At 37.4% G+C, this 144179-nt stretch overlaps 2 protein-coding genes across 2 annotated transcripts in view; both read left to right on the top strand.

Moving 5' to 3' along the window:
• Positions 1–751: 751 nt before the first annotated feature.
• On the top strand, positions 752–67037 carry LOC145675574 (protein CNPPD1). Its single transcript, XM_081746091.1, has 6 exons — positions 752–973; positions 15076–15175; positions 16937–17142; positions 48726–48854; positions 50703–50870; positions 60987–67037. The coding sequence occupies exons 1-6, from the start codon at positions 914–916 to the stop codon at positions 61623–61625; spliced, it is 1302 nt and encodes a 433-aa protein (XP_081602217.1). The 5' UTR covers positions 752–913; the 3' UTR covers positions 61626–67037.
• A 64204-nt stretch (positions 67038–131241) lies between these two features.
• Positions 131242–144179, top strand: part of Arms (Ankyrin repeat-rich membrane spanning) — a gene marked incomplete in the record, with an annotated part of 380241 nt that continues 367303 nt past the window's right edge. The window contains 1 exon segment of the mRNA XM_081746181.1: positions 131242–131802. Within this exon segment, the coding sequence (XP_081602307.1) occupies positions 131701–131802 (102 nt within the window).

Raw genomic sequence — 144179 nt, forward strand, 5'->3', positions numbered from 1 at the left:
GCTATAGATTAATTAGTCACATGTGATTAACTTCGTCCAATACTACGTCCTAATCAGAGACTCTGAATACACTTGTGATAACCATCCTTTAGTCAACCCCGTAGTAAGGTTTTAATCGGACGTCAAAACGACTCTGCATGAGGCCCTCTGTTGCTAGGGTCTTATTCCTTGCCAACCACCGAAAAAATTGTCAAGAGTAACGCAACGCAAAGCAAGCAAAAATCTGTTATAACTATTAACCCCCCCTGTTATTGTAAAAGAAAACGCAGATTTTTTTTGAAATTACGGTGGAATAGTGTTCCGAGAGTAAAGAAAATTGATAAAAAAAAATGTACACTAATATTAAGCTTGGAGTGGATTAACTCCAATTGACTCTCTACCGAGATAATAAAATAGAAAAACGTTTGTATTATTCTCGTCTTTTCTAATATAGTGCGAATGAACAATCCCAGCATGTGTGATTCATTCATATTTACATATTTTCAGCGTTCTTCGCAGTCAGGTTCGAATCTAGTGAAGGCACCTTGTGAATTTCAAGTATTGTGGGTACGTTCCGTAACGGTTACGTGTACTCAACGTAAAATTTACGATTATTGGCAAACTATATGTTTTTTTTTTTTTTTGCATTTTTTTAAATTTCGTTTTGTGTACACTAATACGTAATGACCTGTTCACTCCCTCTTAATGAATTCTTGATATGAGTTCTAACTGGTTCGAGTAATCGATTCTCTCGACTGAACTATTCATTCGCGCCATTAGTGTGTGACCGTTGGTTTACTGTTATCTGTGAGCGAAGTGGAGTGAGTCATCCCTTTCCTTTCCCTATATGGTTGAAAGAGGCGTCTGCAGGGGAAAAGAAAGTGGCAGGTGAAAATTTAAGTGTGACGAGTGTAATTTAAGAAGATTCAACAGGATGTCACTATTTTCTACAGCATCTGGAGGGAAAAAGAGAGTTCCAAGGACACAATTCAAGGCATGTTGCGTCTAATGTAATTAAAAAAGTGAAAATGAGTTCGTCAAAGGCATTGACCTAGCTTAAGTTAACGGGAGTTATTTAATAGACTAATCTTAAGAAATTTTAGCGTATACATTACTTGTTTTGTATCTATAGCCATTGTTAGCATTAAGTTATGTACATATATTATATACAATATTGATATTATTTTCCAAACAGACTAAGAGTAGTTGGGTAGGAAGATCATCCACTTTATAGGACTATCTGTAAATTTGTTGTACTTGACTGAACTAAAGGTTTAATGTGTAAATATACTAGGATTGAGTATAGCCCGCTCCCCCCAGTGATTTTTAACGAATCGTAGTGATTCTAATGATTCATACTAGTTCATAATGAATCGGAATCGCATGTTATAAAGATTTAAGATGTAAATCTTGTGGTAAGGAAGTTTTAGTATAAGTAGTAGTAGTAGCGGTAATAGTAGTAGTAGCAGCAGTAGTAGTAGTTAGTAGCAATAGTAGTAGTAGTAGTAGTAGTGGGAGTTGTTAGCAATAGTAGTAGTAGTAGGAACGGGTTAGAAGCCCCGCAGGGGTTGGTTGGGTTCTGTTCTCGATATAAGTAGTAGTAGTGACTCTTCCAGTTCCGGTGACAAAGAACTGGGGGGAGCGGGCTATACACAAGCCATATACTATATTAAGGTGAACTTGGGCTAGATTTTACCTCATGTAATTCATTCGATTCGTGAGAAACAATGTTGATCCCGCTGCAACGGAACTAACCTAACCTCACACCGCTAAACGTTTGCTTTTTCCTTTAGTTTGAATGCTATTTATTAAAAGGTAATTACAATAGTATACATGAGACCGCCCTTGTTTCCGGTGCTCTAGGATACTTCTTACTCTTGCATTACGTAGGGAAATGATGTTATTTCATGTGCAAGTGGTAACAGAACACATAGGAAACCCAGATCATCTTGTATTCACACTCCAATATAAAGTGTGAATACACCCTGATCTGCGTTTCTTCTGTGTTCTATTACCACTTCCACATGAAATACCATTTCCCTACGTAATGCAAGAGTAAGAAGTATCCTGCAGCACAAGACATGCGATATGCGTTAACCCCCCCCCCCCAGTCATATATAAAGTACAAGGGCACTACACATACACATAGAAAGTACAAGGGCAAATGTGAGGAATAAAAGTAAAAAGACAATAAGGAGCAGAAGGAGCGCAAGACATGCGATATGCGTTAAATCCCCCCCCCCCCCACGCTCATAGATAAAGTACAAGGACACTACACATGCACATATAAAGTCAAGGGCAAATGTGAGGAATAAAAGTAAAAAGACATAAGGAGCAGAAAGCATCATATCGAATCACAATCAAATACTAGGAGGATATATTCGAGCTACTTCCAAGAGAAAGTTATGAAACCGCGTTTGTAGGGGATACTTTTTCTTCAAAAGAAAGGAGGCCACGTGTGCTACGACATTATGACGCATCCCTACCACATACCTAACAGAAATTACCAAATGCATGTTACTCCAACGTCCTCCTTTTTCGGGAACTCATCCAGCTTCATGTATTAGTTATAATTAGGGTGGAAAAAAATGATTTTTTTGAAAAAAATAATTTTTGTTGATTTTTTTGATTTAAATCGATTTTTTTGATTTAAATCAAATCTTTCTTCTCCCGTAATACAAGTCTCGAACTGAAGATAAACATTAGGAATTAATATTAAATGTTAATTATGCCATTTAAATGAAAGTATTGGGCTTGAATTTTGAATTGATTGGCAGTCGTTAACTTATCTCAATCCCAAATAGAGATGCAAACATTCGAAAAAAAAATCGTTTTTTGGTGGGGGAAACTATGTTTTTTCTGCTTCGCTGTTTTTGCTTGGAAATTGTTGGGCTTTTTACCAAATTCTGCTTTAAATTGATAAAGCAAGTTTTGTTTCGCTTCTCTACAATACAAAAACTCAAGTAGTAGTGGATGCACATAATAGTACAAAACCTCGAAAATAAACATGAATTTCGAAAACCTATTTCAAATAATTTTAATTATTAACACATTTTTATTATGAATCACAAAAAATTAATCCATCTATATAATAATGTGCAGTTCAGTTTTAACTTTCATATGCATTATAAGCAATATTTTTTATTGTGAATTGAAAATACAGAAACAAGGAAAAACTGTTACATGACATACATAATTTATTGTACTATGTGTGTGAGTTCAAAGAAATAACACATCGGGGTGATAATAATATATTTACTGAACAAACGCACAAAACAATTTAAGTTTCGAAGTCGTAGTCTTCTCAAAAATAACATGTTCTTCTCTTTGTTCATTACGTATATCAAGTGGCTCAAGTGGTACAACGTTGACCTCGCATTCGAGAGGTCATGGATTCGATTCCCGCTGCCGACCATCCTGACTGGGGTTTTCCAGTGTTTTCCTCAGTCCTACCAGGCAAATGCCGGGATGGTACCTACTAAAACAGGCCCTGGCCGACACCTTCACAAATCCTTTCCATGTTAGGTATCCAGTATAAAATAAATAGCCTCTGAGTTGCATCTGGTGATTGTTAAATAAATAAATAAATATCATTCCCTCGTCAATCTGTTATAGCCTATAAGTTTATTATGTCTGACTTCCAAGACTTTCATAAACATTCGTACTAGAGTAACAATGGAAAATAATCATTATTTTATTACAATTCAACGTATTACTTTAATAGACTGAAAAAAAATGCAATCTTTGGGACGCTCAAAAATCACCTAATTTGTTAATGCACCTCTTGCTTCCGCCTTTGCTACTCCTACAGAAACTTATTTGAAATGGAACAGAAATGTTGAAACTGTATTTTCTATTCATTTATTACATACGTAATAATCTGTTACCACCTATTAGGTGCTTCGGACCTACAAAATCGGTAAAGTTCCAAATTCTGTAATGCACTGACTGTTCCTTAAGCTTGTTTAGAGTCAGGAAAGTACTGAATTTTCTGTTCATGGATCATATACGTAATACTGTTCATCTGGGCGTTTGGTTTCCAAGGCTCTGGTATATATAACCACCATCACGGTTTACCCAGTCCTAAAGGTTTCTGAACTTTTAACAAGAATTCAACATGTCATTACGGAACTTTCCCTTAATATATATAAAACCTACGAAATACATTTAAGTCAAGCACAACAAATACGAGTGTGTTGTTAGCTTTTCCGCTTCTATTGGGAAATCCGGGATTCAGTCCTTTCCGACAAAAGTTCTTAATTCCATCTGTGAATGTAGAGATAGTGTGTGTAGTGTGATTCATGGCTGATTTCATTTCTTATGTTTTAAATTGTTGTTATTACTAATTACCAGCAATGACGGATTTGCGAAAGGGGTTAGGGTGGGGGTGTCTTTCGGACTGAAGCCTGTTCTCCGAAATTACGGAATTTCTAAAACAAACGAAATTTTAGTTATGTCTTTACTCATAAACTTCAAGCTCCTCTCAAATGAAAATCAGGCATTTTTAGAAAAAACTAACCATTAATTAGAAAAAATCCTCCCAAAACACTTTTCTAAATCCGTACTGATTATTTGTATAAAATGGTATTCAAGGTTGCATCCGGAAGATTATGCTACATCATTACACAGCTTCAGTATAACAGAAATGTGGAAGAATGCTCTGACGGATATATTGAAAAACATAAGTTTATGTGCCAGAAACTAGAGTACTAAGCTCAGAAATGAAACACGAATAACTAAAATGAAATGATCTAAAGAAGAAAAAAATGTCGATAACTCAGAAGTTAAAATAAAGTTATATAGCTTCTAAAATTGCTCTCAAATACTACGTACTTAATGTTTAATTCATAAAACATGTGCTCCATCCATCATGATGGTGACTTCTAGAGGGAAATGTGGCATTTAGGTCATGAAATCTTGTTTAACTATAGAGTATAAGAAAGTTATTTAGATAGAAAAATCATGAAAATGAAAAAAAAAAAAAAGCCAAAATTTCCGGTTTTCCCCTAAAAAGCCGGCTTTTTATGTGAAAAAAATCAATTCAAAAGCCGGCTATTTTGCATCTCTAATCCCAAACAATGTTTTTTAAGCACTAAGGAAAAAGTACGACGACGTTTATCAGCATGATACTTTTTTTTTTCACAAAAGTTACTCATATTTGGCAGGGACATACAAAAAAAAAAAAAAAAAAAAAATGAAACTAGCTTGCGGCACGAAATACATATGAAATACGCAAATTTCGCCTAAAGTTATAAAATCTAAAAAAAGATTTAAGTTTCGGAGAGGGAATCGGACCCTTTTATAAATACACCCCTATTATTTGGGAACAAACAAACAGACGCGTACACAAAAGAATTTTCGTCTTAAATGTCCATGGTGATTTTCTCGTTGAAATAGTTAGAGAGTTAAAACCTTATGTTACGAAGATAAGAAAGCAGAATTCCTCCCTTACCCGTTCAAAACGGGATTTTCCCTAATCATCCTATGCATGAAACACTCGTTTTCATACTGTGCTGTACATACATTTGCATCTTATTGTATTATGATTATCTTCCATAATTGAAATAACACAACAGGATTTTACTGGGCTGGATTTTACTTATTTTCACTTTAAATTAATTTATTTCGGAATTTGATTTAAATCAACGATTTTTATTAAAAAAATCAAGTGACTTAAATCTCGATTTAAATCGTGATTTAAATCAGTCTGATTTAAATCAATCCACCCTGGTTATAATTACTCATACTTCTTCAATAAAATATAATACTTTGCACATCAAACTATCTTCACCACTTCAGCTTCCATTCTTCTTCTATTTTCGATCGGCATTTTTATAAATGTTGCCAGGTTCATGTAAAAATGCCATCGCGCGTAGGCGGAACCTCTGCCCACAGCTGCAGGACGTTATACGGACCGCAAGAAAATAACAAAAAAACAAACTTCCCGTTGCGTTCAGCTCACAAAAACCTCTACACAATGACGCAAACCTGTACGGAAAAAACCTCAACCTAATACGAAAAGAACGGATTCTTTGCACAAAAACCGCAAAGTAATCACGCTAGACCTGCTACTACTGCATACATCTCTCAAACATTTGCACATCACTAAACGCCTAATGTCAATAAAGGCAGAAGAACAACAAACAGGTACGTTCTTTTTTATTTTCGTATCACTTGCGAAGTAAATGAAAGTGGGTTTGTTACCCCCTTTTTAAGTTCGTAGATACTCAATGAATAATCCCTAAAACTATGAGCGTCCAGCTCCTTCTAGAACTGCTCCGGTCTTACGTATACTATATCTTTTATTTTATTATTATTTTTTTTTTTTAACGAATCCAGCCGCGGCTTTTGCACACCGGTAGCCAAAAAGCCAGTGACGAACAAGAGGTGGCAATTGGACGGGCGCATCCTGTGACGTCATCTGCCCCCAGACATGATTCATTGTACTGTACCTCAAGCAATACTAACATATTTTGTGTACAAAAAAATTGCAGCCCTCCCCGCAAAAATGTCACTGCCCGTCTATTCTCCCACCCGGGTAATTAAAGCTAACGATGTTTTTACTGCCCAAAACACTAGCAAAATGGAGCGTAAGTAATTCTTTCGACAAAAATAACTCAAGACAATAAAACTAAACAGTATTCGTATATAGCCCTAATAAAATGAAAGTATAGAGTGTGATAATGAAATTCTATTTAATAATATAATTTTAACTTTAAAAATGTAAAAATTCGTCATTTTCGGAATGTATTTAGAACCAATTCGCGCCGTTTGAAGGGAGAGTAGCGCCAGTAACAGCTTTAATTTTGAAACTTTTTTTTCGGGACTATAACAGATCCGATCGGGAATATGTATGAAAGAACGAATGGAGATTTCTTCGTCGCTAATATCTTGGGACATATTTTCATCCTTCAAGATTAAAAAATAATCAATTTCCCTCACCCAGTAGACATGACGATCTTAATCTATACGCTTCGCAGTTTGAAGCAGAGTAACTGCCGTTCACATGTCAAAATTCGGGATGTGTTTGAAACAGGGTTGGGCCCACATGAAAAAACCCACTTTAAAACCCATCTGGGTTTTTGACTATTTGTTAGTATATTATTGGTACAACTAAGGTGATCACATTGTAAGTGATTTTTATCAGATTTTAAACTTTCCGTGGGCGAATTAGATGCTTTCACGTTAAGGTATACAACAATATTCAACATAAGACCTTTATAAAGCTCTGAATGCACTAAACAAATTTAAAAAAAAAAAAAAAAAAAAAACTTAGCTTGAGATAGTTATGGAACAAATTAATGTATGGATTATGCTTATAGTCTTTTGAAGTAAAATAATCAACTTTGTACTTTAGAAAATATTTTCCGTGAATAGTGTGCTCGTCGACTCGACGACACCGAGGGACGTTTCACTCATACGTTTGACGGGTTTAATGTCATAGGTGCCGATACTAATAGTACATATGTAAATACATTAGTAAAACTATTAGTATTATTTCTTACCTTTGATGTAAAACACAAGTTTTTTCAACTAAAATTTGGTTGTACAATAACAATTTAGTTCAGTCATTTGTTGCTACTCTTCAAATAAGCATTCTGTAGAATCAACACCAGCAATAGCGTAAAAATTCTTGTCAAACTTAAGAAGCTTAATGCTCGGGGTTCCGAAGACTATGTAACGCTTACTAATTCAAGTGCTGAGTTCAAATTTTCGTACTAGTGGAAGTTTTGATGTACACGCCATGAAAGAAGTGCTCGGGAAATTCCCGAATTAAACGCAGAAGGATCGGAAATGAATACTTCAACAATAAAACTTTATTCTACGCTTAAGCCTGCCATACGTCCCGTTTTTGGGCCTCGAGTGTCCCGTATTTTAACTCCGTTCCATTTCTGCTATCAATATTAGCTTATTTGAAAAGTGAAAAACAAAAAAAAATCTGACATTGGCTGGGAATCCTGTAATTAGTGAATGAACAGAACGCTGTTGTGTAACAGTTTCGAGGAAGTTATTACACCACCCTGTTCGACTTGATAGCGAGCGAAATTTGCAATGCTACTTTTTCCATTGAACTTGATGGAAACTCGGATACTCTCCGGATAATAATAATAATAAAAGATGGCTTTGAGTGTTTCTACATTTACAAACAGGGAAGATGGCTGACCTTTTCTCCAGCAACACATTAGATAAGTTAACAAAAATTATAATCTTTTCCAGAGGCTAGGGGCACAGAATTGTGCTTTGGTCCAGGTCTTAGAAAAATGTAACTCGTGTCCTGACAATTACACACGACACAGGGAGAAAAATCAGCTTTTCATCAGATTAAACTGACGAACGTAATTTTGGCAAATACAGCCATGTAAATAAATATTGATAAACGCGCGAAGAATATTGAAGGTAGATTGTACCACTGATTTAAATAATTTTCATATTGTTTTCCTGTAAAGCATTTTTATAGCACATCTTAAGTTTTTAGGCATCTTTAGTCTATACAATTAATTGCAGGGTACGAAGAGAGAAAAGCAGCTGCTGCTTAGTGAACTTTCGCCTATTATACGTATTCAAAAAAAAAAAAAAAAAAATCTTCTACTTTTAGTCTCACGGTTATGCCTACTATGCTCAAGGTAACGGTGATGATGAGATATGAATGAAATGACGGAATGAAGGAAATAGAAGGAAACATGAGAATCCCGAGAAAACCCACCCACAAGGTGTTTGTCCACCACAAAGCTCACTTGGTGCGAGCTGGGATCGAACTAGGGACCCCATGCACCAGAGGTGAACGCTCTACCACTGAGCTACCGCGGCCTATTATTCTTTTGTTCATAACCAGACTATAGTTCAATTCATTGTGTTGGAAAGTTGAGGGGAAAGTCTGAGGTGTCCCGTATTCTCATGGAGAAAATATGGCAAGTTTATTTACGCTGGAAGATGTTATTTTCATGTAAGACATTTTGAAACACTTATTTATTTCATACAACATGAATTGTGTCTTTGTTTTAAATTAATAGACCCGTTTTGATATTCATATTTAGCGAACGTCAGTAAGGCTTCTGGATGACTTGATTTACATTTGTTCGTTTGTCTGCCGAGCTCCTTCATGGCTATGCGGTTAGTGTACGCGTCTTCGGCGTGGGTGACCTGGGTTTGCTTCCCGGAGGGAGCTCACGTGGTTCGGAATCCACTTTAATCAGTAGGTTCCGTCTCATATAGCCTCGTTGCTGAAAGGGACGTTAAACACAAAATCAACTCAACTCGTTTGTCTGCCTCTACCACACACACTACAGGGTACATACAACTTTCGGCCTTTTAAGTTAAAATTTTCCGAGTACAAGCACGAGACATTCTAAATTTCCTGTGTAGATTTTGGCGGCATACCAAGTTAAAATATCAAAATGGCGGCCATTTTGTCAAAACAGTGAGTATCTACGCTACGAAGCGCAATTTTCAGTTTTTAAGTTGAAATTTTGACGGTTGAAGTTCAAGATATGCTAAATTTGCTGTGTATATTTTCTCAGCGGTCGAATGTAAAATTTCAAAACAGCAGTGAGTAGAAAATTGTTGCAAGTTGTGACAATGACAATATTGAAATATAAGTTACAAATATAAATCACATTTTAACACTTTTACCCCAAAGACATTGAAATATTTCGAAAAAAACCGAAAAAACCCAATTAAACCCGATAAAACCCATATGGGCCCAGGTGGGTTGGGCTTTTTCAAAAAAGCCCGGGTTTTTTCAAACCCTGGTTTGAAATAGGATAAATGGAGAATGGTAATAGTATACATTAGAACCCCCTGATCTGCGTTTCTTCTGTGTTCTATTACCACTTCTACATGAAATACCATAAATTTTCTACGTAGTGCAATAGTAAGAAGTATCCATGTGCACAAGACTTGCGATATGCGTTATATCCCCCCCCCCACACACACACACACATAGATAAAGCACAAGGGCACTACACATGCAGATATGAAGTACAGGTACGTTCTTTTTTATTTTCGTATCAGTCGATAAGTAAATAAAAATCGCTTTGTTACCCCCTTTGTAAGTTCGTACATACTCAATGAATAATCCCTAAAAGTATGAGCGTCCTGCTCCTTCGGGAACTGATGCAGCTTCATGTATACTATATCCTGGAGAATTTTTCGTGGCTCATACCTAGGGACACTTTTGAATCATTCTAGATTCTAGGAGACTGTAATCTGTGTGTACACATGACATAATTTAATATGACGCCCTTCCGCTAAATATGTAGATATTCCGTACAAAAATTACTAAGAACTTATAATTTTACTCGTCTTGTCATTCATTAAGAGTAGTGACTCAAAGTGATTCGCAAAGTATAGCAGTCATTCATTCCAGTATTATTATCGCAGATTGAATGTTTAGTTTTGAACACTGACAGCATCTTTTTCTTTATGAAAATATGTTGATAACCTAGAGGGTGTCAGCGACATTCATTATTAAACGGCGTGACAAACATCTTGGCATTTGAAGGCGGCGCTCGAAGTTCTCTTTAAATGCTGCGAGCAAATAAGAGACCAGCGGTATTGCCATTTATTTTGTACACATCCACGTCTATCCTCTCCCAACTGATCGCGCTGTAGTTTGTCTGCTTAGCCATAGTCACACCCCTTAGTATTCGGCAACGTCGCGTCAGAGCTTGCGTTTTATTCGCTTAGCTGAAATGCCAAGATGTTTGTCACAGGCTTTAGTATGTTGCAGTATGTAGCAACCCTGAAATCACTAATTTTAACTCAAGAGGCAGAATTACGAGAAGTATACTTCGGCATTTTCAAATCTTAGAAGCTGCGTGTTGTGGGTACTATTTTGAATGGTGGCTTCCTTACGTCAAACATATGGTGTAGTGAGGAAATCCCCGCATACGAAAATGGTAGTTGCATAGAACATTTCGATTGTGAGTTTTATAATAAACTATGATGGTGGACGAAAAGGTCATTACGTTACGTGAAGCGGCACGAATTATTGAAATTAAGTAGCAAGTGTGGCGAATGTAGGAAGGCATTGAAAATAGAGAAGTGGAGGAGCAGTTTTATTTTCAAATATGTTAATGGTGAGAAATGTCATTGTCAAAAGTCGGCACTGAAAGATACCTTTTCATGGATACAAAGCTGTCGAAAGAGAAGATACCTAAACTAGTGTTTTTAGCGATATCCCAGTTTGTGCACATATTCACCATCGCTGACGCACCTGTTCCCTACGGACGTACCCCCTCGCTGCCGCTTGAGGCCTCACTGCTAAGCTGCTGACTGTTAGATGGCTTTCGTGCTTTTTAGTGGTCACCAACACAGGTTGATTTGTTTTCCTTACCCCGTAGTTTTTATGGCATCTTCCCGGACGCTGTATTTACACACAAAAGTGTAAAGTCCTCTTAAAGTGAATGTACACCGAGAAATTCGTAAGAAGCTCTAAGGTAATAACGATAAATATCCCCGTAAGTGACAAAAACTTCACGTTTTTAAGCCTGAAAACACTGGATCTACTCTACAGCACAAAGGCCCAAACAAGTGGTAAGCCCACTAAAGAATAGTTTCTTTACTTCAGTGATTCCCAACCTTTTTTGGTCGAGGACATTTTTTGTTGAACGCCCAGGCTTTGCGACACATTTATTTGTATTTGATTAATAATAATATGTGGTATGTAATTTCGAGCATGAAACGTCCAGTGTATGAAGGCTGTTAACTCGCAAGTGGCGCATTCTACTAAATACAAGTAGCATGTCGAGTGGCATTAGAGAGAGGTATAGATAAGCGCCTGGAATACCAAACTACCTAACCCGGATATCCAATTTAAAAATGCAAAAAATATACTATTGTTTAAAAAGAAACTCATGACGAAAATTAGTGTGAGGTCTGCACTTGATGTGTTCCACAAGGTTTGTCAATATATGGCTTTAGGGTTGATGACAGTCGTAACTTTCAATCTTCTCTGGTTCGCGAGCACAATTTAAAGAATGCATTTTATTTTCCTTACTCAGTTTTCTGTAATCCCCCTTCCATTTTACACATTCAAGATTACTTTATGCTTTGTGTACAGAATTTCTGAATGGCATTTAAATTCTAAATGTCGCGAAACAACCCATGGGATTGACCTGCGTGCAACTTCACTTAAAGCGGGTTAAACTGTTAAGGGTATACGTACAGAAATAATAATAATAATAATAATAATAATAAAAACTATAGTCTTTATAGGTGATGCGCACATCTTCATTTTTGATGTGATAACATGATCTTTCCATCTAACTATACATCTTGGCATAACTAAGCAATTGTCGTTAGAACTTTACTGATTATCAGGTGCTGCCCCCATATGTGATCAATAGTGCTTTGGTTCAGATACTTACCATGCCTGGGTAGAAGGCATAGTGAGAAAGTACACTGGATTTTGTTGGTATAGGGGCGCGTATTATCTTCCTGGAAAATGCCCCAGAAGTAATAGAATTGACGTCACAGTAGTCACGCTGCCCTAATACAAAACCGAAAGCAAACTGAAACAATGCCAGGTGTGAGTTCTGTGTGGCGAAGATATCAGTTTCCGACTCAACTGCACTTGGTCAGCCACACTGTCTTCACTGTGTCCGAGACAAACGGAAAGTCCAATATTATCGGAAGAGCTTTGTGCACATATATATGTATCATTATTGATTTTGGCGGATATAGTTCTAATTCCTGTGCAGGTAGCAGATAAAAGTGTAGATATTCGTGAAAAGACTAGAATTTGAGTATTCGTTCTTCTAAACACTACCGGTATTAATTATTTAAATCTTGTGATTGCATTTGTAGATATAGAAAAAAAACTTTTGACAACGTAGATTGAAATATCATGTTCAGAGCGTTGAAGAATTGAAGAATCTGAAGGTGGATTACAGAGACAGAAGAATAATATACAAACTTTACAGGAACCAGACAGCTGTAATAGAGATCAGAAAGAAACAAGAATAAGTAAAGGAATGAAGCAAGGATGTAGACTTTCACATCTCCTGTTCTAGTCTATATAGAAGCTAGGAAAGAATACTTTGATAAAAACAAGGAAGGCGTAACAGTAAATGGACAGCTTCTTACCACAGTAAGGTTTGCTGATGACATAGCACTGATAGCGGATACAAAAAGGAAGCACTTTCGAACCTGAACGACCAACTGAAAAAAAAAGTGCAAAATGACGATAAATAAGAAAAAAACCAAAGTGATAAAGTACACAAGAGCAGGACAGAAAGGGGCAAACTTGTGCCTAGAAGGATAGAAAATCGAAGACGTTAAGATGTTCCCGTATTTAGAAAATCTAATATCCTCGGACGGAAGAAGTGAAAACGACGTAAGTTCCAGAATAGCACAAACAAGCATTCAATAGGAAAAGAGGACTATTAACATCAAGAAATGTGTCGTTGGACGTTCGTAAACGATTTATTAAGGCATTGGTATGAAGCGTGGCGCTGTACGGAGCAGAGACGTGGACATTGAGAAAAGCTGAAGTTTCCAAGCTGGAAGCATTTGAAATGTGGTGTTGGTGTAGAATGCTGCACATGTCATGTACCGAAAGGAAAAGGAATGAAGACGTACTAAAGGAAGCTAATGAAGGACAACAGATCATGAAGATAATAGGAAAAAGAAGAAACAGCATGCTTGGTCATGTTATTCAGCACTCTGATTGGATCACCATGCTGATAGAGGGAAAGGTAGAAGGAAAACCAGGAAGAGGAAGACCAAGGATAGAATATCTAGATGCAGTTACGAAGAAGAGACCTTATCAAGGTATAAAACAGCTCCCCAAGGGAGAGAGGGGTTTTAAAATTTCCATGTTGCCCACCAACCTATGGTTGAGGAAAGAAAGAAGACTCTTTCGGGACAAAAAACCCTTAAAACAAGGTTGTTTCGTCGGTTACTTTTCCTTTTTCTCTACTTTTAAACTATAATAAAGTGCTAGTGTGTTTTATGGCAGTTTGTATAAGGTGGCTCATTTTTTCTTTCTGGAATTTTTTCACACTAATTTCGTATTCCTGTATCATGACAGTTTTTAATATAAATATTTTTTATAAAGATAATCAAATACCTAGATTATAATTAGTTACTGCACTAGAGATAGAGATGTAGAAAAGTCGCTATTTTCAGGTGGAGCTTGTTTACCAACTTTAAGGGGACTAAATATTTGCACGTTTTATAATTTTATTTTTCGTACCTTTGTTTTCCTGTAGTAGATTCAATAATTAAAACTGTGTCTTTATGACTTCAGTATTTGTGAATCGTATGTTTACTTTGGGACTGGCAATCTTGATTGGTTTTCAAAGTGACATTGCATCGGTTGGGAGGAAGTATATGTATGCAATATTCTATATATTATAGGTGTTTTTATTGCGTAATCACTTTAACAAATGACTTATTCATCTTACCATATGAAAAGTGAAATGAAATCTTTGAGTTTTACGTCCCACGGTTATGCTGGTTAGGCTAAAGGAGACGGTGATGATGAGTAATGAATGAAATGGTGGAATGAAGAAATTGGGAGGAAACAGGAGAACCCCGAGAAAACCAACGCACACGGTGTTTGTCCACCACAAAGTTCACTTGGCGGGGGCTGGGATCGAACCCGGGACCCCAAGCACATCTTACCATATATGCTTTACGGGTTTCCTAAATTCAAACTGAGAGACAAGAAAAAGAAAGTATAATAAAGCGAAAGCGATACAAAACGAGTTTTATTTTGGTATAAAATTTCACTTACATCTCATTTCCGTTCGGTCGTTCGGAAAGCATTTTGGGAGCTTTGAGGTATTTTATTATAACTTGAGAGTTCATATAGGTTATATTTATGAAAGGAGGAAGCAACCAATTTAAATGTATTTTGACACACCAGATCCTCAGTAGGTGCAAATTCAGTAACTTATAAGGAGTGAGAAAGTGATTTGACTGGACCGGAACTCGAACTCGGGATCTCCATCAACGCATCGGCACGGTATGCCGGAAATCCCTAGTTCAAGTTCTGGTGTGTAATATGAGTTCAGTTTACAAAATTAATTTACATGCTATTATGTTTTTAAGCAGTGTTTTATTTTTGAGTATGTATGTATTGTCTTCCAGCCCTTTCGAAATCATGAGAGACTTGTGGCTAGGATGCAGAGATCTTTGTATTATGGAGGACAAATGCCAGAAACTGAAAGATTCAGTCTTCCTGTTACAGGTAAGCAGGGTTGAAAAAATCATTTTTGTTGAGTTTTTAAAAATTTAAATCACTTACACCGATTCTTTTTTTAAAAAAGGGATGAAATTTAAATGATATTCCTTTTCTTAATTGGTAAAGTAAGGAGTTTCAGATTTATTTAAAATGGTGTTAGAGTTAAAACGAATTAAAAGTATCCTGATACGTTGTGTTTTCTGTAAGGTGTTTCTCACGTGACAGTTAATCAGTAACTGTACAGGTACAATATTATTCACTCAACATCTAAGAGCGGGCGCTGTCGTCGTGATCTTGCGAATTCAATTCACAATAATTTGACGACAAAAAGTCAATGTATGGTGATCTTAATTTTTCTTTTTAAGGATATTAATCAGTGAAAAAACAAACTAAAATATGCAGTGTAGAATTTCTTACCATTTTGTGAACTGCAAAAAATTTGTATTATGGTACACAGCGAGCATTTCGATAAATCGGCGAAACTCTTTCAGCTCCCCTTTCCATTCGCATAAACTATCACACATATTCCATTATCGCTTAGTTTTACCTTCTTCGTGTCTTAGAACGCGCATCACATTAAAACAGTACAATTGACATCTTTTGCGTAAGTATCTTCAAAATATTTAATCCCATAAAGAGGGACACACTTCCATGTCCCACTGAATGAGATGTGAAGACATTGCCGTTCTACCCGCGAAGCTGTCTCTAGTCGTAACTGTCAGTAATATTCTCCCTTATTACACTAACTTAGTATTCCTTTTTGGAAAGTAGTTTTTTGTATGTTTCTTTTGTTTGTTCATTAATTTACGTGTAGTTATTCAAAATTATTTTTCCTTTAAAAATTTTCATTTGCCTTATTATTTTTGTGTATTATTTTGAATTATTATTAATTTGTATTTTTCAATAGTTTTATTCTTTCGTACATTTATTTTTTCGTTTTCCAAGGCTCATACCTACCTAACTGTCCCATTGGTTTTGTCTTCCTTCGCTAAACTCTACGTACAGCCTACTAACACTGTTAGTGGCTACTGACCCTGCATTTCAATAATACGCATAATTTCTTACGTTTTTTCTCTTTATTTTTTTGTCTTTCCTCTGTCTTATGAAGCATTTTATTGGAAAAGCCCATTGAATATTTTTCAAGAAAGTCAGAAATTGTTTGTATCACTTTCGTGTGAAATATTATATACAGTGATGAATAGCTCTGCTTTAATATTTAACCTGAAATGCAAAAGCTAGTCATATAATTGACTGCTTAATCACAGTCCTACCTGTGCTTACGTCACTTTGGTAGGTGGGACTCACGTGAGAAGAGGAAGCTGTGTGACGTAGCTAGCATTCGGCGGCAACACATTCTACGAGAAGAAGCATTTCACAGTCACTGCGACAAACAGTTTATATAACAAATGTAAAATTTTGCATATCCATTTGTATTTTTGTAATCAGAAGACATCCACTGTCATTTAAGGAAATGTAAGTATCGTACTTAGTATCAAATATAATCTCCAATTTATGCGTATCACTGGCGTTATTCTGACCCGAACGTTGTTGCCTCGTGTTTTTCCATTGTGTTCTGCATGGTGTAGGATATATATTAATGCTAGCAAATTATTGTTGTATGTTTTTTTCCAGTTCAGTGTGATAACTTATTTCGTCGTTAACGCTCGGGCGAAATAGTCGATCAATGACTACCTAATGTAATGCTTACTCTGCTTGGGGTAAACATCACAGCTTAAGTTTGTGTTTCATTTTCTTATTGTTTTTCAGAGCTGGCCGCCGAGCTGTTCAGCAAGGCGAAGAATGGTCGAAGCCTAGATAGAGTGGATCTCAGTCATGCAGCCGAGATCTCAAGAAATGCGTGCGTCTCTCCGTGCTCACTTGTGTTGGCCTTAGTCTACTTGGAACGACTGAAATGTTGTAATCCAGAATATTTGGAAAAGGTTGCTCCTTCCGAACTGTTTGTTGTATCGATGGTAAGTTGGTTTTGAATCTTATTCGTATTTATGAAGAGTAATGTAATTTTTACAATGCTTTTATTAGCGCACTTTCCTGTTTGCTGGTGTCAAATCTTAGTTCTCAGTTTTACGGACGTTCATACTATTTTGTACATATAACGTAAAATAGGACGATAATGCAATATTTTCACGCAATTTTCGCTCTAGTTTACCGTATTACTGTAAAATTATACATTGTTCAGCGTAAGCTCTAAACTCCGATAAACAAAATATTTGTATCCTTCCGGTTGTCACAAATACGATTGGCTAGTGATGTATCACTCCTACTCCCCACGGGGAGGAGCAAATCATACACGTGCATTTTGACAGTACTGTCTCGTGTTGTCCAGATACTTACAACAACAGCAGAAAAGAAACTCGAAAGATTAAAAAAAAAGTATTTGAATTTCGCTCGTAAACAATTGTTGCTTAGTGAGTAAAGGTTTGGCTTGTTTGTGTTTCACCACAACACTCGCGGAACCGGGATTCATGCCAGTCATCTTTCAGACTTTAAAAGCAGAACACCCGTCCACAGTTGAGTTGGCGCCATAATTACTGCGCATGCTTAGTGCTTATTTCTATTGTTTCATTAGCCACAATCGATTGCAGTATTATTAGATAATCTGTATTATATTTTTGTCATTTATAATAATATAGCAGTTTTATATGAAGCTTCATAGTAAAATAATGCAATTACATGAACTATTTTGCGGAGGAGTACAAGCGTCGGTAGGACAACAGCAAATCAGCGAGATTTAGTTTCACGTGGCTTTGTTTATCGCAGTTTAGAGCTTACGCCGAACAATGTATAGTAAAATTCCTTATTTAAAATAATAATATAGCGCTTGTTGCTTATACAACCCAAATCCTCATGGAAATTTGATTGGTTGCAGACAACTAGGCGTTTTATTGACTTGATGTCAAGAAGTTTGAACCATTTTCTTAAGAGTCATACTATTGACTGTCAATAGCATTGCAAAATGAGCCCCGTCGGTATGTACCAACTTAATATTCGAATGAGCTCAGGAGCACCGTGAAACCAGGCCCCTCGGAAATGTCGTGTTAGACATACAGCATCCCACTGTCGTTCGACGGCTCAGTGTAATCGGTAAAATGAAAAAGTTGGACTCATTGGTGCAACATGAGTTGACACCAGAAAACAAGAATCGTCGTTTGTATGTTCGCAGTTTTCTTCGTGTAAGAAAAAATTGAAATTTTCGTGCATCAGATTGTTACTTCAAATGAAACTTGATCTGCTATAAAACAATAGTAAACGGCAGGACAGTGATTTGATCGTGCTTAACGTCGAGGACGGTTTCCTAAATCACCTCTTCTAGTACAGAACGTGTTGTTGCTGGTATGATGGAGTCTCTGGTAGGAATGATCCATCATGTATTTCTGAGGCAAAGTGAAACCATTATTCCATATCGTTACAGTAATGAATTCCATGAAATGTACCACAAACTTGTCTGCAGTTATCCACCAATAGTCAATAGATATTGTCTTCATGTTGTGCAAAGGACGGTGCAGATTCTCCGTGAGTTACAAAATGAAACTCTTACTCTCCGTATTCCCCCGATATCTTTCCCACTATCACCTCTTGGAGCTTTGTCGATCACTTCTTGGAAACAAGACTTTCCCTGATGATTGAGCACTGCAGTACATGGTTGAAGCCTTCTTTACATCATTGTATCTTTCGTTGGTTGAGCAATGACAGAAGTGTGTTTCCAGACGGCGACTATTTTGATGTAATTTTAATATTTTGAGCCTTTGTAATATGATGCATTTGGGGGTGGAGATTTCTTTCGTACCAATCTAATACAGTGGCGATTTAAGGGGATTACCAGTTGAGAAAGGAGGTTGGGAAAAAATCGGTCTTTCTTCGCCTATTGATAGTCGTAAAAAAATGAAAGGGTTCATAAGTCACCATATCGTATGAATATAGAGTTCAAGCATTGAACGTTATATCTCTATAAGATGCATACAAAAAATGTTATAGCAAATCACACAGAGACAACTTCGGAAACTAAGCATGGTGGTTGATATATATCAACAACAAGTTCGTGTAGTGTGGTTAGTGTGTGTGTGTTACCAGTTTTTCCGCACTACTACCTTCACCCACCCACCCTAGTGTGTTCTAAGACCCCTAGGGATAACTGAAGCACGTGCTCGGCGGGGATTGAGTGGTCCAGGACAGGCATTGTAGTTCTCGATGATCATGAAATTATGCCTCAAGAGCTCGAGCATTGTGAATGGCACATTGTCGTGTTGAAAAATCGCATTATATGCCAGAAACAATGTCTACGTTATAAGATGCATGTAATCACCTAAAATGTCCACTTAATTAGTGGGAGTAATGTTATCACAGGACACGTGAAATACCCAGGAAATGGCAGCCCACACTGCCATGTGTTACGGAAGAGAGGAAACAGTTCGGAACTTAAGTTTCTTCGGATCTCAACCACACGGAAACGCGCTCTGTTATTGCAAATAAAGCGAAAGTTGATTCATGGGACCGTATTACGAGTTTCCGATAATCCGCAATCGACTTGCCTGTTACCAGGACCATTTCCTTTACTCTAAATAGTTGGAGATTTTAAGTGATTTAGAAATTGCGTCCCGACAGCGATGAACTGTGATTTCGCAAAGGACTGTTCCATGTGCTGATTGAACTGTGTAGACATTTTTGCTTCATTCATTCTCTAGTCCTTGGTGACATTCCGCTTGCATATTCGGAATTCCCTGTTACTAACATTTCTTTTCCGTCTACTTCTGCTCTTTGTCAGAGCCCTTTGTGACAATGTAGATAACGTACGCACCTTTGACGTGGGAGACCTGGATTTGATTCCCCGTGGACACTTACGTGGTTCGGATTCCATGTTAAGCTCTAGGCCCAAGTTTCATATAGCCTCGCTGCTGAACGGGACGCTAAACTTGAATTCAGTTCAATTTTACTCTTCGTCAGTATTGCTTCTTCATAAGTTTTGTAGGCCCTTATCTTCGTCACTTCACGCACTAACCATATTTGCGCCAATTAGCCCCAACACCACAATTTGGCCTCTGAAACTGAGAGGTCTTGCATTTTACGTCACCATCGTGTGCCCGATTCAACACACACTTCCATTCTACTCCTCCCTCTGGCATACTACAAATGATGTCCTATACCAGTAACAACGACCAGATACTGTATACACATTCTCAGTGTTACTACCTTATATATTTTATGGGTTGCAAACTACATGTGTTTCAATTAGTTTGAGAACATCTGTATTCTCATCATGCAACATAAATTAACTCCCACTTGGGCTAATAGGACCTCCGCTCATTGTTGGTCTAGAAAAACTTAAAGTAGCAAATCATACACCATACGCTTCCCCTTGCTTCGCTTTTTCCCCGTAACATCCCGTCGCATAAAGACAATATAGCATCGAGGGGGTTGTTAACTTTCGAGCTATCTTCTTAAAACATGTTGTGTTAGATATGAACAATAACTCCAAACTAAGGATATTACTGTAATTTCAGTACATCAATTTGTGTAGAAAAACATAATTGCTATTTGTATGAGTTGGTAACATTATTTTCCTTGTTGTATTTACAAGAAATGTTCATACTTGACTGTCCTTCAATTGCGTTTGAATTTTCTGGATGAGTTTATTCGCTTTATTCTTCGTACCTTCCTTTATGTTGCAATCTAGGACGATACCAGACGCGGTTGAAATCTCACGATAATTTGATATTTTCCTTCATTGTTGATTTAATAGTCGTGAATTTTGTATAATTATAAATTCCTGGTAGCAAGTTGTTCGTGCTTTTCTTCAAGTTTGACGTCCCACAATTATGCTTCGACCCTAAGGAAAACTGTGATAACGAGCTGGGATTGAATTAGGGACCCAGCGCACCAGATCACTCTACCGCAGCCACAGCGGTCCCTTGCCGTTTATTGTGTTTGTAAATTTACTAACTGTTGTAATAAATACAAATTAAACTAGTGCCTAAGTACAATTAAGGAGGCAAGCTGGCTCAGAGATAGAACGCTCGCTCATTTTTCTTTCTATTTTTTATGTTCCAGTATTATGTCCCTAGGCTAAGGAAGATAGTGATAATGAGGTGAATCATGATGTAATGACAAATATGGGAGAAAACTGGAGAACCCCCACACACGGTGTTTGATTCCAAGAGGGTTCTGGTTTAATCTCGAACCGATTATTAGAGGTCAGCTGGTTTCCATTTTTTTTTTTTTTTTTTTTTTTTTTTGTGGTTATCAGTGTCCTTGCATAATAATCATTTCATCAATTTTTCCATCCTCATATACTTGGTTACCAACCATTTTATAAATAAATTGCAGGCACTCACCTGTCTGTCCTAATTGAGTATATATATATATATATATATATATATATATATATTGTATTTACACGCGTAATTTTCGCACTTTTTTAGACGAAAAAAGTTGTTTTGAAACAAGGGTGCGTAAATTATGCGGGGAAAAAAAATTAGCCACATCAGTGAACATCATCTAATTTCTTCGGGACCGCGCCAAGGTTGGCCAACCTTGTCGTCAGCGACCCAAAATGAGATATGTCAAAGTATCTCGGGGTCGATCCCGACAAGCCTGGACACCTTCAGGAATGTGTCCAGGCTTGTCGTTGGCCAACCTTGTCGTCAGCGACCCAAAATGAGATGTGTCCAGGCTTGTCGGGATCGACCACGACAAGCTTGGACACCCCAGGAATGTGTCCAGGCTTGTCGTCGTCCAACCTTGTCGTCAACGACCCAAAATGAGATATGTCCAGGCTTGTCGGGATCGACCGCGACAAACCTGGACACCCCAGGAATGTGTTCAGGCGGGACCGCGCCAAGGTTGGACGACGACAAGCCTGGACACTTTTTGTGTCCAGGCTTGTCGTTGTCCAACCTTGTCGTCAGCGACCCAAAATGAGATATGCCAAAGCATCTCTGGGTCGATCCCGACAAGCCTGGACACCTTCAGGAATGTGTCCAGGCTTGTCGTTGGCCAACCTTGTCGTCAGCGATCCAAAATGAGATGTGTCCAGGCTTGTCGGGATCGACCACGACAAGCTTGGACACCCCAGGAATGTGTCCAGGCTTGTCGTCGTCCAACCTTGTCGTCAACGACCCAAAATGAGATGTGTCCAGGCTTGTCGGGATCGACCGCGACAAACCTGGACACCCCAGGAATGTGTCCAGGCTTGTCGTCAACGACCCAATTTGAAATGTCTGTTCCAACAAACTCTACCAGTTAAGGCGTTTACAGTTCATACATACATGCCCTTCAACAGGGTGCGAAATCATTTGAAAATGGGGGGGGGGGGGAGAAGTTCAACGATCCACACTAATGCTTCGTGGAGCCTCCAAAAAATTGAAATATTAATGGATTATTATTATGATTATTATTATTATTATTATTACTCTGCTATAAAATGAATAGAGATTACTACTCACGTAGTTATGAATACTGGTGTCAATTTTGGGGATTGCAGGCATTGAGCGACAGGAGAAAAGTTATTGAAAGAGATTTTATTAAGAAATTACTAGACAATAGCTATCATAATGAATATTGCTTGCATAATATAGGTATAAGGGTACCAATGTATAATACAAGAAATATATCAACATTAGTTCCGTTGAATCCGAAATCTGTAATTTTAAGAAGACTGACCAATTCTTTTAATTTTGTTTAATTTATTTTTATCAGTATAAAAGCATGAATTTTTGAGCTTGGCAAATATTATTGTTACTATTTATGACGACTATTTTGATACTAAAAAAATGGTGTTAATTTGACAAGGAATTATTAATCCGATATTATTTTACTTTATTTTATCATTATGTTTTATTGTTTCAGTATATAGCTTACATTGTATGTAATATGTGTTTATATTGTCTGATAAAGTGTTGTATTTTTGCCGTTAGGCTGTTCATGGCACAGAAATAAACATTATTATTATTATTATTATTATTATTATTATTATTATTATTATTATTATTATTATTGTTACTACTACTACTACTACTACTACTACTACTACTACTACTACTACTACTACTACTACTACTACTACTACTACTAATAATAATAATAATAATAATAATAATAATAATAAATGATCAAACTAGTCGTCATTGTTATTTAAAAATACTTTAATGTTATTTATTCATTTACCCAAAATTGGTAACTTATCTACTGCATTTAATATACACTTCGGTGCATATGGTCCAGGGTTAGACTCTCGTGGGAGCACAGTACCCTTGTGTTTACCATCATATTGAAGACTGCATTTACGAAAATAGCGGTAGAGATCTATAAGTCAGAAATAATAGTCCCTGAGAACCGATGTCCTAACCAAGCATTAGAACTACTAACTTGAAGCGCTCCACCTGGCCAACCATAAATCCTCATGAGCTGTAGAGTCAGAGTATAGTTTTTATTATTTTTTTTATGAAATTCTCGTTTCTTCGCTACGTACGTAGTGTTTCAGTTTGGTTGTTCAGATATACGGTCACCTTTGTAAGTCTAAATAATACTATGTATCTATATTGTATTATTAGCAACGATATATTATTATAAATAACAGATATGATTTCCATACAAATACTTGATAGACAACAAAAAGGCGTGTTGCCTCAGTGGTAGAGCGCTCACCTCAGGTGCGTGGGATCAATGGTTGGATCCTAGCTCGCACCAAATTCTGCTTGTGGTATACAAAGAATTGTGTTGGGGTTTTCTCGGGGTCTTCCCGCTTCCTTCTGTCTTAATCCACCCTTATAATTCATCTCATCATGACCGTCTTCCTTAGCCTTACTGAATATTCGAAGGACGTTAAACTTTAGAAAATAAAAGCACAAACACTATAATACGATTGATTTGCTGATTTAAGTTTGATGACCCTTTTCTGCAGCGAGGCTACGAGATGTGGACTTACAGTTCAAGGTGGAATCCGTACCATCGTAATCGTTTAAATTTTTTAAGGCGCTCCCACCGGGAATCGAACCCAGGACCCCGTGCACCGAAGATGATGCGTGCGTGCTAGCCACTAGACCACCGAAGAGAACCACAATAATACGAGTATTGAATGATTGTGTTACTGTATATATAGACCTAAAATATGGTTTGCAATAACGTATCTTACATTAGAGAATTTTTTTAAGATTAAACTTCACTTTCTTTCCGTGTGTAACGGGAGTTGAAAATGTGATGGCCAGAAGAAACTCACGTATGAGCAGCAGTAATAGCATCCCATAATTTTAAAGGAAACCCACTGAGTTTAATTATCAATAAAGATTTCAAGGTACCCGCCAACATACGGTTTATTTCGGAACTTTTAATATGAACAACACTGAATCCATGTTCACAGGCAGCAGTTGATAATGGCACAGAACGAACTTTCCGCGTTAAGGCTTTAAGAACTTGAAAATTATTTACCGACTTAGAAATTGACTTGTACTCTCTCCATTCTGACACTTTAGAACCCCCGCTTGGTCTATTGGCTAGCACGCTTGACTTCGGTTAGCGTGGTCCCTGGTTCCACGGTGGGATACAGTTGAACGACCAAAGTGATTCGGATTCCATTATAATCAGTAGGTCCACGTCTCCTTTAGCCTAGCAGGCATATCCGTGGGACGTTAAACTAAATCAAACCAAATCATTCTGACACTGCAGTATCAAGATTCAATCCAAACAATTAAGCTGCTTTATGTACGCCTACGTTACCGTATAAACCATTCAGGCTATTACGATCTTTATTTTCAAACATTGAAAAGCACTTTAGCATATCTTTAAAAGGAAACCTTCTTTCCACTTCGTCTATTAAACCCTGGATTACCTGCCCCCTTATTTGATCAAACTCACTATCATCACTCCCTGTATCAGATGCTTATCTGCAGTGCACTAAATACTTATCTTTACAAAGACTTTGGTTGACATCATCTTTCATACGCATTTCTCTCAGAGCTTGGATTGTAGAGCCAATTTTTTCTCTATTTCAGTGTACGAAACCGCTTCCTTTTGCATCATTTTACTAATATTAGACAGAATGGACGCAATATTCAGAAGAAAAGCGAGCAATAGAATGTTCTTTTTCCCCGACAGTTTATTATTATTATTATTATTATTATTTGTAAATACCACTCAGTTTAAAACTGTCTCTGTTGAAATGGTCAGTATTTTCATACTCCAAAAGTAGGAATTGCATTATACAAGAAAATTATGTAAAGACTGCCAATAATGCATCCTTCTCATTTGAAATCCAACGTATCTGAAACAATCTTTTGATTTTCAGCAGTCCTGCGACATCTGTGACTGTCGTGATACTTTTAAGTGTTGCAGATGTAGATGACTTACTGAACACCTTGTAAAGTTCGCCTAACAAACATTTGAAGTTGTGAACAGCATTCACAACACCAAAAACTCTTTCAGAAACAAGATCAATTCGATGTGCCATGCAGTGAACGCTAATTAGGCACGGGTTGACATTTCTTCTAATTTGAGCAGCAACACCTTCGTTTCTCCCAGTATACACTGCATCCCCGTCCGAACTAAATCCAACAAGTTTTTCTTTAAGATTAAAAATATCTATGCCATCTTCGGAAAATGCTTGAATAATTTTCTCTTCAAGGGATTTTGCATCGGCATTTTCTACAGGCACTAATTTATAAAAACGACAACAAGGTTTATTTTCTTCGTCCACATATGTTCATATAACAGCAAGTGCTTATCCGCAAACCTGTTTGTAGATTCGTCCACTGAAATTGAAAAACAATCTGTTTGTTTGAGAAATTTTACCAATTTTGCATGCAACTGGTACGCTAGAGAATAAAGGTCTTCATCTCGTCAGCAACCGAACAACCGAAAAAGTTAAACACCTGATCCTTTTACAAATAAACTACGTTTTCTAAAACAGCATGCATTTAAAATTATTGTTTGTCTGAAAATTTTCATTATAGACCTACTTATATTTTCCTATTAAGGTGTCCCTCCTTACAGATTTTGGTGAGGGGGAAACGCAAGTGTAAAATTTTTGGTGGTGGGGAAATCCCTCCCGTCCCCCCGGGATTTCGCACCCTGCCCTTCAATATAGAGTTGCATGGCTCGCATCTATATCGCTATTGGCTGATTCTCGCCAGTCAGCTACTGTCCTCTACTAGAGAATTTTCGAATTATTTTAAATTGATTTATCTTTTATTAAAAGAGATTATTATAATTTACAAAATTTACGTTTTACTTAAATAATTACAAGCAGTATTTAGCAATCGTTGCAATATTTCCGCCAAAAAATCATGGTAAGTACGGACCGTGCGACTCTGCCGTGAAAGCCACGTTTCCATGCACCGCTGACTCTAGGGGCGCGTTCTTAAACACCGATCAGGTTAAATGCTTTCTTTGATCAGGTTAAATGCCTAGTGTTATGAAATTCTTTTCGTGAAAACTCTTATTTCGTTATGGAAGGTGAATCAATTATTAGCGTGAGTAAGCCTACACTTCAAAAAAAAAAAAAAAAAAAAAAAAAAAAAAAAAAAAAAAGGACTTTTTTGATGAACAATTATGGAAGTGAGTTATTTGGGGAGATCATCTGGTGAGCAATCGTAAGCAAATTAAGTATATCTGGTTTCTGGAAGACTATCTGATAGAACAAGGAATATCTAAAAAATCATGATCTATGACCATGTAGAGCATTTTTGTTTGCGTGCCTCTTAGTAGGATGTTCAAAAGCTGAGAATGGGGTTCGTCTTAAAGAGGGCCGTACCCAGGATTTGTTTGAGGAGGGTATAGGCCATATTTAGAATATTTTGAGGAGGGTATAGACCATATTTAGGATATTTTCATAGGTGCATCACTGTATTTTATTTAAACCAGTAACTACAATAAAGGAAACTAACAGTGTCATAGCAGCATTACGCTGGGACAACAAGTATTTGTGCTAATCTTGATGTTATTTTCGGACTATGAGAACATGGGCAACGTTGAAATATAAACCAAGAATATTCCAATATCGCACAGTGTGTTTTTCTACGGACGCCATCTCGATGGAGAACAATGTTACAAGGAAGTGTGGGTTTCCAAACTGCAATGTTAGAATTGAATCAATCGTTTGAGCTATACAGATGTAGTCTTGAATGGTAGAGAAAATTCTGTGTGGAACTCTCTTGCTTGACATCAGTGTATGAAAGAGTGGATAGTTTTATGACTCTAATCCAAGGAAAATGAGAAAGACGGGCAGCTAAAGTTCATTCAACGAACCTTCTGATCTTGATGTAAACATTACAGAATGGTATTACTCCGCCAGTCATCGGATGATTGGCTATCGGTCAACGCTTGTTTCGAGAAGCACGTGCTTGTACCCTGTCGTTGTTTTATATATTCCTCGCACACAGCCATACTGTAAACCGTGATTCGCGCGTAAGGTGGGTCAAAGCCACTTTCTGCGCACGCGCATTCTCTTTTATTGCATTAATTCAATTTAGTTCTTAAGCACCGTGTTGTTTCTGTTATATAACTGTAAGCAAATTGCATTTCTGGTAATGAGCCTTACAAGCAACAAAAACATTGAAAAAGAGCTCATTTGACAATGGACTATTTTGTTCTGCCGCATGGATGTTCCAAGGCTCTTTAACCAATAAAGTGAAACAATTACCATGTGTATCTGTTTATATGAGGTACTGAACGTTCCTTGAATAAACTATAAATGTTGATACTTGCTTTTCGTACAAGTGTTACAGATTTGATCTGAAGAGTCTGCATTAATACTAAGCTTCTTTCTCGCTCCCCCTGGCCTATCCCATTCTTCAGTTAGTGCGTAGTCTCACCCATTCTACTTCTCTTTAATTCCATCTTTTTAATATTGCTGTTACAGCACTTAATTTCTCCTGCTCTCCTTCATTACATATTTTGTCGGATAATTTACCTTTCTCTCTATGCCCACATTTCGAAAGTTTCCAATTAGATTTCATTATCTGTTCCTGCAGGCCCGGACTTCCCAATAGGCCTACTAAACCTGGGTCTAGGAACTAAACGTTCTGAGATGCGCACGGACAAAAATTGTATAAGAAACCGCCAGAATGATCATAGTTTAGTTTTATATCCTTATTGCCGAAGGATAAGAGAATGTACTAACAACTTTTGATCAAGATATCTTGCAAATCAAATGCGTAACATTGCATTTTCTTAGGTGATCACGTGTGAAAGTGAACATGATTTAAAGCATAAATTGAAAGCATGTAGAAAACCGTCGCCACTCTACATTTCAGACGCGAAAAATCAATGAATACGTTAGTTGGAAATTGATTCTATTTTGAATTGGAACTCCAAAAAGTTCACCACGTAATACAATCACAAACACTAGGGGTGAACATGTTTAAAGTTTCTGTGATTGCTTTTCACGGCGAATAGCCGCAGTCTTAGCGTTCTCTTTTGTATTAAATGCATGTGTGGTTAATTGTGACTAGGTGCTGCGTTAAAGCATGACGGACCCGCTTAGTTCGGCGCCACCGTTTCAGCTCGGCGCTTATGTTTATTAAATGGGATGTGTGCCCTTGTACATAAAATTTTCGCCGAACTGAGCTGGCGCCGAAACGGTGTCGTCGAAACGTAGGGGCCCCAAAGCCTGATGGCTTGAATAGGTTTGAACCCTAGGCATTTTTGGGTTTTAATCCTCGTTTTTTTTTTTTTTAATTTTAAACCGGGTTTTTATTTTTCAGTATTGATATATGATATTGTAATTGAATAATCATGTCTGTGGTACTCCTTACGATTTTTATGAATATCACGGTGGTATAAAAATAACACTGCAGTATAATCAGAGAGAACGTACAGAATGTACAGTTGCCCTTGTACATTGATAACACTAACTGCCCTTGTACACCCGTACAAGTGAATAAACAGTTGTATTTGTCAGATCATTTAATTTAGAAAACGAACATCTGGTTGCTTACTGGATTAATACCAAGATTCTTCGAGACCTTTCGTATTCACCCACCAAATGACCACAAGTGATGGTTAGCTGTCCAATATTGAAGGATATGATGAACACAACTATATATCCATTTATGTATTTATTTATTTGACGAGTGCACATTTAATAAAATTCCACCTCTGAGTTTAAACCCGGTTTAAAATTTTGTATTTGAAGCCAAAAATAAATAATTTTTTTTTTCCCACCACTGGTTGTGACTAGTGATGGGAATAAATTCGGGTTTTCACCTTTTGGGTTTTACCCGGGTTTAAACCCAGAGGTGGGTTTTTATCAAATGTACAAAGGGTAGGTGGAGTTACCAATGTACAAGGGCAACGCTACTCGTAACATATGGTGTAGTGTTAGTTTTATTTATAGCACATTAATGTTTCATTATATCATGTAAACTGTTGTAAGAACCAGCACAGACATTTACTATAAAATTATTGAAATACATGCAACATCGATACTGAAAAAGAAAAACCCGGGTTAAAACCCAAAAATGACGAGGGATAATGATGATTGGGTTTTAATCCAATGCCCATCTCTAATTCTGACTAGCGCCTTTCTCCAATAACTTTTAACAATTATTATGTTAAAATAGTAATTATTATTATTATATTTAAAGAAAAAAATTAAGTTAGTTCACTAATCACCGATCAAGATTTTGAGTTTGTAATCGATAAACCTGAATTGAGACTAATATTTTCACATTTTAAAAATAAAAATCCATTTTTTCGGGAGGGAAAATATGATTTGGAAAAAAAAATCGGGTTTAAAACCAAAAAATATTTTCCCTTCCGTAGGATTTTTTCCCTTCGTCCATCACTACCTATTATTACATATTTTAAAACTGCTTACAAAACATATAGTCAAAGATTGAATTCGAGGGTATACTGAAATTTTATTTATTTTTTTTTATTTATGTTGGGTTGGCAATGCTGATTGGTAAATAGCACTCTACACACATTTCGATACTACCTTTAGGGCCAGTCGTACAATCATCTGATAAACTTACTGATTACTAACCGCCAGAAAAAGGTTTCGGGATGATTTCAGCTACTTTTATCAGAAGGTCGTCCTACAATGCATCAGTGTTGCCAGACCAGTCAGTTGGAAAAGCAGGAGATTCGAAGATAAAAAGGCTGCAGGGAAGCAAACTGGTTCACACTGGTTTTTCATGAATCTAGTAAATTGGACCACGAGAAACATGAATCTGAAGGAATTTTGACGATTCGAATTTCGGAACTCGAGATATTCGAATTTGAAGTCACCGGGGAAGCAAACTGGTTCACACTGTTTGTTTCATGAATCTAGTAAATTAGACCACGAGATACATGAATTTGAAGGAATTTTGACGATTCGAATTTCGGAACTCGAAATATTCGAATTTGAAGTCACCAGGGAAGAAAACTGGTTCACACTGTTTTCTCATGAATCTAGTAAATTAGACCACGAAATACATGAATTTGAAGGAATTTTGACGATTCGAATTTCGGAACTCGAGATATTCGAATTTGAAGTCACCAGGGAAGCAAACTGGTTCACACTGGTTTTTCATGAATCTAGTAAATTGGACCACGAGAAACATGAATCTGAAGGAATTTTGCCTATTCGAATTTCGGAACTCGAGATATTCGAATTTGAAGTCACCAGGGAAGCAAACTGGTTTTTCATGAATCTAGTAAATTAGACCACGAGAAACGTGAATTTGAAGGAATTTTGACGTTTCGAATTTCGGAACTCGAGATATTCGATTTTGAAGTCACCAGGGAAGCAAACTGGTTCACACTGGTTTTTCATGAATCTAGTAAATTAGACCACGAGAATCGTGAATTTGAAGGAATTTTGACGATTCGAATTTCGGAACTCGAGATATTCGAATTTGAAGTCACGAGGGAAGTAAACTGGTTCACACTATTTTTTCATGATTCGAGTAAATTAGACCACGAAATACATGAATTTGAAGGAATTTTGACGTTTCGAATTTCGCAACTGGAAATATTCGAATTTGAAGTCACAAGCGAAGCAAGCTGATTCACACCGGTTATTGACAATTATCGTAAATTAAACTGTGAGAAACATTGATTCGAAATAAATTTGACGATCACACTTTTGAAACTGAAGATACTTGATTTTGAAATATGAATGCCGTTGCGACGGTTTCCTGCATAATTTTGATATGAACCTTTCTGTGGACTCCGATACATGAAAATTTGTTTCCCTTTTCCTTTCGTATGTAGTAATTAGGACTTTCCGAATCGTAATAGTTTGTTTGATTTATTGATAAATAGTAGTGTATATAACAAATAACTCTTGTTTATCGAATATTCTACTTTTTAGTTTTTGGCACGTAGCCTACTATATATTTTTCTACTAGCCTACTATATTTAAAGTACTCCTTTATATTTTATTGACTGAGCGGCACGCTGAAGCAACATAAGTAGAAACGTAGAAAATAGGAAATGGCACTACCTAAGCATAATATACTTAAAAAGATCGAAATATTTACAAGTGAATAAAACGAGTGACGATCAATCAGAAGTAATCATGTTCATCTGCTTTGGATATATTGGAGTAAAAGTTCTCTTCCTCCTCCTCCTCCTCCTTCTTCTTCTTCTTCTTCTTCTTCTTCTTCTTCTTCTTATTATTATTATTATTATTATTATTATTATTATTATTATTATTATTATTATTATTATTATTATTATTATTACAGTAAAACTTGTATGAAACTGAATGTATTGGATTCAACATTTTCTTACGTTTGGGTCAGATTTCCGTTTTGCACAAATTTGGGAAGAAATAAAATTAACCATTGGGACTTTAAAAGGTTTCCGATATAGATAAATTTTCGCCTTATTTAAGTTTTGATTAATACAAATTTCACTGTATATGAAAATAATTTGTTTTACTCTTATGTTATGTGGAGTTCAAGAAACTAGTGGAAAATATTAACTATAGGAGCATTTTATATATGATGCCGTATAGATGGCAGAAAAGAAATAATGTTTCCGGTACATAAAGTTTCAGCTTCATGTTTGATGTAATTTGTAACTAACTTACAAGTTATTTTGTAATAATTAGTTATTTCCTGGAAATTAATATTTAAATACAAATTGCATGAATTGTGAAGTTTATGTGAACTACTTTAAAACAAACTGTTATATTTACAGTATCCTGGTAGTATATAATTTCTTTTGTTTAAATCTTGTCTCTGTTCCTGTTGTTGAGAGTGCATGCCAATTTTTGGTGATTGATTTCAGGCAGCAGTTTGGTTTTTCAACAAACTCATACTATGTTAAACAAAAAAGAACAGATGAAGCAGTGGCGAAAGCCAATGGTTACAACAGAAAAAAACGACGAGGGCATATGGCCCGAACTGGTAAACTTGACAAAGGACAACTTTCTTAGCATATTCAATTCTGAAGAGTTCGCAATTAAATTTCTGCAGAAATACCAGTTAGTTCTTCGTCCAGAAGATGAGTACAGGGAGGAGTTCACCTGCTTTGTGTGCCACAGTCACTTACGGGTCATAAATCAGAAAGATCTGAAATTGGGTTGGGGCTTTCGCTGCTCGAACCAAGGATGCAGATCACGAAATTGTTCAGAATGTAAGCGTCTCAAGCGAAAGTGCAAACCACCATGTGGACAGCGATACTCCCCTCTTTACAACACAGTTTTTGAGAACACCCATTTGAAATTTACGGAGATCCTTCATCTCATTTACATTTGGCTACAAGGAGACGAATCACGACGAATGGATGCTTTTGAAAGAACTAACGTTACCCCACGTGTTATTTCAGAGTGGACAAAAGTGTTCCGAGAAATATGTCATTATGCTGTCGGTAAGCGGCGAAAACTCACCGGAGAAATCGAGATGGATGAATGTCATCTGTATACTCGTAAAAATCATCAAGGTCGGAAACTGAGAGGAGATTCTCTGTGGGCCGTTGGTGCTGTTGAAAAAGACACTGGATACTGCTTCGTGGAAATTACAGAAACGAGAAATGCAGAAATCCTGGAGCAAATAATCCGTGATAATATTGAAGAAGGATCAACAGTGACAACAGATCATTGGTCTGGATATAATAATATATCCAAAAATTGCAATGTTAACCACAAAAGAGTAAATCATTCACAGTGCTTTACAAAACTTAATGTAAAAATCACGAGGGAAGGGGATTCATATAAGTCCGACCTTGTAAAAGTAACAACAAATCACTGCGAAAATATGTGGAGGAAAATGAGACCTCACATCAAATGTGTCCGCGTATACAGAAATAAAGAAGGAGAGCTCATCGAATTCGCATTCACGTATTGCGATCAATTTGTGTACTTCCAGAATATTCTCAGGCCTTTCAAATACAATCATAAAGGCTATACATTAAAAGATTGGCGGCGAATGTTTCAACAGTTCTTGATCGACATTCGGAACGTTTACCCTGGCATTGGTGGAGTGCGATATGAACACCCTAAAGATGTAGAAGAAGAACTTGATGTCTATTTGGTCGAGGAGCCTCGTCGACACAACCCTTCCTTACTTGAGATGGATCTTTCTGAAGTTCATTTAGAGTCACTAGGAACGCAAGTACAACGTAAGGAGGTGACATTCTCTGAAACACTAGCCAAGCCAGATCAACATTCATCTTCCCAGCCATTGGGTCAGTTTCTGGAAGAGCTGAACACCCGATCTCGTGATGCTCTCACATGGATACGCTTTCATCACGCAGCTGAAGATCTCAATGCTTTTCTCCAAACTCTTCATTGGGTTAGTGAAGTTTTCCAAACTGTTCAACATCAAGAACAGATCTGCGGCTGGCAAATTCCACCAAATCATCCCTCAAGAGATACACATCATATGCAGCGACACCCTCAGTTGGCTTTCTTACTTAGTGATTTCACAATTCCACATATAAATGGTTTGGGTAACTGTTTGTTCAACGCAATTAGCTTTGCTCTCTTTGGTCATGAGTTTTACGCCTATTTTTTACGACTCTACACCGTCAAATATATGTGGGAAAATCGAAACTGGATACTCACTCCTCGAGCAGATCCTCAAGATGAACTTCAACGCGTCCAATTCTTTATTGACAACGAAGGAGATCTCCTAAACTATATATATATCATAGCTCTGAGGTAGTTACTAACGAAAATATGAATGAAGGAGGTATAGCTCGAGAAGGCTGGGGAGCAAATATCCATATGGCCATTCTGGCAAGAACACTTTGCAGACCAATACACTGTTATAGTCCGAGTAGAAGAACAGGATTACCAGCAATTGATCAATGTCAAACTATTCAAGAAAAAGTAGAAGAATTATTGAGGTGCGGGAAGCGATATACACTTGATGTTAACAATGAACATGAGCATTTAAGAATTTGGGTTCTTGACGCACATATTGAACCTCTAATCAAGATTCGAGAAGATTTGAATCCTCATTTTCTTGAGTTGTAAACATTTTGAGACTGGTACTTACTATACATTAAACCTAGCCTATATAGTGTAATTTGTTATTCTGTATATTATATCTATGTTGTACCTGCATGCCATTCATCTAATTAAAATGCATAAATTTAGAATACAGAGAGGATGTATGAGCATTTAAACAAGTGCCATTCGTAATTTTCAAATCTATATGTAGGAACATGTGAAGCAACCTATCAAGAACCGCAAAATTATCATTAATTTACAAAGTGACTGAATGTCTTGCATTAAAAACTGTTGACACAACGAAAGTTAATACCCATACCCTAAACAAACAACATGCCCGAAAGTAGAATAAATACACGATTGAGTCACAAATTGCTAATCCTAGAATGCCTGTAGTTGTTCAAAAAATCTAAATCAAAAGCAATAATACAGTACTCTGGTAGTGATATACAACAACAACAACAATAGCAATAATAATAATAATAACTTTGAGCCTCCCGAGGAGTTATGCTACTTTCAGATATGTTGTTTGTTCACAGTATAATTTCAGTCGACGACTACTCAAAATGTGTCAATTTAAAAAGACATAAAGAGGCACTTTGTTCACAACTAGCAGCCTCTAGTTATAGCTCCGAAAATTGAAAAAAAAATCCCCAAATGTTAAAAAAAAACTCAAAATTAATTCACTTGCGACCCTCGGTCCATGTAGGCAAAAATGTTCCAAATTAGTTGTAGAATACACCCTCTAATTAATACATCGAATTTCCAGTTACTCTGCATACGAACAGTGAAACCTTTTATGAATCAGAAACAGGAAAAGAACTTCTTTCAAATATTATGCTGAAAATCATCTCCATTATGTCATATTAAATTTCAAATTTGCAAGTATTCAACTTCAAAAGTCTTATCGACAGAGAGTATTGGAATCAATATTCATCGTAGTGTAATTTACGATAATCAAGAAGAAAAAACAAATAAAAAAACAGTGTGAACCAGTTTGCTACCCTGGTGACTTCAAATTCGAATATCTCAAGTTCCGAAGTTCGAATCGTCAAAATTCCTTCAAATTCATGTATCTCGTGGTCTAATTTACTAGATTCATGAAACAAACAGTGTGAACCAGTTTGCTACCCTGGTGACTTCAAATTCGAATATCTCGAGTTCCGAAATTCGAATAGGCAAAATTCCTTCAGATTCATGTTTCTCGTGGTCAAATTTACTAGATTCATGAAAAACCAGTGTGAACCAGTTTGCTTCCCTGGTAACTTCAAATTCGAATATCTCGAGTTCCGAAATTCGAATCGTCAAAATTCCTTCAGATTCATGTTTCTCGTGGTCTAATTTACTAGATTCATGAAAAACCAGTGTGAACCAGTTTGCTTCCCTGGTGACTTCAAATTCGAATATCTCGAGTTCCGAAATTCGAATCGTCAAAATTCCTTCAGATTCATGTTTCTCGTGGTCTAATTTACTAGATTCATGAAAAACCAGTGTGAACCAGTTTGCTTCCCTGCAGCCGATAAAGAAACAGAAGAAAGCAGTAGACACATACAGTGGTAGGTTTGAATGTAAATCCGGGGGGAAAGGGGGCAAAAATGCCATTATTAAGAGGGCAGTAGTCAAAACAAGCAATCCAGAATTCATTTCCGATTAACTACGTTGAGTAAATGAAAGTGAAAAGTCCCGATTTATATTAATATTTGTATTTGATACAAACATGTGGATCAGGAAGATGACAGGAGTGACGGATATTATTGCGAAAATAAAGGGACTGAAGTGGCAGTGAGCGGGACATATCGTAAGAAGAACTGATGGCAGATGGACAAAGGCAGTTCTCGACTGGATACCTAGAGACAGGAAACGCCCAGGAAAGCGTCGTAATACAAGATGGAGCGACGAAATGAAAAAGCACTGTAAAATAGCACGGAAAAGAACAGCAGAAGATAGATGGTTATGGAGAAGAGTTGGAGAGACCTTCATCCAGCAGTGGATAGACATAGGTTGAAAATGATGATGATGTTGATGATGAAATTATATATATATATATATATATATATATATATATATATATATATATAATATTTCCTCAATGCATTATATCATTTTAAAATGTTCTAAACTGCACAAGAATTGCTAGGAATGATGGATTGCTGATACAACAGGTCCAGGGTCTGGAAGCGTCCACCTTATGTCCAGGGCCTGCACCGAACTTCCCTACACCGAATCTTCATATCCCCGCAAAAAATACCCTTTCTTGCAATTTGGCCTATTTCTAAAGGACGGTAAAGTCCCTGGACCTCAGAACCTTCATCTATATTTCTAGGTCAAATGGCTAAAGCTACAAACATCAAAGACAAATGTTGATTATGATGAATGGGAATGAGAATGAAAATTAGAAATACGAAATTTGATATAAAAACCTTTCACCAAACGTGTATTACGAAAATACTTTCTTTAAAAAGTTCATGAAGTCGCCATCTTGAATCCAATATGGTGGATGAGAATGTATTTCACAATCGCTGGGGATAGAAATATCAAATGAAATACACATATTGATTATCAAGATGTGATCACGAAATGATAAATAAAGTGTGAAAAAGTCGTTGTCTTGAATCCAAAATGGCCTCCTATAATAAAATTCGAAGGTACTAAATTTGGTAGAAATATTCATGAGAATGAGCAGGTAAAGGGAAGAATAACAAATGTAGAAAAATTCCCATCGTGGATCAGTATGGCGCCCTGAATAAATAACGAAAGTATATGCACAACCCAATAAATGGATGAAGGCAGAAACACTGAATTTGGTATAAATGTGCATTATGATGACTACGTAAATGGGATAATATGAAACTTTGAAATGGTTTTCATTTTGGATTCAATATGGTCGCAATCACGAAATAGGAACTTTTCCCTGCATATGGCTTTAATCGAAACAACTACTAATTGCCATCTGAATTTAACCAACAAAATGAAAATACAGAAAAAAAGCGAAGATGTCTGAAAAGCCCTCGAAAAAGTGGACGAAAACAAACTACGCTTACATTGTACGGAAATGGTGGCTACTTTGAAATTGTATGTACGGTTGCCGTATTGAATTCAAGATGACAACATTTTCAAAGTTTCCAGTGATGTCATCCTAAAATTTTAGGTGGGATACGCTCTGACATTTATTACACACTCTATAGATGCGGTATATAGACTTCATAAATTTTAGGTAGCCATACAATGGTGTCTCAAAATTGAAGGTGAGTATACGCCGAATATCCTCGTATTCCCTCCATTGCATTCTTGGTATTATCCAATTTACCTAATGGATTTACCAATTTATCATAATGCACATTTACACCAAACTCTGTGTTTGTATAGCTTCAGCCATTTGGTTTGTGCATATACACTCCTTATTTTATTTAGGCTCCAAATAGGATCCACGATGGCAATTTTTTCAAAATTTGGCGTTGTTTGCTTGACTTGCTCATTTTCAAAAATATTTCTACCAAATTTGGTACATATAACTTCAGAACTTTGACTGTACATATAGCTTTGATTTTTATTTTAGGAGGCCATATTGGATTCAAGATGACGATTTTTTCGTACTTCATTGCGTGATCACCAATATTTGTGTTACATTTGGTGTTTCTATCCCCAGCGACTGTGAAATATATTCTCGTCCGCCATATTGGATTCAAGATGGCGACTTCTTGAACATTTTTATTATTCTTTTAATGCACGTTTGATGAAAGGGTTTTATACCAAATTTCGTATTTTTAGGTTCAGTAGTTCGGGCTGTGCATATACTGTGCTTATATTTTAGGAATCATATTGGATTCAGGATGGAGACTTTCCCAAATTTATTTTCTGCTTCTAACCTCCTCGTGATGATCATTATTTATACCACATTTGGTGTCTCTAGCCTCAGCGTCTAGGCTCTGTATTTTTATGACAAAAGCTTTCGGCCACCATATTGGATCCAAGACTTTGGGAGGTGATAGGGGAGGTCATTCTAAGCAAAAATGTTTATGTGAACATATAGGGTTTCGGAGATAGAGGTCAAGATAACTTTTTGCATCTTGCACTTGCCCATTCTTGTTTCAAACATTATAGCACTCCCTGTAGTTGGTCTTACATTACATATTATAGCTTGTTTTAAAGCTAATGAAACAGGCTTTTAGGAGATCTGCAATTTGTCTCAACACTGCATACAATAGGGAAGTAACGGAGGTTTTTTTTTTTTTTTAATTCTCTTTTGCAACACAATTTTTTACTGCTCTTGAGTAGAAACTCTGTCAGTAGAGAAACTGTTTCTGATTTGGGGAAAACTATACACAGGTGTCAAGTTGTTATCTTCTTTAGAAGCCATAAACACTTCTTACTAATCGGTTTATTTGTTAAATAATGACTTCCACTGGAAACAAACAATTTTGCTTGTTTAGTAATAATGATTATTATAATTTCTTCTCTTATTTTAATTGCTACTGTTATTATTGTAACTTCTGTTCCTACGTGGAAATGTAGAGCTTTCGTATGTTTGAGAATAGTATTGTCAGTGGCGTATTTAGGGGGGTGGCTTCCGGGCTTAAGCCCCCCCCCCGAAATCTTACTTAGTATAATAAAGTAAATGGAATATCTTGCAGAATTTTCACATTTCCGGGCAAAGCTCCCCCCGAAAGTTAGCAAAGCCCCTCCCGAAACAAAATCGTAAATACGCCACTGAGTATTGTATTTCCAGTTTTGTAGAAAAACGGCTTATTAACCAAGTAACGGTTATCCTTATATATAAAAAAATGATTGTATATATGTACGTATGTATGTATGTAGGTATGTATGTTCCACATCTCCTCCTAGACGGTTGAACCGATTTTGACCAAACTTGGCACAAATATTTCTTGCTACTAGGCAACCAACACTGTCGGGGTTAGCTACCCCATACTCACCCCGTTGCAGAGGGGGAGGGGGTGGAACACTACACAATGCTTTCTAATTGGCGATATAATTGCATAAATGGTTTTAATGAATTATCTTAAGAACGGTTCGACCGAAACTTGGCCCACATATAGCTTATAGTCCGGCGAATAATAATGTTGGAGTAGAACACCCCTAGCGCGTCCAGGGCCGGAGGTGGAGGGAGTGAAATATAAATAATAGTATAAATAAATGGTTTTAATGAAATATCTTAAGAATGACTACACCGATTTAAACGAAACTTGACACACGTATAGCTTATAGTCTGGCGAATAATAATGTTGGAGTAGGACATCCCTAGCGCGTCCAGGGGCGGAGATGGAGAGGGTGAAATATATATATAAATAATGGCATAAATGGCTTTAATAAAATATCTTAAGAATGACTACACCGATTTGAACGAAACTTGGTACACACATAGCTTATAGTCTGGCAGAAAATAATATTGGAGTAGAACACCCCTCGCGCGTCCAGGGGCGGAGGTGGAGGGGTTGAAATATAGATAATGGCATAAATGTTGTTAATGAAATATCTTAAGAACGACTAAACCGATTTGAACGAAACTTGGCACACATATACCTTATAGTCTGGTGGATAATAATGTTGGAGTGGAATACTCCTAGCGAAGGTGGAGGGGCTAAAATGTAAAATTTGTCGAAAATGACCAATACATCCTGTACATAGGTCTTGTACATAGGTTTTGAGGTCACTTAGATCAATGTTAACACTCCAAACGCCGTAATAGTAGTAGTTGCTGTTGTTGTTCTTGGAGTAGTAAGTAGTAGTAGTAGTAGTAGGTAGTAGTAGTAGTAATAGTAGGTGTAGTAGTAGTAGTAGTAGTAGTAGTAGTAGTAGTAATAGTAGGTGTAGTAATAATAGTAGTAGTATGTAGCTGTAGTAGTACTAGGTAGTTGTAGTGTTAGTAGCAGTAGGTAGTTTCAGTAGTAGTAGTGGTAGTATTAGTATTAGTAGTAGTAGGTAATAGTGGTAGCAGTAGTAGTAGTAGTAGGTAGTTGTAGTAGTAGTAGTGGTAGTAGTAGGTAGTTGTAGTTGTAGTAGTAGTAGTAGGTAATTGAAGTAGTAGGTAGTAGTAGTAGTAGGTAGAAGTAGTAGTAGTAGTAGTATAATGTAGTAGAAATAGGTAATAGTATTCCAAAATATTACAACGAGACACTTTGTATCGGTTGATAATTACCTGTATCTTGGGCAGAAAGTGCTCATACACAAGCACTATACCTGATATAATGTTAATCAAAAATAAAAAAGAAGAATGTTTTAATATATGTAAGAAATATACATTATTGTATAGTTGGTTGCTATGTAGTTGTTTATGGATACCTAACTAACATGTTTGATTGCAAGACAGTTTGTGTGAATATACGTTAAAAGGAGAATCAACGAATAAATTATCTAACACTTATCATGGACTTGTAATTTCAGTATAAAAGGTGATAATACTAGTGAATATAATTACGGAAGATATTTTAAGGTGTAAACAATTACTGCCACTAAAGATTTACTTATATTATTAGCCGAACCAGGGTTGACGACTACCTTTGGTGAGTCGTTGTAAAATTTTTGGTTTACCTCACCCGGGATTTTTGTAAATTCATATCCCGAAATTTAAAGTAAGGGTGAATTTACCTCAGTAAGAAGGTTTATGAATACGAACACAACTATTCTTAGAAGTGGCAGAGTAATCACAAGAACAAGCATGATTGGTGAGGCAGTGGAGAAAGAAACTGTTGACAGTGTTAACAACGAACAAAATACAGCTCCTATTGCACCTGAAAGGTTGACATTAGAAGACAAAATTTTAATGGCATTACAGCGACAGGAACAAAGCCGGAAAGACGATTTAGAAGTCATGAAACAGATGTCGGAAGAATTAAAACAAACGATGCAGCAGAAATCCGAAGAATTAAGTAGACGATTGGAGCAGAAATCCGAGGAATCCAGTAGACAGTATGAGGAATTAAGTAGACGATTGGAGCAAATAGACCAAAAATCAGAAGAGACGAAACAATCTGTTATCCAGGCGGTGAGAGACATCACATTACAGTTTGATGAAAAGCTAAAAAGAGTATCTGAAGATTGCCAGGATAATTACAACCATGTAATCCAAGAAGTCAATTGTGTAAAAAAGGATTTGGAAGTAATAGAATCTTCTGTTCGTCAGCAAAAGATTCAGGTCACAGATAATTCTAACCAAATACGTGCAAATACTCAATTGATATCTACCTTACAAGAGGAAATTAGGACGTTACAGATTAAGGACAACGCATACCACAACAACATGGTTAATGATCGTTTGGAGTTCCCTTGTTCACAAGAGATGCCCTCGTATTCACCCGCAGCATATCAACGTGGACCTTACGTTATCTCTTCTTCAAGTAATCCATCCGATGAGGACATTATTTTGGAAAGAATTCATCCAAGGAATACAGATGGGCGGAAAAGAGATGGTGGAACCACGCGTAACGCAGTAGGTAGAAATTGTCACTCAACACGAACACGAAATGGTGAAAGGAAGGTAAAGTTAAGTGTAAAGATGAGTGAAATACGTGCTATGAGTAAGTTTAGTGGTAAATGTAATGAAAATGCTACTTCTTTCCTAGAAAAATTTCAGGATGAGTGCAGTATAATGTGTATAGATAAATCCCAATATATGAAACTAATCCCTCATTTATTACTCCCACCATGTTCTTTATGGTTTAAAGCAGTACGGGATCACGTCAATACATATGAGGAATTCAAAGCCGCGCTGATTGCAAACTACGAAAACGACTTTTTACTTGCAAACAGAGATGCCACGATTAGAAACCAACCTTTTAATCCTCGTTTGCACAAATCTGTTGTTGATTTTGTTGTAAATACGTATAACGAATTAAAAGTCGTAAATCCATTGCAATCGGAATCTAGAGTGATTGCATCCATTCGAAATTTACTACCGTTTAAACTACAACAGATCCTGTTTTCTACGCAGTGCATGAGTTTTAATCACCTATTAATGCTTGTCCAATGTTATGAAACTCAATACCATGCTCAGAATCATCAAGCGGGATTAGGTAAAATTAAAAACAATTCAGATCACATTGTACCTGTTCGGAATCTAAATATCCGTAATGTGAACGATACGGTACACAACCTAAATCGAGTGAATTTAAACAATCATAACGAGCAAAATAGGCAAAGATATGTTGGGAATCCACATAACCTAATTAATCGTGACAATCCTTATGTCAGACCATATAGCCAAAGTAGATTCAAAAATAGACGAAATACATGGCGAAATTCCAGGAATACAGTAAACTACATGGATAGACGTAATCGTAATTCAAGAGATGGCACTTCGCATCAAAATCAAGATAATGACACAATTCCTGTACAGAATAACAATACGGGACATAATCACGATTGTGCAGTACAATGTACTTTATTAGAATAATATGCAAGTACAAATTTAAACTGATTGCAGTTGATGAAGTAAGGGTTAAACCCATATCAGTTATAGATTCTTATGAACATTTATCTTCAAATTTATGTGTTAATGTCAATAATGAAAACAACTCTTATGACTTTGAAGTACAACACATTAAAGGAGTAGGTAATGGACCCATAGATACTTTATTACGTCTGTTTCAATAAATGATAATTTTCAAATGATTTTAATTCTTTCTTGTTAATGTGAAGAATTATAATTCGATTCATAATTGATTAAAAGCAAAGGTTATTTATATTGTATTGATTTGTGTTGAAACTTTGTTGTCAAAGATTATATTAAGTATAAGGTTTATTCTATTAAGCTAGTTATTCGACGATTGTCTTCATGCGCCACCTTATATGGTACTCGCATAAGATTCTTCTGTATTATGACGTCTTATTGATACGATGTATACTGTAAAATATCATCTAAAGTAATTACTATATAATGCGCCCTAGAAAGATCAAACATTGTTAACATCACCGTTTTTAATAATGATTGAAACTGTTGATCATTGTAATGTGTTTTAAAATGAAATTATTTCTTACGTTTTTGACTTCGCACCCTTCATTGATTATATTAGTAAGCGACGACGTTTTTATAATAAAAGATAAATATTAATGAAATAAAAGACTTATTATAAATGTATTTATATGAAGGAAACTTAATAAAGTTATACACGAGGGGCGATCAAAATGTAAAGGACATAAGTAATGTAATATCATTATTATAAACGGACCAGTGGTTCTTAAATATAAAAGCCAAGCTCGCTTGTAACTTTTATATTCAGTCCCATCATCGGCGACATTTTATACAACGAGACACTTTGTATCGGTTGATAATTACCTGTATCTTGGGCAGAAAGTGCTCATACACAAGCACTATACCTGATATAATGTTAATCAAAAATAAAAAAAGAAGAATGTTTTAATATATGTAAGAAATATACATTATTGTATAGTTGGTTGCTATGTAGTTGTTTATGGATACCTAACTAACATGTTTGATTGCAAGACAGTTTGTGTGAATATACGTTAAAAGGAGAATCAACGAATAAATTATCTAACACTTATCATGGACTTGTAATTTCAGTATAAAAGGTGATAATACTAGTGAATATAATTACGGAAGATATTTTAAGGTGTAAACAATTACTGCCACTAAAGATTTACTTATATTATTAGCCGAACCAGGGTTGACGACTACCTTTGGTGAGTCGTTGTAAAATTTTTAAGAAACCAGATCTCCCCGTACGAAGTCGGGCGTTAAGGCTAGTAACCTTTAAAAAATAGGAAAATACTTGGATAAACTGCATGTAACGTAAGACCAACTACAGGGTGGGCTATAATGTCGGCAAGTGCACCACGAAAAACGTTACCCCCACCCCTATCACCGAAACGAAGGGGAATAGACGCTATGTTTACATAAGCATTTTTGCTTAGCATGACCTTCCCGATCCCCCCTCCGCATCAAATCCCAAAATCTTTGCATTTCCTCACCGGACACCGTGTATACATTGTAATATACTTATTGGAAATATCAGTATAATATTTCCAATAAGGGTGATGTTTTTATCAGAAGTGATATTCGAAAAATCTGCATAGAAATTTTCTAGAATTTCTAGCAGAGGATCTCTAATAGTGGATTATCACCTGTTCTCACTTTGTGTGGGGTAGGATACATTAACGAGACTGTTTATGTTGTTCCACTGCGAACTACCGTGGATGAAATGGGGAATCAGTATTTTGCATATCGATAATACTCGGGAAGAAGAAGAAGAAGTCTAGATCCACAGATTCTACTCTATAGCGTCTCACGGTGCCCCCTACACTATGTTGCGTAAACCGAATTTGAAAATTGTTCTTCGTTCCAAAGATATTTTGATTTGTCAAATTAAATGTACATAAAAACCCTGTATATAAAAAGTGTATAATTTTTTTTAACTTTATGAAAGTAATTTTTAATGCTGAAATTGTATTCAAACCACATTCTATATGGTTATTACTTTTAACAAACATTAAGAAAACACAAATAGCTCAATACCCGCGAACTTGTACCTTTTCATACACACGCACAAATATATTCATTTTCATAAAATTTATATTTGAATTGAAATATTTTTGGTAAAAAAGAAGAAAGCAACTTTATGGAGCCTGCGGTGCTACTTTCCGGGGTATTTATCATCTCCCGAGCCTGGAAACGGAACGAAACTTTTCTGGTGGAAATTCACGCAATGCTGCTCTTTCAGCGCTAAACAAACTTATTTCTACGTGCTTTGAATGCACCAAATCGGCCCATTGGAATGTGTCCAGGCTTGTCGTTGGCCAACCTTGTCGTCAGCGACCCAAAATTAGATGTGTCCAGGTTTGTCGGGATTGACCACGACAAGCTTGGACACCCCAGGAATGTGTCCAGGCTTGTCGTCGTCGAACCTTGTCGTCAACGACCCAAAATGAGATGTGTCCAGGCTTGTCGGGATCGACCACGACAAGCTTGGACACCTCAGGAATTCGTTCGAGACTGGTGCAAGAGGATAAATTGAGAAGTGTCCAAGCTTGTCGTTGTCCAAGCTTGTCGTCGTCCAAGCTTGTCGTTGTCCAACCTTGTCGGGAGCGACCAAAATTAAGTGTCCAGGCTTGTCGTCGTCCAACCTTGACGGCGTCCCGTTCAGGCTTGTCGTCAACGACCCAATTTGAAATGTCTGTTCCAACAAACTCTGCCAGTTAAGGCATTTCCAGTTCATACATACATGCCCTTCAATATAGAGTTGCATGGCTCGCATCTATATCGCTATTTGCTGATTCTCGCCAGTCAGCTACTGCCCTCTACTAAAGGATTTTCGAATTATTTTAAATTTATTTATCTTTTATTAAAAGAAATTATTATTATTTACAAAATTTACAAACTGTGTCGTCGAAACGTAGCGGCCCCAAAGCCTGATGGCTTGAATAGATTTGAACCCCAGGCATTTTTGGGTTTTAATCCTTTTTTTTTTTAAACCGGGTTTTTATTTTTCAGTATTGATATATGATATTGTAATTGAATAATCATGTCTGTGGTACTTCTTACGATTTTTATGAATATCACGGTGGTATAAAAATAACACTGCAGTATAATCGGAGAGAACAGTTGCCCTTGTACATTGATAACACTAACTGCCCTTGGACACCCGTACAAGTGAATAAACAGTTGTATTTGTCAGATCTACGTGCTTTGAATGCACCAAATCGGCTCATTGGAATGTGTCCAGGCTTGTCGTTGGCCAACCTTGTCGTCAGCGATCCAAAATCGATCTCGACAAGCCTGGACACCTCATGAATGTGTCCAGGCTTGTCGCTGGCCAACCTTGTCGTCAGCGACCCAAAATTAGATGTGTCCAGGTTTGTCGGGATCGACCACGACAAGCTTGGACACCTCAGGAATGTGTCAAGGCTTGTCGTCGTCCAACTTTGTCGTCAACGACCCAAAATGAGATGTATCCAGGCTTGTCGGAATCGACCACGACAAGCTTGGACACCTCAGGAATTCGTTCGAGTCTGGCGCAAGAGGATAAATTGAGAAGTGTCCAAGCTTGTCGTTGTCCAACCTTGTCGGGAGCGACCAAAATTAAGTGTCCAGGCTTGTCGTCGTCCAACCTTGTCTGCGTCCCATTTCTTCCCCAGTCAAAATAACACGAAAATACCGGTACACATTTTCTTTGTAGCAAGAATTGATAACAAACAACTAATTCTAAATTTGTAGAAAGATAACATTAAAAAATTGATTAAGAAGTCGTGTGGTTTCTTACCTTACAACAATGGCTTTGCTGCGTTGCCAGTTGTTCATTAGCTACCGTAATTGATTCCTGGAAAAATGCTGTTTCACAAAAAGTTTCCGCGTGCGCAAATTACGCGAGGAAAATAAAATATACAAAAAATGCCCTTCAAAATTGGGATGCGAAAATTATACGAGGCGCATTTCGAAAGAAAGGGCCAATATTTTATTATAACCGACTGGCAATAGTGATCGGATCACGCTTGCGCAGTAACATCACTTGGTCCATTGGCTATCAAATAACCATAGTTTCGGTAGTCATCTGTTTGTTTTCGTGTGTGCTGGAGCGTGTTAAAATAGCTGCGCGCATACACAATCCCGCCAGGTGCGAGGTCCGCTCTGTGATTAGATTTCTTCGTGCCAAAGGACAAAGTGCTGCTGAAATACAGAGAATTGTGTGCAGTGTACGGCGACAGTGTAATGAGTGAAGGAAAGGTATGGCAATGGTGTCGTACATTCAAAGAAGGTCGTACAAATATCCACGACGAAGAGAAGAGTGGAAGACCAAGCATTCAGATTGGCGACTTGGTGCAGCGAATGAATGAAAAAGTTAAAGAAAATCGTCGCTTCACCATTACCAAGTGTCTATCACCTCTTTCTGCACCTAAAAAAAGTGGCTTTCATCTCAACGATTTGAAGAACCTGATGAATTGAAAACGGCAGTGTTGAAGTGGCTAAACTCCCAGGCGGCGAACTTCTATGCAGAGGATATAAAAAAACTTGTGCCACGGTACAGAAAGTGCTTGGAAAATAATGGTAGCTATGTTGAAAAATAAAGTGGATATGTACGTGTTTTTCCCCAATAAAACAATGTTGCTAAACGTACTTACCTGTTTCCAATTAAATATCGGGCCTTTCTTTTGAAATGCGCCTCGTATATAAAATATGAGTTTGGTCCTCTTTGGAAGCATCAGTAACATTACTTCTAATTGCATTAGTTTCCTTATTTAATAATCTTGGAGATATTTTAGGAAACTTTGAAGGAAATAGTCATCCGGGAGAGGGGACATGTTGAAATAATATTAATCGCACTTATTCACCTATAGATTTACATTCATAAACACTGATATTTCAATTAATAGTTCCACTCTTTATGCTTAGAAGTACTCCTTTATGTATTATGAAAAAAAAAAAAGTGTACGTCCGCCTTACCGATAATTCTTGAATGTTACTTATGAACAGAAAAACACAAGAACTTTCCATTACTTAACTTACTAACCAAAAAACTTAAAATAACTTACTTTTTCGTATATATTTTTACTTTCTAGTAAATATAAATTGTTAATATTGAAATATGAACGTGTATACAGTCTCAACTTTGTATTTTCAATTCATCTTGAGTACGCTTCTAACTCATCTTCTAACTAGGAGAAATGTTATTGAAAAAACTTCCAGAGAGGGTCGAACTCATATAAACTCAAATTCTCAACAGAATATAGAGGTGATTGCTTGCCATTTATTTGTAATATGTATTATTATTACCCTTATTAGCAAATGCCAACCATTTTTTTATTATTTTACAAGGAATACCAATGGAATTCCAAGTTAAGATTTAATATAATTTCAAGTAAAAGTTTAGAGTTTGTTTTCTCGATCTCTAATTCTTTCCCTTTTTCTATATATAAAAGGATATATGAGCGGCTCGGGGAACACAATGGTATGACACACTTCTTATTCAATGCAGAGAGACATACCAAACCTCCCGTGGCATCTTTGGGTACATTTCCGAAATTAAACTACCAACATAGTGTTCAGTGGTTTGATCCCAACCGTTCCATCTGATAACTCAATTTCATCGAAAGTATCCCTTTCCATTTTATGCTCCCGAGCCTATATATAATATGAAGAAAGTTTAGTACGTAATTGTTTGTGTATTGTTTTAAATCTGAAATTTGTTGTTGCAGATGGTAGCGAGTAAATTCCTTCATGACGATGGCGAAGAAGACGAAGTTTTCAATGACGAATGGGCGAACTCTGCAGGGTTAGATGTTAAGGATATGAATAAATTAGAAAGGGACTTCTTAAAAGCAATTGTAAGTAGATTTAGTTCTAAATGTACAGTTAGTATTATTATTTCAATAATGTTAGAAGTAGTGATGGTAGATGCGGTAATAAAAATTACTTAAATTACAGAAAACAGTACTTCCCCTCGATGCTAAACATTTCACCTTTAAAAAGTTCCACATCTATTTATTTATTTATTTATTTTATTTATTTTGAAAGCTAAGGTTACTCCTATATTCCTATAGTAATGCTTGAACGTGATACGTATAGCTGTTATAAGTTTTTGTGATGTTCGATTACTTTTTTTTTTTTTCCAATAGGGTGTGATATATAATAGTTGGAACAGGAATCCCGAATGGAAATGTCACTTTTTAGGCCTTTTCATTTCTTCGTTTATCATTTCACTCCCCTTAATCTACCGACCTAACCATTCTATTAGTTTTATGTTCCTTCACTGTATTTCACTACTGGAAAGTCCGTCGCGTAACAACATCCCTGTGTATTCCGGCATTGCGCCCTTTTGGAAATTTCTTCAATTTTCTCTGTTCTTTGCTTTTTCTTTATTTTTTCATTTGCCCTTCCTGTCTGATGAAGCGTTTTAGCGTAAGTGCTTATATCGCACTTTTTAATATTGTGATTGCTTTTACTATTTTCTGGTAAGTAATTTGTATACGAAAACAACAAAAGTCATCTAAAGTTGATTATTGTCAATTATTATTATTATTAAGTATTCTGCCTTTTAGCAGGTCTTGGGACTAATAAGGGTTTATATTATTTTAGGTTTGGGCGTGGAAATGTTTATTCAACGTTTCTCGATTTTCAACTTTCTCTTTGAACTCCCAATATTTTTTTCTATTTTTCATATCATCGATCAGTTGTGTTCTTCTTCTTCCTATTCCTCGCTTTCCTTCCATATTTCCCACTATGGCGTTATGAAGAAGATAATTTCTTCGCAAGATGTGTCCAATCCAATTGGCCTTCCTATGAAGGATGCTGGGTAAAAGCGTCCTCTTCTCTCTTATCCGTTTTAAAACATCTTAGTTTGTTTCCCTGTCCATTTTATCTTCTCCATCTTTCTACAACACCACATTTCGAAGCTCTTTAAATATTTCTTCTCGAACTTCCGTAATGTCAAAGTCTCTGAACCATAAAGTCCAGTACTTCATATATAGTACTTGATCAATTTCTTCTTAAGTCCAATATTGAGCCTGCTAGTTAAGAATAGGTTTTCCTTGTTGAATGCTTCTTTCGGTATGGCAATTGTTGATCTGATCTCTTTGGTGCATTGAGCGTCTTTCGTCAAAATACTTCCCAGATACTTCAAATTATCGACCTCTTCAAGTTCTCTTGTGTTCTGCTGTGACCCGTAAGGGTGCGTTTCCACGGAATATTGTCAAGTTTTCGATTTTCAGATGTTGATTTCTATTCCATGTAGTTCTCCAATGTCAACTATTTTGTCAATCATTTCCTGCAGCCTTTCTTCCGGTCTAACTGTAATAACCGTATCATCTGCATACATGATTTTGTTGATGATCTGTCCTCCAATCTTGAAATCTCCAATTCCCATTAATACTTTCTTCTTAAACATCACCGTAAATATTGAATAATTGGAGCAACATACTACATCCTTGTCTGACTCCTCTTCCAATCTCTACACTATTGGTTGCTCCTTCATTCAAGCGCAACTTCACCCTTTGTCCTAGGTTCAGGTTGCGAATGAGTCATTGGTCTCTCCAGTTGATCCCGATTTCTTTAAATATTTTCAGATGTCAGTTATCTACCGGCAGTTTTTTCTCATAGACAGTAAGTATTGTCAGTTGCAGAATAGGAGTAAACTTGAAACAGACACATTTTAAGTTGGATTTTCGTGTTTTCAGGACTGGGAAGTATTTGTTTCTGAGAAGGCATTTTGGACCCGCCTGAAAGGAATGGAGAGTGAGGTGGCTCTTCGGGAAGGACGTCGTCGAGGATGGTTTTCATACACGGAAATGGACAAACTGTTGGACGGAGTAGATGTCACTAGGCTCGCGCAGACTGTGCTTACGGTAAGTTAATCTCTTCGTTGATACATATTCTTTTTATTGGGGTAGCATTTTTTTTTGGTAATGCTTGCAAAATATTTTTTGAAGTTTAATTAATGTATAATCGCACACACAACAAAGGGAAGAACATTCACGCGCCCGCTGTTCGCCAATAGCTTCTTCTTTTTTTTTTTTTTTTCTGCCCACTCCTGCTTTTTGTTTGTTACTGTATGCTACACTGGTATGATTCAAGTTTGCACTCTTATCCTTGACGAAAACGCCACTGAGGAAGATAAGAGTTCCCATTGAAAAGTTTGTGGATTGTTAAATTATTACACGTACATGCAACATACCAAGGTTAGGCAAAAAATCCAAACTTTGCTATCCGCGAGCATGAGAAGTCATAGCTGTTTCGTCTGGCCGCCTATCTGTTAATCGGTATTAGCAAGAACGGTAAGAATATCGAGGAGCGGTGTTTTAGACTCAATTCAGCGTCCTAAGATTGGGTTCCATCTCATCCAGTAATATTCGATTCAAACCGGATGTACTAAATAATAACTATTTCCAGTTTCAATGTTCATCGCCGTAGAACAGAAACAGCAATAGATAGGAAGAAGAGGTCTTCTGAAATCGACTCAGACTTCCAACGGTAGATTTCGTTTCCTGCGTTAAACCTATACTCAAACTGGAAGTGGTAGAAATTACCTATTTCCAGTTTCATCTTTGGTCACGACAGAACAAATACAGTAATAGATAGGGACAAGAGGTCTTCTGAAATCGACTCACAAGTAGACCTCACCACTTCGCCGTTTCATTAGTAAAAGGAAACAACTACTATCCTAGAGTAGGGTTGAATATAAAATATTGACAAAAATTTTAGCTGCTAATGAGCACTAGAAATATGGGAAAACGAAATAGAAACATGAATGTGGGAAAGCCATCTACAATATAATTTGATAGTTGCAAGACCGATATTTTTCGAAATAGATGGAGGAACAATAGTTATGACTTCAACTATGTAAATCAAATTAGGTGGAATGTTTGTATGCCATTCCGGATCATGACCGCCATCTTGAAATCCGCCATATTGGATCGACGTCAACTTTTTCAAATTGAAAGAGGGCCATGTGAAGTATCAAACAACAATGATTTATTCCACCCAATCTCGTACACTAATTAGTTTGTCCATATCTAGAACAGTTTACAACCTACAGTTCTTCGAATGTTGAAAAATTCATTGTTTGTGGCAGATAAGAGATAACTACAGTGGCAATGAACATAGCTCCAGAGACAGCATTCTAACAACAAAATTATGGCAATGCAAGAAATGCAGGTCCTCAGCATTCATAAAGTGGTTCTGACCTCGCCAATTCGTGTGTGCGTTTGTATATTCAAACTGAAACTATAAGCAGTAGGGGTAGCACGATGAAGAGAATAGCAATATTCGCTGCTAATGTCATTCCTGGTCGTAGCAGTTACGGTTCAAGCACAAAGCAACAAATATATCAGAACAGGAAAGAGCAATCGCAGATGACATAATTGGATTCCTAGCGGATGAACTGAAATTCCAAATGGAATACACTCTGGATGTTGTAGAGGAGGCATATCATGAGGTAAACTATCAAGAAGCTAGTGGGAAGCGGAAGGGGGTAATCACACAAGAGATTCCGAAGATGCCGACAGAACATCGAGTCCAAGAAACGCGACCATCACCAGCGAAACGCAAGAAAGGCGCTTCACTCTCGGTTGAGAAGACGAAACAAATTATTAACTACATGACACAACACACAAACTACGGTAAAAAGACAATATGTAACCGATTTTGCATTAGCGAGTGGACCTACGATCGTGTGTTGTTGTTAACAAAATAAATAAATAAATAAAGGACTATCACCCAAAGACAAGAGTTCCCTTTTACGGAAGACATTGAGTGCAGTTTATCCATGCACGTGAAGTACTTTTGTAAACGGTATCAGTGATCTTCAGCGAATGGCATGCCACATTGCGCGTGATATTGAGTATTAACAGTTTAAAGCCTCGGAGGCCTGGCTACTGAATTTCAATCGACAAATTCCAAAAGGTACCACCTGCATAATTCAACTTTTGGATGCATTTTTTAGACAATACAAAACGTATTGGCGCACCATATGTGATTATGCAATAAAGGACGAACATTTACATTCAAAATTGCATAACAGAGATACTATTGTCACTCTACATTCCCTTGTGTACAATCAATTTCAGTCTCCTCGCTTCACAGGAATGATTCAATATGCAGTTTGTAAATCAGGATATATTGATGATCCGATCGAATGGTTCGAGGTGCCGAAGAAGTACGCTTTCAATATTCCCGGTATTAACTTTTGTGATATTTGTGACCCTTCATTTTTATTAGGTGCTCATGGTGCTCTGCAAAATTCTGTTTTCACCATTTTATGAATGCTGAGAACTTGCATTTCTCGCATTGCCGTAACTTTGTCCTGTAAGAATGCTATCTCTGGAGTTACATACATTGTCACTATAGTTCTCATCTACAAACAACGAATTTTTCAACATTCAAAGAACTGTAAGTTGTAAACCGTTCTAGATATGGACTAACTGATTAGTGTACGAGATTGGGTGGAAAAATCATTGCTGTTTGATACCTCACATGGCCCCCTTTTTATGTGAAAAAGTTGACGTCGATCCAATATGGCGGATTTCAAGATGGCGGCCGTGGTCTGAAATGCCATACAAACATCCCTTCTAACTCGATTTACATAGTTCATGTCATAACTATTGTTCCTCCATCTATTTCGAAAAAATATCGATCTTACAACTATCAAATTATATTTAGATGGCTTTCCTACATTCATGTTTCTATTAGGGATGGCCGGATCTGATTGGGTCCGGATCCTTTGGATCTGGATCCGGATTTCGGATCTGGGTCCGGATTTCGGATCTGGGTCCGGATCTCGGATCTGGATCCGGATCTCGGATTTCGGATCTCGAATCTCGGATCTGGATCCGGATCTCTAATCTCGAATCTGGATTCGGATCTCGGATCTGGGTTTGAAATTCGGATCTGGATCCGAAATCCGAATCTCAGATTTTGATTCTTATCCAAACCCACATCCCACCCAAATTATGATAAACTTGAATATCTAAAATTCGCCGAAAGTAATTTCACGAAGTCCTCACAGTGAAGAAGAGAATAGAACATTAAGACGAATAATGGCAAGTCTATTTGTTTCCTTCATTCTACTCTAAAGATCAAATGCTTGGCTTACTTTAAAAAAAAAAAAAATGATCCGGATGAGAGTTCGAATGTCGAATCTAGGTCCACTCGGTTGCAGGACCGAGATGAAATACATGTATATATATATATATTTGAAACCGGAGTACAAAACTCGAATATTTAAAATTCCTCAATACGCCTATTTCATTGACAGTTAAGAAAATATAAACAGTTAAGACAAGTATTGACTAGTTTTATGTATATTTATCTTGCTTAGTCTGCTCAAAATATCAAATGTATATTTTACAATTAGATTTAATAATTATTTAGTAAATCACAATATGAGCACCGAGAATAAACTATGAATTTTGGTGCCCCTTATCTAGATTTGAAATTTCGGATTCAGACATAGAATCAGACTGAAATATAAATATTTGAGATCTGGAAACCGAAACATATGCTAGTACCAAGATCGTAGCTGTTTGTACCCAGGTAATGCGAGCGGAAGGCACATGCACTAATTCCACATGTGGTTTGGGGAACACGAGAAACTAAAAACAGATAAATATTCTTTTTCAGGGGTAAGTCGCGCTTTAACATGACTTTTCATGAGTGTTGTGTTCAAATATGAAAACTCTAATGGCGACTTGTTTGAAATAAAGGCCTCATTTTTAACAATAAAGTTAGGTACTTTCACATTGGGGAAAAATTAGCAAGACACATTCCACTGATTAGGGTGCTGATTCTTATGGAAGCTTTCACTTGAACCGGAAGATTTCCTCATGTGGGTATCGGATTGCCGCAATTCACCTTGCTGAAACACGTGGTTTATCAGGAGGTCGGCCAAGATTCATTTGAACTTAGCCTGTAGACTGCTTCTGGTCTCAATTATTCCCATATACGAGGGCTAGTCAAGAAAGACTTGGACTGATTTTTTTTCTAGGCAATTTATTATTACTCAGCAACAGGCACATGATCCTTTTCAAAGTAGTCCCCGCCCATTTGAATGCACTTTTTCATTCGAGTCTTCCAGTCCTCAAACACGTGTCGCAGGCCATTCTTTGAGAGGTCCTTCAAAACCGCCTCCGATGCCTTCAGAACCTCGGAATTATCGGAGAAGCGGCGTCCACACAGTCTGGATTTTAGGGCAGGGAATAGAAAAAAGTCGCACGGTGCGGTAGGCGTCTCCACCATCCTCAAACCTTTGCAACAGCTCCCTGCAAGTCTCCACTCGAACGGCCTTCTGCTCTGGTGTCAGGAGTCGCGGAATTCATCGCGCACACACTCGGCTCATGTGGAGGTGGTCATGCAAAATTTTGAAGGCACTGCCATGAGATATGCGTAGTGCGGCTGCCAGATCGTCGATACTGATGCGGCGATCTTCTCTAACAATGACTGCTGCCGTGTTAATGTTCACCTCAGTAAAAGCTGACGCTGATACACCTGGTCCACCAGCTTTCGTGATTGTCATTCGGCCCTCTTTAAACTCTTTGAACCACCAGAACACGGTACTTCGTGGCAGAGCGTCATCTTTGTAGGCTGCTCTCAACATTCCTAGAGTTTCTGTTGCACTTTTCCCCAGGCGATAGCAGAACCGTATAGCTGCAAATTGTTCATCTCGTAATGACTCCATTTCTTCTACAGGCGACTTCTAGAGGCGGCGCAGAACATCACCTGCAATAAAAAGTCGTGGTTACCAAACATGCAATGATTCCTTAACAACATTTTATATATATGCACAGCAAGACCCACCCTACTTGTATGCCAAACTATGAAGCTCCAGCGTTAACAGAACTGCCGGGAAAAAAATCAGTCCAAGTCTTTCTTGACTTGCCCTCGTAACAAGACTAGCTATATAGTTGGTTCGAAATGAGTTAAAATATCACTAACTGACCTTAAGGGGATAATCGTGATTTAAATATTCGTAAATCAGAAAAGATGTGAAAGTTAAGCTTTAAAGTAAATCCGATAATTCCGGAATAAAGAGATTTATATGCAACCTAATGATAGCAATAAAACTCTTTATGTAACATTTTCAAAGCTAAGATTAACAGTTATCTTCTTGAAGAGGGTTTACGGAAACATAGAATATTATAAATCCAATTATTATAAGTAGTACCTCTGACAGCCCCGCATTTCACATCACCATCGCCCTTCATCCTGACAAGTGGGCAATTCACTTACCCACAATAGCTTTTCAGGCGTTTCAGTGACATCAATATCTCAGTTTGGGTTTGGGATCATGCTTCGGTGAACTTTGACTATCACCATCAGCAACTACTAGAGAATCAGAACTTATTTATGTATTAGATAATGTGGGTAACTATGGCTTTTCGTCTATAGAAGTCGGAGAGTGTATGGTATTATCGCAGGAAATATTTGATACATAAGACTTAGATTGTCAGTATTTAGGAGCAACTTTAATCAGTTACTTTAAATATACTACAGATTAGCCGATAAAATCCGACAGCCATAGTTGAGTGGTCTGTGACATTAGGCTGTGGATCGTTTACTGTGAATGTCTTGGATTCAAATCCCACTTCGGGCATAGGTGTTTTTAACTGTCCTGGTTTACTTCTATGTCTGTGTGGTGTCGTAATGGTTACAGTGTAATCCGTGCAAAGCGTTCAACAGGTTAAATAATCTGATAAAAAGCTGTTACCTTTTTATATATAAACAAGAACAAAGGTAGCACAAACGTGTTATGGAAACATTTAAAAGCACAGCAACCTACTATATTAGTGAATCGGAAAAAAGTTTTGACGAATTTTAGATATTCAATTTTATCATCACAATTTCAGATGCAGGTTTGGATACGAATCAAGATCTGAGATTCGAATTTCTGATCCGGATCAGAGATCCGGACCCAGATCCGAGATCCGAGTTTCGGATCCGGATCCGAGATCCGGATCTAGGTCCGGATCCGGCAAGATCCGGATCCGGGATATCCGGATCCGAAAAATTTTGGCCATCCCTAGTTTCTATTTCGTTTTCTCATATTTCTAGTGCTCATTAGCAGCTAAAATTGTTGTCAATATCTTATATTCAACCCTACTCTAGGACAGTAGTTGTTTCCTTTTGCTAACGCAACGGCGAAGTGGTGAGGTCTACTTGTCAGACTTCCAACGGTAGATTTCTTTCCTCCATTAACCCTATATTCAAATTGGAAGTGGTAGAAATTACCTATTTCCAGTTTCACCTTTGGTCACCACAGAACAAATACGGTAATAGATAGTAACAAGCAGTTTTATGGTAATCGATTCAGCGTCTGAAAGAAAAGAAAAAAAAAAAAAAAAACAGTCTTCACATAATATCTGTACGAAAACCGTAAGTGGTAGAAATTTAGTACTACTCTTACTTTCTGTTTGAATATTGGTCTCCAACGGAAAAAGGAACAAGTAATCGCTTTTTGAAATAGATTCAGTGTCCGAGAAACAAGTTCTCTTTCATCTTGTCCTCTATTGAAACTAAAAGTTATGGAGAGCTCTCGTTCGTGACTAAGCGGTTAGCGTACGTGCCTTTGGCCTGGGAGACCCGGGTTCGATTCCCGGCGAGAGCTCCTTTGCTTCAGATTCCACGTTAAGCTGTAAGTCCACGTCTTATATAGCCTCGCTGCTGAAACGGACGCTAAACGAAAACTCTAATCTAATCTAATCTAATCTAGAAATTATGGATGTACGACTTATAGTTTCAGCATGGAATTCGCCAAGTTTGGAAGTCTGCTGTATTTTCACACTGTGTAAGAAATTATTATTATTATTGTTTTACTATGTGTTTTAAGTCACTCTCAATAAATACAGGGTGTTTAAAAACAACACCGACAATGTTTGTGGGGTTGATTTATGACACCAAGATAAGACAAAAAGTATAGACCAACCTGGGTGCAAAAATCCGTCATTTCGGAGTTATAGACCGCTGAAAACATGAAAAAATGAACTTTATTTAAAGGCCTATAGCTTCAATATTATAGGACCTACCGTAGTTGGGTCAAGACTTAACTTAGTATGTACCCTATCCAAATATCTATGTTTCAGAAACTTGCAGTACTCACGCAACAATTTTTATAGAGGGAGCTTGGCTGCGGGCATAAACTACCTCTACCTCTATAAAAATTGTTGCGAAAGTACCACAGGATTCTGAAACCTTGATATTTGGCTAGGGCACATACTAAATTAAGTCCTGATCCAACTACGGTAGATCCTATAATATTGAAGCTATAGGCCTTTAAATAAAGTTCATTTTTTCATGTTTTCGGTGGTCTGTAACTTCGAAATGACGGATTTCTGCACCCAGGTTGGTCTACATTTTGTGCCTTGTCTTAGTGTCAGGAATCATCTCCCAAATGTCGGTGTTGTTATAACAAAATTGAGATTTGGTTCGTGCAGATTAGTCAAAACTTGGTTTCCACTAATTCACATCTTCTGTACTTGGAGAAAAAGAAATAGATTAGTATTACTAAAATATTACAATATATACATTCATGCATGCTCGGCAAATGTAACGGCCACAAAATCTAGTGGTTTTTGAGTAATTATCTCGGTTCAAATGATATGATTCTTCCAAGAAGTCAGATTTTTATAATATAAATAAAAAAAAATACTCTGCTTTTACTGAAAGCGGCAAGGTAGAAGAAAGGATAAAGAGCAAAGTAAATTGGTATTTCATTGCATCCAGGTACAAACAGTAGACTGAAAAATGTTATAGTGGAAGTATTAAATTAAACGTAAGCTTGATATCCCGAAGTATAGAATAGAGCTTGACCGGCTCTAAAAGTTCTCATCAATTTTGGTACATGAGGCATTTCGCGACAACAAAGATTTTTATATTGGGATAGCAAAGAAGTTCTGACCGTAGGGTCAGGAAACACATAACATAATTCGAAATCTAAGAATCGGTATCAGACCTTTTAAAGATTCAAATACCAAATTAACAATGGTTATTTAGTTTTGTTTATTTTTTTAAGTGAAAATCAGGTATTTAAGCAATTCTTTATTAAATTTAAGTATAAATAATTGAATCTTGTTAGGTAGATTGGACAAAACATCTCGGTGACATGGGGACCGAGAGAGAAAAAAGCTCTGGCGTCTTGTTGAAAAGAAAATGGTCTTATTGAAACAAACTTACTCCTTGCCTTTTCTCGAAAACTCCTATATTTATTTATCTGTACATGTAGTTCAATATGGATCTTCCTTGCTCAATTAAAATCTTTATTTCAAACGCGTAAATTATGAGAATTTCTGACATACAGTTACAAAAATATGCCTTTAAAAAAAAGTACTTTCGTCCTGAATTGAATTGATTTTGAGTTTAACGCCCTTTTCAGCAGCGAGGCTATATGAGACGGGACCTACTGATTAACCTGGAATGAGCTTCCGCCGGAAATCGAACCTGGCTCTCACACGCCAAAGGCGCGTACGCTAACCGCTGAACCACGGAATAGCTCTACTTTCGTCCTGCACTTCTCTTTTTAACCTGTGTGTACTACCGAGACTACCGTACAATATTTATTTGTATCTTCTCCCCAGTGCATACTGAATATGCCAAATAAAATTTTGATCGTTGTTGTATTGGTAATTTGTAGACATAATGATTGTTTAGTGTTGAGATTCTAAAAGAACCACTAGATAATACAATCATTTTTTAAAAATCAAATTAGCAATATTAGTAGTTTGCATAACGGTCAAAGATAGCTGAATCCTAGTAACTACGTCATTACAGGAAATATGAATATACATAAGTAAAATAAGAGGTTGGCTCTGTGAACAGATCTTGTCATATATTTTCTGATATGTACGAAGGATGATCAGAAAATAAGGTTACAAAGCCTGCAGTGAAACGTGAATATATTATTTCATACAACCAGTACAGCGAACAGATAGTTCATACATTTGGTTGTTTTTCGAGAGTCTCCGTATCGATTGAGGCCCTTACCGCATTGTGAAATGAGTTGGAAAATTCCCTCCTGGTAAAAATCCTGTCCTTGCGTCTTCAGTCACGTTGTCACGAAGTGTTTCACCTCCTCTTCTGAAGCGAAGCGATGGCCTCCTAAGTATTCCTTCAAGTGCGGGAACAGGTGAAAGTCGCTTGGAGCGAGGTCCGAATTGTAGAGAGGGTAGTTGATGTCCCAGCGAAACTGCTTCAACAGCGTGGTGGCCACTGTGCTCCTCGTCGGTGACATTTTCTCTACCAGCTGCAAACTTTCGACACCATTCTGCGACATTCTGACGAAACATTACTGTCTCTCCGTAAACCTCTATCAGCTGCCGGTGAATTTCACCGCGGTTAGATGTTTGGCCTACAGAAATCGAATAAATAAGCCGCCGTCTTCGCGAGACGAGTTTTCCAAACGAGTCACCGTTTGTGTTTACATACAAATAGCACCGTAGGTAGCGGGTAGCTGAAATTCTGCACAGTTGCCGACTCGATGTATTAAAATTACCGTACACTCCTCAGTCCTTTATAACAGACGAAACTCCTGAAATATCGGCCGTGCAACCTTAGTTTCTGATCCTTCCTCGTATATAATTATTCTTACTATTAATTTATTTAGTATGAAAACTATAAATTATTTGGAAGAACAAATAGAGCAATAAGGTTTAAATGTGTAAAGACATTTTCTCTCCGAGACACTTAGTTACATAAAAGAAATGGTGTCTGAAGAGGAGTCCACGGTTTCTCCTCAGTAATATATTTCATGGTAATACACAAAAAATTTTATTTTATTTTATTTTATTTTATTTTTTTTTTTTTTAATTTTATTTTATTTTATTTTATTTTAGCTGAGACCAATTCAGTTCCAAAAATAAGCGTAGAGATTATCGGACGGTAAGCTTGTGAGATGGATAGGGAAATGTAAATGCAAGGACCACGTTCTTTGAAATTGTTTTTGCCTAACGCAGCTAATAAATGTATGTTTCTTTCAGGTGTCTGCTGTATGTTTGACAAGCTATACAGCCAGTGTATTGACATTGATAGGCTCAGCATTCATAGTCGGACAGTTGCATGGACTCCAACGCACTAGTTTATCAGTACACACCGGGAACGATTTGGCAAACTCAACTCCACTTTTCAATGCTAGCGAATCTTCCAGGCACATGTCGTCAGAAGACATGGACTATGATTTGAATTTAGGCTCGATGGACAGTATAGTTGATTCATTGTACAAGGATTGCTCATTGGAAAACTTCGGTGATAATACGACGCAGTATTGGCAAGATGGAATGTTGAAGAATATGATATTATCCTCATGGATGGACGATCCGGTACATAGTATATGGAAGTCGCTGTTGAACGGCATAATTGACAAAAGTCAATCGGTGGATAAACCTCCGGAAAAGGCTGAAATTTATAAAACGGCAGAATTAAGAAGATCTAGTAAGTCGGATACTGTCTCAACCAAAAATAGTTCTAGATCGTCAAAGGCTGAAGAAGTAGAGCGAGAATTGTACGACACAGTAAGCAGGAAAAAATGGACTGATGTTACTAGATGCTGCGTGGAAGAAGCACTAAAAGAGAAACAGTCCCAGCAGATATTGTCAATGCAAATGGCCGTAAGTCATTGAAATGAGAACTATGTTCCCTTACGACTGAATCTTCCATTTTTTGACTCAACCAAATTGTATGATTATTTTTTTTAATAGAAAATCTACTTTTAAAAGGTTTTTTTTTTTTTTTTTTTTTTCCTGAAAGAGAAAAATGTTGTGTTGCTTGTTACCGTTGACAAGCAAACTCAAAGAAATTGGCCAAACTTGTGTGATACAGGTTCTTTCTGATGAAAGGAGGATAACTTTCTGTATGTTACTATGTGAATTAATGTTAATAGAATCACTAATAATCGTGTACAAATCTGTATAATCATTCCATGTACCAGTGGAGTCTTCTTGTCCCAGTCAAGTGAACTGATCATGTGGCATGTACATTATATATATTATCTCCGTATATTTTCATATTTGTATATGTATGGCTGTGATAACTCAAAAATCCAGTTCAGTTTTCAATATTCTTTTAACTTTATCTTTTGTGTAGTTTTCGTATTTGTGCAATTGTTACATCACTTTTGTTGTTATATTGTTTCTGTCGACGCTTATATTTAAATTTACACTTACTGTAGTATCTTTGTTATTTTGTACCATTTAGTACTAACAATACGAAGAGTTCTCTGTAGTTAATGGTTCTTGTTGCACTTTACAACTCTATTGCTAATAGCACTTAAAGGATACGGGTTACAGACGCCATGTCACGAATAGCTTGGCAAGAGGGGCCGCGGTGGCTCAGTGGTAGAGCATTCACCTCTTGTGCATGGTGTCCATGGTTAGGTCCCAGCTCGCGCTAAATGAGCTTTGTGGTGGATAAACACAGTGTTCGTGGGTTTTCTGGTTTTTTCCGTTTCCTCTCACCATTGCATTCATTTCTCATCACCATCTTCTTTAGCCTAGCCGGCATAATCGTGGGACGTAAAACTCAAAGATTTCATTTCATTTCTCACGAATAGCTTGGTAGGTAGTTCACATAATTTCTAGCTCCTTCATGGTTCTGTTGTTAATGAACTCGTTTTCGGTGCTGAAGACCGAGTTTGTTTCCCTGTGGGAGCTCATGTGGTTCGGATTCCACGTTAAGCTGAAGGTCTACGTCTCCCATAGTCTTGGTGCTGAAAGGGATTCTTTTAAACTCCAATCTAATCAACGAACAAGGAATTGAGATTGGTCATGGCTAAGTAGTAACCGGTCTAACGTTTTATACGGAAGACTAGTTCGTCCCCGGTATGAGAATGTATAGTTCGTATCCCTCTTGAAACTGTTGTTTACATGTTATACAACCTATGCTTAAAAAGGACGTCCACACATAGCGAGCACTGAATTTGGGAGGGAAAATGTACAGTTGGGGTAGGGATCTCTGGTTTATTGTTCTGGTGCGGTAATTACGACGCTAGCTAGTCCTCTTGCATATTAGTGTTTATTTCCACTTCTCAAATTTAATGTAATGTCACCAGTGGTAGAAATTAGGTGTTAGCAAAAATGTGATTCCTTCATTTCACATGTAAAAGCTGTAAGCATAACGCCCATGGACATGAGTTCAATTCCTGATAGAAACACGTGTAGCACGAATTCCCTCTTAAACTAATTCTGGCACATAAAGTATCGGTACTAAATAATTTAAAATCAAATTGAAACGAAATCGACAAATTTGTCGTTTGAAGTTTGATGTTTTACGTCCCACCATTATGCATCGAAGCTAAAGGAGAATGATAATGAATGAATTATTGGAATAAAGTGGGAGGAAACAGTGGAATTCTGAGAAACCCATTCGCACGGTGTTTGTTCACCACGAAGCTCACTTGGCACGAGGTGGAATCTAACCAGGGAACCCACGCACCAGAGGTAGCGCTCTACCACTGAGCCAATGCGACTCTTTAAATGTAGAAAGAAATATTTTCATTTTATTGAAGTAATGATTGATGAGAATGCTTTGATTTTTACTTGTCTATTTTCAGCGAATATTTTAAAATCTTTTTCTTTAATACAAATTTTTACTTTAAGTAATAAATCATGTATATATGTGTAAGGGATATCTCAAATTTCCGCTATTCAAAGCAGTCCCCATGTGGTAGATTTTTCAAATGGCGTCTCTATTCCACAGCCTTAAGTATTATATTTACTATGTCAAAAATTGGTGTTATTCTCATACATTGTTGATTTTTCTCTAGGCGTAATATTACTTTTTTTTTTCTTTTTGTTTGTTTATATTGCATTGTACTTGAATGAAGGTGTAGCAGCAATTTAAGTTAACCACTTCCGCATACTCTACGCAGACACAGTTGTTTTCAAATGTGATATTCAAAAAATCAGAACAAAATGAAGTATAGGTCGGTAAATCGGTGTAAAAAGTACAACTTATCGGGACATCGGTTTAGGATGTATAAGCGAACAGATGTTGTTGATTGATAGAAGCTTAACGTATATTTTCACCATGGAGGCTGTGTGAGACAGAATTTACTATTTTAAATGGGTGAGCTTTTAGGGTTCAAGACTGGTATCTTCACCGAGATTTGAAACCGGAACAAGCTCAAAAGCGTTCTTTCTATATGCATAAAGTTCAATCGACACTGATAAAATTTTATTCAGTTCGTTCATTTTCAAGCTGTTGGTAACATTTTATGTTCAGTGTATAATATGAATTTTTAAATGACAATTGTACAAGAAATATTTTTAAATATTTGAGATTCAAAATTGTTCACACGAAAGTTTTTGTTAGTGGTTTGAGATTTTTATTGCCACTTGCATACAGCAAATCACACTTAGAGTAGGACAAATATACTGAATTTGAATCCTTTTCGTGGTCGTGTAGGTAACTTATGTGGTTTGTGTGAATGTACCATGGATTCTGTTTCTGGTATGGGTTCAACTCTGTAGTGATCCGGATTTTACTTTAAAGAGTTAGATTCTGTCTTAAAGAGCCTCAGTGCTGAAAAATAAGTTAATCAACCAAGTAAACAACGAATGTATGAATGTGGCCTATCCGTAAGTTAGAATAACTAACGTATTCTATCTTAAAAAGAACGTATTCTTGAATCTGATTGTACTGTCATGAATAGAAGTAATTAGCGGGCTATGTTCATAGTATACATAGTAGGCGTGTGTTTTCGCCTACGTATGTTGTAAGGAAATATTGTTAGTATAATCCAGATTATCAGTGCAGAAGAAGAAAACTTATGGATTCGTGTTTTGACAAGCTTGACAATCTGACCGACATCTTGCGATCGAGGCACTGTGTCTTCTTATTCACAACAGCTAGATTAGCCGTAACGTTTCCTGTAAACATTTTAGAGAAAACCTTTATTTAAAATGTTGATCCTACATTAATGTATTGATTCTCTCATGTGACTGAAAGAGGGTGTTAATTTAGATTCAGAGAAACCATAAGGCCCTTAAGGTTCAGAAAAAAAGAAAACAAAATTGAGGTGCCTATTTAATCTGGAATTATACGCAATGGCTTAATGTTCATAATACAAAAGACACTGATGGTTCTATAATTATAATTTTTCGTTTACATATTCATTTCATGCATGGAATTTTTATTAATGTACATTAAACGTAACTATATGAAATGTCGTTATGAATACATGTTTTTTTTTCTTTCGTAAGTTAGGTTCTTCAGCTTTTTTTCACTATAAACTATCCAGTATGTAGTTTTGATATTGCACTTTGTAAAGTCATGACTAAAAAGAAAACAAACCTTACCTCTCACATATCTTTAAACCGCTTTACCTCTAAGATATTTGGGATATTTTCTCAAGTGTTCAGTTTAACTTATAAGTTTTAAAGTAAGTGCAGTAACGTATAAATTTAAGTATCCAGTAGGATTTCAAGAAAAATTAGTAATGAGGTTTTCTTCGCAAAATTTGATTTTGTTATGTGTATAAACTTTTTACTAATTGCAGGCAGTAACTTAACTTATTTTTCAAACTGATTCGTGAATTTAAGTTGCAGAGCAATGGCAGTTGAAGAATACAAACAGGAAGTATCTTGATTGCGTAAAACAGTGGCAGAAGGGTATAACTTTCGGAGACAGCTACGTAGATAAGCAAAAACAGCAATCGACATTCCCAAACAGTTTTTCCTATAGACGAAACAACGTGGAAATGTGTTATGAGGATCAAGTAGCATAATTAATACACCGGCACGGTAGGGTGGAGACCTAGGTTCGATCTCGGCCATTCGCACTTTTCACTACATGTGAATTATTATTTTTACTTTTTGATTTAAAAAAAAGAAAAAATGTTGAATACAGTACAGCAATGGAGAGTATCAGAGTTGAATTTCCTTGGTGTACTTACACAAATAAAAAGCAAGATGTAAGAAAATTGCAAAGTGGTGGTTGTAATAATGAAAAATTGTTATTTTTATTTCTCATATTCATTGCCTATTTATTTCATTTGTTCATATTACACAAATTACATGTCTTTCTTATTAATTTATGCTTCATTCGTATAATTACATCACATAGTAAAGTTTTTATGAAGTGTAAAATGATTGATTACAGTCATTTCGTTTACATGTGCATTTCTTCATAACTGTGATTTAATAATGTGCAATTTATTGTTAGTAAATTAAATCCTTTGCCAATATTTTCGCCCGGAGTACTGTAAGGCAGGGTTCGAAAAATTTTCTGCTGATCCAAGAGCCAGTTCTGAAAACTAGGTGCACATATAATAAAAATCTAATTTCGTACATAGGCCTACACGGTTTTGGTAGTACTGGTAGTTGGTAGTTTAGAGCGTACAATTGGAACAATCATGAAGCTGTAATGTTGTCCGATTCTGAAGTTTTACCTCTCGCTCCACATGATTCCAACTCAATACTTGAACACGTGTCTTTTGCTTTCCCTCCGGCATGCTAAAATAATTCGCCAGTTGAGATAGGCTTCAAATCCTATGTTCGAGTACTTGATGCCGCCCATTTCATGGTTAATCTGGAAGCTACGAAATTTTGGTCATTAAAGCAAAAAAAAAAAAAAAACATACTGCACACACAGCATACAATAAAGCAGAATAGTAGGCAATAATCGTAATTCAACTGAGTTCAGTATCGTTGAGATTCAAGATAAATTGGAAAATTTTGAACTGTATAATAAGATTTATTATTTGTTTTTAATCGATCCAAAGATATATAAAAATCAGTAGGTAGAGATTGGGAATAGTAAGGCTTAAAAAGAAACTAGGCGCGAGATTTATTTCCAGTCGCCATTGGGAATTGACACCCGAAATTTTTCGAACCCTGCTGTAGAAAATAAAGTAATGCTTAGAGAAACCTATTTTTTAAAACAATACTACTATTGGTACTTTTATAAAAAAATACTGTTCTCAGTTCTCCTTATTAGATATGGTGCCAAATTACTTGTAATCAGATATGAAATTTGATATCACTACCTTTATGATGTCAGAAAAATGGATTAATAAAAACACTTTTGTAATTGTGCAGGCTGTATTTGTATTACTGAATATCCGGAGATTACACGAAGATTCTGATCTTGAGTATTTTTGTGAAACGTTAGGAGTTTGTGGCATTTTCAAAATATCGTGAGCAAATATAATTTCAGCTTTGCTTAACATCATTATACAGGGTTAGTCTAAAAGAAAGACAAGTTGTACTATGCATAAAATAATATTATTTTTTGAGCAAAAAGATTTTACCTGTGGTACATAGTTGAAGTATTGCGGCTGAAAGGTTTTCTTTTGTTTCAGTGACGAGTGTGACGTAAGCGACCGTGCCCTCGAACTTGATCTTGACGTGGCTTTGGAGGAATATGGCGAGTCAAGTTGAGAAGGCGTTCTGTGTTCTAAAATATTCTAATACAAATTCAATTACTGTAGTACAACGTCATTTTAGGACAAAGTATGAGAAACAACCACAGACACGGCACTGTTTATGACTGGGTGCATAAATATGAAGAAACAGGTTGTCTGTGTAAGAAGAAATCCACTGGAAGACCTCCAGTGTCAAATTAAATAGTTGAGCGCGTTCGTGCGAGCTACGCTTGCAACCCGAGGAAATCAACAACACGTGCAGGAAAGGAACTTAATATCCCTCAAAAGACTGTCTGCAACATTCTACGCAAACGTCTCAAGTTCTATCCATATCGATTGCAATTACTGCAAAGTATCAGTGAATGTGCCACAGCAACGTTTAGAGAGTTTTGTGTCCATACAAAATCTTTGTGAAGATAAAGATTACTTCCTTCAGCTCCTTACATTTGGGGACGAATCAACCTTTCACACCAGTGGTGCCGTAAACAAACATAACGTGCGTATATGGGGAGGTGAAAACCCTCACGAGATTGTGGAGCAGATTAGGGACTCCCCAAAGGTTAACGTGTTTTGTGCTGTATCTCCCAAAAAGGTGTATGGGTCGTTCTTTTTCCAAGAAGAAACCGTTACGGAAAGAACGTACGGAGACATGTTGCAACTTTGGTTGATGCCACAACTTGAATAAGATAGTGACAATTTCATATTTGTGCAGGATGGAGCCCCATCTCACTGGCATTCCGTTGTAAGGGGTTACCTTGACGAAATTCTTCCTAGGCGGTGGATTGGCCGTTCAAGTGATGAGAACATGACTATGACAATGGCCACCACGAAGTCCAGACTTCACACCGTGTGATTACTTTCTATGGAGTTTCATAAGAAATAATGTATGCCCCCCTCTCTGAGTCTGACGCAACTGAAAGAATGAATCAGAGATGCTGTTGCATTGGTGAACAGTCAGACTTTGATGCGTGTTTGGGAAAAATTGGACTACAGATTAAATGCTCCTCGTGTAACCAAAGGATCACACATAGAACATGTAGTTGTACCACAAATACTTCCAGATGTACCCTACAACTCATGTAAGTTATGTCACCATGTCATTAAAACTCTTCATTTGGGAGACCACTAAAGTTGTCTATTTCTTAATTAGGCTAACCCAGTACATATTTCAGCATAATTTATGCACGTGTTGCAAAAATAGTAAGTTAAATAGGATTTTTTTTTTAACATTTGGCTGTTAAATAGTAGATAGATACGTTGTTTAGTTTAACTTTTTTTAAAACTTACGTCCAGAGTTTTTAAAATTATTTCTTTAATAGTAGACGTAATTTATTAATCTGACGTACAGTTAGTGTGTCCTATGCTGCTATTTTATTTTAGTCAAAATTTCGTTCTGTTAACATTTTTGTATCAAGTTGGCTTGAGATTGATAAATTTTTGGGTGAAACGCGTAATGCTCTATAAGTTACTTGATTAAAATTAAGAATTGGATGAATTTAACGAACACATATTCCGGTATGTGCTTTTGTATAATGTAAGTAACTACATCATTGATTTAAGCGGGAAACCCGAATTCGATTCCCGGTGGGAGCTCATGTGGATCGGTGCTGAGAGAGACTAATCTCAAATCCAACATTAGAAATGTATTCCTTAACAATACGAATTTACACAATTACTGGATTTATATCGCATAGTCAGTTAAAGTAAATTGGTTAGTATTGTGTTGCAGTACCATCCTTCCCTTCCGTCTGCGTGATGTTTGAACTCACCCGATCTTGTCAGTTCATAGTTAGGAGTCATTCTGTGAACACGTGTAACCATGCTTTGTTGGAAAATATTAAATTTAAAGGTGGAACAAAAGGATTAACAAAATTTCTTGTGAAACTTAAGAACTCGCCGGTTAAAACTTTTCCGAATGCTGACCGAGACATACGGTGATATTTGTATGTTCAAAATATACAAACGTTTCTCAGAGAGGGGGGGGGGGAGTGTTGGAAGACAATGATCATTCATGAAGGTCGCGTTCTTCATTTACTGATATAAACATCAATACAGTACGCAAGATGATCAGAAGCGACTGAATTCTGAGTGTGCATCCACTAGCTAAAGTAGTAAATTTGGACAGAGAATTGCCATAGAAGAATTAAATATGAGGAAAATCTGTGCCAAACAATCTCTCGCTGGAGGAAAATTGTCGAGAATTGGAACTGACGTGTTTACAGCGTATTGAAGATGAACCAAATTTGCTGGAATTTATAATCACATACGACCCGAAGACGCGTTAATCCATGTGTTGGAAGTGGTTCGGTTCCCACACAACGAAAAGTCACGCGCAAAATCTAAGATAATGTTGCTTGAGTTGTTTTTTGGTATTCATGGAATTATAATGTTTAAGTAGGTTCTGTCAGAAGGGGTAGTCAATCAGCACCATACTTCAGTCATTGAAGTTTTGACCATACCTCACGAAAATGTGAGGAGAAAGGGTCCCCAATTGTGTAAGAATGAATAGACTTAGCACCAGCGTATAAGACTCTTATCTGTTAAGTAATTTTCGGCTCGTAAAAGATGAGAATAGTAGAACACTTGCCGGATCTGGCACTATATGACTTTTCTTTTTACAAGATTAAAATCTGATGTCAAGGGAACACGTTTTACCTCGCAGTTGAAGATAATTGAAGCAGAAAATCCCACAGAAAATGACTTTGGGTTGTTAGAGTAGAAGCAGCAAATTCAGTGTGTGACAATGCCAAAATGGACTAGTTCGAAGGTAATGACCACACCAGACAGCAATCCGGTAAGCAACAGAACATTTGAATCTTTTGTTTTACACTTTGCATACCTTATGCTTAGTATTTCAGAGTAATTTAAATATTATAGTTTCCAAAATAAAAATTAACAATTGAAATTGAAAATACGAGAGAAGATTGTGTACTAAACTTTTAGGTCGTATTCAGTCATTCTGACGCGTAACTAGCGCCATACTAAAGAGTTCGACAAACACGTTTCATGTAGTAGTCAGACCCTTAGTATGACGCTAAATACGTGAAAATGATTCGGAATATGGCCCAGTCTAATTAATTTATAGTCTAAAAGACATATGCGTCTTTGTATGGGAGATAATCTGTAGGTCTATTGTAATGTTTGTTCTTTCTTACAGGTGTCCTTATATTGGTAAAACGATAGCATCAGCCAATAAACTATGGAGTTGTGATTAGTTTCCCTGTTTGTAAAGGGAAGCAAAGCAAACTACAACAAATTTTGGAGGAAATAACAGAAGTTTTGGACCACACACACACAATCGTGTAGCATTGATACTTCAAATTTCACGAACTGCAGAGACTACAGCCCCGACTGACAATCACGTCCTGAGTCAGTCGTTAAAAACACGACATTATCAAGGAAGTGGAATCTAATATCTGAATGGATCGCCGTATTAGGAATTTCCGCCGTAGTTCGTAGGGTGAAAATCAGAAGACAATCTGCATTAGTGAAGGGTCCCAATGTGCTCACGCTTCTGGAAATGGAAGCTACTCGTACAATTGTGTGCCCATTTGATATTGTCACGAAAATAATCAGGACATTTTTACTGGATTAATAATGTATATTGGATCAGGACATTATACATGACGTTGACTAAGCCTATGGTCACAGTGGATCAGACTTTGACCGATTTTTTAGTCTGACATACTCTGACGACATCGGTGAAATAAATGCATTGAGAGAAGTGTACGTGGTCCGACTGGCGCCGGCATGGTCTGGCGACTACGGCCGACTTCTACCGACCACCGATCAAAAACAAATTATTTTGTTTGTCATCAGACTAGCGGGTGGTTTACAACTCATCGCAAGTATTGAGACTCCCATTTACATGTTAGAGCAAGTCGTTCTTCTGCTGATATACATTTTCGGAAATTACTTTGCTTCTCTATGCGTCCTTGGATCTTCTGTAAGGTGTGCCAAAATGTATCCTGTTCCATTCTGAAGTACTGAAAAATCTTCTGTGGCTGCTCCACCAACTTTGGAAATAGCGTGTGAAATTCACCATATTTCTCTCTTTCTTGAAAAATACTATTTACATATTCGCTTCTATTTTCCTCTAAAAGTAATACTTTTAACACAGGATTTTCCACTAGCAGCAATTCCTCGTCCATACTGTATCCCACAAGAAGACTGACGACGGATCGGTTGCAGTGTCACCAAGCAGTCGGCCGTAATCGCCAGAGTGAAAAATCGGATGCATTGTGACCATAGGCTATGACAGTTGAAATTATCATGTTCTTTACGCTAAGTGAGACGGATGATGAAAAGTGGATGAATTATTGGAATGAGAATATCGGGGGAAACGAGAGAACACGATGTCCACCGCAAACTTACTTGGCCGGCCCGGCCACCAGAAATTAGCGCTCTACCACTGAGCCACCGTGCGCTCTGACTAAAACTAAAGCACGTACAAATAATTGAAAGAATAGGATATCCCATCATCCCTAAAAGCTCATGTACTCCTTCTGATGTGTCACGATGGTGGACTGCTTATGGAACTGATGGTGAAACTAAAGGAAGTTATCAAAACAACGTTTCCGCTCGCAATTGATGTAGTGGAAACATGTCATTGAAGTAACGAAAATCTTTCAATTTTCCTTACTCTCCCAACTCGCTGTTGTTATAAGACAGGCACTTTTGGATAAAACGCTTTAATGGCTAAAGTAAGACTGCAGTTTTAGTTCCAACGGGCATAATTCGATTGAAACCTATCTTCGGTTGCAGAAAATAAAATATGAGTAATAATCACAAACTTGGATGTCTTAGAAGACCACTGGAAGCAGGGCAAGACAAAATTTTAATGAACAAATCCCCTTCAATACCTACCTTCACGCACCACCTTCAATAGTACATAACTTTATTCTACTCCGGTGCATTCTTACACAGTGGTGCCCCCCCCTTATGTCTATGACGCACCCCCCCCCCAATTGTCTATCCGTAGGTCTTCTTCCATGAACAAAATCTTCTTTTCGATTAATTTTACCCCCCCCCTCATCAAACATATTTATATAGATTTTAACCCCCCCAAATATTTCAATGACGCAGTTTGCGTCATAGCCCCCCCTTGTGGGCACCCCTGTTTTACATATGAGGCTCTCAACAAATTTGACAAACGATCTGAATTGAAGAAAAGGATTAGAAACCTGAACATTTAGATAAAGGAGCATAAATACTATGTTACACATATGGAACGAAGGAAACAAAAGCTGATGTATTTTGTCTGATGGGAAAAGGAAGAATAGCATTATTGCATGTTTTGATTCGCTAAACAGTTTAGTTTAACACTGTTATGGAAGAAAAAACGAAGAATATCTATACACAAAGAATTATGCGACCACTATCACAAAAGGACTGTCATCTCAACCGCTCGAACAGATGATATTGAATAGAAAAAAAAGAAAAGATTCTAAATAGAATAGGTATTCTTTTATTCATAATGGGCTTGAGTTTTTTAATCAATAGATATGCATTGAAATAATTAGTAACATCATTCGACCTGGCACTCTAGCTGTTCGATTAACTTCCGCTGAGGAAGTTGCTTTATTTCGTAAAATGGTTTGATAAAATAGTAATTGAACTCGTTTATAATTATGTTTTCACTTTTCGTTAGTTATATTTATGAAATACCATTTAACGTTCCGTGTTAGTGCCGCCCTATAGATTGAAGTTTGGTGGTTAATGCTAAAGCTCGTCCAGCGTTTAGTCTGTACTGTGGCTGCTTATGGGCTTTTACTTCTGCGTACTTACCCCCTTAAAGAGAACAGATTTCACTACTGTAGTTTATCTTTAAAAATGTTAAATATTTACCGACGATACAAAAATAATTTTCATAACTTCTCTTTTCCTTATAAAGTATGTAATTAGCTTTTAATAGCTAGTTTTTGTTTTTCAAACTTGAAGGGGGAAGACACGATAAGCGTAATGGCTGCTAGAACGTTGCCGATTCATTTGTACGTGACTAAAACTGTCTGCTCAAAGATAGCGTTTCCAATTGCCGAAAAATTTCACCGTAGTGTCAACCTACATTCGTGAGCTCATTAGTATTGTCACTTCCACTGATTTCACGTAGCTAAAAAGAAATAAAAGTACAGTCAGAAAGAATTGAATTAAATCTTTCTGATTTTTGGAAAAAAGTAAAATTTCTTTCCATCTCCTTTTCTTTCTTTCTTTTTTTTCTATCTCAACCAAAGAGAAATATTTTAATCAAAAAGGAAAGAGAGCAGAAAAGGAGTTGCAGCTTAACATGAGTTTCGAACAATTTGTGTCCGCACCTGAAATCGAACCCGTGACCCTTTGCTTACAAGGCGACGAGCGTAACCCTCATCCACGGGGGACACTGAATAAAAAGGCATTAATAATTTCAGGGGATGATCTGCAGGATGATTTTTCAAGTACGAAATTACCATCTCAGGTAGTTCAGTTTTATTAGGTCATTATTATTATTATTATTTAACAAAGCTACAGCCATAATCCATATTTTTCCAAAACTATTAGGTTGCTTTGTATTAAAAATAAACGCTAAGTATAAAACTTCTTAGACCTAGCACTGATCCATGAAATTTTTCTCGGTACATCTGAGTTCGATTATTTAGATATATTCCTCGTCGGGAAGGAAATTTTTAGCGAGAATTACTGTAGGACACATTTCATATTTCTTCTTTCATCTTTCTTGTATTGAAATTCCTTTGGGAGATCGAAACTGACCGATTTTTGTCGGGTTTTATAATAGTATTGGTTTCAGAAACTACACCAGGAAATAGGGAGACGGTTTGTTGCGGTGGGTAGGATTAATTGCTTACCTACTGTATCATCTATTGTCGCGCTAGATGACTCATCTGACTCCAGACAAAATTCTTCTCTGTTGTGTCTGCTATTGTGCAGTGTGTGGCGGAGTGTGGTCTCTGAGCATTCGGCATTTTGTTGATTGTGTTTATTTATGTACTGTGCTGTTCTGGGAATAAAATCGGGTGTGTGTGTGTGCATATGTGTGTGAGTGTGTGTTAATATATCAAAATGGAAGAAGTTACAGCCAGCACCTCTTTTAAGCGTAACAGTGGTCAAGTGTTGAAGAGCAAAGAAAGGGCTATTGTTATGAACGTGCTTAATTACTTAAAGCAGAAAAACCCGGGTAAAAGTATAAGCTGGTTCGCGAGTGAAACAGCTGAAGCCACGAAAACTTCCAGGACAACTGTTTTCAAAATTCGAAGCGAGTTATAACGTGGACCTTTAGTAACACCGAACAAGAAGCGATTAAGAAAGAAAATTGCAAAGAACAGTCGATTTGTAAAATATAATAAATTTGTTAACAGTGTGATCAGACAAAAGGTCCATAAGTTATTCTTTAGAAATTTGCCACCAACACTCAATTCCGTTCTCAAACAGGTGAATTCAGAACAGGGGCGGATCCAGGACCGACTTCTAAGGGGCGGTGGGTTGTCATACTGCTACTTCTAAGGGCTCCAAACTTTGGGATGGGTTTTATTTATATATACAAAATAAGAAAGTTTTTTCTTTTGGGAAGGGGGGCAATCGCTCCCCCTGGATCCGCCCCTGATTCAGATTCCGATTGGCCGAACTTTAAAAGATCCACGTTTCACGTACGTTTAAAAGAGCTTGAATTTGTTCATGAGAAAAGACAAAGTAAGGCCATGCAGAGAGAATATTGTGTCGTTGCGTCACAAATATCTACGGCAAATAAGAAAATTTCGAAACCAAAATAGAAACATAGTATACATGGGCGAATCGTGGGTAAATATTGGGATAGCCGTGGATAAAGAGTGGAAAGACAAAACATATGGAAGGAATCGATCCTTTGGAGTGCAATTGATTCAATGTGATAAGTTGTTTATTATTATTATTATTATTATTATTATTATTATTATTATTATTATTATTATTATTTATTAATCGTCGTGGTGGTGGATATTTTACTACGTGAGTTGGCAACATCAGCCGGCAGTATATAGAAGCGCGGTCTGTTCTGCATTTGTTTTTAAATCTCAACTTGGCATCGCTGTTCCCATAAGACCAACAGTCCACTCTTAACTCTGGATAAGCTATAATGTAACGGAGGTGTACGTGGAATGCAAATAGTAAGGCGGGCTTTACACTAGAGGATAAACCCTAGGAAATCTCTTACAATTTTTACGAGAGTCAAAACCTCAACATGTATGGCATTAGATCGTATGTCATTTTCTGTTCTGAACGATCCTGTGAGATTTCTCTTGTTCAGAACACGCTCTGTTTCGGAAAGAAAATTCGTAAGTTTTCGATTTAAGCGACATCAGGTGAGTGTTTTCTCCCCGCCAGCCGTATGTGGGTGAAAAGGCAAAAGTACTTGACAAAATGAACAGTGGTGCAGGGACTAATGAATTATGTTTTGCTAATTTATCTTCTGATTTTTATTATTATTTTTAGAGGTGTTCAATTTAATAACATAGCGCCTAGTATCAATATCAGTGGGATGTGCAGTGCAGTTACGTGTATGGCACAAAAGGGTAGGATTTCCTACGAGATATGTCGTAACATTTTTCCTAAGATTTCCTAGGAGTTCGCATAGTGTTAACAGGAATAGGCCTAAGATGAGAATTTACTGTCCACCAGAGGCCTTGTACATTAATCCGTAGCGGTTTGCGTCAACGCATTACAAAAGTAGCGTTTTATTACGTAGTAGGCCTATATGATAATCGGTGTAAATATTTCAATTGTGTGAGAGCTTAGGAGGTGGGGATAGGAACCTATCAGAAATACGGTTTGCGTATCAATACACGATAGTGGAGATGATCACAAACTCAAAATTTGTGTTATTGACGACAAAGCCCAAAATCAGTATGTGATGTACACAAGGACGGATTGGCTATTAGTGGTCCCGGCAGGACTAGCTCGGGAGAGTAATGCTCCCGGAAGTAGAAACGAGAAACACAGTTCTGATTGGTTGGTGTTATCCACTTCTTGCCACGTTGCATTAAAATAGCAGAAATCAAACGCTTGCAGCTGTCGTCCTTCGTGGCTGAGTGGGCTAGCGCTATATGCTAGTAATAAATTTCTCTTTTGGCGTGAGTTCAAACCCAGCCCGAGGAAAGTTTTTTTTACTTTTTTATAACACTTATTAAATTAAAATAATATGAAAATAATACTCTAAAAAGTGATTTATTTACTTTTGTGCAGATAAGTAGCTGAAGTACTTATGCCCTTGTACTCCATGATATAGGGCTCGTTTTGTTCCTCTTGTACTTCATGATATAAATTTTGTGACCAACTTAAAACAACTGGCTAGGATAGCGCGTAAAACAGCTGGCTAGAGTAGCGCGCGGAAAAACTTACTTCCGGGAGTATTACTCTCCCGAGCGGGTCGTGTCCCGGCGGCTGACATATTGTGTTGGCCCCAACCCTTAGGACCGGATTAAGGGAGGGGATTAGGGGGATCCACTCGGAACATAATTTCAACTGGTTATCTAAAAAGAATCATGATATAATAATAAAAAAAACTATGACCAAAAATATGAAACATTTTCTCTTAACTTTCCTATTGTATTTATTTTGACAAAAATGTATTAGACGAAGTCAGCAGAAGCCACATATATTTTCTAGCCCGGGGCCTCTAGATAGGTTAATCCGGCCCTGCCCACTCCCAAACCTCCATTACCCTAACTGCCTACTGTTTTCCCACAATAAAAGCACACTATTCTTTAGTAGCTACTCCATACTCTATCCCACGGTTATGCCCACTACGCTAAAGGAGGTGGTGGTGATGAGAAATGAAGGCAATGGTGAAATGAATAAAGTAGAAGGGAATGTGAGAACCCCGAGAAAGCTCACGCACACGGCGTTTGTCTACCTCAAAGTCTACCTGGCGCGAGCTAGGATCAAACCAGGGGAGAACGCTCTACCACTGAGACATCGCGGTTCCTAACACAGACAGAATTAGACCTACTTTGGCATTGTAGACAGCTCGGTTGAACGAGCAGCAACTTATTTTTCTTCTGCTAAACTAATTATATAATTATACAATGTTATGTAATAAGTACAGAATATAGAGAAAAATTACACTACACCTAATAAAATGAGAACACATTAACTGGGGGTGAACCAAAACTTGCCAGTAACTCTAAAATCGATACATGCTTTTTAAAGCTAGTTGTTCCAAACTATAATCAACGGGACTTTAGGATACGCAAACTGATCTAAAAGAACTCTAATATTACATACCATCAACATTACATCAATAAAGTAAGCTTGCTCATCAGAACACAGTTTATTCATATTAACCCCTTACTGTATATCGTTAATTTTGGGACCCTAGCTGTTGGTAAATATTTCTCTCCGGGGCACTTCAAGCACTTTACTTTTAAATTCTGTTCACTGCCATCTTTAGCTTTTAAGAAAAAGTATTCTTTCAAATGTTGGAATGATAAAATTTTTCGTTTTCTATCTTTATAAAAACACCACCAATCAAAGAAAAATAGAGTAGCGATACCATTGCACTAGTAGTTCACTCACTGAATGTATTGGGCCTTATGCAGAGTCATTCTGAAGCGTAATTAGTGCCATACTAAAGAGTTTGACTAACATGTTTCTTGCAGTAGTCAGGCTTTTAGTATGACTTTAATCATACTTGAAAACAACTCTGCATAAGGCCCATTGATTTGGGGCTGTCAAAATCCACGACAAAATCTTCCAGGTGCTTGCAATTAGTACACGTGATTTTCCTGAGGCTGTCCTCATCTTCCAAAAGCAGCAAGTGGCACTATGATCTTATCTGTTTCTTTGGGTGTAGGTCACTGATATGCGTAGTTCATGCTCCATTGTTCCATTCTGAGAGATTCACTTACAGAAAAGAAAGATTTGTTTCCGAAAATTTAAACATATGGGGCGGTATTCAGAGAGAATTCGTTAATCGATGTTTAGTCTCAGACTAGTTAGTAAACATACTGACTCTTTACTAAGGAAGGTGCACGTTATGGTATTCAGAGTCTACGTTGAGTACAACTAAAATGATGATTTGGGTATGATGAACTTATATAACCCCAATGCATCGGGTCAGAAAAATAAATGTGGCAACTGCGGAACAGTAGATGAGCGCATGCGTAATCTGCAAAATGAAAATATATGAAATACGAAATGTTGTGTCGCACGCTAAACCGTGGGTAAAGGATTAGCCTCTGCTCTAGATTAATTAGTCACATTTGATTAACTTCGTCAAATGCTACGTCCTAATCAGAGACTCTGAATACAATTTTGATAACCATCCGTTAGTCAACCTCGTAGTAGGGCGTTACTCATCCGAAATGTAACGCAAAAAAAGTAATGCAAACTAGCAACGTTACTTAAAAATTTGTAACGCGTTACCGTTAAAGTTACTTTGGAAATATGTAACTCGTTACTAGGAAACGTTACTTAAAAAGTAACGCGTTACTTGCGTTACGTTACTTCCCAAGACTGAGTAAATGGATTTTGAAAAGTCTTAAGCCCCACATACTGAAACTACCCCGCGACACGTTTCTAGTACGGAATGGGGCCCTGAATTAAATATCAATAATTATTTCATGCTATGGATTGATTAATCATGACTTATTTCCTCCATTTGTTTCCGGTTTGTTCCAAACAAATGGATAGGTGAAGCATGACGTATTTCCTCCAGTACGTCCAGCATCGTTGATTTCCGTTGATTCCAGAGACATAAGCTACATATAATGATTAGCTTTTTCGTTTTCTTGTAAATTTTATAACAAAAAATTACAAGGTTTGTTTAAATTTCAGAAAGCATAAAGCAAGTAGATCAAAGGTAAGGAAGATAAGGATACTATTTAAGTGAAACATCATGGGCGGTCTCTGCCTTCTTCAACTAGCAGCCATCTTATCTGGAACTAGAAATTACTTTTGAAACTTTTAAGTTAGATCGACAGTGAAAGTGACAAGATTACTTGATTTATCCCTTGCGAACCCTCTCATGGACGGAAATCATACTCGCAAACTTCATACTAAACTAAAATTTATGTTCTCTCGTTCTGTACTCGTATAGGCCTACAAGAAGGAATGCTTAAAATTGTTCTTTCTTTTTCTAAAATATTTTTCGTATTAAAAATTGGGAATGCATATTAGTTGAATATATTAAAGAGCCGCGCTTGGTTTTGAGAATTTATCTAAACCACAACGGTAATCTGATTTTGTATTAAAAAAAAAAAAGTAGTAAATGGGCCTCATTCCGTATAGGTCTTTGCAAAATTTGTGGATCACAACGTAATAGAAATAATACATGAAGCATTTATAATTGCTATGTCGTTTAACGCAATCTAAAATGCAATTTTAACATTGTGTTGACGCAAGGCATTACGGAATAAGCGTCTATTAGGGAGAGAATACAGTGTCATTATGGGATTTTTGCAGAATATACGAGTTGTTGACACCAGGTACAACTCTTGAGGGATGTCACATCAATAAGCATTTGAATTTCATCTCAACCTAGTAAAGTAATAAATCTTACGTAATGTACTAATGGGTGTATACAATATCAGGAGGGACGGCTCTAGAATATTTTATACCCTAGGCGAGAAACATGTCTGCTCCCCCATAATCTCCCTTAAGAGATCCGCGGTTTTTGGGCTATTTTTTAGACTTTCAGTCAAGCAGCTACTGCATCGTCACTATTTATCCTAGGATCATGGTTTATACCTCATTCTCTTCAGAATGGAGGTAGCTTTCAAATGATATCACTTGCATGCTCATACCAGATACCAGGAGCGCGAAAAATGATGTCAAAGGGAAAATTTCGGAGGGAAATATTTTTCTCGCACTTTGGGCCCCCCTGGAGCGACCCTGTGTGAACGTAGCCATCTAAAAAATCTGATAAATAGTACTTGGTATGCTGAATTTGTGTGCCAAATTTCAAGTTTCTATCTTGAATACCAAGGGTGGGAGAAATTTTATCAGGAATTCCCACCATGCCCCAAATTACCGTAAAACACCATGATCTCAGGTAAAAAATTTCCTGAGACATCCCTAATTACCCTAGGGTCACGTTTCGACCATCATTCTCTTCAGAATAGAACTGCCTTTCAGGCGGTATGACTCACGTGTCTCCATCATGTATCTAAGGCGGGAAAATGAGGAAAAACGGGATTTTTGGGGTCTAAATATCCTTTTTTCAAATTTTAGCTCCCCTGGACCCCCCCTGTTTTAACGCAGAGATCTGAAAAAAATCTGGTAAATACTACTCGGTGGGCTGAATGTTTATGCACAATTCCAATTTTCCAGGTGCAAAAGTAAGCCCGCCAAAAAAAGTATACCGACAATGTCCCATATTCCCGTATACAGAGGGAAATTTTTAAACATTCTCTGAGACATCCCTAATTACCCTAGGGTCATGTTTCGCCCATCATTCTCTTCAGAATAGAACTTCCCTTCAGGCGGTACCATTCATTTGTCACCATCGTGTATCTAAGGCGGGAAAATGAGGAAAAACGGGATTTCTGGGTAAAAATATCCCTTTTTTCAACTTTTTGACCCTCTGGACCCCCCCTGTTTTAACGCAGAAATCTGAAGAAATGAAATGAATGAAATGAAATTTTGAGTTTTACGTCCCACGGTTATGCCGGTTAGGCTAAAGGAGACGGTGATAATGAGTAATGAATGAAATGGTGGAATGAAGAAAGTGGGAGGAAACGGGAGAACCCCGAGAAAACCCACGCACACGGTGTTTGTCCACCACAAAGTTCACTTGGCGGGAGCAGGGTTTGAACCCGAGACCCCTAGCACCAGAGGTGAACGCTCTACCACTGAGCCACCGCGGCCCTCAAATCTGAAGAAAAAATCTGGTAAATACTACTCGGTGGACTGGATGTTTGTGCAAAATTTCAATCTTCTACGTGCAAAAATAAGCCCGCCAAAAATACTTTACATAATCCCCCCCCAAAAAAAGTATTACACGAAAATACAAATTTTAGACTTATGACGTCATCACCTCCTATGTCTCGACACAGGAAGGTGTGAAACCATCCGTAATGTCTTCTGCAATGCCTCTGGACTTGAAAAACAAAACAAAACAAAACAAAAAAAAGGACGAAAAAGCTCTAATAGGAGAGAAATAACGCAATGTACCATGAAAAACGCATATGGTACAAATTGTACCATGAGATCCCCAAAGGGTTAGGGAGAGAATACAGTGTCATTATGGGATTTTTGCAGAATATACGAGTTGTTGACACCAGGTACAACTCTTGAGGGATGTCACATCAATAAGCATTTGAATTTCATCTCAACCTAGTAAAATAATAAATCTTACGTAATGTACTAATGGGTGTATACAATATCAGGAGGGGCGGCTCTAGGATATTTTATACCCTAGGCGAAAAACATGTCTGCTCCCCCATAATCTCCTTCTCCCCCAAACCAAAGTGAAGCCTTGTCATCCCTGACATTTTCACCACATCATCACATTGTTAGCATTTGTTTAAGAATTAAATAAAATAGAACTTACTCCCAATGCCTTCCTCTATGGTATTAGTAAGTAATCTCAGCCAATTATTTTTTAAAACATTTTTATTGCTGTGGCATTTGGAATGAAATTTTACTAATATAAGCACAGAGCAACATGAAATTAAAGTTTTATTGCAATGTAAACCACGTCGATGTCCATTGTAAATATAAAATAAAAGATGGTTGTTATTCTTAGAAGATTACAACGAAAACTTGATTATTGATTGCAATGTGTCCAAAATTTTTTTTCCTGTTTAAGGAAATCATTAAGGGGTGTACTATAAACAGCTCTGTGTTTTGAACAATTTATACGTTAATAATTAGTCTAAACTAGTAATAGGAAGTTTACACTTATATATAATTTTTGATTGGAGTAGCTCTATCTACATTCAACAAATATCACAGAAGAATCAGTTGGGTTCACACCAGTGCAAAAATCAACATGAAGTTCGTGATCTTGGGCTAGTACATTTTAATATTTATATAAGTCTCTCACTAACTGTTTGAGATAAATTGAGCAACAGCATTTATAACCTTAACGACACTTTCGTTACTTTCATACTTGCAAACTCTTTCATTAGAACTGTCGGGTCTATTTGTCTTGTTAATTCACTATCAATAGAAATTGTGGCTAGACCTACTAGTCTTTCCTGGCACATTTTAGAACGGAGATATGTTTTAAAAAGTATTAATTTGGAAAAACTTCGGACACTGGCAACGTGAGCAAAATGCGGAGAGCTACGCATACCTTAGGAAATCCATTTTCAAGGCCATTGTGGTAAATGTAGCCTAGGACTTCTTCAGGGGTTTATATTGAGTCATTAAGATGATGACAAATTCTTCTGAGCTCAAAACAGTCCTAAAGCGTCAACATCACATTCCTTCATATCTTCTTCTTTATTTTCAACTATTAAGGCCATTTCCAAGCTTTCATACAATAGTCTGATCTCTGCTGCGTTTTTGTTTTTGAGATCATGAATGTTATACAAAAATCCGAAGAAAACACTATCATTTAACCGGAAAATCTTTCTTTGACTGCATTCATAGCTGTCTAAAACAGTAAAATTAAAATGGATCTTGAAATTTTCCGCGGGGTCAGCTACATTTCCAGATTCATGTATTGATTCATAGTCAAACAGTGTCTCCTTATTTCTCTTTCTCAAAAAATACTTGTATTACAACTTCTTCTGCTACCTTAGGAGCATTAGCCAGAGTTCCCTCGAGTTTCAAATCACTTCTAGCACTGATTAAATACTGTTCTGTTCTTTTCAGATGATCAGATGATTAACTGCTCTTTGGAGAGAGAAATCTTTTCTTGTAGTATGTTACCTGCTAAATTGATTTGAAACAAAATGTTGTGCCATGTGACAAGAACAACTACAAACTTGAAGTCTGAGAGGTTTTTAAGTAACCCAAGTGCTTCTATCTTTGTTCTAATGCCACTGGACCCTGTAAGAGAGGTACCTTCAGTTATTTCTTCCAAAACATCACATTAACTTGGCAACTGATAACGCAGAGGCGTAAGTGCATCAATTCGACTGGACCGTCGTGTATCATTCAGGAGTTTTACAAAGATGCCAGGTGATGGCGTAAAATCTTCCATCGACGTGACGATACTGAAAAGGACAACGTAAAAATCTCATAAATTCGTTCAACCACATAAATAAAGTTACTTCCAAGCATCATGAAGCTTTGTCATTGACCACGAGGTTTAGAGTATGCGAGCAACATGGAACACAGAATGCACGTGGATTAGTATCCAAAATCCTTTTCTGAACACCACTTTCCTTTTCTTTCATATTACTGCCATTGTCGTAACCTTGTCCACGAATATTCTCGATAGGTAATGATATACCTTCTCACGAATTACCTAAGCTATAGATGCTCCAGTACTTTTTTGCAGGAGCACAGATCCCAAAAAGTGTTTTTCACCAGAACTTGATTAAATTCAGATTCGTTTTTTGACATTACCTCAGAAGAAATTATTTGCACGAATCTAATGATCATAGTCATTTGCTCTGTATAGACTAACGTCTGGTGGTGCAGTCCAGTATGATGAAAAAATATTAGGACAAGACTTTTTGAATTAAGGACAAGATCCCTCAATTTATGGCACTAGTTAACAATTGGATCAATACATTTTGTATACTTTCCTCACGTAATGAGTATGTCTTTTATCATCACATGTGATTCTTCGTAGATGCTCATTCATAATTGGGTCAAAGATTGCCAAATATTCAATTTTCAGAAAGCTTAAAAATTGTCCATATCAGTTATCTGATTATATTATTTGATGCTCTGTGAAAGAAGGACCTTTGAATAATCGACAGTCTAGGGCGAGAAAGGTGAGCATTTGGTGCTACATGGGTAGGAATGTGGAGGAATAATTCTTCAAGTAGGGCTTCAGACCTTAAGTTTCCATTGACTACCTTCTGTAGAAATTTAGGTCAGTGACATTTCCGCAAGCATCCGGAGTCTGGATATTCTGATAATGCAGGAGACCTTCTTTAGTCATAGAATGAACAATGGGAACACGGAAACGTACTATAGCCAGATAGATGTTTCTCTTCTCCATATAGGTGAGCAGTAATCGATCTTGGATGATCCCACTTTTCATTAACTTTCTCTTCCTAAATGTGTAGTGCGCTGGTGCACGTTCGTTTTGGTTAATGCTAATAAACCGCACGTTAAAAAAATATCATTCCGCCCCTAAGTGTTTCCGCTCTAGCAGCCGCCTATGTTGTCTATACGGAAGAGCCGGCTCTGAATATCAGTAAAAGCTTTTTTCCTCTTTGCTTTTACTAATAAACCTGTTTTAATATTTAAAAATGTGACTTCTGTCGTAAGGCCACCCTTGTTGAGAAGAAAATTACATTATACCTTTTATTATACGCTCTTGTCAACACTTTTTTTTTTCTTTCTTTCTTTCTTTTAGTGACTGTTTTCCTCCATCACATATAGAATATATGTTGTTTTCAAAGAACGTTCTCTATTCTCAGTTAATGTTCACTCTACTTGCATAGGTTTTTCTGTTTTGGGTCCAAGGTGTCAATATGGATAGCTGTTGCTTTAAAATTGGATGATTCTCAAAAATATTATGAAGAATAGATAGTCTGGATTTAGTAAAGACTCAGGGTCCTGGGATGCGGTAATGCATTTTGAACTTCTTTTGTTTCTCTGATGCTGCTGATTTAAACTGCCCTCTAGTGACACGAGTGGTAACTAATGTGATGTCTTGAGTATTCATATCGTCTGCTGTTGTGCTAAAAAGTTTTTGTATCTTCGCATCGACCGTTAGAAACGTGCTATGCTAATTTACATAGACTTGTTGTCTAATTTGAGTGCTTATTAGTGATGCTTTGTCAAAACTCTTTTTGTAGAAACGGAACCCATGCTGCTTATGAGAAGAGTATCAAAGAAAGACTTTATATGCAAATAAGGTAGGCAAGAGTTGTTTCGTAATTTCTTCGATAACAAATCGGACGATGATCATCATTGTTTACTTTTCTTCATCTTATTGACATGACATGCAAAAAAAGAATAATGACATAAGCTGTCATTCGTCTTTGAATAATCTAATTTCTCTGGAACTATGCAGAGAATTGTAATGTAAAATTTAACGTTGCCGGTAAAATTATAATTGATTAACTCAATGCAATTTAATTCCTCTTAAATAATAACGAAAAATGGCGCATCTTTGATGCTATAAATACTATCGCAATATATAAATAAAAAGTTGAACTGCATTTCGATTTCCATCATATGTGTGAATTGTTCAGTACTGGATACTTTTAATCATGTAACAATGAAGCTCATTTATCTCTTTATAATTTGTTGCTGAATAATTGGGGATCATTGTCTTGAAATATATCGAAGATAATGTTCGAAATTCTAAGCAGCAAGTATCTTGTGAATCACTTGTATAGCGAAGTTGAAAAAAATAAAAACGCCTACATTTAAACCTGTTCCAGTTGCTTGATGCAAATCTTGGTTCTGTATCTTTAAGTTCTGTATCACCGGACCAATTTTAGGAATTTTACCGGATCAATTAAATAATTTAAGTTTGTGAGGGAGTATGAGTGAAAGTCAGGTATGGGGAATAGTAAAAGTTAAATGGTTGTGTTTGTTGGTTGTTTTTGAGGCATTTATTCTGAAGTTGGGCGTCCGATACTTTTCGAGCAAATTCTTTATAAAAGCTATTAAAATTCATGATTTTTCAATTCCTACGTTCTTAACTGACTTTAGGGCTCCTTTCGTTCCTTTCGTGAGGTAGGGAGAGGTTAGATGAGGTTAGTTTTGGTTTGCATATACAACAGACGTGCCCTTGGACGTCCGAACAAAGTTGACTATTTAATAATTCACAAAGTATTGCCGAGCGAGTGAAGGCGCGTTAGAGCCTCACAGGGCACGTTGTTTTCAGTCTTCATTAAACTCTAATATAGTTTTTTTATTTATTTATTTATTTTTTATTTTACACTCACCTTAGTACTTCGGTTTGTACTGAAAACAATAAGTTTCTCCACGTTTTTTCGGTGTCACCTCCTTTCCACACTTCCCACAATTTGTTCTTAGGTTCATTAATTCATGCTCTCCAGATAGTTTTAGGGGTTAAGTTTAGAGTTACCCCTCCGCTTTTTATAAAAATCAGGAAAATTTACAGGAGAAATGAGGTAAGAGATGATAATTTGAAGTTTTTATTTGGTGTTTAGGAATGTAACTTCGGCAGGAGAGTTATTTTAAATATGATTAAAGATATGTGGAAGTTAGTACTATTTGCCGGATGCGGAGGTATTTGCGGAAGGTTTCAGCAGCATGGTAGTTGTAAAATATGGCGAATATGGTGAATATTGCGAACAGGTGTAGTGGATGCGCAAAAATAATGAAGAAAACCTTTCAAATTTTGGGGAAGCCCACGGAGTACTGAAGTTAACTGAAATGTAACAATTTTTAATACTTTAAGCACTGTTTTTTGTATGTTGCAAAGTCCAAGGGCAACTCTGGACTGGAGGGGCAACTCTAAACTTAAGCCAGTTTAAGATTTTGCTCGTTATGAACGTATTGCTTCACGAAATTTAACAAAGTCAGTTCACATCCTGTCCATCGTTTGGTTGCCGCCATGTTGATAATATAAATGCTCGTTAGTTTCCCACAATGCAACTATTCTGTTACCTTGAGCCAAATAGTTCCCTCCGCTCGCCGAATAGTCCCACGTTTGTGACCGTTTTTATATAACAAATAAAGGTATTTCTCGAGGTCCTTATATATTATCAAGCACACAAACGATCAAATTATACATATCTTCCCTGTAAATTTTAAAAATTTTGCCGGAAACGGACGCCCAACTTTGGAACTTAACCCGTTTTTGATGTAAGCGGCACTGTATGTGGAAGCGGATGGACTATTTCGCGGAGAGGCACACTTGTTTTACTATACGGATCCCTAGATTATAAAATGTAGGCCTACAGAAAATTTTGAGCAAGTTTAATTTGCCCATTTCATTTCGAGAACAGAACCCAACCAACCCCTGCGGGGCTTCTAACCCGTTACAACAACAACTACTACTACTGCTACTACTTACACTATGGATCCGTATAGTACTACACCACGCCTAATGTAACGTAATCTAACGTAACTTAATGTAATCAAACCAAATATAACCGAAAACAGTATTTTTTTTTTTTTCATTTTCAAATTGGTCCGGCGATACAGCACTAATGCCCAAATCTTTCAATGAGGGTTTTATATAGTTGATAAACAAACTTTTCCAACGATCTTATTTCCAATGGAAATAATGGGATCAGAAAAGGATTTTTTTGTTTTTAAATAAATAAGTCACTGTACGTATATTGTATAATTCCTAAAAATAATCTTGTTCATTTTTGATAGTATCATCTAATTGATGCATTATAGGAAATTCGAAAATTAAAAGAACACGCAGGGTTAAGTATTTAGAGAAGGCCCAGGGATATGGAATCTTACCGAAACTGAGCCAAATTAGCTAGTCCTAACATGAACTGAACTAAACTAAACTAATCTAACCTAACCTAAAGGTTAATGTGCTGGATCTAGTCTGCGGCATAAAGGAATTGCCAAAATGCAGGTTGAAAATATATTTAAGTTCAAAACTAGGCACCTAATGCTTTAAATAGACATTTTATGTTAGCGGATTACTATTTTGGAAAATACGCTTGGGTGAGACTTGTTTTATAACTCAGAAAGTTGAATACCTGTGTGAGAGAAGGCAGGCAAAAGTAGCGTAGAGGATTAGGGCGCCGAATATTTACGGGCTGGTGATATTTGAAGCCACTGAGCCTTAAAGTACCTTACTAAAGTAAGTATTAGGTCGTGAGGTATATGTAGTGCGTGTAGTACTACTTTTACGGAGGCTTACATTGCAGTCATGTTTACATTATTTATATTATTATTTCTAATCATCCTGGTTGTGGTTAGGGTAGTTATCTTCAACTTGGATTCGATTCACAGTGGGAGGTCGTGATTCGGTTTGTATATTAAATAGTAGAGCTGAATACTTGTCTCATACAACTTTCGTGTCGAAAAGAGATGGAATACTTCGAATAACCAATCTACCCTATTAGTGTAGTTACAGCCGCTTGCATGAATAAGTACTTTTCGCATAAATTCCGTTAACCCCCGCCAGCTTGTGGATTATAAATTAGGTTGGTTTAGCTTAGGTTCTGTTTTTTTCCCGTTTGGTTTGTCTGATATAAACAATCGCGACGGTGCTTAACGAAATTTACTCTTTGTGAGATTTTGCCTATAGTATTCATTTTGATGCTGGGATATTCTTTATCTACACGACAAAGGCTTTGATGTTAGCATAGGTCAGAATTTGCAAGGTTTTCAAATTAAAAAATTGTATTAAAAAAATAGAGAGAAATAATTGATTTAACCACTTCAACACAATGTTATCGAGATTTTCCTACTGTATTTAAAACCGTTGAAATAATTGGTTTTAAAAGAGAATTTTAGACTTGTGCTTAGGAAGTTGCTTCTCCTATCTTACAATTGGATTCATGATTGGTAGATCACCATCTTCGAATTGAATCAGGCTTTAGAGTAATACCAGACGTATGCAGTATATAGGGATTTTCCTGGAATTTTCAAGAATGAAAATCTGGAATTTAATTTGGGCACTCCTAATGGGTCCCAGGGTAGTTCCACGAAAGTACTCTCGAAAATAGCGCATGCCATTTTTTGATTTATTGAAATAATTTATTTCTATTTTTTGTCGTTTTCTTTTTTCTTTTCTTGCTTGTTAACATTTCTTTGTGTAAAATGGCAAAATTATGCTGTATCTGGGAATTTGTTCAATAAATAAACAAGTAAATAAATAAATACGGCTAATAGGTACAAAGATAAAAAAAAAAGTGTACTTTCAAACTAAAAATGTAAACAAAATATACCTTTTATGTCACTGTTCTTACCCAAGTTACCGTATGATTTTTGTCATCTTTAGAATGATTAAGGCTTATGAATATCATATACATGACTAACGTAAAATTTCCGGAAATTTTGAACCTGCTGGTAAAATTTTTTTTTTCGGTTTCTTTCCGAAAAAATTGGGAAAATAACAAAAATCTTTGTATTAGGTTAGTTTTACTTGTAATGGAACCGTTTTTTTTTTCGAACACGTAAAAATTGTAAGTTGAGAAATTTCAATATTGTGAATATTTAAAAAAGAAACATTCGAAAAGAAAACTGTTGTAATTATCCTTGAAAATTAATACTCTGCACTCATTTCCTTTATGTGCTTTTTAGTCGTTTACTCCTGGTTATGCATTAATTACAGAACTTTTACAATTGTATACACATCTACAGTGGCGTATTTACGATTTTGTTTCGGGGGGGGGGGGATTTCCTGAAAATGTGAAAATTCTGCAAGATATTTCATATACTTTACTATAGTAAGTAAGATTTCGGGAGGGGCTTAAGCCCCCCCTAAATACGCCACTGCACATCTACCATCATGATGCGTTTCTGTTGCAACAAATAGGGCTCTTGATTGAAACTGAGTTATTAATGTACTCTTTGATCTGGTGAAATTTTGTTAATTTTAACCAAATTACTTCTTAAAAGAAAGAGCAGTAGACAAATTTTACTAATACTCATGAACTAAGACATATAATTACTATTATTTAATATTCAAATACAGACTTTATATTAAACTTTATGTACAAAATTTTGTATGCAGTTAAATACCTGTTTATTAGTGCGACAAATTATCTATACATATTAAAATGAAAGTGACTATATTTATAACTTAACAACTCTTGAACCACCAGACTGTTCTTGATAAAAATTTTCAACATAGATGAGGTAGGGCCTGAAATGGTTTTTATCATTTCACTTCGAAGGTGCAACTTGGGGGAAGGAAGTGAGGATGTATATTGAAAATAACCGATAATACTGTCGAACCTATAGTTCTTGGGGTTGCTGAGATGAACAGTGACATTTCCGATGAAGCTTAAATTCAAATGCAGCACTGCAACTTGGAGAAGGGGAGGGTAGATATATAAAATGACCGATATTAATGTCAAATACATAGGTTTCGGGGTTGCTGAATGAACAGTAACACTTCCGATGCTGTTTAAATAAAAATTCAGGCCCGTAACTTATGGGAGGGGGAAGAGAGATATACGTATATAAAATGATTGAAAATAGCCTATATTAGGGTCAAATCATAGTTTTCGGGGTCGTTGAGGTGAACAGTGACACTTTCGATGCTGTTTAAATCTAAATTTATTTCCGCAAATTGGGGGAGGGGGGAGATATATAAAAATGATGCAAAATAATCTATATTAGTGTGAATTCATAGTTTTCAGGGCCGCTGAGATGAACAGTGACATTTTCGGTGCATTTTAAATCCAAATTCAACGCTGAAAGTCTAGGGAGAGGGAAATGGGTGATATATAAAAACTAATGTTCGAAAATGCCGTTTAAATCCCAATTCAGCACCGTGACCTGGGGCGAGGGAGAGGGGAGATATATATATACAAATGATCAAAAATATCCGATATTAGTGTCGAATCCTTACTTTTTGGGGTTGCTCTGATGAACAGCAACGCTTCCGATGCCGTTTAAATCCAAATTCAGACCCACAACGTGGGTAGGAAGAAATATATAAATATGATAGAAAATGACCGATATTAGAGTCGAATCCATAGTTTCTGGGGTCCTGAGATGAACATTAACACTTCTGATGCTATTTTGAATCCAAATTCAGCGCCGCAACTTGGGGGAGTGAAAAAGGGTGGATATGTAAATATAATTGAAAACGGCCGATATTAGTGTCGAATCCATAGTTTTTGGGGTGGCTGAGATGAACAATGGCACTTTCGATGCCGTTTAAATCCAAATTCAACCCCTATTAGTACTCGTAAAAAGGGAGGGTGAAATGTAAAAGTAATTGAAAATGACTGATACTAATGTTGAATTCATAGTTTTTAGGGTCCTAAGTTTATTGGTGACAGTTTTGGTGGTCCTTATACAAAAATGAAACGTATTCTCCCCATGCGAAGAACGGATATTCTGTTAGTCTTTAATAATAACGAACGGGTGTTTCACATGTTAAATTCTGTAATAATTGTCGCTCCTCAGATTTACGCACTTGTGCGGTGTATGTGTATATATCGAGGTATGTAAATAAGATCATGTTCGAAAAATATACGAATAATAAAAAGGGATTTTTTATCAGAAATCAGAAAACTAAAAATTAAAAGCTGTTGCTTTAGGTATCCTTCCTACTAGCGAAATCCGTTGTATATATGCTGCAGACACGTCAGCAAATAAAATTACCATCAGGCGAAGAAATAGCTTTTAAATTATATTTTTCAGGGTTTTTCCAATACTTCCGAACGAAATATTTTTTTCTAATGGGTACAAAATTGCCGAAAATTTTGCACAGCACAAGGAAGATACGTATCTTCATAAAGTATATATTTGATTTTAACATACTGGTGTTAACTAAAATGATTCTGGTCGTTAACATTTCCCTGTCATAAAACGGTAACTTTGTAAGATTACTTAAGATAATTTAAATGCGTCTATATTAATTAATCTAACTAGGATTTTATTATCTTTTGTGGCCATAACTCCATTCTATCACAGTGCTAACTTTAAAGGAATGGTGTAAATATATTTGTTGCCACAAAATGTCTCTATTGTAATAACAAGAAATATAACTACTCGATGATTTTAACTGTGAACTAGTAAATATGTACTTGAGACCAGTGTTCGAAATAGGCAAAAAAGCAGAGGCGGTATGTTTTATTACGATCTTGTCTCGACATACCGGCTATCTAAAGGTTGAAATACAGTGAGAGTATGTTGCCTAAATATTGCATTTCTACTTACATAATGACTGAAGACCATTGGAGAGCTTCTCTGTAGTTAGGGGGGGGGGGGGGATGGACAGACTTTGATTTTCCACTAACAACTTTCTGAAAAAAATATCCCCTTATTTTGTATTATAAAGAATTATACACGAAAATGCTCAAAACCGAGTTTTTATAGTAGCAATTTCCTGCGGGAAAACTCCCTGACCCCCCCACTGGACTGATGGGTTTTCCAAACCCCAAAAAGATTCCCCCACAGCAGACAACCCTTAAATCCACCCATGCTCAAAACACATTATAATATGCATTTAGGCAACACACACACACACCAAATATATATATATATATATATATATATATATATATATATATATATATATATATATATATATATAAAGAAACAATTCAATATGGCACATCAAAATGTAAATTAGATGAACTTCTCTAAGAGCATCTCATTTTAAAAACAAAAGGAGGAAAAAGAACAAAACTGTCGGTGTTGTCAACTTAAAAATTATTTATTTCTTCTTAAGAAATAAGATCTTTTTACGTGCAAAACTATTTGTCAATTACTGTGTATAAAAATGGATTTATTAAAGGTAATTAGCATGTACTCTCCAGTGACGGTATGTCTTGATCACTGAAAAATCAGAGGCGGTATGTCATACCACCGCATACCGTCTTACTTCGACCACTTCCTAAGTTTTTATATTATGTATATATATTGTAGAAATACTTATGAACCACCTCTTTCTACGCTAATTAACTTTGCTTTATAAGTCATGCATCAGTATCTTCAGAATGGTGCAGGCTTTAGATTGATACAAGATATACGTGTCACGATCCATAAATGAGAAAGTATTTTTGATAAATTTTGTAAACCATTCAACTTCTCAACGCAGCGTACCATACCTATCCTGAACAATTTACGAAAAGCAGAAGCGGTTCAAATTTGTTATTGCTTCCGGTTCCAATACTGATTTCTACAGCAACAACAGAAAGAGAGATCTTGATGTGGTTTTTGCAATCGATTCATTGTCTGAATTAGGTTCCATATTCATTAACCCTCTATTGAGACTGAAAATGGTTCAAATGATTTATTTCCGGTTTCAACACTCATCACCACAGACAAAAATGGCAACATATAGCGGCAAGCTGTTTTTTGCAATCGTTTCAGTGTCTTAATAAAACATATTGTCACAGCCTATGATACGCTACCAAAACCGGAAGTGGTTGAAATATACTGTTACCTATTTCAATACTGATTTTCAGAGCAAGAACGGTAAGATGTCAAAATGTGGGTTTTTACAATTGATTCAGCACTCCATCTACCGTTAACCCTCTAATGAAACCAAAAATTATTTAACAGTTTCCGGTTTCAACATTTGTCAAAGCGACAAGCTGTTTTCTGCAGTTGATTTAGTGTGTCAGGAGAACATACCGTCACAACCCACAATTCTATACCAAAACCGGAAGTGCTTGGAATTAGTGTTTTCGGCTCCAATACTGATTTCCGGAAGGGGAAAACTAAGATATCGAGATGCAGTTTCTTCAATCGATTCAGCTTCTCAAGAGTAGATTTTATTTCTTACCTTCACCATCTATTGAATCCGGAAGTGGTTCAGATTATTAACGATTTCCGGTTTCAACCTTTAGCGCCATAGAACAAAACCAGTAAGGCATAGCGAGTAATGGCTTTTTGATGTGGATTCAGAGTCCGAACAAGAGATTCTATCTTTGATCATATTAATCTATTGCAACCAGTAGTTATAGTCGTACTACTTCAAGTTTGAATATTGCCTTTTCATAGTTTGTAAATCTATCGTAGCTTCACACTGTGAAACGAAACTGAGTTGTGTTTATTTTCAAATCTGAGAGGAAAAATGAAATTGTTAATGAGTGGTAATGATAGAGGGGCACATCTTGAATAAAATCTTAGAAGGAAAAGGGAGCATATGGCATAAACTCAGAAGTTCTAATATGTGATTGGTTCTTATAAGTCTTATATGGTGAGCATGTTATGGAGACTGAGCGTTTGAAAATCACTTACCAACGGTACACTACATCGCTTGTTCTGTGTGTTTGACATCCTTATCTAATGCACAATCGTAGTCGTTATATCCACTCCGACTGCGCACGTGAAAGAATATCCGGTGAAACTTGGTCACACGAATGCTAAATGGGTTCGTGTAAGTGCCTTATATCGCAAGGTTTCTCAGCATACAGCATCTTGTTCAGGTAGCCCCAGAATTAGAAATTAAGAGTGTAAAGTGAGATTACCTGGACGGCCATTTCACGGGACCATGCATCCAATTATCTTCCCTGGGAGTTGTGTATCGAATCGTTCTCTGACGCCAACGCCATAGTGGGGAGGGGCTCCATTGTGTTGAAAAATAAGAAAGTTGCCGCCAGGATTCAAAAGGGATGGAAACATGTTCCTGCAGGAGTGTCAGGTACTGTTGCGCCGTTATGGTAGTCGGCGAAAAATGGACCAATGATGCGGGTGGCCGATGCGCACTATTATTTTTGCATGGCTATATTCCTTGCCTGGATCAACACAGTTCAGACCACCGTCACACCAGTACTGACAATAATGCCGATTGACCTCCCCATAAACTTCCTCTTTTGCCCACCCCCAGACAAAGAAATCGCAGGGCGTTAGGGTAGGGCTTCTGACTGACCATTCAAAGGGCCACGATATCCCAATCACCTTCGTGGAAAATGGGTGTCGAGCCATGCACGGATAGGACGTGCAAAATGTGGCGGGCCTCGATCTTGTATAAAGATTAGGTTGTAATTGTTACACGTGGATACAATACCGTGAATATAATTTTCAAGCATAGGGAGGTATCGTTCTGCATTCATTGTCTCAAATGATGTATGGGATCCTCAACTTTTGTGGGTGTTATGCCGCACCACACTGTGAGCTTTGGGCGATGTTAGTTTTTTTTTCAGCAACCACTGTCGAATCCTCTTCTGCCCAATAGTAACAATTGTGCCGGTTAACTACCTCCCAACATAAATCACCGTTTCATCTAACTACAGGATACTACCGAAAAGATCGGGCCAGTCTTCATATCAAGCGTGCAGCGTCTCCCCATACTCCAACTGATAATTGTAGTCTTCCGGTGATAATTCCTAGCAGTAATGTAATTTCCATGGGCAGAACCTGTGTCCAGTAGCTTCCAGTGGGAATTCGTAATGGTCTTTGCATAAGGAGGCAGGAGATCCTTTCACACTTCTCTGTACTTGTACCACAAACTGTCCTACTTCGTACCGGAATGCCAACTGAGGCCGCTCTCGCAAGGTTAAATGTTGCGCCATGGTCAGCCACTGATATCTGTAATGACATAAATGAGATAGCACGTAATACATTCTACAGTTGCAACGAACAAAATCCTTTTTGTTTAATGAAAATTGGTATGTATGAAAAATGTATTTTTAAAAAAAAAGTTATAAATAGTTTTCAGTGGGGAGTTAATTTCTGCCCACCCTGAATATATTGCTACGAGGAAGCTTACGAACAAGATGTCGACCAGTTATTTCATGTGATTGGCAACATGTTACACGATCCTTTAGGACAGGAAAGCAGCGGTACCCGTAGTTTTTGAAAAAAAGCTTATATTCCACATCTGTGTAGCTGTACATTGTCTTGGTGAAATACTTATATTGCGTCTGGAGTTTAAACAAAGTATTTAACCCTGGCCTGTAGAACTCCCATATTAGCATAACTGGTGAGATTGCCCTTATTGCGTAGGATTCCAATATTGTTTTCTACCCAATATTGTTTTCTACCCTACATAATCACACCTGTCATTCGACCAATATGACGTTAGAAAATGAATGCAGATTGCAGTTAGCACGATAGCGTCCAACACGTATTAAGCATAACCGTAAAACAGGCTCAGGCAAGGCTTGTCCGAAACCACGCAGTTTTGCTACTCAGCACGCCAGCGACGGTATTCACCTTGTTCGAATGCAGTTTTCTGTTTATATTTCACCCTTTGACGTGGACGAATCATGGTTATAATTACACGCACATTTTCTGTTCATGTGTTCATCCTCCACTATCTGAATATTGCATATATATATATATATATATATATATATATATATATAGATATATTTTTTTTTTCAATACTTTTAGTAGCTCTAAACCCCACGACCACGCCATTTCATTGAAATTGTACAATAGCTGAGAGTTTGGACACATTCTCCGAATTTTTTCGTGGTGTTGCACTTTTCACTGACAGGGATGTAAAACGTTAATAGACATAGTGCTTAATTTATACGAGCAGAAGTTGGAAAATCAGATCCCCTTATTGTTTCTTGAGAAATTTCAAAACAGTGGCAAACAAGACATCGCCTTAATGGAAGAGCCATCCATTCAGTGTGTGCTAATGCACGACCGAGATCTTACAGATGGCGCTGTGGGAATGCTAGTAGAAAGTACGGATGAGCGGCTCATTATGTGGCCGGTAAGTATAGAAATTGGAACAATCAATCCTCAGCAGTATTGCCAGACAAACAAGATTGAAGAGTGCTGTTTGCAGGAAGCGGCGTGGTCTTCTGATATCTGGTGTTCGCCTTTTGGACGATGATGTAAGACAACAGTCGGTGCCGACATCGCAAAACTGTAGTCATCCATGGTTGAAAAGCGCCTAGCCCATCCGCCTTACGCTCCCGACCTCGCGCTCAACGGCTTCTGTATCATTCTGGTATTGAAAAAGCCTCTTAGCGGAAAGTGATTTGGAACCAATGACGAAGTGAAGACAGTCGTAAAGAACGTTTTCCACACGCAGGATACGTAGTTTTTTTTCCCAAGCCTCATAGCAGAACATGCTGCGATCTGGGATGTAATCGCAGAAAATCTGCCGCACCTGTACAGAATAATTGCTATGTAAAGGGACCCATAAACGATCCACGGTTTGCGCAAACACTCGACCATACACGATTCAACTATTTGCACAAACTTCAGTTCAATTTTGAGTTTGGTCGCATAAACATATCCACTGAAGCAGCTTGTTTAGCGATAGTAATTGCGTGTGCTTTGGAAGGGGAAAGACCCGCGAAACCAAAAAAGGAAGAAGAGCGTGTGGATGAAAGGGTAGTTCAAGAAACGGTCTAGTTTAGTCATAAAAAATTTAATAGCCGAGCTTGAGATAAGTTCGACTATGGACTTATTTACGAATGGATTGAACTATATTTGGTGAAATATTGGAAATGGTTACGCCTCTTATTCAGAAACAGAATTCAAATGTGAGATATGCGATATCTCCCGATCAGAGGCTGTTTGCCACTTTGCGTTATCTTGTGTGCGTAAACACGTAGGAGGACTTAAATTTTAAACAGCCATTGCACCCCAGACGCTTGGACAAATTATTATAGAAACATGTGAGGCCGCAATTTTCAGATTCCTGTTTTTATAATCTTCACTCTTTACTTTCCACAGTTCAGGTAAATTTCGATAAAGTTCAATAAATTCTCCAGAATTTTTGAATCCTATTCATTTACGCCACAACGCAAGAAATAAGCGTTTGTATAATAGGCCTCCTACCCGGAAATAAATCTTGTGTTTGCACAAACATGCCCATTCACGGTCCATGTGATTGCGCAAACATCATGTTCGTGTATACAATTTTCGAATGAGTTCGATGTGGAAAATGTTTGCACAAACGTTTGTGCAAACAGTTCATACAGCAGCATACATGGTCAAACTGTTTGCACAAACAGCCTTGTTTGCACAAACCGTGGACCGTGTATGGGTCCTATAACGTTGTAACAAAAATATGATAGTATTATCTAATTTTTTATTTTTGAATTCCTGCAGAAAATTTTTGACTTAAAAAAGCTCATCTCAGAAAGACAAAGAAAGTTCTGCCATCGGGTTTCCAAGATGTGTTTTTAAACCATGAAAAGTGGTATGACAAATGCATCAATGTCCTTGGTTCGACAAATACATCAATATCCTTGGTTCCTAAGTGGAACAATAAAGTAAGGCGTGTTCTTTGTTTAAACAGTATATTTTTGTCTTACATAACCATATGTAGGAATCCGTCAGGGGAAACTTGTTTTACAACTTACCCACGTAGCAAATAATAATGAGATTCTGGGTTCATGCCAATTACAAAGTGAATGTGAACACTCATGCATTCGTACAATGTGTACTACGATCTTATAATCTATTATAGTCTACTATAAGAACTAAAAATAAATATTCGAGGAAGATATTATGTCTCAATTAAATAAACTTATGCACTAGTTCCATGTTCTTATCCGGTGGGAGCACTCGGTCGAAAAAGTGTAAACCGCTTTTTTAGGCCAGCCACACTGAATGAGGTTTTTCCTGGGGTTTCCTCAGTCGCACCAGGCGAATGCCGGGGTGGTACCTAACTTATAGGTCCCAGGCCGCTTCCTTCCTTCCACCATCCTCTCTTTCTTCCCTTTCCCCGAATAGTGTGCTCGCCGAGGGACGTCATCCCTCAAAACGTGACGGGCTAAATGGCCACAGATGCCGAGAGCCCAGAAATCTAAATCCATGTTCTTATCTTTTCGACTGTACCTTTTTCTGTTTGTGTTACATGATGCGTGATGTCCTTGATACAGTTGAGGAATCTAAATACTTTGATGTGTCACCACTCTCATAATAAACAATATGGCCGTTTAGAGTTGTTAAATTTAATTATATAAATCTTCTGTATTTACTTGATAAAATGGAAATTAGCTTAACAGCGTTGGACAGAAAAAGTAAAGCTGTAGGAATCTTATAAACTCAGTTTGTGCCAGAATTTAATAAGGGGAGGGATGTTAATCTCCCAAGTACATATCTCTTCAGTTTTTTTTTTTTTTTTTTTTTCATTTCATGTTGAAGGAGGTTGTACGTCGCTGCATCAACTAGGTACTAGCCGTATTGGAATCCTGCTTCCCAAGAACGTCCAAGTCTTTAGTATGAATTCCTAATTTCTGCAAACATAATGTGGAATGGAAATCGATATTTTAATTTTATCGAAATCTTTGTTTATTTCACGTACGTGAATTTGTTCGTTTTGTTCTATCCGCTTGTTATATTGTCCGGACAAACCAGAAGAGAATAGGGTTATGTCTACATATGAAGGGTAAGGGGAAAAAACAAGGAATGTCACAAAACTGCATTTTCGAGAAAACGGCGTTTTAATATTGAAAACCGCGTACAAAGAATAGGGTTACAATATCTTTTGCCCCTTTTTACATGAACACTTCTACAACTACGCATGCATGGCATAGACAGTCAAATAATGCCAAGAGTCACCAACAGATAGGACAAAGCATCCGAAAGAGCACATACATGGACATTCCTTGTTTTTTCCCCGTACCCTTCATATGTGAATTATGTTGTTTATCTCCGTTCTATGATTTTCGTGTCATGTAAACCTGTGTATGCAACAAATTATAACACTGTAAGAACTTCCTAGTTACGTTATGCTGAAGGACGTATTTCTTTCAAACTGACATTTTTCTGCATACGTTGAGATTTTTGGATTTGAAAAATGAAATGAAATGAAATGAAATCTTTAAGTTTTACGTCCCACGATTATGCCGGTGAGGCTAAATTAGACGGTGACGATGAGAGATGAGTGAAATGGTAGAATGAAGGAAGTGGGAGGAAACGGGAGAACCTCGAGAAAAAGCCACGAGCGCGGTGTTTGTCCACCACAAAGTCCACACGGCGGGAGCTGGGATCGAACCAGGGACCCCAAGCACCGGAGGTGGACGTTCTACCACTGAGCCACCGCGCCCCCATTTTTGGATTTGAGACACCACAGGTAGTACTTCATTGTTTCTTTCATTCGGTCTCTGCCTCTAGTGTAGCCACCTGTAACTAGATGAGTCACCTTAACCCTCTAGAGATAAACAGCCGAATCCGCAACGTAACTATCCGATCAGAAGCGATACTCTCAGTTACTATCTATTCAAGTTCTACTAGATAAATAGAGAGTCCAGTGGACTCCTTGTGTAGTCTCATTCATCGATATACAAAGACGAACCGTTTCCAGGTTCATAAGAGGGAAGTCATCTACACCATCAACGGCAGATTAATGAGAAAGGAACATGTTCCTTGCATACACAAATTAAATACACCACATCAAACACTCTACATTTCCTAAATATTCAATGAGAGGCTATTAAACTCACGTCAGATATTAAACATAATTCTGTCAAGCAGTTCATTTCTGCGAACAGACTATTACCAATACCACAACGTGTGTCTGTATGACACTCATATAGTAGTATTTTTACCTCTATGTCGGCCAAATTTCAAAGAAAGAAAAAATAACACTTTTTAAAAAAAAAACAGTTCAGAGGTTCTTCATCACTAATATTGTTTAGGGTATTTTTCAGTAAGCTTCTCTAGGCTTTCATAAAGTAGTCCTTAATTTGTTCAGTCATATAGTTTTTATGTTCAGTTATTCTGAACACGCAATTAAGCGTCGCAATCTTAAACTACCCCAAAATTATATAGTCGCCACGGGTAAACTATTCCCAAGCGGCGTCTGAGAAAAGTTGCACACCTTGAATATGGTCGATATTCCGTTTGATACATGACAGTGATAATAGTGATATTGTAACAAAGTCTCATCATTTTAATAGTGATGACGACAAAGTGTAAAAAAAATCACACCCATACCGTTTATGGTTTGTTAAAAAAGTTGCGGTCTCGGAAGATATCTTGCTTGAATACAAAACAGCTGCTTGGGGGTCCATTGGCCGAGTCAATTACACGTATAAGTAGGTGATACAGGTTGGCGCAGAAAAGTAGGAAAATTTCAATTTAGTTGAGGTGCATGTAGAGAGTAAGCTGTTAACAAAGACATTGGCTACAGGCCAGTAGCCAGCCCGAAAATGTAGGGGGAGGAGCGGCGGAAGTTAGGGGGCCGATCCAAAAATATTAGTTCCTCCCATACTATAGTTCATTTCCAAGCCTACCGTGAAAATTTTAGAGGGAGCCAGTAAAAATTTGGGGGGAGCTTCCTAGACCCCCTCTGGATACGGGCCTGATTGGCTATGACACTTACATGTCAGATTATTTCTTGAAAACAACATCGGAAAGGTGTGCCCCATCTCGGGATAGGGACATGTTATGATAAGGTATTCTTTTGAAATTCACTGAATGCTCAGTGTATTAAGTCTTGAGGAACGCCATGAGACCTTCTTTAACCCCCAGTTTTAGTTCAACGATGTTTGCTGGACGTGTATTATACGCACTGTTTGTTTTCGAGATGCCCCCATAAATTCTTCACAGAGAGAAGTCGCATACACTGAGTTCAAAGGATCTCGGAGATATATAATGTCACCGTTCTTAATTTACCAAATGCTTTCGCAGCGAACACACGTTCCACACCACTTCGATGCTTCATTATTACTAAATGACAAAGTCTTCTCAATTGTCTTATCAGTCTCAAACAAATGCCACCCATACACTGTTGCTAATTTTAGATTCAACATTTTCCGTGGGGGGCGCAGTGACACAGTAGTAGAGCGTTCACCTCCGATGCTTGGGGTCCCTGGTTCGATCCCAGCTCGCGCCGTGTGGGCTTTGTGGCGGACAAACACCGTACTCGTGGGTTTTCTCGGGATTCTCCCGTTTCCTCCCACTTTCTTCACTTCACTCATCTCTCATCATCACCATCTCCTTTCGCCTAAGGGGCCGCGGTGGCTCAGTGGTAGAGCATTCACCTCTGGTGCTTGGGGTCTCGGGTTCAAACCCTGCTCCCGCCAAGTGAACTTTGTGGTGGACAAACACCGTGTGCGTGGGTTTTCTCGGGGTTCTCCCGTTTCCTCCCACATTCTTCATTCCACAATTTCATTCATCTCTCATCATCACCGTCTCCTTTAGCCTAACCGGCATAATCGTGGGACGTAAAACTCAAAATTTTCTTTTTTTTTTCCTTTCGCCTAACCGGCATACCGTTGGACGTAAAACAAAGATTTCATTTCATTTTTTCAACATTTTCCGTTTCCCTGGACTACCCTGTGCTTATACTTATAGGTATGAATAGCATAGAGGCCTAATTCCATAATCGGTAGGCCACCCACTTCCCAACGGGATGTCCTGCATTCGATGCCCGGTGGGCACAGAGTATTTGCTCGTTCTTTCCTCATTTTAGTGAGGCTTAGGAGTTCATGCAACTCGTATAAAATGGGTACGTGGGAATGCCTGGGAGGAAAGGCGGCTAAAGTATGGTTCTGAATATATCACCTATGTGTAGAAGTCTTGGAAGTGTGTAATACTGTTGCACATGAGACGAGAAATGTCTCGTCTCGTCTCGTCTCCTCTAGGGTTGCCAACTGGCCGATATTTCCGGTAGTTTAAAGAATAAATTTCATTTTCCAAATCCCAAATTGTCACATAAAGATTAATATACTTTAGTTCATCTGTTTCGATAATTTTAATGAAGTGGCAGTTACTGGTAAATACAATAAAATGATCAATGCCGATTTTAGTTTCTCATTTTTATCACATTGTATCTATTAAGCTTATTAGTGAATGTACTAAGGATATGCAGAATACAAGCACTTTTGCTCATGATAGTACATTTCTTTCCTATGGATGGGTCCGAACACTTACACCTATATCATAGGGAATTTTGAGGGGGTGCCGGTTTCCTTTTATTTTCTAGAGTTGGCAACCCTAGACTCTCCTCGGATTCGATTCACGGTGGGAGCTCATGTGGTTCGGATCGCACGTTAACTTATAGGTCCACGTCTCATATAGCCTAACTGCTGAAAGAGATTCTGTACTCAAATCGAATCGAAAACGAGATGAGAAGTAAGTTTTTAAGTTCGAGATGAGACGGACGGGAAACATGATAATTCTCATCTCGTTTTCGAAGCCAGAAATTCTTCGAGTCTCAGTCTTAGATTTCAACTAATGGGTTAGCCCTCCCGCTAGCCACCAGACTTTGGTGCATGTGGTTCCGGGTTCGATTCCCAGTGGGAGAGCACAAAAATTTAATTTTTCTGTCATTGATTTTCATTAATCAGGGTGTCTATCGGTCACGAAAGTCACAAAATCAGAAAACGGCCATGAAAGTAACAAAAAAGTCACCAAATTTAGCTTTTGGGTCACGATTTTTTTTTTAACTGTACAAATGTAAGTACAGATTGGAAAATTTTGTTCTATAAAACGTCAAAATTCACCATTAAAAGTGTCTATGGTCGTCTTTAGATTCTACCAAATCGCAAGCAAAGTACGTTTCTATCGCATGGATGAAAATTCGCCATAATTCGCACCCAAATTCGCTCTTGAAAATGTTAAGAAATTTTGTAATTTGTTAAACAAAAGGTCACGAAAAAGTCACGAAATTTCATTTTGGAATTTTAGTAGACACTCTGTTAATGGTCTGTCTTCGTAAGCTAAAGGACATAACCATGGGGCATTAAACTAAAAGAAAATAATTTCATTTTATTTTTTTTTTCAAACACTTTAACTGTAGGCCCTAATAGTATTGAAACTGTAAATTGATTAAATTATTATACGATCATAATGAAGAGAATGTATTAATGTTTGAAGATACACAATATACTCCCAACAGCCTGACTATCCTTAGTATCACAATATCACCTGCTACATAGAGCCTGACAATCGTGGAACGTCATGTATTTCCTCTTGTATATTTCTTCGTACTTGAAAAAGTGCATAACTTCATCCGTATTTTTCTTGGAGTTAGTGACTTGTGACTGAAGAGGACTGTTTAAATGTTGTTTCACCACATTTCCCGTGAGATGAAGAAGTATATTAAATTCTAGATGAAATTAAGAAAAAAGATCAGGGCATTAATTTTATACATAAACTAGCCTTCAGCTAGCTGAGGACTTCGCCCATAGACTCCTGCAGTTGCTCGGCCTATGGTCTGGCACCTCTCACGTTCTCTATATATCTCTAATCTTAAAGGATTAAGACATATACTCATCTAACAATTGCAACCCTCACCCGTGTTTTTTCTTTTCTTCTAAGAAAAACATCAGAAAACGCTTAAACGGGTCTGTAATTAACATACAGTATCTCTAATCTTAAGAGATTTCAAGTCTTCCCGCCTTTTTTTATTTCCTTCTAACGGAAACAGAAAAATGCTGAAACTTCTCTTTAGTTGAATCAGTATTTTAAAGAGATCATGAGTCAGAAAAATTAGATTTTGTTTTAATTCAACGTTTTATTTGTTTGTTTTGTAACACCAATCGCTTATAAATTGTTCATTTCGTACAATGACAGTCGATCATTTCATGTCTATCAGGATTTTCAAAAATTGAGCAGTTGGTTTCGAGTTTTCTCATAACTTTACTTTTCTGACTCACGATCTTTTCGAAACTATTTATTCAATTTGTATTTTAAATGAAAAGTCTAAATACCAATGTCTCTAACCTTAGAGAGGTATTCGAGGTATGGTCATTGTGTTATAAAAATTGTAATCTTACTTTTTTCGTCCTTTTTTCTTCTCTCCTATATGATATATCAGAAAACGGTGAAACACGTGTCTTAATTATTTTAACTGAGAAGGCAGGGTACCCAGGTGTAAAACACCGATTATGATAAAACTGTACAGACATAAAGAACATTGAAAAAGAAGCGACACGTATTTTTTTTTATATATATATATATCGGCCAACAAGCGCATTGAAAGGGTCAAATAGGGGCATAAAAATGGGGTCAAAATGAGATTATGTGGAATATAGCGAGAACGAGAAGAGATCGTAAAGGTGAAATGTACGAAATACTACCCATAGTCGACGCAATTCAATGAGGTAGAACGCACCCATGGGAAGAGAGCAGAACATCCGGAATCGGACCAATCACGTGTACAACGTTGTCACAATGTGTTACGGAAATGGGCGAAAAGGGTGATAAGGAGCAGGAAGAAAGAAGAAACGAAAACAGAAAATACGTGCTTTTGCTTTGGGTGCATACATCACCAACATGCGAAAAAAAAACAACAACAAAAAAAAAAAAAAAAAAAACGCAGATTTATCTCAATGCAGGAAGATGGAATAACACGCAGGAAGGATGCGAACGCCGTTCGTATAGGCAACCAGCGAGACAGTAATGCGCAGTGGGTTGCATATATCAGGTAATGGGGACAAAAATTCACAGCACACTAGTAGTCTGGTCTGTTAAGGATAGGATCGTGACAGACCGGACACAAGTATGAAACTTCGCAGACTGAAAGTACTTCGGTATTCGATTCGTTTTAGGGTCGGGTGCCAAAATTTTTTGGCCGCCATTTTGAAATATGCCGCCATATTGGATTCTATGTAATGTTCTCTTAAAAGATCATTATCTCGGTAACTAATGGCCCGATTTTGATGATTCTTTTTCTAAATTGTAAGTTAAGCCCGAATGCAATCGATTATAACAGTAATGAAGACAAGGAAATATGATAAAAACGAGAAAATTAGAAATATTGAAGATTTTATGAAACATATTTACATATGAATGCGTTTTTCTCCAAAATGGCCCATTTTATGAAAACATGTACCTTACAACGTTTGAAAGAGCATAAAAAGAGCTTTAATTTGATGTATAATACGTTAAAATGCGATGAGAAATAGGCGAAATATAAGTCTTGAAAACAAACCCAGCGCAGATAGGAAGACTGCGTAATCGGTCAACTTTGTGAAATTTAGCGGTGGTTGGCAGAAATTTTTTATCATTGTCTTTATTCTTGTCGTGACTACTTAATAATAACTACGTTTAATCATTACTTAGTATTGTTATGGGAGTTTTCATTGCAGTAGTTCTATGTAGACATGAACAGCTAGTATCTTTTTTTTTATTATTATTTTTTTTAGATAATATTGGTTATTATAATGTAACTGTGAACACATTAAAAGTGTAGTGTGCCTTTTAAGTTGAAAAATATCATTCCTTGCAAGTATTTGAAATTATGTGTTTATTAAGTGTTTTCTACGCGATTCGTGTTCAGAATTCCTGAGGATCTATAAAGATTTCGATAACTTAGAAGATATCTATGAAACTTGTCACTGGAAAAGAATAATTAGGAAACACACTAATTGACAATGCAGCGAAGTGGCATAAACAATGCAGACTGAAGTTTGTTGCCTCAAAACTAAAAAGAGAAATCGCAAAAGAATAGAAAACAAAAAGTAAACAGAAATCAACAGAAAATAATGAACCAAAGCGTAAGAGGAGAAATGAAAGTAGAGGAAACGTAATTCCACCGGTTTATATTTTTTGTAATTCTGAGAAAGGGGTTAGAAGAAACTGTCATTTACATTTGACAAAAATCTTAAGGAAATGGCTTAATAATTACAGTATATATTTCTGCTTTCTAAAATTTCCGGAGGAGACTTGGTAGCAATGAAGGCTACACACCACATACAGTGCTTATGGATGTATAAAAATAGGTACATAAGTTGGGAAAAGGGAAAACAGATCTTTAAATGAAACCGAAAGTCAAGATGATGTTTTAGTCTTGTGTATTTGCTGAACTCATAGATCACTTGGAGTGTAAAATAGATGATGTTCATTTCATTTTCAATTTGTCAGAGCTGGACAGTCTATATAAGTTGAGAGCGGTAGGTTTATCAAAAGCAATGAATAAAACAAGACTAAAGAACAAAATCCTCGTTCATTTTATTTTTGATTGTACTAAACAGTGATGGCAAAATGTTATTGATATTTAAAGAAAGGACACTAGAAATTACTTGAGGATTTCATGTCTAAACGATCAAATGAAGAGGAGATTTTTGTCTTCTCAATGTGTTCAAAGTCTTTAAGAAGAAATATGATAAACTGGGAGTGCCAAACATTTTCAGGATACTTTACAGAAAACTGTCAAGATGAAAGTGTTCCAGAAAATCTAAAGAATTTCGTTCAATTGCTACCGTATGGATCTAACATAGAAGAAATTTTTATAACATATCCTCAAACTGCTCTAACAATAAGTCAATTAATATATTTTAATTTTAAGAACAGAAGATTAGCACCACGAAAAAAAAAAAAAAAGCACAACATATCTCATGAACCGCCGCCCCACTATATGTAGGTTTACAGGTACACACTCTTACTTGCTAGAAAAAGATTGTCAGTAATTTACATAACTTAGACATTTTTGTAACATATAATCGTGTGATCCAAATTAAAGATCAGATGGCAGCAGTGACATGCAGACGTTACGAATTAGAGGGTCTTGTGTGCCCCTTTCCATTAATGACTAATGTGTATACCATCGGTGCATTGGACAATTTAGACCACAACACATCATCAGCTACTTCGACAGGATCTTTCCATGGAACAAGTATTAACGAATTCCAATTGCCTTCCGATTCCAACCCTGTTTACCCCCAATGCAAATTGAAGTTTCTTCATCAGTAGAAGATTACTTATTACCAGATATCTATGCTATTGTGCCATCAGTATCATCATGTGATTTAGACAAACTCCAAGTTCCTATTACTTTTGAAGAACAAATACGGTCAGGGCTCGAAGAAGTACTTTAGACAGAGAGACAGTGGATTGAAAGAAATTCTCCGGTAGGTGAAAATAAATGCTTGTGGGCAGAGTATAATTTGACTCAATCAGGAAGTGTACGTTCTACTAAAGGTACCAACGTCATGTTGCCAATTTTTACTGAAAAGCAGCGATGTCTCTTTCAATGGCGAAGCATATGTGTCTATCATAAAGAAAATTACTGATCGATGTAATCCTAATCAAATACAGGTTATTTTCCTTGACCAACGTCTCTTTGCAATAGCAAAACAAATAAAGTGGAGATGGTTCGATTCATACTGTGGAGAAGTTCTATCGATATGTTTGGTAGACTACACATAGAAATGACCCTTTGAAGAGTGTTAGGCCACATACTAAATGGTACTAGATGGACATCGTCCTTAGCTGAGGCCGGAGTAGCAGGTTCAGAGTCAGCTGATTCATTCCTGGACTGCTCACACCTAACCAGAACCAGAAGAGCACAGCAGAAACCAGCTGTAGTTCTAGGCTTTCTTCAAATGGCAAGGTTTCATACAGAACAAGAATCCAGAAACTGTAAATAAGAATTCCAACAGTAGCGGGAAGGAATGATATAGAAAAGATCTATGCTTTCGTATTGGGATCTTGTACTGGAATTGGAACTTCTAATTTTGATATTTGTTAGAGCTCACCGACAAAGTAACTTCCTATTATATGTAACTGTGTTGAAGCGTCTTCTGCCTCTATTTGTGCATCTCAGGGTCATGAAGAGTTTAAATAAAGGAAAGACAGAATTTAAGAAGAACTGGGTGTTTTCAGAGACTAACCAAAAGTTTTGTTTCATGCCGTTCGACCAAAATAACAGAAGTGTTAGAGACTCCAGTGGAGCCATTAACTAAAAATCCTCGTGTTTTTCAAAGGTGGATGGTCACTGCTCCTGAGTTATGCAGACCCACAAAAGAATTTGAAGATGCTGCACACATTGAGGAAATAATTAACGAAAATTACGTTGGAAGTGATGTAAGTTTTAAGAATCTTTGTCAAACATTGCATGACACAATTTCTGCTGCAGGAAATCCTATTTTAGATACGTAACAGGTAATGACTCTATCATCACATGCATATGCCTTACAGGATCTTCAAAATCTGTTGCAGTAATAAAAGTGATTGGTAAAAACCAATATGAAGATTTTGTTTGTAAAACAAAGCAAGTCAATTTAGTCTCCCGTAAAAAGGAATATTTTTTTTTGTTTTCTTGAGAAAACTTAAAGAAGGGTAGGAGATCATCTGAACAGAAGATAGATGAATTGAGAAATGATTAATTACAGTTTGTTTAGTGGGCTGTATATGTCATGCATACCGCGTGAGGGTGATCTGAAACTCTTTTTCTCATGAAAATCGTAGTTGGCTATCATCATTGATCACGAGAAACTTTTACTGTCTTCAAACAAGTCTGAACTACTGAATATTTTCAAGTCCAGAAAACTTCGGCTGGGTGAAAGAAGGTGGATCGTGGAAGCCCTTATGGATGACCAAACCAGAAGTTTCTAAAAGTTCAAGAGAATTGCTAAAGTATGGCTGCAAAACTCTTCCTTTTTGCTCAAAACACTGCGTATGTTCAACGAATGGTGTTCAATATACAGATCTTTGCTGCTGCGGAATCTCCTGTGATGAACAGCAATGTGACTAAGAAGTATTTTTTTCTTTGTGGAATAGGCGATTGGATGTTATCAATTTGTGTCACTTTGTTAGCATTTTAATTTGGAATATTCAGTTTTTCAGTAGCTATTTATTATAGAAAGACAACACCCATGGTGATTGGAACGAAGGGGTCTGTGTCAAATATAAAAGTAGGAGGGGGGAAAATAGAACAAGTGAATACTTTCGATACCTGGGTAGTATTCTTAGTAATGACATGAAATGCGAACGTGAAATAAAAGCAAGGATAGAAATAAAAGGCGAAAGAAGCCTTTAGGAGGAAGAAAAGTCTGTTTTGTGGGAGCTTGAATAAAGAGTTGAGAAAAAGACTCATAAAATGCTTCGTGTGGAGTGTTGTACTGTATGGGGCGGAAACGTGGACATTACGTAAAGGTGACTTCCTTCGAAATGTGGGTGTGGAGAAGAATGGAAAGAATTAGTTAGGTGGAGCGGAAAACGAATGAGAGAGTGTTAGAAATGGTGGGTGAGAAAATAACACTTTTAGATATTATTAGGAAGAGGAAGAGAAACTGGTTGGGACATTGCCTAAGAAGATATTGTATCATGAGGGACGTCCTAGACGGTATGGTGCAGGGAAAGAGAGGGAGGGGACGAAGGAGACTACAATTAATGGATGACATTAAAACAGAAAGATCATACACGAAGACGAAAAGGTTAGCGGAGGACCATGGAGCATGGAAGCTTCTCTGCTGCAGCAAGTGACCTGCCAATAAAGGCAGAATACCTATGATGATGATGATGATTTATTATGTTTGAAAGATTAAATTTAAAAATTGACATATATGCAAAGACATATTTATGATGTGGCTTTTTAGTGTCTTACATAATATAATTTATATGAACAGTATAAGGATCATTTAATAACAATAGTAATAATGTAAATAATATTGATTTAAATAAAAAATCACAAAACTGGAGAAAAAATATTAATTTGCCAGGTTCCGAGCATGCTTGTTATCACATAACACCAAGTTTCGCCTAGTTGACTCTCTGCACACTCCTTGTATTCTATTGTACTGATTTCTTAATTTAACTATATTTCGGTTATTTTTCATCTCATTTTAATGTATTATACATCAAATTGAAGCTCTTTATATGCTCTTTCAAACGTTATAGGGTACATGCTTTCATAAAATGGACCATTTTGAAGAAAAACTCATTCATATGTAAATATGTTTCATAAAATCTTAAATATTTCTAATTTTCTCGTTTCTATCATATTTCCTTGTCTTCATTACTGTTATAATCGATTACATTCGGGCTTAACTTATAATTTAGAAAAAGAATCATCAAAACCGGACCATTAGTTACCGAGATAATGATCTTTTAAGAGAACATTACATAGAATCCAATATGGCGGCATATTTCAAAATGGCGGCCAGAAAATTTTGGCACCCGACCCTAAAACGAATCGAATACCGAAGTACTTTCAGTCTGCCAAGTTTCATACTTGTGTCCAGTCTGTCACGATCCGAGCCATTTTTGTTGTTAAGAGACCAGACTATAGAATTTAATAGCAGGTGTCCACATACATAAGATAAACAACATTAATATCAGTACCACACATGAGTATCAACATTATATCACTACGAAAATACGCGTACAACATAACAGTAATAGTAACAATTTTGTTTTTGTGTTACTACTGCCTACACACATTTTCGTTTCCAACATCTATCTCATCGTTCTTATTACGCGATATATGCAACCCACCGCGCAGTGCTGTCTCGCTGGCTGTCTATATGAACGGCGTTTGCATCCTTCCTGCGTGTTATCCCATCTTTGGGCATTGAGATAAATCTGCGTCTCTTTCACATACAGGCAACATGCACCCAAAGCAAAAACACATATTTTCTGTTTTCGTTTCTTCTTTCTTCCTGCTCCTTATCACCTTTTCGCCCATTTCCGTAACACATTGTGACAATGTTGTACACGTGATTGGTCCATTTTTGGATGTTCTGCTCTCTTCTCATGGGTGCGTTCTACCTCATTGAATTGCGTCGACTATGGGTAGTATTTCGTACATTTAACCTTTTCCGATATCTCTTCTCGTTCTCGCTATATTCCACATAATCTCATTTTGACCCCATTTTTATGTCCCTATTTGACCCTTTCAATGTGCTTGTTGGCCGATATAAAAAAATACGTGTCACTTCTTTTTCAATGTTCTTTATATCTGTACAATCTTATCACAATCGGTGTGTTACACCTGGGTACCCTGCCTTGTGAGAAGTCCACATCAAATTTCATGTCCGTATCCCTCGAAGATTCGGAGATATTGACATTTTTGTATAACAATTGCCACCCTTATTTCTCTGTTCCCCGTCAAATTTCCGAAAATGCTTTCTTATTGGTATCTTATGGCACAAAGCCTAAGCACTGTCAAAAAAATTCAAGTTTCTATTTTAAGCGTTTGGTCTGGGCATGGATCAGTCAGTCAGTCTGTGATGACTTCGTCTTTTATATGTAAAGATTAGGGAAACGAGACGAGGAAAGCTTTCTGAGAAGGCGAAACGACACTTCTGCAAAATTTGCTAGAAAACGTTATGTCTCGTTTCGTCTCGTCTTGCGGGCAACACTAGTATGAGACCAAGGCTCTACACTTCTCATATACTCGTAAATTTTGATATATTCCTTTCCTATTTTAATTTGAGGTGCAGTACAATACTACAATAACACACAAATGCATTCAGGGGATCTGCAGTGGCTCAGTGGTACAGTGTTCACCACTAGTTCTTGGGCTTCCTGGTTCATTCCCAGCTTGTGCCAAGTGGACTTTGTGTTGGACAAGCACCGTATGCGTGGGTTTTCTCACGGTTCTTCCATTTCCTCCTATTTTATTCCACCCATTGACTTATTCACAACATCACCGTCTAGTTTACCTTACACAGCATAATCGTGGAACGTAAAACTGAAAAATTTCATTTCATTTACAAATGTATTCACTCTCATTGGTACCTAGTAAATGCGTTAGTTAAGCCGTGAAAAATATGACATATAAAGTACATGTGCAGGCCATTCCTCCAACTTCCCATAGACTCCTGACAGCTTTTAGATCTAATTGCACGATATTATCAGCTTTTTGTGTAGGTTGTCCGCATACAAGTAGTGTCGCTTATCCGTTAAGATGTGTTTGAGGCTTGAAAAGAATCATTCAAAATTTACCGATGTGACAGGAAGTGTGAGAATTGACGGGGGGATGCCAGGGATTTTCCTTTTGACAAAAATTTATTCCTCCTGAAGAAATAAAAAAGATCATCCTGGCAGGGATAACTTCTCCCTTGCTAGAAATTCTTTTGAGTGGTCATGAAGGTAGAAATCAGAAAAAAAAATGGTGTGGCCAAACTTAAAAAAAAAAAAAAAGCACCTTTTTGGGTTAGAACAGTCTATGAAACGTTTGTCCCCGAAAAAGGTTTTCAGTGAATTTCGTGGACCTCAGCTTAACTTAGGATCCGAATCATATGAACTCCCACCATATTTGGTTCATCAACAAGGATTCATCCCCTGCGTTGAGGAGCGTTATATTCTATATGTCCATATGTGTCTGCATCCAAGGGTGCACGCACGAGGGGATCACCGGCTTCGGACTGCCCTTCCCCCCAGAAAACGTCCAAACTCAACATATATTTATAGACTTTGCAATTGGTATGTTGCAACTGTGGTAATAAAACTATACTTGTTTAACGAGGAAATTATTGATGTAGCATGACAATTTGATCTTACATTTCATTCGTATTCTTTTTCTTATAAAAACAATCTAGTTCTATTTTTTTTTTCCTGAAAATCTAGGGGAAAGTATTTTACAATTTGTCTTTTCGGCTGCAGAATAATACCCGTTCAATACTAGTGTACCTAGGCGTAGTAACTTGTAGTATTTGATCCCCTTCCAACAGAAAAGTCTGGGTGCCCGCCTGTCTGCATCCCATGGTGTTAAAAATCCAACTTGTATTTCCGGTAGAAAGCAGAGCAACTGATATTCATTTACGAATTTTTGTTTTAAAAAAAAAATCATTTTGCCACAAATGCCGTTCTTACTAATAAATAAAGAATATCTTACTGTTCAACTCACTGTGTAGTCTTCTCTTTAGTTTATGCAGTATATTTTAGTTGGTAAATATAAGTAACGTTCTAGTAATACTCTTCTCTAATAAATATAAGTAACGTTCTAGTAAATACTTGTCGTTTTTAGTAAATATAAGTCACGTTCTAGAGAATACTAGTTGTTGTAAAGTAAATATAAGTAACATTCTAGTGAATACTCTTCTCTCTCAGTAAATATAAGTAACGTTTTAGCGAATATTTTTCTCTTTTAGCAAATATAGGTTACTTTCTAGTAAAAACTCTTTTTTTTTCTGCGTTTCAGAAGTAGTGACAGACAAAATTATTGCTAAAATAATTGATTTAATGTTCACCCAGAGTTATACGGCAGTAATTGAAAGAAAAACCTTTCACTTCCGAGGAGTCATGAAAGTTTCCTAAGTAAGTATTACGTTTGATATTTATGTGCTTACCTTCTAATAAGGTAGATGTTGAAAGTAGATAGTGCCAAAATGTTCATTGACTAATGGGGAGAGCTGTTATAGAACGTAGTGTACCTAACTAAACTATATATATGACTAATGGAACAACAATGGAACAACCGTATATTAAAAAGTCTAATGGAACAACCGTATATGACTAATGGAACAACCGTAAAGCAACCACTGAAGTTGGTTACATTACATTTAAAGCAATTTTTCTTAATATAAGACGTGAAAGACACGTGCGAAGGATGATCAAATGAAAAACACAAAAGTGGCTTAAAATTTGAGATCAGCGCCCAAATTTATCCCTAGAGTTTGCAGAAATGATAGGCATAGTTTGAAGAGTCATCTGTAAGTTAGCTGGTTGCATTTGAGGTAGCGTCCTTTTCAGCAGCGAGGCTAATATGAGGCATTGGACCTGCAGTTTAATGTGATATCCGAATCACATTAGTTTCCGTCGAAAATCCAAAGCAGATTCTCCGCGTCAAAGGCAGAGTCAATCTAACTTAGTATGCTACACAAAGGCTGAATAACAGTGTAAATATTTCGGCACTAGTAGTAGCTTATACATGAAAGAGGTAGAGGCCCTCGTCTTGGGGACGTTTTAAGCAAGCGCTTTTTAAGTGAGTAGTGGGGAGAGAAGGAGCGAGCCGTGTGCCTATATTATTATGATTAATCGTACACTCATTAATTGTCTAAGTTCATTTCTAACTTTAGTTATTACGTGTTTTTCTCTAACACTTTGAGTGCTGGCCTCTGAGACCCAGATCTTCCCAAGAATGCTGGCCTTTTTTGCTACATTATGCAAAAATTGTCACACACAACCGGAAAATTTCAAGTTTTCGTTTTATTCATATTCCAATGATAAGGCAATATTGGAAACTGCATTATGTATTGCATAAAATTCACGGAAAATAAATGATTAACAAAGCATGTACATAAGGCAAGCACGTACACTATATTTTACGTTTGATATTTGTTTATAGTATTTTTTTAAACATTGTATTACACATCCAGCATCCTCACCATACTGCAGTGTATCAATTCATGATGCGAAGTTTTTTCTTAAAGGAAACACTTCGAACTAGAGTTCTTTACAAAATGCTATTTCTGTGGAGGGATTTCGAGCAAAAAGACTAGCCCAGTAACTGGAGATCCTGGAAGTGTCACGTGGACCCTCTCATTTGTATGCAAGTTCCCCACAAATAATTTCCATGACTTCAAAAAGGAATAGTTTACTGCTGGTTCTTTTGTTATACAGTATGCAAGAATTGACCAAAATAATTAGGAACACGTGAAATGCCTCTTCATCAAAAAGATCGCCATCAGTTTTCCAAATTCTTCCAGACTGAGACGTAGGACATCGTACGACAGACTTTTTCTTGCAATTTGTGTCATAAAGCAACAAGCACATTCCTTTCAGACAAAGACGTCAACAGGACATTAAGGGGCATTTGTGCATCATCTTCTGACAAAATTACGATCTGTGAAATTCAAGAAATAATTCAAGACTGGTAACTTCGCACAAATAGATTTTGAATAGAAACGCTTATTTATACGTAAAAAAAATATTTGTTTTACGTCCCACGCATATGCCGGTTAGGCTAAAGGAGACGGTGATGATGAGTGATGAATGAAATGGTGGAATGAAGAAAGTGGGAGGAAACGGGAGAACCCCGAGAAACTCACGCCCACGGTGTTTGTCCACCACAAAAGTTCACTTGGCGGGGGCTGGGATCGAACCCGGGACCCCACACACCAGAGGTGAACGCTCTACCACTGAGCTTATTTATACATGAACTTCAGTCAACAGAATTTCGGCTATTCTGTATAAATGGATGATTAGCACTCGAAGTATTCACTTAATAGTGTTTCAACCATGTCTTAAATATTACAACCTTAATTTAACTCATTTTCCGATTTCACACAATGAAGAAGTCGTGCACAGCGATATAAGTCGGGTGACAATATAATATGCCATTGTTACATTCTGTATATTTATGTATTATTTAACTATCGTAAGAGCAGTTCAAAAGACAGCTATGAAATATGAACGGATGACGGTTGTTCGGATTTTATCCTAAATTGTAGGTCTACAGTATTGGTACTGAAAAAGGATGATAGGTTTCAATAAACGAACAAACGACAAGCAATTTCGATACAGTTTAAGATCGAGAAGTACAGTATAATCATACTTAACTGGCCTTACATACAAAGAACCACATATGGAAGAGATGTGACAAGGTAGGGAATTACATAGCTTGGAATTAGCAATTTTATTTATGCTTACTTTTGCAATTGAAATGAAGAAGGACGTGAGTATATTGGAGGTTCTTCTGATGTGTGTGGGAATGAGACGCGTGTAACATGTAGGTGATAAATATGGTAATTAGCCAAGTCGTGTATGATATTTTAACACCTAACACTGTCCGAATCATGCTCCTGCATTTTAAATGTCAGATAGATCATATCTATATTGATGAATTGCAGTTCGGATTTTACAGATGAAAGAAGATACACACTGTTAGAATTTCTGTTACTAAACATATTAATAATATATGTTTACAGGAGTTTATGAATAAAAGATACGGACATTTGGGGAAAAGGGGTTGTGCGTTTACGAAAGTTAGTTTTCATAATTTTTTTTAGACAACCTTATATCCAAATTAATGCAGAATCGGTGACAGAGCAAATGCTGAAACAAGATCCATATGTAGTGGCGTAGAAATACTGCTAATGTAAAATGTTATAAGCAGTAGGTTAGAATAACAATTTTGAATTGAGTTGGGTTGAATGCATATTACCCAAATAGATGTTTCATCATTTCTGTTTCTTTAGTTTAGTGTCCCACTTCCAGCACCGTACCTAATATGAGACCTTATAGTTTGAAGCCTGATGGCAGAACTTTCTTTGCCTTTCTGCGATGAGCTTTCGTACGTCAAAAATTTGCTGCAGGAATTCCAAAATAAAAAAATCAAGATGATAGTATCATACTTTTATTATACAGTGTTACGTGAAGCACGGTAAACAGTTTTCAGCGATATCCCTAGTTCGAGTTACAACCTGTGATGTCACACTTTTTCAGTTTTGCTAAAAGAAGCGGATATATATATATATATATATATATATATATATATATATATATATATATCTTGATGGGGATCCATTTAGGATAATGTATGTAAGCTGGTCTGTTATTCCAATATCATTACTAAGTATTTTCTGCATTACATTAGTAACCACTAAACCCCAGCTTTCACATATGGCCTCAAACAATGGTATACTCATACAAAACATCATTAACTTGACTGCAACAGAGTATTTGACGTAAAACACAGTTGAAACTATATTTATGCGAGTCGTCCGTGCATTTAAGACTTCTATACATACCAGGCATATTTTTATAGTTTTCTGTTGGCTGTTTTATTTATTTATTTATTTTCCCTCTGGCAATTTTTCTGCGCAGGCGCGGCAAATCGCAGATCGCGGCATGATCTGCTGTGGGGGTTTGAAGTTGAACCCAGACCTCTGTAAAGCTTTCAAAGTTTAATGCGCTCTCACCGGGAACCGAACCCAGGACCATACGAATAAATGGCGTGCGCGTTAACTACTAGACCAGCGGGGAAGTTAATATTTTAATAATTATAATAATAAACACAAAATTACTCATTGATACATTGCAATTCTTCAGATCAACATAATACGAGTATCTGCAGAATAGAGATGAATGCCATTATTTGCGTGTGTTTAGACTTGAGTGCGTGCGATGGTTTTTCACTCTTGCAATTGATCTTCAAAAGTAGCATGCTGATAACAAGAAATTTCCTTTTCCATTCATATTTGCATGCTTTGTCTTCACGTTATACTAACATGAGTGTATGGTGGTAGGAGCACATGTGATTGAGCTCCCTTTGAAATTGTGGATAGATTATGTAAGAGACTCCAAATAAACTTTAAAATATTATATATAATTTTACTCTTCTAATTGTAGTATTGAATAAAACCAAGCTGGCCAGCATGTTTAAATGGCCTGAGGCAATCTCAGGATGATTTTTCTTTTCTTTTTCTTTCTTTCTTTCTTTCTTTCTTTTTTTTTTTTTTTTTTTTTTTGTTGCCCTTTTAGGACATGGATATCATGTAATACCTTTAACCATTCATTTTATTAGTATAGTCGCTGCGCCGAAATCGCAACACTTGCGGTATCGACATTTGCGGTACTTCGAGTGTCGACATTTGTGGTACTGGGACATTTGCGATATTATTCAAAATAACTTATTCTCCAATCTGAGAGAATATATTTTCGGGTATTTAGTTGGAGGACAGGCACACTGTATAAACTACTACGAAAAGACCAAGTTTTATCACATTGGTGTAGCCAGAAAGTTGTTCTAGGGAAGAATAACATGACTTTCAGGGGACCTGAATTTGTGCATACTAAAAGCAGATTAAAAGTCTTATTTCAGAATATAAGCCATTATTAACTCACCATACATACAAACCTTTCTCACACCACCTAAGAACATGTGAATGCAAATATAAGGATCAATTATACAGAAAACGGAAAGAACAATTACTAGGATACATGGTAAACATATGGTAAACATATCTGAAAGATATAAACAAATGCTTGTTTATGATTACCTAAAAGTGGATAATATAAATAATGTAAAGGTGTGTTGATCTTGTTACTATCTACCTCAGAAGGTACACTCATGTCCAAAATAATTGTCCCATGTCTATAAATATGTCGTTGTAGGAATATAATTTGATAATGAATTCACCAGGTATTTCTTATAATGTTAGTATGTATATAACCGGCAAAGACATGTATGTGGCAAATTTCATGTCAAAAGAGCAGTAGATAAGAACAGTAAAACGAATATAAAACTTTCTTGTCCATTTAGCAACATTTTGTTGTACTCATTCTAATGTTCGTATTTATAATTCTTTTCCTGTGAAATTTGCCACAAATATACATTTCCCGACTATACATATAGTATCAGTATTAAAAGTAAACTCCGAAATCATTATAAAATTACATTCTTACAAGAAGACAGTTATAGATATGCGACAGTCATTTTGGACATGGGTGTACCTATTCATGGCAACTGGTCTCCAAGCCCAAGGTTTGCCTTCGACGCTTATGCGGCCTTAGCTGAATCGCATAAGCCATTCCTGTCTCTTCCATAGCCCAGATTTCCTTTGTAGCTTTCATCCCTTTCTTCCAGTAATGGCTTAATGAAGCGTTTCCCAACCTTTTCCAACTTGCGGCACACTATGGGCGTTACTTGGATTCTTGCGGCACACTTGTAGATATTACTTGTAAATATAAAACAAAGTGGTATTTTTTTCTGCGATTATTGACCTCCTTCTTACAGAGAAGAAAGCTCGAACACTGGTTTTTCCCCGTGGTAAATCATTATGCTTATTTTTCATTCTAATTTAAAAATAGAAAACAATTGCAATGACATATTGGACTCAGGTTTTTAGAAATACGCTTTCTTTTTAAAAACTGTATCCAACCTTTTACTAAGAAGGAAAGGTCATTAAATAACGAACGAACAAACAAATCTATTTTACTTTTAAAACACAAATGTAGGTAATTTGTCGAAAGGATTGAATGATATTTTATATTCTCAAGTTGCGAAATAGTCTGCAACAATAAAGAAGCAATAATGGTCATAACAATGACAACAAATACTTTTTTTTTTTAACATTAGAAATGTACAGAACAGTAACAAGGCATGAAACTTAAAATTGTAGATTCATAGTAGAGGTTCATAGTAATGTGAAATACAATTATACATTTTCCCTACGTTTTACAATTTGATTGCTATAAAATTAATAATTTTGTTTCGATTCCTCGCGGCACACCAGCGGCCTATTCACGGCACACCAGTGTGCCGCGGCACACCGGTTGGGAAACGCTGGCTTAATAATATACGAATAGCCACTCCATCTTTTGACGGTCTCAGTTTCATTGTAAGGCGGAAACAGGCCGCTGTTGCGCTGTCTGCGTGGCGATCGACGTAGTTCCACGTAACAGGGCAATATCATATATATTCAGAATGGTTCAAGATCAAATTAATCTGTGACCACTCTGTATATAGCATAGCATATCTGGCCCCTTTAATAAATATTTTAAAGAGTTTAACGATTATGCCTGTTGGGCTAAGGGAGACGATAATTAAAGCAAGTGAATGATGATGGAAGAGGAAACGGAAGTATCCCGAGAAAACCCACGAACATGATATTGTCCACCACAAGCTTACTTGACCGGGGATCGAACCTAGGAACTGATGCACCAGAGGCAAGCGCTCTACCGCTGAGCTACCGTGCCCCGTATAAATATTTTAAACCTCGTGTCTATGATTGAGATCAACAAGAATAACTATGCGTATTGAATCTCATGAATAATGCATTTACCCTGCTTACAAAACATATTAAGTTAAAATCTTTCGTTATCGGGTATTGGGCTTGGTAGGCAACCTCGAGTTTATGAAGAGTCTTCATCCCGGCGAAATTAAAATACCGCTAATTTTACAGTAATTATGTGATATCTTCAAATAGATAAAAGATAATCGAAATGTGGAACAAGAGCGCCCTTGACAATATCATTTTATATGAGATACCGTTATCACGACTTGCTTATCTGCTTTCGATTTCGAGCCATTTTGAAAATCGGCATTTATTTTCGCGTTTCTAAACAGCTGAAAACGGGAAGCCACTAGATGACGTGTGATAACGGTTTCTCACGCAAAATAATATTGTCTAGGGCGCTCTTGTTCCATATTTCAATTATCTTTTATCTATTTGAAGATATCACATAATTTCTGTAAAATTAGCGGTATTTTAATTTCGCCGAGATGAAGACTTAAGAAACGAGAACTTTAAGAATCTAGGTGAACGAAAATGTTAATCCCGTGGAACCTTGTGACTTTGGTATTTAAATTAATATTATAGCATTTTAATGTGTGTAGTATAAAGATTTCTGTTATTTTGAATTAGATAAGATATTAAACAGGAGCTCGCTGACTTTCCGTTTCGGGACGGATGCCAAGAAAAAGAAAAGTTCTTAATGAAAATTCTGGCATGTTTGCATGCATCGAATATTCAGATTAGATTTATAGCATTCCTTCTGTATCAACATGTGCCCTGTGTGTGCGTGTGTAGAAGGGTGGGTGCGGGAAGTTTTTCCTTCGTACGTATTCACGGATGTGCGAATTTTGGGAAAAAGCGAGACAAGGAATAAGGGTCGCTTGTGCAAGAAGACGCAATCCATGGCAGAAACCCTTCGTTTCTTTTAAAAGCAACCGTTTTCTCAGTCTTGCATTTGCCAGACGCTGTTTGGCGCGTGTTCCGTCCTACGTACTTATAAAAGATACAAATTTAGGTTCCCATTCAGTCAGTCCAGTCAGCGCTGAAGAAAGGTTAACTACGGAAGCATGGGGAGTTCCTGTCACTTGGAAGGAAGAATAGCTGTGTGTTCATAGAAACTGCATGCAAAGGAGATTATTATGATAATATTCAGGCTGTAGAAAGAGGTCGTTATGGAGGAAGAAAGTTGCAGTGGCTTGTCTACAATGTCTGACAAAGGATTGAATTCTTCATCACTTTCAGATAGGAATATGTAAGTATAGTGATAAAAGTTAAGGTTTTGATTTATTGTTCGTGTGTAAGTGTTCTCGGGTTCGATTCCCAGTGGGGACACTCGGTCGAAAAGGTGTAAAAGCGTTTCCAGGTTAGCCATCCTGAGTGAGGTTTTCCTGGGTTTTTCTCACACCAGGCAAATGTCGGGATGGTACCTAATACTCTGGTCCCAGGCCGCTTCCTTCTTTCTCCAATCCTTTCTTCCTTTCCTTTCCCCGAATAGTGTGATCGCCGAGGGATGTCATCTCTCATACGTGACGGGCTAACATGCCCATAGATGCTGAAAAACCTAGAAATCTAATTCCTAATCCTAGTGACGGGCTAACATGGCCATAGATGCCGAAAAACCTAGAAATCTAATTCCTAATCCTAGTGACGGGCTAACATGGCCATAGATGCCGAAAAACCTAGAAATCTAATTCCTAATCCTAATCCTAGTGACGGGCTAACATGGCGATAGATGCCGAAAAACCTAGAAATCTAATTCCTGATCCTAGTGACGGGCTAACATGGCGATAGATGCCGAAAAACCTAGAAATCTAATTCCTAATCCTAATCCTAGTGACGGGCTAACATGGCGATAGATACCGAAAAACCTAGAAATCTAATTCCTAATCCTAGTGACGGGCTAACATGGCGATAGATGCTGAAAAACCTAGAAATCTAATTCCTAATCCTAGTGACGGGCTAACATGGCGATAGATACCGAAAAAACTAGAAATCTAATTCCTGATCCTAACTTGCAGTTCATTGAGTTGTTGAAGTTTAGGATCCCTTTTCAATATCGAGGTTATATTATCGCATGAGAACCAGAGGAATGTAACTCCAAAAATGCTGTTTTCGTTTTCTTCATGTTTGGACATAAGTTTGAATGTCCCACTTTGTGTAAATGGAACGTAACGCCATCTGTTCTCCTTGTCGATCATCTGTTGTAATGTAGCTCAATTACCATCTTATTTAAAAAAAAAAAAAAAAAAAACATCTTTCTAAGCAGATAATATTTTTGTCCTCTCGCCTGTAAACCTACGAAAATGAAGTTACGTTTCTCTAGTTCTCATGCGACGGTATGAGACACGGACGTACAGTTTTAGATGGAATTCGAACCAACGTAATATGTTCGAATTTCAAGGCTCGTCCACCGAGAATCGAACCGGGGCATGCGCGCCGACTACGTGGGTACAAGATTTTTAGTTTGGACCCGGGTTTGAACCCGTTTTTCTTGCGTTTAAGTCAGTCGTGTTACCGACTGAGCTAGGGTAGCCCCAACTTATCCTTATAGTGTCGGTATATTTTACTTTATCACAGCACATCCCTTTATGACAGTGTTCACAAAATATTTTAACTAAGAATAAACCAAACTTTGAAACTTCCCTGAATACATATAGGCTAACACGACTCACCATTGATATGTACTCACATAAATTTTTGAAAGTCGGCGCCGTTGAACCGGGATCTCGTCAACTTAAGGACGCTAGCAACTACGATAGCGGGGTAGTTTATATTGTATAAAATTTCAGGATTAGTTTGTCATCATATGGCTAACAAATTAAATTTACTTTCGTCAGGATCTTGACCCTTAAAAGGGTCAACTTCGTCTATTAAATAATGGATAAGTGAAGTAAATTCATCACATCCGGTTTAGTGAAATATCAAAGTTTCAAACGTTGGCATTTCGGCTACGAACTATGGCTGCTAATTCATGCCTCTTCATCAGTGTCGTTTCCTTACGTTCCGTATCTTCAGTCTTCCGTATTTTTAAAGAGTTTGGTTTACCAAAAACCTTATATATTTCCTCTTCCTGTACGTGTGTCCGTCTGGAAGATACATCATCTCAAGAATTGCTTTGATGAATCGCCATCAAAATTTAGAAATGGAATTTGTTTATGGAGATGATCCCTCTAGTTCATGCCAAGATATGGAGATCAAAAATCGGTTCCCCTCGTATTATGGGAGTAATTATGGATATCATCCTTGCTTGATAGACTACCCGCAGTATGAGCTTAACGGGCTAGTATAACACCCAGGATACAAAAGACTAATATGTTCTTGTAATACACTGCTCCACAAAACTTAAGCAACCCGAGAGAACGTGATATAAGCGACGTGTGGGGCCCATTCAACACTGGTTAGTGGCATGCACATACACAGAGATGCGTCAGAGACACACAGGCAAGGCGAGCACACGTTCTATCGCATAAGCAGCACCGTTGCAAGCGCGGTGAACAAATTATGCCATGAGGCGTACACACAGCCCAGTAGTGTCCGAGGCTCCAAGCATTGGGTTAGTGGTTCTTGTGTGGGGTACACACCTTGCAATGACTGATAGACGACATTTGAGTGACTTTGACCGCAGGCGAATAATTGGGCGGTTGGAATTGGGTCGATCACAAGTGGAAGTGGCGGAGGAATTCAACGTGAACAAAAGCGTTGTGTCAAGGTTGTGGAGTCGCTTCCAAAATGGAGGTGAAGTCAGTAGACGTCATGGAGGAGGCCTTCCGAAGAAGACGTCGGCCGTCGATGACGAATTTCTCACAATTTCTGCCAAACGTAACCGTCAAGAGTCACGCCCTCAACTGGCCAATGAGTTGTTTCAGGCTACAGAACAACGCGTGAGTCGTGAAACTGTTCGTCGTCGGCTCAACAGAGCAGGACTGTATGCAGGAAGGCCTGTGCTGTGTGCGCTATTGAAAGTGGAGCACAAACGTGCGCGTTACACATGGTGTCAGGAACATGTTGCATGGGGGAACACCAGTGGGCGCGTGTCATGTTCTCCGATGAGTCGAGATTAAGTTTGTCGTCTGATTCTGGTCGGACTTTAATGTGGAGAGAGCCAGAAACACGCTATCGTCCAAACTTCACTGCTGAACGGCCGTCTATGGCGGTGGTTCCATTATGGTGTGGGGTGGAATTATGCTGAATGGGAAAATGGATCTCCATATTGTGCAACATGGCACTTTGACAGCACAACGGTACCGGGATTGAATCCTGAATACACATGTGCGCAATTTCAGCGGAGCATTTGGCTCAGACTTCCTGTTCATGGATGACAATGCCCGCCCACACCGTGCACATCTTGTTTCCGACTATCTGGAGAGCGAAGACATTACGCGTATTGCATAACCTGCATATGCTCTGGACTTGAATCCCATCGAGCATGTGTGGGATGCTCTTGGACGGCGAATAGCGCAGCACAGTCCACCACCACGCACTCTCCCTGACCTGGGAACAGCTCTCCTCGAGGAGTGGCAACATCTACCGCAAGACTTGATCAACACTCTGATTTGCAGCATGGAGGCCAGATGTCGTGCCTGTATAGCTGTTCGTGGTGGTCACACGCCATATTGACTGCCTATGCCCTCGCACAATCCAGCTTCACCTGTTGAGGTATTGTTGTGCTGAACTTTTTGGTCACTCTGTACATCCTAACTGTATTGTTCGTCTTCACTTGTGTTGCATTGTGCATCTGGACCGTCGGTTTGTTCATTATACTTGGTGCAGTGATGGTGTCGTTTTATTTTCTGCCACTTTCTTCGAGTTGCTTAAGTTTTGTGGAGCAGTGTACAACGCTTAAATTAAGATTACAAATAGAAAGATGTAAATATATTCTATTTTCAAATATTCATTCATCTTAAAATATACGTTATTTAATTCGAAGTAAAATGCTATATTTAAGCATGGGGGAAGTGGGACAATTTCTATAATATTCAATTTTACGTTTTTAAAATTACCTTCTTCCCGTGCGAAGAACGGATACTTCTGCTAGTCTGAATTTTATTCCTGTATCTAAGAATATTTTGCATAAAATATTTAATTTCATCCCGTAAATACAATTGCTCGTTTGTTTGGGTTGATTGATTTCATTTACGACTTTTTTTTTTAAGCAGTGATGTTATGTAAAATGTGACCTGCATTTCAGAGTAGTATCTTGAACGACTGTAGTTCGTCCGACACCCCGCACCGAAAATCGAACCCGGGACCTCATGCATTAAAGGCATGCATTCTAGCCACTATCCTACGTGAGAGGGTTCATTTGTTTAGCGTTTACACTAATGTTTAGTACAGGAAGCTTAGGCCGCTACCCAATTGGGCATGAGAGAGCCCATTTCTGAGCTAAATACAGAGTATATGCAGTTTATGTCTGAATATTCTGCCCAAAGACACGTTGTAGCCCACTTACCCTAGTGGATCCACTCATAGTACCGCACTTCTTACAATTCGAGAAGAGCAGAGAGAAACTCAAAGAGAAAATAAGGGTTTGGGGTGAGATAGAAACAGTGATGATTCCAGTGAGTGGAATTCGATGAGCGAAAGTAGGAGTAGCAATTCGTGATCTGGAGAAGCAGCGGTTGCAATACCAAAGGTGTACACGCGAGTGTTCCCTTCCCTCGGCATGCTTGAGTCATATTCAAATAATATTCAAGAAATATATAGAGGAAAGTCTCTTCAAGCTCTATTTGTATATTTATTGATTTAAGTACATTCTCTAATATTGATTTAATATATAGGCTATTTTCTTTTCTAAAAAGAAAACAAAACAAAACTACCAGCTACTGTCAGTGTACGTTTATACACTACAAAACTTCTATACTTATGTTAGTGAACAAGAGATAAATAGAATATATAGCATGTGCTAGAAGATATGAATGATGGCTATACGGAAAAGGAAGGAAAATCAAGAAAATTGCATATACTCTTGCAGGCACTTAAAACAAAATTATTTAATTAAATAACCCATATGTTATTTAGAATGAAAGGTTATTCTTAGTTCTTTCCGAGTTTGCAAATTTTTCTTTACCTTCTGATTGAAATCTGGAATGATACTCACCAAGCCTCTCTGAATAAAAAGCATCACTGTTGCAGATGTTTCCCGCTTTGTTTTCTTTAGTGTAGAGAAACACTACTCTCCTCCGATAATCAGCAGTTAGCATCTTTTTATATGAATATAAGGGAGAAAAATTCCATTTTCTGTGACCATGTATTTTTGTCAGCTGCTCTACTGCAAACAATGTTTCTTCCAGGCCTGTTTTTTTTTGGGGGGGGGGGGGGCACTGGCCTCCCGGATCTCTGGGAGTACCCCCGGAGGAGACCAAAAATAATACGTCTATAATATAAAAATAAATAGAATGGTGTAAGTAGTGTCCCCCTGGAATACTAAGTGTCCCCCCCGGAACTTTGTTTCTGAAAGAAACACTGACTGCAAAGAAGCATGAAATCTGAGAATTTTTCCTTCGAAAATGAAATAAATAAGAAAAATGAATTTTTTAGTTTAAAGTCCCACACTTATGGTCTTTAGGCTAAAGGAGAAAGATGGTTATTGAAAGTGAAGGATCGTGGAGATTAATTGTATGTGCTCTTCCACCAGAAATCAAAGACGGGACCATCTGCACCAAAGGCACACAAACGAAGCATTATACCAGCGGTAGGGCTTTTTCTTCTTCGAGACATCGTTTATTAAATATTACTATTTTGAAGGATTTGTCCGTCTTCAGTCAATGAAAATTATCGTGAATTGGTGCTGAAAATACTATAAATATAATAGTTTTTCTTTTGTGAATGGTAGGAGTATGTTTCAAGCTAGAAAAACAGAACAAACCGCAGTTGCAAGCACTGTATATTTCTGTTATGAATGTTCATTTTTTTTATTTGATTTATTATTCAAAAATGAAATGAAATCTTTGAGTTTTACGTCCCACGGTTATGCCAGTTAGGCTAAAGGAGACGGTGATGATGAGTAATGAATGAAATGGTGGAATGAAGAAAATGGGAGAACCCCGAGAAAATCCACGCACACGGTGTTTGTCCACCACAAAGTTCATTTGGCGGGGAGTGGGATCGAACCCGGGACCCTTAGCACCAGAACTGAACGCTCTACCACTGAGCCACCGCGGCCCCGATTTATTATTCATTCTGTACATCATATTACTTTTATATTTGACTATTGAATCTTCCTTATTTCAGTTTTTAACTAACGATGTTTTAAATCGAAGAGTTTTGTGAAAACAAAATTGAGGACCCGATTAAGCAAAAGGAATATGTAGACTTCTGTACATAGTAAGAATATTATTCTTTCACTGTCAAGTTATTTCCTAGATTATAAGTTACTTGGGGGGTCCCTAGTTCGATCTCAGCTCGCGTCAATTGAGCTTTGTGGTGGATGAACACCATATACGTGGTTTTTCTCGGGGTTCCCTGTCTCCTCCCACTATTTTCATTCCACATGTCATTCATTCTCACCACCTCCTTTAGCCTACATGATCCGTATAAAACAGATAGGCCTATTGCATTTCATAAAAGTTACTTAGGCCTATATGGCATTAAAAAATATTGATGAGAGATTAATTGCAACTTACTTAACTGGGCGGAATGAGAATAAATATCATAAATATTATATCTGTTACAGTTTTGTGCATGGTTGACCGCATTTATGCTTGTTTTTCATTATACATATCTCCTGGTATTCCATGTTGGCATCTCGTGATTTCATGGCTGGTATTATGACAATACCAAAAGAGAGAAAAACATCTTGCTTGAAAGAGAGCCGATACTGGACAGTTTGAAGACAGTGAGCATTCTTAAAAACTGTACCAACATGAGCACAAAAGTACAATAAGAAATTATTTTATGTTTTGATAATTTCTCTGTTTTAACCATAATGAATAGTTAGGACCAGAAATGCTCGCAGGATTCCTTCCCCCCCGCATGGGGAAGGGGAATGACCTTTACACAAGCTAAGTCGTGAATGTACGAGGAATGACTGAAAAGTTTTGAGCCTTGAAAAAACGATAAGAAGTATAGATTTGGTAATAATACCTTTATTTCTCAACATAATTCCCTTGGACAGCAGCACACTTCCAACGGTGCTGCAGTGCTCTTACCCTAGTAGAAAAAAAAATACTTAGGTTGTGACCACAAAAACTCCTCTACGCCTGTCATGACGTCATTATCGCTTGCAAAACGTCGTCCTGCTAGAGCCTTTTTTAAGATTAGGGAACAATTGGAAGTCTGAGGGGGGCAGCTCTGGAGAGTAGGTGGATGAGGAACGAGTTCAAAGCCGTATTCGTGCATAGTAGCCCATGGCAACTGCTTGTGTGTGGCCGGGAGCATTGTTATTATGGTAGAGAACGCCTGTGGACATCATTTGTGGCCATTTTTCTTGAATTTGCACTCAAAGTTTTTCAAAAGGTCACTCTAGTATTGTCCTGTTATGGTATGACCCCTTTGCAGAATCAATGAATATCACACCTTTTGAATCCCCCCCCCCAAAAAAAAAAACAGGCCATGACTTTGCCAGCGGAGAGGATCATCTTTACCTTCTTTCGGGTAGGAGAGGAGGGGTGCTTCCATTGTTTGGATTGTTGTTTTGTTTCTGGCTGGTAATTGTGTACCCAACACTCATCCATAGTGATGAATCGACAGAGAAAATCGCCCACATCACGTTCTAAGTTTCAAATTGTCCACGAATAGGAGGTACCGAGTGCGTTTTTTGTTCGGGAGTTAGAAGACGTGGGACTCATCGAGCAGAAGTTTTGATAAACGAAGCTCATTCTTCAGAATATGATATGCTCGCTCCTGCTGTGCCCAGCCGGTCTGCTATCTGTCGAGTTGACAATCGGCGATCTTTCATGCTCATATAAAGTATTATACCAGGCCAATATTTTCCATGGAGGTAGCACTTGATGCTCTCTCAGATCTCGGCTCATCTTTAATACTCTGCCTACCACGCTTGAATTCCTGCACCCATCTTTTGATGGTGGCATATGACGGCGCAGATTCACCTACGGTATTCACCATGTCCTGGTGGATCTCAGACGCCGACATTCCTTTTAATTGTAGATACTTGTTGAATGATCTGTACTCGATTTTTTCCATTTTCCCAACTTCTGCCATCTCATTCACTTTAAGAACCTGTAAAAGACAAAAGAAATTACTTAGAACCAAAAGCTTGATACACATTAATATCAAAGGTTGTACAATTCTGATACGTATAATTATTCTATTCTAGATTCTCATTTTCTGTTAGACTCAAAACTTTTCAGTCACCCCTCGTACAACCCTTGATGTAAACAATATTCTTCATGTAATACAATGTGTTAATTATTAACACATATTGCATAACTTTATTAACTGCAGTAAATAAATTAAATACTGTACTGAATAAGTAAGCAAATCTAAAATGTTTGGGCATGTATTTCGAAGAACTGAACCTCTTTCGAAAATTAAGGAGGGAAAAATTGCCCCTTTTACTCTCCGCTGCGGGCGTCTGCTTAGAACTATACATTAAAACCACCGTAATATATAATCTCGTCTATCAAGTCTCAAACAGAAAAGGACGGAGTCTGAGGGCGATTAAACCATGACGAGCCTGCCAGCTTTGCTGGCCCCTAAATTTACCCTGCTGCTAAAATTAACTATTTGCAATCCCACCCTTGCTTCCTTCCAGAAAATTTTGTCCGTGGGATCAATATATGAAGGAGCTGGACTGCGTGGTAATTAAGTTTTCTTAGCTCCGGGAAATGGGTCGATTATCCATTCCGGGAGAGCAAAGCCCTCAAACATTTTGCCTGGAAGAAACACTACTACCACCAGACTCGTATTTGTTCTTTGCAAGTTTGTGTTTTGTGAATCAGTATTCTCTTCTTCCGTAGTCAAGCGCTCAATTGGATTAAATTTGGCGTTCACATGGGCTTCCGCGAGGAATCGAACCAGGATCTCGTGTGCCAGAGGCGCGTATGCTAACCATATAGCCACTAGGGAGCTCATAAATCCACGAATAGTATATTTGCAGAGTCATAGTGTACGCTGTCAATGTTCCTGTGTGCCTGTGACTATTCTTCTGTCATCGGTCAGATCCTTGTTCGATCCAGGGATAAAAGTGGGTCTGAAAAGGTAGGGGAACGGTAGGTGGCGGCATGACGTCACGCCGTCCCCTTGCCTATCTTTGCCCATTGTATTTTTTTAGGAACTGGGGGACGCTGTACATATTTTCTGGAGGTGGGTGGACGGCGTATTCCGGCGTTACCTCGTACTTTTACTCTGGTTCGATCCCAATTCGTCCCAAGTTTTGTTTATGGTGAATGAAGACCATGTGCATGAATTTTCTCTGGGTTCTCCCGTTTCCTCCCACTTCTTTATGTTGGTTATTTCATTAATTATTAGCACTGTATCGTTTAGAGTCAGTAAATAAGCATGGGAGTTGAACTGGAAAAAAACATTTTTAGATACTAAGGTTGGCCAATTTTTACTTCCCGGAATCCGGAAAGTAAAATAGGAAAATCACGGAAAGTGAAGTTCGGAAAAATTTTGGAATACAGAAAAATCCAAGATTTCGGTGAAAAAATCTGGAATTTAGAAAATTCCTGGATTAAGAAAAACCCGGAGTTCGAAAAAATCTCAGATTTTTCCCGAAATCTGGAAAGCGAAATTTCCGATTTCAGAAAATTAAATGTTGCGGATAATTTTGGCCATCCTTAATACGTACCAACTCCTTCTCCTCTCTGTCCGGTTTACTAAGAAGGGAAGCAATGAATTGTGACGTAACAGAACATTCAGTTAGGAATGACTGAACTAAGCCAATAAAGCAGGGGTAGAATGACTAGTTTTCGCCGGTGGCTATAACTGATGGCCTATAACTGGAAATTAATCGTTGAAGTAGAGGAATAGGTTGAGAATTTTAAGTAGCTATACAAGAACTACATAGCATATACAAATTGTCACTTGTAAACGCCAATTAATTAAAATTCCTCCGGACGTAAAGCACTCACTTCCTATGTGTCAAGAAGCCAGAATCTTCAGAGTGGAAAACAATGATATTAAGTTAATGATGTCGCTAAAATTCAAATAGACTATGAACCAAAGTGTGGTAGTTGCTACTGAAAGATAGAATAAACTCGAATGGTGTTGTTGGCAACTCTTTTATCAAAGATTGCCAAAGAAAAGTTTGTTTTAAAAAAGTCGAAGGTGTATAAAAGCGATATTAGCAGATCGTAATTCCAGGTGAAGTTAAACGTTAGTATTTGTGAGTCATCGTTGTTCGTATTAAGGTTGTTACGGTCGATCAACAAACAGAACGCGCGAGTTGTCCGTGAAGGAGTGCAGGCGGTGGTGAGTGTAATGCATGCGTTGAGAAGATGGGCTACAAAATGTTCCTTGCTTCAAGGCGATATCGAGGGTGGCTTAGGTTACCTAGCTGTACCGACAGCATCTATTTCAAAGGTATTGTCTTTCGCAATTAGTACAATTTAATTGTAGATAATCATAGGAATGATAAAGTCTTAAACCCAGTAATTATTCAACTGTGACCTTCATTGTGTGTTGACACTTCCTATTGAACCGTACCAGGTTTATACCGGAACAAAGCGCTGTGATTACTTTCGTAACACTACAATTTTACATTCTTTTTATAAACTGTCAACTCTTTTTATTTACTTACTGGAATACACCTAGGTCTTACAGAAAATTTATTAATTTGAGCTCCTAGTAAATATTTGGGCTGGTATTTAGTATCTCCCCCAATCTTGCACATTTACTTTACAAAATATAGCTGAGCTAGGGACAGCTAGCAAAGGGAGTTAGAAACCTCCAGGGCCCTTGTACTTCATCGTTTATCACAATTTAGACAAAAACAAGGTACTCGGTTCAGGAACCATGAAACGAATTGGGGGAGATACTAAATGCCATCCAATATTTGTTTATGTATGAGGTTAATTCAATGTAGATCATTTTACATTGAAAATAACGGCGACAAGAATATAATGACTTCTTTCTGGATAAATTATATGCGATCTGCGTCTCTACGAAAGACCGGGTTCGATTCCCAGTGGATGTGCAAATTGAGCGGTGATTCACTGATAGAGCGCTAAGGGTCCTTAGTTCGATTACAGACCATGTTAGTTTATGCTAGAGAGCATCGTAACTGGATATTTTCGGGACTCTTATCCTACCAGTACTTTGATATCACTTACGCAAATCAACTCGGTAATAGAATACATGAGAACCCCCTGATCTACGTTTCTTCTGTGTTCTATTACCATTGCTACATGAAATACCATAAATTTTCTACGTAGTGCAATAGTAAGAAGTATCCGTGTGCACAAGACATGCGATAAATCCCCCCCCACACACACACACAGTCATAAAGTACAAGGGCACTACACATGCAGATATAAAGTACAGGTACGTTCTTTTTTATTTTGGTATCAGTCAGTAAGTAAATAAAAGTCAGTCAAATAAGTAAATAAAGTTATATTAACTGGCGCAGTTACGTTCAACTGATCGAGCAGCTCGAGCCGGCTCGGTTGGGTCAGCTTGTTGGCTCGGCTCGATAGTGAATGAGGTGTGAGCCGAGTCTTTGAGAACCCTAAATCTGAGCCGAGCAGCTTTGAACATCTTTGACCGGAGCCCTCTAACTTGTAACGACTTTGGTTCGAGCCCGGATACTTGCTCCTCCGGAACTCAAACCCAGAACCTCGTGAATGATGTCCTTGCCTCCTAGACTTCACGACTATCGAGGTCAGCAGTCAACTAGTTGTTAGTATTCAGATACAAACCGCCTATCATTTATGTTGATACACGGTGTTGTTATAATAATAATAATAAAAATAATAAAAGTTGTAGTAAGTATCATTGATAATAATTATATTGTCTATGTAGAATACTTGAAGAAATTTCTTGAAACTACAGATAGCATTCGGCTCGACTCGACGAAACTCTAGTCGAGTTGGAGGAAATTTTTCGAGTCGAGCTCAAAGATGTCTGTTTCGAGTCGAGTCGAGTTTGAATTAAAATTCGCTCGAACTCGCTCGTACGCATCCCAAGTATGCATCCATATTGTATTACTGCGCAAAAGTAGTATGTACCTTTCAGCTGTTCTGTGTTTTATACTCTGTCATATTCAGAAATAACGCGATGTTTCAATGGAATTATAAAGTTGTTTCCGTAGTTTATCATTGTGAGGGACGATATATCTTGGCATAAAAACTACACACAGTACATGGCCTTCTATGCGAGCGGTCTCGGGTTCGATTCCTGGTGAGGGCACTCGGTCAAAAAGTGTTACAGCTTTTTCAGGTCAGCCACCTTGAATGAGGTTTTCCTGGGTTAGGCAAATGCCAGGGTGGTACTTAACTTATAGGTCCCAGGCCGCTTCCTTCTTTCCCCAATCCTGTCTTCTTTTCTCCGAATTGTGTGCTCGCCGAGAGACGTCATCCCTCAAAACGTGACGGGCTAAATGGACAAGATGCCGAGAGCCTAGAAATCTAGATCCTCAATCCTACACACAGTACATGAACCAACTTAAAAACCGACTTGTGTTAGGTGGCCACCAAAAAGCACAAATCCTATCTAAGCGAGTCAGGACAGAAGTGCAGCATGGTGAACTCGCGTGGCTTACGTCCGTAGGGAGCAGGCGCGTCAGTGACGGTGTGTATTTGCATAAACGAGGATACTGGAAAAACGTTTCATGTGGGATTAAAGCACGTGCTTTGCGGTACTCCTGTGATCACATTGTAGACTGTATTCACATAGCAATTTACTTCATCCTGTCTTCCTTATGGAATAGTACGTAGTAAGAAGCGCACTTTGCATTTCATATGAGAAGTAAAATCCTGATACATTTTGACTACTTACCCAATCCTATTGTGAAATCAGTTCATATATTCCATAGATGCTACAATTTATGCCTTCTAAAATTGAAAACCACTGAGCCCCGAAGGGCTATGTTGTTGGGCGCTGTCAAATGTTACTAGAATTACTCGACATCTTTCTCTCCCCTGTTACATCTCAAACTTCGTAAGTTAGTAAGATGTTTCGTTTGAAACACTGGCACATTATGCTCTATTGTCAGTGTACCTAATATGGCCTAACCACACACCTTTGTATAGTCTAATATTAAACTTCATTTACCTTCTTAATTTGTTTGGAGCACTAACATTTCACGCTTCAGTATTTCTTGGAGGACTATATTTTCTTCAACAAATATTTACTTTGTCTTGAAGAGAATGAAAAAAAAGAAAAAAGGCATTAAGCGTCCGGGTTTAACAGGGACCCGGATATTTATTCACATTTATTCGAAATTTCTTGTTTCAGCTTTTGGAACACTTTGCCAAAAGTTAAATAGAGTATCCTGCTGCACAATTACCCTTTGACTACCAACGGGACACATGTGTCCCATGCGAATAATTCAAACATCGTTGGGAATTTATTTTTAAAACATTAAGAAAATCATGTTGTTCTCCTATCGGGTCAGACGTGACCAGGAGACTGTGTTTAGTTTCCAAAACTGTGTGCAGATGTCAGGAATATCCCACATTGAAGGAGTCGTGCATATAATTCACACTAAAAAATTGGTAGTCAAAGAGTTAACCCGCAAGCCTAATAATCCGCGCACGAATAATGGAGAGTTTGCTGTGATAAGAGTGAATTAATTGATGATACTGGAGAACCATGGTCTAGCTCAAGCCTCGGCGACTGAATGCTGACTTATCATAAGCACGCGACTTCTCTGAGGGGTCAGTGTTCGACGTTACAGCTTCGAACCTGTGACTAAGGAATACATCCAGCACTTCACAAGCATGTATATTATCAATAGAGAGGCGAAGTGAGGGTGTGCAATGGTGTTATTGCCCATCCTCTACCTATCTGTGAAGTTCCCTCGTGGCTAAGCGATTAGTGTGCGAGCCTTTGGTGTGGAAGACCCGGATTCACTTCCAGCTGAAAGCTCCATATGGCTTGAATTAAGTTGTAGGTCCACGTCTCATATAGCCTCGCTACTGAAAAGGACATTGAACTCCAAATCAAATCTCCCTATCTGGCTCCATGCGTGAGAGCTATGATCCGCAACATATTCGCTCTTATTGTATATGTGTTAATATGTTATATTTCACGTGTACATATATCTTAGTAATAATATTTATGAAAATAAATAGAAGTAAGGAATTTGTATACTTATAGGCAAAAACACTTAGAAGATTATGTCCATATTTTTCAAGTATATGGTGGCAGCGAACTTGATTGATATCTAATGAACGCACATGTTTTTAAGTGGATAATTTTTCGTTTCTTTTATTATCAAATGATTATTTAAAAATCTATCTAATCTAAAATGCATAGTTTTCTTTATCTGTTTTTGGAACATACGCTGAGTTCCCATGCAGTACTATTGTTATTTATCCATTTTTGTTTTATCATAGCTTATCATGTTTTGGGTTTACATACATTATAATTGATTATCCTGAAGACGCCTATACTATATAATGCTTACAAAATATTCCACTTATAGTTTTGAACTTACTTCTTAATATTGTGTGTATAATTTGTGCTTGGCAATTAAGTTAGCGTAATGAGAAATTGAACTGGACTCGCTTTACGTGATTTAAGTTTCTTTCTGGAAACAAAAGAGCTATTCAAACGGGTGCTTATATTAAAAAGCAAAATATAAAGGAAGCACATTACGTCAGTTGTTAAAAGGATTGATTAAGTATAGTAATCCTGTAAAAAAAGTGATTAAGCTAAGATTGATTACTCAACGATACGTTTGACTATGGAAGGTCGTAATGCTGTAACAAGCAGGCGTTGATGTTTTCTGCTGCATTCAGTTCTCGTTGTGCTTTTGTGTTGTGCGTTTAGGCATCGTCCAGCAGAGGTTTTGGTGGATCGGAATGATGAGGGTCGTACGGTCGATGCCCAACTTACAAAAACTGACCCCGAACATTCGGGCGTTTGGCAGTCATCTTCATCTACCAAAATTATCCAGATCAAGTTCAACCGTACGTTTTAATACTTATATTATATTTTTTCTTCAGTATATTGTTCCTTGACTTTATTATACAGTATGATCCTTACATAAAAAAAGTATGTACACATCAATTTTAAACAGGATATCAATATTTTAAATGATATTACAATTAAAAGTGAAATCTCTTGGACACAAGTTGTATTAAGAGGCTTCATCCCGGCGAAATTAAAATACCGCTAATTTTACAGTAATCATGTGATATCTTCAAATAGATAAAAGATAATCGAAATATGAAACAAGAGCGCCCTAGGCGATATTATTTTGCGTGAGGTACCGTTATCACAAGTCACCTAGTGGCTTTCCATTTTCAGCTGTTTAGAAACGCGAAAATAAATGCCGATATTCAAAATGGCTGGAAATCGAAAGCAGATAAGTGAGTTGTGATAACGGTATCCCATGTAAAATAATATTGTCTAGGGCGCTCTTGTTCCACATTTCGATTATTTTTTATCTATTTGAAGATATCACTTAATTACTGTAAAATTAGCGGTATTTTAATTTCGCCGGGAATGATTTTGTTTCTTGATTGTATATTTGAGTTTGATAAAATGGGGGGCCCGGTGGCTCAGTGGTAGAGCGTCATCTCTGGTGCATGGGGTCCTTGGTTCAATCTCAGCTCACGCCAAGTGAGCTTTGTGATGGACTAACACTATGTGTTTTTTTCGGGGTTCTCCCGTTTCCTCCCACTTTCTTCATTCCACCATTTCATTCATTTCTAATTATCACCGTCTTCTTTAGCCTAGCCGGTATAATCGTGGAACGTAAAACTTAAAAGGTTTAATTTCATTTTGAGTTTGGTACTATACACTGCAAAGTGTCTTGTTTAGCAATTGTCAAGAAAGTAAAGTCAGGATCGTCATTTCAGTTTTGCTTGGGGAGGCAAGACCCTCCTTGATGCAGATAAAATTTCGCTTTTTTCACAGATTTACTACTATTCTATTAATAAAATTTATATAAATCTCAAAACCAGGGGGCAATACCCCTCCCTGCTCCCCCAATGACTCCCCTGAGTGAAATCTTTGCAAAAATTCAGGTACTGAACGTTAATGTTTGTAACAATTCAAATATATATATATATATATTTTTTTTTTTGCCTTGAAAAAGCCGAATTATTTTACAGCTCCTTATGGCTAGTGTACACGCTTTTGGATGGGAGATCAAGGTTCGATTCTCGGTGAGAGTATATGTAGTTCAAATACCACATTAAGCTGTAGGCCCACGTCTCACAGATTTAGTACTGAAAATTACGATAAATTCCACTCTAACCAACCACCCGAACTATTTTAATAAGAATTCTTTCGAAAAGAAGTCACTCCAAAGAATGCTCATAAAATGTCAGAATTACCATGTGTCCATATTCAGTTAAATGACTATCACGAAAAATAAATCCTGACGTTACAGACCATACTATCTCACTATCATACTATCTCGCCCCATGACATCTAAATTACAGGATCTCGGCTGTCGGCTGGGTTAATGTGGTTGATGGGACCAACTAGATAACTCCTAAAATGCCGTCATAGTTAAACTAATAATATGTTTAGGGGTCGCGGTGGCTCAGTGGTAGAGCGTTCACCTCCGGTGCTTGGGGTCCCTGGTTCGATCCCAGCTCGCGCCATGTGGACTTTGTGGTGGAGAAACACAGTGCTCGTGGGTTTTCTCGGGGTTCTTCCATTTCCTCTCCCTTTCTTCCTTCCACCATTTTATTCATTTTTCATCATCACCGTCTCCTTTAGCCTAACCGGCATAATCGTGGGACGTAAAACTTAAAGATTTCATTTAATAATATGTTTACTTTTGGTGTAAGAAATCAGGTTTTGATTACTCCGAAGAAAGTACGATTTGACTCCTAAGTTAAACTGTACGTTCCCGTGTTATATAATCGTGATGTGGAACTGTAGGTTAAACTTCAAACAAAACATTCAGCGCTATACAGATCCTTAGATAGGTTGATTAATTGTCCTCAACTCCTACTCTGGACCACCAATAGAAAAATGTTACTGTGCTACCTTCATCATGTCTATAATCTCGTAAAGGAAATTAAATATAGCTTAACGATTATGTTCTATTGATTAAAAGACACGGATTGATTCTAGCTTGTGCCAAGTGGGCTTTTTGGCGCACAGAAATAGTGTTCGTAAGTTTTCTCGGGGCTTTCCCATTTTCTCATTCCACTGCTTTTCATAGTCCTATATTTTCATTCATGACCTCGTTATAGCCTGACTACGAATACATATACATTGGGGTGTAGCGAAAAAATCCGATTTTCGCGTAGAATTCTAATAGAGCTCAAAAGTTGCGAATTAGCGTTCTAATCAATGGAAAAATATCACTCTTTGGATCTTCAGTCCCCGCAAACGAACTAAAAATTTAAAAAAAATTAAAAACACCAACATTTACATTTACGTAAAAAATATTCAGATTACTTATTTTTTTTTTTTTAAAAATCTATAGTGTCTAAGTATTTTATTTTAGTTGTGTAAGGTTATGTTTGTTAATAATATACTCAGGAAGGTACTCACGAAGCATTTTTTTAAAAGAGGAAGTTTGGTTACGGGCATATAATTTGAAGAACTCTCCAACTACCTCTATAAAAATTGTTGCGAAAGTACCGTAGGATTCTGAAACTTGGATATTTGGATAATGCACATAGACCCTACTAGTTCCTAAGAGAAGTCTTGACCCGACTATGGTAGGTCCCATAGTCTTGGAGTTATGGACCTTTAAAGTTCATTTTTTCATGTTTTCGGAAGCCTATAACTCCGAAAGGAAGCATTTGTGCACCCAACTTAGTCTATACTTTTTGTCTTATCTTGGTGTCGGGAATCACCTCCAAAAATGTTTCGGTGTTGTTTTGAAACACCCTGTATACTTTAAGTCGATTTAGCATTCTAAGGATAGGCACCACCTCTCTTAACACCATTCAACTAAAAGTGACAGAAATAAACAAGTTTCGGTTTTAACGATGATCGCTTTGGAGCAAAACCGGTAACGGATAGCGTGAAGCGGTTGTCTGCAATCAATTAAGCGTCCCAAGAATATATTCCATTTACACTCTTAATGTCTGTACGAAAACCAAAAATGATAGAAATTTACTATCACTTCTGGTTTCAATAACAATTGATATATATATTACGCCGTACAAACTTAATTTCTTCACGTGGTGTACATGTAATACTGGCCTTGTTCCTTACATTGATTATACAAAATTGATAGGGGACGAAGATTCAAATTTTGGTGCTCTTTTCTCGTTATTGAGTAAATCGGCATTATAAACTGATTCCAGCACGTTCTGAGGTTCATTGTGTTTTCTGTTTGTATTTATATACAGTTACGAACATAAATAAGTAGAGGTAAGAGTCTTTATTCCTTATGTTTTCAACTTATTTATGTTCATGGTTGTACAGTCAGAAACAGTATTAAGTATAGGCTGCAGGTATAAGAAATAATAGTCCCAACCTACACTTAACATTGTTTCTGACTGTACGTTATTTTATATTTGTCTTAAAAAAAAAAAAAAAAAAAAAAACTTATTTTGCACGACACTGCTACTTTTTTTTTTTTTTTTTTTTGTATTTAGAACTCTAGTGGTAACACTACCTGGGCTACCCCTCTGAAATGGTCACTACTCGCAACACACACGTATAGTACAGGGTGTCCGAGAAGTCCTTCCCTGATTACAGAAATTGATAACTCAGGCTAGAAATAAGATAGAAATATGAAACTGGTGTTGAATTGTTTACAAACTATAAAAGTTTTGGTCACATCAGTACACTTCCACATGAGCACCCTTGGTAGCACGTAGCACATCTAGGCGATATTTAATTTCCATCCACACATTAGCCAACATCACTGGAGGGATCGATGCAACGACTGTGGTTATTCGTTGCTGCAGGATTTCAAGATCTGGTACACGTGTTCGGTAGACCTCATCCTTGACATAACCCCATAAAAGGAAGTCTAATGGGGTTATGTCAGGAGAGCGTGGAGGCCAAGCTGTTGGTCCATCACGACCAATCCATCGCCCAGGAAATGTCCTATCGAGATAGGCACGGACGTCCAAACCCCAATGAGGTGGTGCACCGTCTTGCTGAAAAACGACATCGGGGCAATACTGAAGCAGCTGAGGAACAGCATACAGCTGCAACATATCCAGGAACACTGCAGATGTGATGGTATCCTCAGCGAAGAAGAATGGCCCGATAATTCGATCGTGCAATAACGCGCACCAAACATTCACCTTTGGACTGCCTCTGGTGAACTCCCTGACCTCCCTGGGGGGTTCTGAACCCCAAATGCGTACATTATGGCGATTCACTACTCCACTGACAAAGAATGTCGCTTCGTCGGAAAAGGCAATTCGTCTGAGATAACCATTATCGTCCTCAATACGTGATAGCATTTCGACCGCAAAGTCATATCGACGTGTACCGTCGACGGGCAACAAGGCCTGAACGAGTTGCACTTTGTAAGCACGAAACGATAAACGTTTGTGTAAAATGTCATGGATAGAGCTTTTTGGCATCTGTAATTAACGTGAGGCCCTGCGCACCGATTTCTTAGGACTTCTCAGAAAAGACTGCCGCACAGCCTCTACCGTGTCTGCTGAGGTTCTTGGTCGACCAGACCTCGGAAGGTCAGCAACCGACCCTGTGTTCTTGAACTTCTCATACCAGGCTTTAATGCTCTTGACATCAGGTGGAGTCCTCCCAAATGTTGTCTGGAACTGTCTCTGCACCGTGGTTGGTGATCGTGTCTCATGGTACCACAGGACACACTGTGCCTTCTCCTGGTTGGTTGACATGGCTTCTTGGGCTTCTTACTTACGTACTACAAACCTAAAACAAAAAAACAAAAAAAAAAAAAAAAAAAATGAGACTTGGTCAAACAGAACAAACCTAACACATTATTATTATTATTATTATTATTATTATTATCAATAATAATAATAATAATAATAATAATAATGCAAAAAGTAACTGTCATAAATTTGCGATTGCCGATAACGGACTCTGATTTCTGAATGCACAGTAAGAAATTTGCTGTTTCGGAAGGGAGTAATGGCTGAGTGGTAGAAAGTTCATATCTAATGCGGAAGCTCTGGTTCGATTTCACACGTTGGGGCCGTGGTAGCTCAGTGGTAGAGCGTTCACCTCTGGTGCATGGGGTCCCTGGTTTCGATCCCAGCTCGCACCAAGTGAATTTTGTGGTGGACAAACACCTTGTGCGTGGGTTTCCTCCCACTGTCTTCATTCTACCATTTTATTCATTTCTCATTATCACCGTCTCCTTTAGCATAACCATTGGACGTAAATCTCAAGAGATTTAATTTCATTTCATTTTCGATCTCACACCTTGTGAACTCACTGCTTACAGGATCGAGGCCGTTGATATTTTTGGGGTTCTCTCACGCTTCCTTCCACATTCTTATTCTACCGATTCTACCAAGTCATGAATTATCTATCTGCTTTAGCGTACAGGTCATAACCATGGAACATAAACCAATCAGCTTTTTCACTTTTCTAACAAGCTGTTACGTATTTTACGTTAATTGAACTCAAGTATGTTGATTTTTAACAAATGAAGTTTCTACAATATACTTTAGTTCTCAATCAAGCAATATTGTGAACTATATCCCCTCTCCCCTATATAATACGTTTTAATATATGGGAATTTTGAAGTTCAGTCTGTCGCTCAGTTAATAATGCAATAACTTTGTTCTATTTGTTGATTATTAATTATAAAATTTTCATCAGTCGTGACTTTTACGTTGTTTCCATATCTGGAAAATTGAATTGTAGTCGTAAGCATGGCGTGCTTGTTTTACTCGAATGATCTCCATTTCAGTTACATTTAATTTCCCGTTTAATGCTTCATTATGAAAAGAATTAATTAGCTGTATATGTAAAATTCTGTGTTTGCTAAATTTATTAGTTTAGTTGTCGAGTGAAAATTAGACGCTGTTTTCTGGGTGATAGATCTCTCCCTGTGTGAAACACTTAATTTTTCATTTGAATATGATTGATATTAAAGCTCTTGGGTAAACTCACTTCCACTATTTTTTTTAATTAAATAACTGAAAGACAGTGATAATAACCTTTTTATTTATAAAAATATTAATAGGCTTTAAGAAAACACTAGAACGTCACTATTAACAATACCTTATTTTACAAACTATAAGATGCACTTTTTTCTTCGAAAAATTGCCTACAAAGTTCGGGTGCATTATACTCAAAATTAATATAAAAATGCCCAGTGTTTCATTTAAAATTCCCGCCAGTCTTGATAATGGCCATGTATTCGATGCCGCGGGAAACGTGTCTGTATCTGGCAACATTGGATTGAAGTGGCAGCAGGCAAATTTTCGGATCCCAAACGTTTCAGGTATTCTCTGATCTTATTGGTCGTGATACAGATAGGTCATCAAAAGTCATGACTTACATATAGCAGAAAATAAACGCCAAACGCTGTCGGCCCTCGTAGCCGAACGTGCTGGTGAGTAGGCTAGTCATAAAAATCGTTTTTGGCCTGTGTTCCAATCCGACCCAAGGAATTTTTGGTAATTTTCATAACACTTTTTTCATTAAAATAAGCGTGCAGTTTTAGTATACGTATCCATAGTAAAAGTAGTAGTAAAAAATGAAATGAAATCTTTGAGTTTTACGTCCCACGGTTATGCCAGTTAGGCTCAAGGAGACTGTGATAATGAGTAATGAATGAAATGGTGGAATGAAGAAAGTGGGAGGAAACGGGAGAACCCCGAGGAAACCCACGCACACGGTGTTTATCTACCACAAAGTTCACTTGGCGGAGGCTGGGATCGAACCCGGGACCCCAAGCATCAGAGGTGAACGCTCTACCACTGAGCCACCGTGGCCCAAAAGTAGTAGTAGTAGCAGTAGTATCAACAGTAGAAACGGGTTAGAAGCCCCGCAGGGGTTGCTTGGGTTCTGTTCTCGATATTAAGTGGGCAAATTAAAGACTTGCCCATTTTTTTTCTGTACACTTTACATGACCAACTTAAAAGAGCTGGCTAGGGTAGGGCGCGAATATTGAAACGTTTGAGATCGACAGAAGTGCTGGCAGCAGCAGAGCATCGATGCGACGAACATGAGTTGCGGGAATTCACAAGCTTGCTTAACACTGTTTTCCTCCCGCCCCGCCATCACTAATCCGGAACCACAGACTATAATATATCACACCATCCAATTATCGTTACTTATAAAAAATATCGAATCCAAGATGGCGGCCATCCCAAAAGTATTCCTCTGGTCCCAATGTGTATCGCTCGCTTCACGTTCAATGAAACTACATTCGTGTGAATTTTATAAGGGGTGACAAGCACCCTATATTTTGATGCACACACACACACACACACACACACACACACACACACATATATATATATATATATATATATATATATATATATATATATGCATGCGTGCCCTTGAAGTAAGATACACTTGTTTTACTTAATCGATCTTCAGAATAATCTCTCATTAGAAAGTTGATAAGATACCGTGGCTCTTGACAGTTAGTATTTTAGATTGGATAATTAAGTAATTACGGAGTAGTCATTAACGGTAATATGTCAATACTTTCATCTTCAAAAGTAATTAACAATATATTGTTTAACTTTTCCCGATTGATCGATCAACTTTTAAGCTGTCTTTGATCATCCTGAAGGTCTTAAAAGGTTACACAGCTACGATGTTCAAAATAATTAAACATTTATAGTCAGGGGCGGATTAAGGCTTTTGGGGCCCTGGAGCCGACTATTTCAAGGGGGCCCTAT

This window comes from Thermobia domestica, chromosome 18 (assembly GCF_964235325.1).
Source record: "Thermobia domestica chromosome 18, izTheDome1.hap1.1, whole genome shotgun sequence".
NCBI classification, from domain to species: domain Eukaryota; kingdom Metazoa; phylum Arthropoda; class Insecta; order Zygentoma; family Lepismatidae; genus Thermobia; species Thermobia domestica.

Bases quoted from the DNA above. Each gene is read 5' to 3' on its own strand.
- LOC145675574 (XM_081746091.1), top strand. From the start codon at position 914: ATGTCACTATTTTCTACAGCATCTGGAGGGAAAAAGAGAGTTCCAAGG. The intron at 974-15,075 runs GCATGTTGCGTC...ATTGTCTTCCAG, and splicing joins TTCCAAGGACACAATTCAAG to CCCTTTCGAAATCATGAGAG. The intron at 15,176-16,936 runs GTAAGCAGGGTT...ATTGTTTTTCAG, and splicing joins ATTCAGTCTTCCTGTTACAG to AGCTGGCCGCCGAGCTGTTC.